This window comes from Eulemur rufifrons, chromosome 5, assembly GCF_041146395.1.
Source record: "Eulemur rufifrons isolate Redbay chromosome 5, OSU_ERuf_1, whole genome shotgun sequence".
NCBI lineage: Eukaryota > Metazoa > Chordata > Mammalia > Primates > Lemuridae > Eulemur > Eulemur rufifrons.
The window spans coordinates 35,292,771-35,436,949 of NC_090987.1; positions in this window are offsets into that span (position 1 = coordinate 35,292,771).

A 144,179-nucleotide genomic window follows, 5' to 3' on the forward strand; every position below is an offset into this window, starting at 1 on the left:
CAATAATTCACATCGCTGATTCTGTTCTTTATAATATTTAACTATTTGTTCTCACAGAGATAAAATTTTGGCTCACACCTGTCCCTGCAATAGCCAATACGCTTTAGAATGATATGGCAGATCCACACTGAATACCTACCTCATTATTCAAGTTTAAAGTGTTATTAATACGAAACAGAGGGTGTCATATTACATTTGCACAAATATAGTTAACAATACTTATAACATGTTGCAAAGTGTTGCTTAAAATAGAAGCTTTAGCACAGAGATTTTGTTGATGCAAGATACAATGAAAAGAAATGATAGTATCTGGATCTGTTAGTACTTATTTTTATCTGTGCAATAAACCCTTCTTGTTTTCCTGTCATGGAAGGTGCACCGCCTGTACATACACTCACTAAATTTACCAAATTCAGTCCAACTTCCAACTTCATGACATTTATCTTGAAAGTTTTGAAGATATCTATTCCCTGTGTTCTGTTTGCAAGATGCCCAAAGCGAGTAACTCTTTGCAGCAAAGAAAGTCATCTGTTATGACCCAAATGAATTATAAAACCTGTGCAAGTCAGTAGTAACAGTGGATTCATCATAAGCCATTGAATAATATATTTTTTCCTTTTGAAGTATTGCATGAAGTTGTTCTGCTAAGTTGAAGGGTAATTCATACTGCAGATCAGTTATCGTTCTCCTTGAAATAAGCAATTGCTTGTACTTTGAAATGTTATGAGGATCCAAGCATCCTACAACTTTGACAATGCATTCTTTCACAATTTCTACATCATTGAATGGCTTCCTCTTTTTCCTAAGTATGTAAACTTACTTTATAAGTTGCTTCAGTGGCATTATTTCCAGATCTTATCGCTGCTTGACAGAATTGCCTTTGCTTTTGCTTTTCTTCTTTTAATTTCTGCAATACAACCTTTTGTGCCTCTCCTTCTAATTTAAAATGTGTGGTCCTTATGAGTGTTATAATGCTAATGAGAGCTGAATTTCTTTAATGTTGATATTCCAATATCACAAAGCAAGCAAATCATCTTATCTTTAGCAGAAACAAGATAATATTGCAATTCCCAGTCCTCATTAAAAAATCTGTTTTCTTCCTTAAGCATTCTCTTGGTCTTCTTTGACATGAATTAAAAGCGGACAGAATTAAAGCAGACAGAATTAAAAAGCACTGTCAAGCTGTGCCACTATTCACAAATTACACTTCAAAGAGAAACATAGTGCACACTTGTCAAAAGCTGACAGCAGACTGGGGGACTCGACCCTCATAAACACTTGCTATCCAGCCTCATGCGGTAGTGGCGCCAGTCAGGCAGGGGAAGTTAGAACTAAATCATGAGTATAGCAGCCATCAACTTAGCCCTTATGGCCTACTAATGTGTTAATTGTGCTGGTCAGTCTGGGAGGATTATTTTGTTGATACTTATTTTATTCTTAGGTATTTTAAATACACTCATTTTAAAAATAAAATAAAAATACCAAAGACGAACAATAATGTATTTATAAAAATAAAAGGATTTGTTTTGTAAAATTTGAATTCAGTCAAAAGGCCACACTTAAGGACCTAGAAGGCCACATGTGGCCTTAAGGCTCCAGGTTCCCACCCCTGTCTTAGTTATTACTTAGATGTTTTTTTAAAAAAACATGCTATTCTAGATTGCTGAATTATTACTCTCATGTTTTTTTTTTTTTCTTTAATATTCTATACTAGAGCTGGAAGGAATTTCCAGAGTCATTTAGTAGAAATGACTTTTCACAGCTGGCTGACAGAGGCACAGAGAGGCCTAGCAGTTCGTTCAAGGTCGCTCAGCATGTCTCTGTGAATCTGTTCTTATTCACTGACTAGTTTAGTGATCCATGGGCTTTTCCTGAGATCATTGCTTCAGATAATGATGCACAGTTACAAAATGGTGTCAAATATATGATAGATTGATCTTGCCTTAAAGGTATTTTCACATTCTTCTTCATTTGCAGTCCTAGACTTCAAGAATCTCACCTGAAATGTGTCAAAATATTCATTGCAGGAGAAGGATCAGTAAGTTTTCTGACATAAAGCAGAGAGAATTTCTTTGGTACTTCTTAGCTTTCAATTTGCCTTTGTATTCCACATTTAATAAAGTCTCCCCAGTGACTAGATATGTGGAGGAAGCAAAAAATTTTATATATATATATGTGTATATATATATATATATATATTCTATGATCAAATCACATCACTTCTTTTTGACATTTCATAGCAAGTTAAGGGCTAGCTGTATATTCAGTCTTTATAATTTGCTTTTACCATATGGTACAAATTGCTTATATTCAGCAGGATTTCTATGAAATGAGTATACCTAAATCAGGAAAGTAAATCCATATTTCTATATGTCTATTTTTATAACAGTTTCTCTTTTCAGAAACCTTGTTGCTGTATTCATGTACTGCATTCATTTTCTGTATTCTAAAATTATTTTTATGATACAACCTCCTTATTAGACTAAAATATATTAGGGAAAGAAATGTGCCTTCTTCAACTTTATTTCCACATAACTGAACAAAATGCCTTCAATTTAATCGATAAATAAAACAGATTTTTTGAGCTAAATGCTGATAGTTTAAATAGTCCCATCGGAGCAGAGGACCCTGACATCTCCATATGCAGGCCCATAACTGAACCTTGATTATTTTATTCCAATTACCTAGTAAATTGGTGTATATTGAATATCATATTCTATCATCCATTTCAACATGTCTGTAACTTCTCATGATATTTACTTCTTATTACTGGATATATTCTTTTGAGAAGTCAGTTATATTATCCCAAACAGTATGGTTTAACATATGAGATTACATTCTCTGTATTGCATTCTACTATAATCAGGCACTAAATTTTTCATTCATTTTTCAGTCATTCATTCATTAGTTTGTTCATTCTTCAACCACCAAGTATTTGAGTGCCTGTTACATGCCAGACTGAACAGCATATGCAAAGGCCATGTTACAGGAAGATGTATAGTATTTAAAGAAGCTGAAATAAAGTGAGGATGACCAGATTCAGACTAGAGGAAGGGAGCATGGTTGTGAAATTAAGTTTGCATGGTTGGTCAGGGCCTAACACTTCAAGGAATTGTAGGATACATTAAGGATTCTCTAGGATGTATTAATGACTTTGTTCTTTATTCTACAGCAACGCAAAGCCCTTACTAGTATTTTAAGCAAGGATGTGCGTATGCTGGATTTAATTTTGTGAGGCTCTCTCTAGCCTCCTGTTGAGAATGTATTGGTCAAAGAGTTTGTTGCACAACACATAGAAAGAAAAAACTTAGGAGATTATGGTCTGTCATCAAATGATGGCAATGGAGTGGGGTGATGGTGGTAGTGAATTCCTGAAATAATGATTAATTACAGAGTTAGAATGAAACAGTATTCCAAAAAGCATTTATTATTTCTTTGCTCTTAGATGTTTGGATTATTTTCAGATTTCCCCTATTATTATCTTAAAAATGAATCAATTCTCTATATAAATAAATCTTTGACAATCCCTCTGATATTTTCTTAGGATTAAACTATCAGTTATTTTATTGGTAAGAGTATTGATATTTTTAATATGCTGGCATATTCTGACTACTTTTTTGCCAGAAAGAATGTTACAATGTGCATTTCCTTCAACTGAGTGAGAAAATATATCACAGTGTTAAATGTCCATTTTGTCAAGCTTTAAATTTTTGCCAAATTTGTAGGTTAAAAGAATCATCATTTTAGTATACATTTATGAAAACATTTTGAGAACTTCCATCTTCTTGAATTATGTTATTTTATATTAACCAAATATCTGCCTCATTTGTGACTTTTTTTCTGGAGGCTCATTTGACTTTTAATATTATGCATTTTAAATATACATTTTGTCCATTTCAAACTCAAAGCTCATTTTTATTCAGTGAAGTTTAACTACCATTATTACTCTCTGTTGTGATATAATTTACCCTCTTACCATTTTCTTCTTTTTTCTCTACAGCACTTATCATTATCTAAAATACTAAATAATTTACATAATTATATGTACATTAAATATTATCTCTCTTCACCCATACCAAAATATAAGTTCCTTAAGGGCAATGATCATTGTCTAGTTTATTTGTTGGTGAATCTCAAGCATTCAGAACAACATGTAAATGTTGATAAATAAGTATTTGTTGGATGGTTATTAAATTTTGTTTGTTTCAATTCTTCTGTACTGTGAATACTTTTGCTGCTTGTATTAATAAAACATTTCATCCCACCTATCTATGAATCTGACAAATATTCAACCATATTTTAATTATTAATTATTGTGGGCACATATTCTTTCATTTCCATTAGACTGATATAATTTTTAACTTATTCTTGAAAGCTTTGTTTGTTTGTTCATCTAAACTTTAAAGATGATTTTTCCATATTATTACAAAAATTCCTAGAAGTTTTGATTGGAATTGATAGAATGATTTTAATTTATTTAATATGTAAAGTTTTCAATACCAAAATTTTGCAGAGGATATTAGAACAAAGCATTTGAGTTAGACTATAATTTCATATCTAAAATTTTCATGATTTCACAATTTTATAAAAAGGAAAATAGAAAAATAAATACTTAAGAATTATAAATAAATTGATTAAAACTTAACCAAACTTTGAAAATATACAGGCACGTCGGTAATTTTTCACCAGCAGAATCTTTGCAAGAATATGACCAGTAAAATAATGTGGGCATGGTAGCACCAGGATTGGGCATAGAATAATGGAAGTTAAAAACTGTTTTGTACCCATTAACCCTCCCCTTTTAATCTCCCTTCTTACTACTCCTCCCAGCCTCTGGTAACCGTCATTCTACTTTCTATCTCCATGAGTTCAATTTTTCTTTTTTAGCTCCCACATACAAGTGAGAGTGTGTGTTATTTGTCTTTCTGTGCCTTGCTTGCATCACTTAAAATATAGTTAGAAAGAATAAGAGTTAGTGTTTAGTAACACAATACTGCTACTATATTTAATAATAATTTATTATATATTTCAAAATAAGTAAAAGCATGGAATTGAAATGTTCCTAACACAAAGAAATGATAAATACTTGAGGTAATAGATACCCCAATTACTCTGATTCGATTATTACACATTGTAAACTTGTATCAAAATATCATGTGTGTACCATAAATATGTATAACTAATGTGTGCTTACAAGAATTAAAAATAAACAAAACAAAAAGCTGTTTTGAATACAGTAACAATCCTTCCCAGAACCTGAACAGAGATATTTCTCAGCCTCTTCCAGCTAATAATTGTACTAATACACCAATAAATTAGAGAATAATACCACACTGTTATTTTACACATGGATTATTTATAAATGTTGCCAATTTAGGTATAGAAAGGAAGCTACATAAATATGAAATATGCTTTAAGCATGTAAATAGAAGCTAGACAGGCTTTCACTACATTTTCCTCTGTAAAATCCTTCAGTGGCTTCCTATTGTTCTTAAAATAAAATAAGAACCTATCAGCACAGTCTTCTGGACTCAGAATTATTCAGCCTCTAACTACCTCTTCAAACTCCTTTGATATTGATATTACTGTCCCCATTGATCACCACTCTCTAGACAAATTGTTTTCGTGTATTCTTCCTTATGTGTGCCAAGCCCTTTCGAAGCCCAAGGCCTTTATGCTTATTCCTGAGAGAGGCTTTCCTGGCCATTGTATCAAAAGTAGCCCACTCCCCAGCCTTCTAGTTACTCACTCTGGACCCTTGATAATTCTTTCATCACACTGAACATTATCTGATATGATCATATGTATTTATGGGAAGAGACCTCATGAAGTCCAGTGCATCTTTTGGATTTATTAAATGATCAGGTAGCTTAACAGTAATTGATAATTTAACCAATATTCTAGTTGTAGAATCGTCCAAATTTTTTAATCTTCCTGTTAATGTGGCTCAGCTGTCAATTCCATTTTTTTTTTCTCTTTCTGAGTGACTTTCTGTTTTTATTCCTAATGTCATGTAGTTTATCTTTCATTCAGACTCGTTGAGATAATGAATCAGAATTGTCTGGAAAAGCTCTCACATCAATTTTCTTTGATGCACAATGGAGTTTATGATTGGGTGCCCTGAATCAAATGTCTTTTTTTTTTTTTTTTTTTGGATGCAAGTAACCGGGGCCACGTTAGAGAACAATGTATAAAACTTCCCAGGACTGCACCTCAGCTAAGAGCTATGAAGGACAGAGCCACCTTTAGCAGAGAAGGGTATTTAGGCAAATAACTAGAACAAAAGAAAACTGGCCCTACTATAGTAAACAAGTTACAATATATGCTGAAAGATAACTATTGAAGAGCATAATCAAGTGAAGATCATAACTAAGCTAGCCCTTACTACATTCTTGAGCAAGACTTTGAGTCTTTACTAAAGTGAGAAATAAGTGAGTTGGAGAATTTCCTATCATGATAGTCATTATATTTGTCAGGTAACTGAACCATAAGACTTGTGGTAAACTACATGATATCTATCTGGATGTATATTTCTTAGATTTTATGAAAAGTGATTTAAAAAATGACACTGAAGGGATCATTCCTGTTGACATCTTCTTTCACAAGGAGGCAGCTCATTGAGAAATAAGTTGCAATTTTCTCCATTACAAGCATTAAATTTTGCACAGCATCTACATAAACCACAAGGGAGGCTGTGAGCTTTTTGAGCAAATACTCTTTTCTTTTGTCTTTGTGAGGACTAAGAATAATTTACCCAAGTGACAATTTAATCATTAAAGTAGAGATACTAGAATGGATATAGAGCCTGACAAATCTCTGTTGATTTTGAGTATATAAGTGAAGTATGGTAAAGATACTACTACAAAAAAATAACATCAAACTGTTCTGATATACCTGAGCAAGTAAATTTGTTCCATTGGATAATCAAGAGGGAGAGAAATGTAAATACTTTCTTATTCAAATTATTTGTGGATGGAGAAGAACTTGAGCACACATTTGGAATCTTGTAGATTGATGTGGATTTGTATTTTCTATAATATTACAAAATAGTATTCAATTAAAAGGGTAAAGGTGCCTCAAATATAGCTATATCTATATCTAATCTATAATTATATGTATGTCTTTATTTATCTAGATGTATGAAGAATTACTACTGAAAATGATAATAAAAGTGGTATAGATAGTGGAAAGCCTTTGGAAGTAGACAGACTTAGAGTCAAAGCTCTGTCCTGCCAGTTTACATATCTGAATCTCAGGTTTGGTAATTTTCCCCCATGAGCCTTTATTTACTTAGTTCTAAAGGAAGATTATATATTCTCTTGTGATTTTTTATTTATTTATTTTTTTAAGACAGGGGCCTGCTCTGTTGCCTGGGCTAGAGTGCAGTAGTGTCATCATAGCTCATTGCAACCTCAAACTCCTGAGCTCAAGCACTCCTCCCACCTTAGCCTCCTGAGAAGCTGGGACTACACACGTGAGTCACTGCCCCTGGCCTTCTCTTGTGAAATTTTAAGTTTAAGGAAGAGTGACTATAAAATGCCAATAATAGTATCTGACATACAATATTTGGAAGCTCTAAAGACATTAAAATATGTGGGAATTGCAGGGTTTATTCATTCACTTAATCTGGTTTTCTTTCCATACTGATCTAAAAGGTATGCACTCAGCTAATGTTCAGGCATTTCCAGCAATATCAATCATATTTATCCTTTAATGTAAATAGGTTTTTTATTCATTTGTTTAAAATTGTCCTCCTATAACTCTAAACTATTAAGAAGCAGACTTTGGCTCTCTAGAGTTTGTTGGGGTTTTGACAGATGATTTATTCACATGTGCGTACACACACACACACACACATGCACATACCGTACTACAGTTAATACATCTACATAATTATAGTTTTGGTTCAAATTCATTTATTAAAGCAATCTCCAAATGGCCAATTGCTTTATAGTAATTAGTTTAGTCAATAGTTTAGAAAATAGCGTTAAACCATGAATGTGTTCTCAATACTGGCACATATATGCACATGTGTCTTAATTTTCATCAAATGCCTTATGTTTGTTGACTTTAGGACTGAAAGTGGTATTTTAAGTGTGGCTATATCTGAAGAGGTTAATGATTTGAAGTCAATGTATATATACTTGTTATTGTTTTTCCAAATGTAGAGTCTGTTTAGGGATATTTACTTTGTAAGACCACTTGTATTTATTCAATAAGAACCATTAACTTTGTTTTAAATATCTCTTATTATGAAATATGATAAATATAGGTAAAAACATTTTTAAATGTATAGCTCAGTGATTTCTTTACAAAAAAATTACCCATATAACCACAAGACAAAACAATAATAGAACATTATCAGCCACTCAGGTGCCATCCTTGGTCACTCGTTCCCTCCCACGCAGATAACCACTATTCTCCCATGTATTTCCTTGTAGATTTGTCCCCTTGTCTAAGTGCATTTAGGCTGCTATAACAAAAATTCCATGGACTATATGGTTTAGAAACAACAGAAATTTATTTTCTGTAAGCTCTGGAGCCTAGGAAGGTAATCAAGGTACCCTGAGATTCAGTATCGCCTGAGGGTCTGCTCCCTTATCCACTGCTGTCTTCTCACTGTACTCTGAAAGCCCTGACTTCAGCATGATATATATTAATTTGTCCATATTAAAAAAAAAAGCACTATGCTTTCTAATTGTTATGAAATAATAATAAGAAAAAGTTGACAAACAAAAAATAGGATAACTACAAAAGAATGAAATAAGGTGATAGCCAAATATTCCTCGGTTTATCAGTGTTGAAAATCCTTGTTTTTACATGTTTATAAAATCCATTATTTTTCTCTTGATGTGTAATGAAAGGAAATGAACATGTATGCTCATTTCTGTTCTTTTTGAAATAACAGAAGAGATGATATTCTGTGTCCACTGTCTCTTTCTAGCATTTAAGTGCCAAAATTATTTATATAACACTACCAAGAAATGGGAAAATAGAATAAAAACAAAAGAAAGAAAAAAATTAAAATTAAAATACTATTATAAAATATTTCCTATTATCTCTCCAAAACTCTTTGTATAGAAATCTACTTTTCCTGATATTAATGTAGCCAATCTAGCTATTTTTAGTATTTGCAGTTATATCTTTTTCTACACATTTATTTTTATTTTTGTCATTCTATTTAAAGTTTGTTTTTTATTAAGAGCATGAAATTGGGGCTTGTTTTCTATACAAATGGAATGATCTAGCTTTGAAATGAAGTTTATTTCAATTTAGTTTGAATAAATTTATTGACATGTTTGGGTTAAAAAATTGCTATTTGGTACTTTTTTATTCCTCTATACTGCCTTTGCTAACATCAATTTTGTATATTTTATAGTGTTAACAATCCACGTTATCCCCTGCATTTCTTTTTTCAGCTATACCTATTTTGTCATTTTTAGTGATTGCTCTAAGGATTACAATGTGCATCTTTAGATTATCTCATTCTGCCTTCAAATAGATGCTATATCCCGAAGAATGTAAATATCTCACCACAGTGTACTACATTTCTTCCTTCTCATATCTTGCTCTTTTGTTTGCATATATTTTACTTTTTTATATAGTATAATCCCCTGCTATGCGTTCTTTATTTTTGCTTTGAATAATCAATATTAATCCTTTCTTTTTAAAACCATCAACACTCTTATATTTACTTTTATGTATATATAATTTTTATAATATTGTCATAAATCTTCCTTCAAACCATCAATATTCCTTTAAAAAATTATTTTCAAACTCAGTAATTTCTTCTAGCAATTTTTGCAGTGCAGGTCTGCTGAAAATAAATTCTCTCATCATTTTACTGGGAATGTCTTTATTTTACTTTGATTTTTGAAGAATATCTTCAGCTAAATAATATCAACATGTTGTAAATAGATTAGTATGAATAGTGGATTTATAGATATCTGATTTTTCTTTTAGTTCATAATATTGACAATTCACTACATGTAGTCCTCTCTTGTTTCTAGTGAAAAGTTAGCAAACATTTGTAGATTTGTTTCTTGTATGTAATGTTTTTTTTTTCCTCTGACTGATTTTAAGATTTTCTCAATATTTTTCTCGTTCTGCAGTTTGACTTTGATGTGCCTAGGTAGCATTTTCTTTGTATTTAAACTGCTTGAGCTTCTTGTACCTGTCAGTAAATGTTTTTAATTTTTCACTATAATTTCAAAATTTTGCATTTATTTCTTCAAAAATTTGTATGTTTTAATTCCCTCCCTTTATTCATCTGAAACACACCTCATTCAGCATGAAGAATACCTTTTAATATTTCTCTTAATATCGATCTGTTCAGAAAGTTTGCCAGTAGGTTTTTTTTTTTATTATTATCATTTTTATTCATTCTTTTGTTCTGGTTGTTGGCATAGTTTATTTTAAATGTTTCTTTATATTTCTTGTTTATATTTTATTGTGTAAATATTCAAACATATACAAATTCTCTAATTTGCATTCAAATTCACTGATTCTTATTTGTTAATTCTCTCTTCTGTGTTTAATCTGCTCTAAAACTTATCAATCTCCATTTTAGTTATAAAAATTTTTACTTCTAAGTAAAAGTCTTTTTTTTCTTAAATGTTGTTTAGGAGTTCACTAAAGAGACTTCTTCCTTAGGCTTATTAAAAAGGAATTAAATTAATAAAAGAAAAACATATAGTCAAGTATTTGTAACTAGTATGCAATGAATACTGAGCAACTATTGTATTTTTCTTAACAAATTAATAATTTTAGGGGAGTAAAGAGAATTGTCTCAAACATAAAGAATGATATTTGCAAAGCTCATTGTAACAGGGAGGGAAATCTAAACATCAATAAAAGTGGAACAAAACACAGTGATTTTACAGCATCTACCATTAAACAAATTGTAAAATATTAAGAGGAGGTTATGCAAAGCAATGAGATTAATTGCTGCTAATTGACTAAAGTCACAAAACCAAGTGTTGGTTCCATTTGTGATACTAATGCCATTTACAAGGTTAATTACTGTGTCACCTCACAGCCCCCAGTTGTTCTTCATATTGTGGCGGAGAACGTGTGAACAGATGGACCAGAATAACATCTGGTCTAGGTGAGCAATAAGAGTACAGCTGACATCCTCGAATGATTTCCTTCAGTAGCACTGTCTCAGGGATAGAAAGTAATAAGAGAGAAATGTGGGAGCCAAAAATAGACAACTTGATATATATTAATTATTAGCATATTGACCCTTGCCAAATCCCATAGTAAATGTCATAATCAGCATCTAACAGGACAGCGGTACTGTTCTTATCAATAAAATATTTTTAAAAATACTTATATTTGAGTTAGGCAGTGTATCATTAATATCTTATTTCATCAACGTTGCTCTCAAGAATGCTTATGCGTGAACACCAAAATAGTACTTTCTACTTTATGGAAAAAAATCACGATGTTTAAAACTTATATCCCTCTTGAACCTCAGGATAACACTGCAAATTAGATATCATTACATGATATCCAAATTAATAACCCAGGCGCAGAAATACTGTATTTGAGGTTTAAAAGGTAATAAATGGTAGAACAAGAATACACAGCCAAAATTATTGACTTTTACCTATTGTTCTCACATTTAGAACTATATTGTGTCAGTAACAAGAAAAACAGAGTCCATGTTAATAATAATGACAATTAGAAAGGCTACAATTTATAAATTTCATTTCCTGCTATGTTTTAAGTAATAGTAGAATCATTTTTCTATTCAAAAGAGTACAGATCTACGGAATTTGATTCCAAGTATTCTGCTATAAAATGATTTCAGTTTTCTTTTATCTACTAAACATGATACTGCAATGAGCTGGATATATGCAATAATGCCATTTCTACCAAAAAAAAATCTTCTCAAACAACTTAAGATGAAAATACGCAGCCAAATAACAAAACATAATCTCACTAGAAAAATAATGAACTGTCAGAAATTCTGAGATTGAAGTCATCTTTTCAAATATATTGGCATGTTTTCTGCATTTTGTTTATGTACTATATTTTGTTCATGCTAAAGACCTGCCCTCTTCTGGTTGTGCTTATGACAGAGAGCAGAGGCTACACATGACACATTAAAGAGGTAGATCAAGGGTGAGCTCTCTTGGCTTTAATTTTTCTTTGCAAGGTATAATAGTGTTGCTTTCTTGTTGTGAAGGAAAACACTGAACATCACACATGTAATTAATTATCACTATTGTTGTTGTCACTGGGATCCAGGTAGGCATACTGCTGCTCCCGGCTTTGCTTTTCTATGTAGTTCGGTGTGTTTCATAATGTATTCGCTTTCTGATGGAGCTCCAGAGCCAGTTTCTATCCTTAGAGCTAATGTTTTTGATAATTTTGACTATAAGAAATCTGGGGAGAAAGGTGATTATTCAAGCTCTGTTTTCTCTCCCTCTTTTTTATGTTGATTTCCAGTCATAACCTTCTTTCGTTTTCAGCTTATCAGTATACATGTGTCCCAGGGGAAAATATTTTATTAGAATAATTTCAGTATAAAGAGTACTTGAGCAGACATGTCACCAGAAGTAACACTTTTTGAAGCAAATTGGAGAATTATTCATATCATTGAAACCTATTTTGTGCAGATTTAATATCCATGTCAAACAGAATACAGTAGTATACAGGTTACTATAGACTATTTCTACCAACTTTATTGAGATATAATTCACATATCATACAATTTCAATGATTGTAATGTACAATTCAATGGCTATTTTAGTGTATTCAGAGTTGTATAACTACTACTATGATCAATTTTAGCACCATTGCAAGACTCTGAAAAGAAACTCTGTGACCACTAGTAGTCACTCTCCACTTTCTTCGATACCCCCAACCCATTCCTAGAAAATTGTGAATCTACTTTCTGTCCCTGTATTCTGAACATTGCGTATAAATGAAATCATAAACTATGTGTTCTTTTATAACCAGCTTCTTTAATTTTGTGTGATAATTTCAAGGTTCATCTGTACTGTAGCAAATAGAAGCAGCTCATTCCTTTTTATTGCCTAATAGTAGTCCATTGCCTGAATAGATGGTATTTTATGTATCAATTTATCAGTTGATGGTAGTCATTTAGGTTATTTCCACATTTTGGCTTTTATGATTAATGTTGCTACAACTATTTGGGCACAAGGTTTTGTGTGGAAATATGCTTTTTATTACTCTAAGATATACACAAAAGTGTGTATTACACATCGTAAGGCACCTCTGTGTTTAAACATTTGAGGAACTACCAGAATGTTTTCCAAGATAGCTGCTCCTTTTTATAGTCTCATTAGAAATTTGTGAGAGTTCCAATTGTCTGACACCCTGTTAACACTTATTATGGTCTGTCATTTTGATTCTAGCTATCCTAGTGTATGTCAAGTGGTATCTCATTTGTTGTGTTAAATTGCATTTCCCAAATGGCTAATGATGTTGAGCATCTTTTCATGTGTTTTTTTTTTCTCATTTAATTAATTAATTAATTTCAAAATATTATGAGGCTGCAAATGCTTTGGTTACATATATTGACTTTGCACCACCCAAGTCAGATCATGCCAGACACCGTTCACCATATCCATTAGGTGTGAATTTACCCATCCCTTCCTTCCCCTCCCACCTACCCAATGCCCTATGAATATTACTTCCGTATGTGCACATAAGTGTTGATCAATTAGTACCTATTTAGTGGTGAGTATATGTTTTTCTATTCTTGTGATACTGCACTTTGAAGAATGGGCTCCAGCTCCATATAGGATACTATAAGAGGCGTTAGTTCACCATTGTTTGTTGTGGCTGAGTAGTACTCCATGGTATACATATACCACATTTTGTTAATCCACTCATGTATTGATGGACACTTGGGTTGTTTCCACATCTTTGCTTTTCATGTGTTTATAGCCATTCGTGTATCATATATTCATATACTTTGCCCAATTGTATTGTTGTCATTGAGTTGTAAAGATTCTTAAATACTAAAAGTTCTTGTTTCATATATGATTTCCAAAATGTTTTCCCTAGCTTATGGGTTGTGCTTTAACTTCCTGATGGTGTCCTTTTAAGTACAATAGTTTTAATGTTGTTAAAGACAAATTTATCTATTTTGTCTTTTGTTGCTTGTAATTTTAGTATAACATCTTAGAAGTTTTATCTAATCCAAGTTCATGAGATTTAGTCTTAAAATTTCTTAAAATAGTTTCATAGATTTAGCTTTTGTGTTGGCTTTATGATATATTTTATTTAATTTTGGTATAGAGTGTGGTTCTTTTTCACATGAATATTCAGTTGTTCCAGCATCATTACTTGAAAAGACTGTTTTCCCCAGTGACTTATTTTTTCACCCTTGTTGAAACTAATTTGACCTTAAATATGAGCATTTATTTCTGATTCTCAGTTAAATTCCATTGATCTGTATATTTATTCTTATATCAGTTCCTTTTTTTACCCAATCATTTTAGTAAATTCGTTTCATACAATTATAGTTAGGATTATTTTGTTAGAGTTTGCATTACATCCTGATATCTCAACCACCTCAATGATTTTTTTTTAAATTAGCATATGTAAAGGTTTAATCCTCATGATGTCAAATTATATGAATATTAAAAAATGGATAGTGTCATGTGTCTACCAGTATATTCAACCTCTTCCCATCCTGATACACAGGCAACCTCTGATTTGCTTATTGATGGTATAATTTTGCCTTTTGCTGCATGTCATAAATGATCTCATACAATACGAAACCTTTACAGATTGTTTTCTCTCCCTTCCTAATATGTGGCTCAGATTCATTCATATTTGTGTAAAGTTCTTAACTTTTTATCATTGAATAGTATTTTATTGTACAGGTGTACCACAATTTATCCCTTCACCTATTGAAAGTCATCTGTTTGCTCCTGCTTTTTGGTTATTATCAATAATCCTTCTATAAAAATTCATTTGCTGAGTTTTCCATGGAATCAATTTTTCAAATCACTTGGAAAATTATTTGGGAATATGGTTTCTGGATTATATTGTAAGACAATGTTTACTTTGTAAGAAACTACTAAACTATTTTCCAAAGAGGCTGTTCCATTTTGCACTCCTACTGGCAATGAATTAGAGTTCCTCTGGCTACACATTCTCTCCAGCAATGTTATTGTTAATCTTTTGGATTTTAGCCATTCTAATAGGTGTCTCATTTATTTCCTTGATGTTTTAATTTGCAATTGTATGATGTCCAAAAATGTTGAGCATTTTTCATGTGCCTATTTTTCATCTATGTATCTACTTTGATGAAATATCTGCTAAGAATTTTTTCCTATGCTTGAGTTGTTATGTTTGAATTAATTGGGTTATGTTATGATTAAATTTTAAGAGACCAGTGTATATATTGGATACAAATCTTATGTCAGATTTATGTTTTCAAAGATTTTCTTCCAGTCTGTGACTTCTCATTTCATTTTTTAACAATGCTTATGAAGAACAAAAGTTTTTGATTTTAATAAAGTCTAACATCTATTTTTTCATGGGTTTAGCTTTTGATGTATCTAAAACCACTTCAACCAACTCAATTTCGCATAGACTGTCTCCTACGTTTTATTCTAGTTGTTTTTTAATTTTGCATTTTATATTCACGTCTATAATTCATTTTGTGTAAGGTGAAACATTTATGTCTAGTGTCATTTTATCGTGCAGTCAGGGTTAAGGGCTTGCATGCTTTGAACTTTCCACTGCAGAAGCTACAGAACAGAGTGCACAGGCTTTCTTATCCAATAACCCAGTTGTGGGGAACAGGAAAGGATGAGGTTTGAAAGCTGTGAGAAGTTGAACATCAAAACTGGAGTCAGCCTATTGAGTATCACTTAATTCTGAAAAAATGTGAGAAAAGAGATTGGCATAAAGCTAAATGAATTGCATGCGTTAGGAGAAAGTTGTTATGTTCACACAAAAACCTGCACATGGATCTTTATAGCAGCTTTATTCATAATTGCCAAATATTAAAAGAAATGGTGTGTTCTTCAGCAAATGAGTGAATAAATAAAATGTGGTACACTCAGACAATGGAACGTTATTTAGAACTAAAAGGAAATAAACAATTCCTCCATGAAAAGACATAGAGGAAACTTAAATGCATATATCACTAAGTGAAAGAGGCTAACGTGAAAAAGTCACATACTATCTGATTCCAACTCTATAACACTCTGTAAAAGCCGAAACTATGGAGATAGTAAAAGGATCAGTGATTTCTAGGGTTGCAGGAGGAGGGAGAGATAAATTGGAAGAGCTCATGGGCTATTTAGGGTAGTGAAAGTACTCTGTATGATACTATAGTTGTGGATACATGAATGTATGTATGCCATTATGCATTTGTTCAAACTCATAGAATGTACAGCACCAGGAATGATCCCTAATGAAAATTGTGGATTCTGGGTGAAAATGATGTGGTAGTGTAGGCTCATCAATTGTACTAAATATACAACTCTGGTGGGGGATGTTGACAATGAAGGATGCTAATAATGGGTGGAGGCAGAATTTCCTAGAAACTTAAAACTGCTCTAAAAAAGCTTATAAAAAATTTCAAAAGTCTTAAGTGTTAAGAATGTATAAAAAGACCTGGTCAAATTATAATGTTGGTGGGAAGAAAAGGACGTTGGTTCAATGTGAATATTATTGAAAGAAAATAAATAAGAAAATTAATTTTTAAAATAGTTTAGTTAATGAAATTAATTCAAGGCCAGGCATGATGGCTCATGCCTATAATCCCAGCACTTTAGGAGGCTGAGATGGGAGGATGACTTGAGGCCAGGAGTTCAAGATGAGCCTAGGCAACATAGGGAGACCCAGTATCTACGAAAATAATAATAAAAAAAAATATATAGCTGGATGTAGTGGCATATGCCTGTAGTCCCAGCTACTTGGGAGACCGAGGTGGGAGGATCACTTGAACCCAGGAGTTTGAGGCTACAATGAGCTATGATTGTGCCACTGTATTCCAGGCTGGGTGACAGAGTGAGACCCTATTTTTATATTTTTATTCACACACACACGCATACATACATATATAAACACTGAACAAAATACAACTATAAAACTTGGGGCTATTATTGTCCTTCTGGATATCCTCTAACTAGAGCCTCCTCAGCTATTGTTATAATACTCCAAAACCTCAACCATGCCTCCATATTTTAGAATATTTAGACTCTTTCTCATATACCATTGCCTAACTCAGAAGCAGACACATAATATGTCCTCAATAATTTTTTTAAAAGGCATATGACTATATTAGTTGAATCAACCTTGCTGCTACCACATATAGGACTTCAAGCTTGGGATGTTATAAATGGTGGATGGTCTTAATACAGTGCTTGAATTTCCACACTAGACCCTATGTCTTGTAATTGTGTCCCTGTCTTATACCACTGTGCCTGACTCCCTTCTTGGGTTTTTTGCACACACTCAAGTAACTCTAGCTGGAGCTCCACATTTGCTATCCCTCATCCTAATATAGGCAGAGGTTTTGCCTTAAATCCTAATCTACCGTCTGCAGCTGCCTCCCCACCTCACCCTAACCTGGTGCCTACAGCCCTATTTCTTATCAAATGGCCTTGTGGTGAATTCAACTTCTTATTACCAATACACATAACCCATTATTGTAATTCCTTTCAAACTTAATTTTTCAGTCAGATTGCTAACACAGTCCCTTCCCTACTGCACACTGGTCTGGCCTATCTTCTTCTCACTTCTGCCGGAGTAACCACTCTAACATTCTATCTTATCTGGCCATTCATCATTTTAAAGTATTTATTGACTCCCGATTAACTTAGTTGACATCTACACCCTTTAGAATAGCATTGATTGCCTTTCTAACCTTCAGATATCTACTAGTAGCAGTGGCTGTACATTCCTTCAGATGTAACTCCTCTAAGTAACATCCACCCTTTGTCTTCTCCATCCTCCATTCTACATTCTGACTAGATTTTGTGATAAATGATGATGATAACAATAATAAAAATTAGTGTCAAACACTTACTGAATATTTGTTTATACTTCAGACAATGCATTTAGCTACATTAATTTAATTTTCACAATGGTCATATTGGTATCATTTTCCTCTTTATACTAGATGTAGAAACTCAAATTCAGGAAAGTTACTTTTACAAGAACATACAACGATTAATGGACATTTTTTTAATTTTTTTTTTTTGACAGAGTGTCGCTTTGTTACCCTGGCTAGAGTGAGTGCCGTGGCATCAGCCTAGCTCACAGCAACCTCAAACTCCTGGGCTTAAGCAATCCTACTGCCTCAGCCTCCCGAGTAGCTGGGACTACAGGCATGCGCCACCATGCCCGGCTAATTTTTTCTATATATATTTTAGTTGTCCATATAATTTCTTTCTATTTTTAGTAGAGACGGGGTCTCGCTCTTGCTCAGGCTGGTCTCGAACTCCTGACTTTGAGCCATCCACCCGCCTCGGCCTCCCAGAGTGCTAGGATTACAGGCGTGAGCCACCGTGCCTGGCCATGGACATGTTTTTTAATTAAAATCTGGTTGCACCTGGCTCCATAAGCTTTCATTTTAATGTCCTACCACTATTCTACATTGACTTTCTATATATGATCTCTTTACACAGGACAACAGTATCAATGTCCTTAAATGGCTGAGAAAGGGTAATAGATCAATTAAAGCTACAAATAATGGGGTAGGTGGAAGAGAGTGGATAGCATAAGAGGGAATATTCCTTAATGTAAAGGAATTTGTAATGCCTGAATCTATGCATCTCTTATTGGAATTGGGCTCAGCATTAAAAAAATAAGGTTTGGAAAATTTACTTCTATACCATGTACAATATAATGTTGGAGAAATGAGGCATAATAATGATAATGATGACTTTTAACAAAACATATTCCAATGCATTATCTCATTAAATTTCAATTCAATTAGGTGATATACTCAAAAGTTTTGCTTTGATTTTATATAATGCTGATGAACAATGCATCATATGTTAATTTCCTGGATAATATTCAAGGCATTTTAGCAGACATAATGTCACCACATCTAAAGTGAATATTCCAAAAGCCATTTTGAGCTGAAATTTTTCACTTCAAAATCAATCGTGTATATCAGCGATGAATAATAAGTGGATTGAGCATGTCTCCAACTCCTTAATAAAAGTTTAATGTTCTAAATAGTCAGAGAAGGAAGCATGTTCAGAAAGGCTAATATACCTTGTACCTGCTTCATACTTGTTGCACCTGGCTGGCTTCATAAATACTAACACTACATAGACTTATTCACAAAGACAAACTTGTAAGAGAAGGAAAACACTATTTTGGGGGGAAAATAGGCATTTGCCACTTTATTTAAATTATTTTAGGTAGGTCATTTTGTGTGATACTTTAATACCTAAAGATATAATTTTCATGTAATAAAGTCATTTCATTCCACACCAGGGTGTATGTGTGTGTGTGTATGAACAAGTGTGTGTGGAGAGACAGAGAGAGAGAGATGGGAGAAGAGTGAGAAAGAGGGGCAGACAGAGATGGAGGGAGGCATAGAGACTTTGTATGTGCATGTGGCTAAGAATGAATGTCAGGCAGTTAAGATTCATTTGGTATGTATGGAGGTTTTACTCCTAGACTGCATAATATGGAATAGAAGTAACAAGTAGAAAATTGTTCAATAGAAATGAAAGTAAAATTAAAGTCCATTGGTTCAAATACTTAGAATACATAATCTTTTTTTTCAAATAAACTCATAACAAATTTATTCATGTTTGCTAGCAGCTGCTACAATATGGCTATTCATATTTGAAACATTCATATTTTCCTATTAAGAGCCATCAGTTTTCATGTCCTAGCAAAATTCTCTGTTCAATTTATCCTACAGACCTTCCATCATAAATTCTCAAATGTGTTGATAAATCATTACTTGGTATTTTGTCATGGTTTTTGTATTTCAATAAGTTATGCGGCATCTGGCCTAGGTTAAAAGCATAAAGTTATTGTACCTAAACAAGTTTTTCAGTAAAATTTCTTAGTATCTGTGTGCATTAGAAGTAAGAAACATCCTGCTTCTCCTCAACTGTTTTGTTTTATAACTTCACTTTCCTCTGACCTAAGGCAGGGAGGGGAATGTTCTATTTGTACACAAAGGGAATGATAAAAATAAGTCACCAAAGTAGGATAATTTACATTTTTATTGTTTTCTGTGCTAATTTTTCACGTTTAGTAATCCTAAGAGATATTATGAATGCTATTAATATGCAGTTAATATATAATGGGCAAACTGCTATGTGACATTGTTTAACTTTTTAATAAATTTTATTTTCTCCTTGTGCTGACCTCTCTCCTTTACTGAGAAAACTATAAATGCTTGACATGAAATCTAAGGCTCAGATGAACTATATGGAGATTATAGATAAAAAAATATCTTCTTGGGTATCTTAAATGTTCACCTAAAAAGTACAAATTTTAAGTTTGCACAGATCAATGCCTGTTAACTCATTAGTCATTGTGCGTTGTTTTGAAGCATAGAACCAGGGTTGGCAAACCACAGCCTGCAGTCCAAATCTGACTACTGATAAGTGTGCTGATCACCTCAGGAGTGTTCCTTGTACCCATTAGGTAGGTTTTTGCCCTTCCGTTGTCCCCCCCTGTTTGATTTGCAATGATTTATACATCCCTCTGTGCACATATGTACTCATTGGTTATTTCCAATTTATTAGAAAATACATGTGGTGTTTCTTTTTCCATTCTTGTAATACTTCACTTAGAATAATATAGTGGTCTCCAGTTCCTTCCAACTTGCTGCAAAAGGTATTAATTCATCCTTTTTGTGGGTGAGTATTAATCCATGGTATACATATACTACATTTTGTTAATCCATTCATGAATTAATGGGGTCCTGGGTTGACTCCACATCTTTACAATTATGAACTATGCTGCAATAAACAGTCAAGTGCAGGTGTCAATAACGTATAGGTGCTATACCAGTAGTTAATTATTTTTAAAAATTCCCTTTCATTCCTTACCTGGATTAATAATGTCTACTAATGTGTATGACTGCAGAGTTTTTTCATTCTTAAGGAGCATAATCCATCATCTTTGGCCAGTGGCTATCTTTCCAAAAGTTTCTGTGCACCAATTTCCTGTCTCCCTGATTAGTGTAAATAATAAACCAGAATCTAAAATGAATTCTTAGAAGACCAACATGCTAGCTTATTTTTGTCATTTCTTTTGATTTTGTTTTCTGAGAAAAGTATGCCTCTTCCATTTGTAGATTTAAAGGAGTATTCATTGTCACCAATAACTTCATGACAAATTTATTATTGAGACAATTGTGACAAAATAAGATAGTAAAAATAAGATACTATATATAAAAGGTAAAAAAGGAGGTACAGGGAATGACAATTGTAGGAATGGTATGTTAACATTACTGAATAGAGATGCAGCAAAATGAGGATGGAATTTAAAGCAAGGAGTAAAATTTGGAAACTTTAAGAGAGAGAGTTTCCTAAGATTAGAAGCACTGCATTTTATTCATACTCGGTATTGAGTAAAATATTCCACTTTTTATCTGGGTGAAGGGGGTGATATCACCTAACATCTCTGAATCACAACTTTCTCATTTAAAAAGAGAGTTAAACTATATCTGTTCTATGAAAATCTCAAAGCTATAAGGACCAATTATAAAATGAGAAAATATAGGAGAGAATGATTTGAAAAATGTAGAGAATTTAGTTTTTGTAGTTATGTAGAAGATGAAAACTGAAAAAGAGACTTTTGTACAAATAAATTTTATAATGAAATCAGAAGAAACAGTGACTTAAGTGAGGGTTTTAAATGGACTGGAATAAAATACAGAAGCATAATGAGGAGAGAACTGAAGCCATCCTGATAACTGACTTAACAAAAGTTCAACTTTTATCTATGATAAAGCAGACATAAATCTACTCACAATTGGACAGAGATGGGGTAACTTTCTTTAGATTGGGCTAAGATCCTTACATTTTGGTGAATGAGGGCTCATATTTAAGAGTAGATTAAAAGCACCAGCTTTCAATGTGTTCTCATGTTAAATCTGTTAAAGAGTAGAAAGTAATGACCACTTTTTACCAAACAATCTTGTGAACTATCTCCTACATATAAATGGGATGATTCCTCAAAATTTTGACTATGTAGAAAGTAGAAAATGGAGATTCAAATAGCCATTTGTCAGATACAGGCAAACAGCTATAGAGGTGTACTGATCCATCTGTATGTAAGCACTTTCTTTCCCTCTCTCTCCCTCTCTCTCTCTTTATCACACCCATCCCCCACCCCCCACCCCCACCCCCACACAAAAGCACACACACATACCCACCATAGTAGACAACATAGCAGTTGTTTTATTCAGTACAGATTGGACCCAAAAAAATCCATTATTGATAAAGTTTGCAGTGTAATTAAAACTTTTGTTCTTCAAGTTTTCCAGGCCTTTGGCTTCTTGTGAAAGGATTCTTCCTAGCCTAATATTTTCTCATTTTTAATTTCTTCACTGACTTTAATTACCTTCTCTCGGGCCTATAAAACTATTGTTTCTTTTTAAAAGAAAAACCACAGATATGAACTTGTTTGCTTAAGGCTTCTATTAAGACTTCACAGTTGGAGCTATTTCAAATAACAATATTGCTAGTAATTAAACTAAACATGGAACTGCCACTTGCGCATTACAGAAATTTTAGCCCCACCCTGTTCCACGACTCTAAAATTAGCCCTTGTTTAATATTTTGATGCATGTCTCATTTCTTTTCACATCTCAGTTTTCTCTAGGCTTCTTGAAACTGTATTCAAGAATGTTATGTGCCTAGTTACATCTGCATGAAGATGTATATCTTTTTCTACAGAATAGAAAACTTCCTCATTGTCTTATTTGTGAATCATTAATCATGTTCATTACATAATTAAGATGCTATTTATTTTAAAATAAATGACCATTTATTTTTGTACTTTTAGATTTTATGAATCTATCTTGACATTATTAAATGACAATAATAAAAATAATATTTTGGATTTGCCATTATAGTAGTTTCATTATTCAAATTGAGCTACATTTCTAAAGTACATTACCTGGATAATTACTAATGATTTTTTGTAATAAAACTCAACTTATGGACATGGTCATTATTTACAGCTTTAGTTATGTATGTTTGGCAAAACATTGCATATATTGAAGGTATATAATGTGACATTTTGATGTAATATACGATGTGAAATGATTAGCACAATCAAGCTAACTAAAATATCTATCACCTCACATAGATAAGTTTTTGAGATGAAAACACTTAAGATTTACTTTCTTAGCAAATTTCAACTATAAATGCATTATTGTTAGGTATAGTCACCAAGATGTAGCTTAGATCTGCAGAACTTAATGTATGCAATTCATCTATCCCCTTGCCAATCTCTTTTCTCATCTTTTTTCAGAATTAAGTTGTACTCAATAACCTGACTCCATTTTTGATGTTTGACTTCTCACAGCTTTCAAGCCTCATCCCTTCCCCTTCCCCACATCTGGTCACTGGAAAAGAAAGGCTATGCGCTCTGTTCTGTGGCTTCTGTAGTGGGAAGTTCAAAGCATGCAAAGCCCTTACTCCTGACTGAACAACAAAATGACACTAAACACAAATGCTTCACCTTACACAAAATGAATTATAGATGTGAATATAAAATGCAAAATTATAAAACAATTAGAATAAAACATAGGAGGTAATCTATGTGAAATTGACTTGAAGAGGTTTTAGATACAGCAAATCTTAATCCATGAAAAAAATTAAGTTAGACTTCATTAAAATAAAAAACTTTTGCTCTTCAAAAGGCATTGTTAAAAAACGAAATGAAAAGCCCCAGAATGGAAGAAAATCTTTGACAACACATAATCTGATATAAGACTTGTATACAATTTATGCAAATATCTTTTAAAGTTTAATCAAAATATAACCCAATTAATTCAAACATAACAATTAAGAATAGGAAAAATTCTTAGCAGACATTTCATCAAAGAAGGTATATAGATTGAAAATAGGCATTTGCAAAGATCGTCAACATTTTTGTTAATAGAATTGCAAATTAAAACAATAGCAATGAAATAAACTGGACACCTAGTCCAACTACTCAATAGGAAAAAAAATCAAATATTGCAATTAACAAATGAGCAAAGGATCTCAATGGACATTTCTCAAAAGAAGATATACAAATGGACAACAGGTATATGCAAAAATGCTCAACTAGTCATCAGGGAAAGGCAAATCAAAACTACAATGAGTTGTTATCTCACCCCAGGCAGTTAAAATGGTGTTTATCAAAAAGACAGACAATAACAAATCCTGGCAAGGATGTGAAGCAAGGAGAACCCTTGTCCACTGTTGGTGGGAATGTAAATTAGTACAACCACTATGGAGAATAGTATGGAGGTTTCTTAAACTGAGAATAGAACTACCATATAACCCAGCAATCCTGCTGCTAGGCATATATCCAAAAGAAGGAAAACTAGATATCTATAAGATATCTGCACTCCCATGTTTATTGCAGCACAATAGTGAAGATTTAAAATCAGCCTAATTGTCCATCATCAATGGATGAATGAAGACAATGTGGTACATATACACAATGCAATATTGTTCAGCCAATAAAGAGAATGAAATCCTGTCATGTGCAACAAAATGGATGGAACTGAAGAACATTATGTGTGAAATAAGCCAAGAACAGAAAGACAAATCTCACATGCTCTCACTCATATGAGAGCACTAAATATTAAAACAATTGCTCTTATGGAGACAGTAGAATGCTGGTTTCCAGAGACTGGTAAGGGTATCAGAAAGGGGAGCATACAGTTGCGATGATTACTGAGTGCAAAAATATAGTTAGATAGTTAGATAGAATGAATAATATTTGATAGCACAACAAGGCTACTATAATCAATGGTAAGTTAGGGTATACTTTAACTAAAAGGGTGGAATTGGAGTGTTTCTAACACAAAGAAATGATAAATGCCTGAGGTTATGGATACACCAATTATCCTGATTTAATTAATATACACTGTATGCCTGTATCAAAACATCATATGTACCTTATAAAGATAAACATCTATTATGTACCCATAATAATTAAAAATAAATATTTTTTTTTTTTTATAAAAGAAGAGACACAAGGTATAATTTCCATCTTTTAAATTGTTAAGATGGGTATTGTGGCCTAACATATAATCTATCCTAGAGAATATTTTGTGTACCCTTAGGAAAATTTGCATTCTGCTACTATAGGATGAATGTTCTATGTATGTCTGTCAGGTCCAATTGTTCTATAGAATAATTGATGTGCAATATTCTTTACTGATTTTCTCTCTGGATGATTTATCCATTGTTTAAAGTTGGTCATTGAATTTCTGTAGGATTATTGTATTATATCAATTTTTCCCTTTAGATTTGTTAATATTTGATTTATATATTTTGGTGTTCTGATGTTAGATGCACATATATTTACAAAGTTTATATCTTCATGGCTACTATATCATTATATAATGAATTTTTTTGTCTCTTAATACTTTTTTTTTTTAACTTCAAGTCTATTTTGTCTAAGTATAGGTACCGCTGCTCTCTTTTGATTTCTATTTTTATGGAATACTTTTCCCATACCTTTACTTGCAACCGATGTATGCCCTTATATCTGCACTGAGTCCCTTGTAGGCAGCATATGTTTGCTCTTGTTTTTAAATGCATTTAATCACTCTGTCCCTTAACTGGAGAATTTAATCCATTTCCATTTAAAGTGATTTTTGATGTGTAAGAACTTACTATTGCCACTTTGTTAACTGTTTTCTTTCTGTTCTGCAGTTCTTATGTTCCTTTCCTTCTCTCTGCCTTACTTTTTGATTTGAAAATTTTCTGCAACGGTCTATACTTTGATTCCTTTCTGTATGTTTTTTATATATCTACTAGAGGTTTTTTTCTATGGGGTTACCATGAGGCTTACATAAAATATTTTATAGTTATATAATCTACCTTAAGCTGATAACTTCACTTTGACTGCATATGAAAAATTTAACATTTTTCTTCCCCTCCTCATATTTTATGCTTTTTGATGTCACAGTTTATATCTGTTTTCATTATGTATCCATTAAAATATTAGATAGCTATAGTTATTTTTATACTCTTGGCTTTTACCCTTTATATGCAAGTGATCTACACACCATTCTTCTAATATTAGCTTATTATAAATTTGATTCTGTGCTTGGCTACAACAGAGTTTTATACCTTTTTTATATTTCCATATTACTAATTAGCATATATTATTTTTCAACTTACAGAACTCCTTTTAGCATTTCTTGTAAAGATAGGTTTAGTGGTGATAAACTCTCTCAGCTTTTGTGTGTGTTGGAAAATATTTATCTCACTTTCATTTCTGGAGGACAGGTTTCCCAGCTATGTTTGGCTGGAAGTTTGTTCCAGTGCTTTAAATATGTCATCCCACTCTTTCCTGAGCTGCATCATTTCTGCTGAGAAATTGGCTGATAGCCTCATGGAGTGAAGGTTTTTTTTATATTAGTACGATGAGTCTCTTTTCTCTTGCAGCTTTCAAAATTTTGTTTTTGTCTTTGATTTTTGACAGTTTGATTATTTAATATAATGTGTGCCAGTGAATATTTCCTTTGATTGAACTTCTTTGGGGTCTGAGAGCTTCATGTACCTGATGTCTACATCTCTCCCCAGATTTGAGAAGTTCTTAGCCATTATTTCTTTAGACAAGCTTTATCCTTTTCTCTCTCTATTCTCCTTTGGATATTCTCTCAGTGCATATATTTAGCTGCTTGATGGTGTTCCATAAATTCTTAAGGCTTTCTTTGCTATTTTTGTATTCTTTTTGTTCTTCTAAGTGGATAATTTCAAATGACCTATGCTCTTTTCACAGATTTTTCTTATGCTTGATTAAATCTGCTATCAGTGTTCTTTATTGCATTTTTTATTTCATTCATTGCATTCTTCTTCTCTAGAATTTCTATCTGCTCCTTTTTATGATTTCTATCTCTTTCTCCTTATATTGTTCATTCATTGTTTTCTAATTTTGTTGACTTTTCTATATGTATGCTCTTGTGATTTGTTAAGTTTGCCTAAAACAATTTTTGTAATTTTTTTTTTTACTATTTATAATTAATGTGACAGTTCCAGCTCCAGTGAGGGTACAGTGGTGTATTCTCTGTGTAGGTTTGTCAGCAGAAGTCAGCATCAGCCAATATTGCAGGGGTCCTCAGCCATCAAGGCTGTGGGTATCATAGTGGCAATGGGGGCTGGTTTTAGTGCTGAAGACAACTGAGGTCTTCCTGATATTTTTTTTTTTTTTCTCCCATGGGAGATGCCATGGCTAAGGGAATCTCTCTTGGTTCTAGGCGCAGCTCATAGGCACATTTGCAGTGGTGATAGCACCTACGTCTGTTACACAGCACACTTGAAGTAGCCATGGAGGCAGTGTTTGGAGTGGAGCACACATGGAGGGACTGGTGGCTTGGGGGTCTTGGACCATGGTGACATCAATGCCTGGGGCACAAGCACTGCTATTGCAATGTTGGTAATAGTGTACAAGGCACAGGTGCCTGTGAACAGGCAGGGAGCCAGGATCCAGAGAGTGGGCATGCACAGAGCTACATTGACTTTGTACTGTGGGATATGGGCTAGCCCACAGCAACAGTTGCTCTGGTGTCTGAGGAGTGCTGCATGTGGAGCAGCAGAGGATCCAAAGTCCAGATCATGACAGTATGGGGAGTGGCCACTGCTCTAGCCTTCAGTGCCTGTTGCCCTGATCCTGGGTAGGACAGGATCCCAATCAAAGATTTTATTTCTCTTATTTTTCCTACAATGTAGTTCAATTTTATATTTTATTGCATTGTTATGCAATTTATTTACACACTTACACTTCCATACTAGAAGAGGAGTTAGACAAGCATACATGGACCATGTATCATTAATCTTTGAATACTCAACACTGAAAAAAATGTCTGGCCCATTTTAATACTCTTCATAATAAATTTTTATCAGATTTGTTGCTCACTGAACAGATCAGAAAGCTTTTTTTTCTTTCTTTTTCTATTTCCTTCCTTCCTTCCTTTCTCCATCCTTCCTCCATTATTTCCTTTTGCATGCCATCAGACGTTATAATTTAAGTTCATTTTTTCTTATTCCCTTTGATTCTGTTATTAAAGTGTATTGAGCTTTTGTATATAATTGCCTAAAAATGAAACAACAAGAAAGGGATTAGTTCATAATTTTTATGCTAATGGAGGAATACCATTTCCTTGTCTCCTATTATTTTATTGTAACTAAAACATAATAGTAACTGAAGGATTAATAGTCTAAGTAAGTCTGGTTGTTGACAGAGCCAAAATAAAACACAGCAGGCGTCTCACTTATTTTTTTGCCCTTTTTATGTACATCTCCATCTTTGTGTTTAAATGGGCTCAAATGCATCTATAGTGGTTCCTCTTACAGAAGGCCAGGGCTCATTCCTATCAAAGAATGGGGAAAATGGCTTATTTATTTCATCTTATTTTCTTGGAAATTTGTTACAAATGCATATCAAACAATTGTTTAAAACTAATAACTATTTAAAAGTAAATGAATTATATTTTAATGTATACTGTTTATAAACTACTCAATATACCTACAATTCCTCCTAATAATTTAAATTGTATTTTGAAGCCCTGTTTATGAAAGGATAACTTAAAAAAGTAAATAACATGTTCTCATTCATATTTTCCAATTTCATGGTAGGTTTAAATTAGAGATATTTCATTATACACATTTTCATCTGTATGTGAAAATAGTGACATTCACAACACAAGTGGGACCTGAACTTTTGTGCTTTTTCCTCCCATGTTGTTGATGTAATTATTGCAATGCCATGCATTTTTTTCTAAAAATGTTCTGAGATAAGAGGAAGATTCCACACATTATTGTCTATGATAAATTATTTTTCTAAATTACCAGTTCTAAAAATGTAGTTTTATTTGCTTAGTATATGTGGGGCTATAAGGTGACTGTGTCCATGTTTTGGGTTTAATTATCTACATATTCTAGGACCTAGATCAACTAGACAGATAATAAATATACAGAGAGAAAGTGAGAATAGAAAAAGGGAAATTAGAAATGTGTACTTTGGAAGATATTCAGAACTTCAATTTTAATATAGAAAGGAATATATAGATAACTGAGATGAAGCTACTAAAAAAACTTATCTTTTTTTTTAACTTTTGCATATCACTTGGAAAATAATCCTCTTACAATCTTTTAGCTAGCCAATTTTATTGCATGACTCAGAGACTGTATTTGTTATTTATTGCTGCATAGCAAATTATTTCCATAACTAGCAACTTAAACAATGTTTATTATCTCAGATTCTGTGGTTCAGGAATTTGTAAGTGGCTCATCTGGGTAGATTCTGTGTCAAAGTCATGAGTAGAGTGGGGCTAGAGGATCTGCTTCCAAGATATCTCTTTCGCATGGCTGCTGAAGGAGGCCAAAGTTCCCACCATGGGAACCTCTCAATATGTCTAGTTGAGTGTCTTCACAACATGGCAGCTGGCTTCCTCCAGAGCATGTCATGACAGAGAGAAAGAGAAGAAGAAGGAGAAAGAGGAGGAAGAGGAGAAGAAGGCGGAAAAGGTGGAGGGGGAAGAGAGTGATAAAATAAGCACAAAAGGATGAATCTGAATGTCTTTTATGGCTTCTCCTGAGAGGTCATGTTTTCATTTCTGCTAAATTTTATTCATTACAAGTGAATCATTAAGTTCAGTCTGTTCTCAGGGAAGGAAGGATTGAGCTCCACTTTCAGAGGGGAGGATGTTAAGAATTTTTGGACATATTTGAAAACTACCACATGGCTCAAACTCACAGAGGCATTATATAGTGGAAAAACTAGTTACCTTTTATACCACACAAAGTGTCTTTATTTTCTGATTTGTGCTGTTCTTTTCCTACTGGGTAGAGCATTTTTTTAGCATACCCTCAAACCTTCTTATAATTCTAAAGATACCATCTTTTTCATAGGTGACTGGAAATTACAGAAAATTAAATGAAAAATTTTGGGAAGGAAAGGAAGTGTATGTGGAATTGGAGTTAAAGACTCATGCAGTGACCTACTGATTGGAGAAATATTTAAACTTAAAATAGTAATAATTATTTATTAGTTAGCATTTATAATGAACTATAATAAACATTTTACAAGTTATATTTTATCCTCTCAACAACTCTATTAACTATATTTAGTCAAATTCAGCACAAATATTAGATGAATTTTCCAAGGTCACACAGATTCAAATGGTCAAAGCAGCTATATCCCTGCATGATATTGTAATAGTGCTTGCTGGACATGCAAATATATCAGTAATATTCTATGAACTTAATGAAAATATCTTTTTGCAACACACTCATACTCAATTGCCTATCTCTGTGTTTGACTTAATTATGTGACTACCGTGTTCACTAATTATTACATTTATAACGAGAGGGATACCTTTTGCCTCATTTCCCAGTGTTGTTCCACTTTTATTAGAACATATTTTTCACTTTCTAATGTTTGTTATTTTTATCCAGCATGTTTTCAGCATAGTTAAGATGGCTGCTCTCTTGTTTCTTTAGGAATCATATTAACCAACGGAATAAGAATGAGAATTCAGTAAAAAAGATTCTGCTACTATAAGATAACCCTCTCCGTTTCAGAGGGGAATTGGTATGAAAATAATTTTTAGTACAACTATGAAACATACATTGCCAGAACTTGTGGCCAATAGAAACATTTTTTTAAAACATGATGTTGTGATATTCAATGCATTCCCTTGCCATTTGGCTCACATAGTTTATTAGTGTTAACTCACTTTGATCATTTTTTAAAGTATCATCCCAAAGAAAATAAAATCAATTTTTTTCAAAATTTCATGTTTGAAGGAAAATCTACAAAGAACACATTTCAATGAGCAAACAAAATGTCTTAGGTCGGGTTTCTCAGAAACCACATTCTGAGTTGCAGATTTGTTTGTAGGAAGTTTATCAGGGACTGGTCACAAGCTTAAACCTGTAAAGGAATAGAGGAAGTAGAATTGAGCAGAGCTGAAGAATGATCCATTCAGAGTGAAAGCCTTGGCTGATCCTATGTGGAGCACAGGAGCTAAGATGCTCTGCAGATATGTTCCAAAATGAAGCAATGGCTGGGCATTGATATCCCCAATTGAACCATCACTGCATGTGGACTCCCCCCAGAGAGGGAAGATAACCTTAGGTGAGGCAGCTCCCTTCCTGTAAGAGCAATTTTCTTGAAATAATACTATCTGTTAATACATTGCAGAGGAGTGAGTGTCTCTGGTTGGTGTTCCACAGAAATACCAAATTCCACTATGTTGCACCACTTAGATCTATTTGCTACACATTATAAATTTGTCTCTTCTGGGATTCTGCTGGATTTCTTTTTGTGGATAAATATAGAAGAGGAAACCTAGTCGGATAATCTGTAGACTCTATAAACTAATAGCCACTAAAGAAACAGGAACTTAATTCCTACAACCATGAGAAACTAAATTCTGCTAATTCCCTAAATGAGCAATGAAATATTAATAGCATCTCCCCTAGAGCCTCTAAAAAAAGAACACAGTCTGTCCACACCTTGATTTTGGCTTGATGAGACCCATACTGGGCTTCTGGTCCACAGAAATGTAAGATAAAATATTTGTGTTGTTTTAAGCTGCTAAGTTTGTAGTAATTTGTCATAACAATAGATAACTAATGCACAGGGCTGCTTCAATTTCTACCTCTAAGTTTTCACACTAATGTATTTGATATTCTGGGGAAGCAAACCATGTAATGACTGATTGAGTGGTACCCATGATGGTGGCAGGTGCTGGTAATGCATATACTTCACTACTGCTCCGGAAGCTACTCTGTTCATGTTCCCATTGTATCATTACTGGGGGACAAAAGGCTGAGATCAAATGGCCAAACTATTATGAGTTCTTGATTTTTAGTACCACCACCATTGTGGATACTCTCAGGAGTATCCACAAGTAGATGCTTACATGCACTATCCAAAAATTCTACTCATTGAGAGTATTTCCCCTCACCCAATGCCTTTCAGGCCACCTATAAGGGAAGCTATAGAGCAGCTACCAAGCTGAGCTACTAGTATGCTGGTACCACCTCCTGAAGTCCATGCCAGGTTGAAACAGCATGACCATATTGATAAACCTTCCTATTCAACTTTATATTCTGTTCTCCTCCTTCTTCCAGCACCTTCCAAATCCAGTTTCATACATACTCTCCCATCTCCTGTCTATTCATGTTAGTAGATTTTGTAGCTTTCTGGGGTATAGTCCCTCTCCTTCCTTAGCAGGCCAGCACTTCTCTATCTGAGCTATGTTGTGACTTGACATTAGTTACTGGTGGGTGACTAGGAAAAGAGGTGGGGGTGTATCCTCAAGGGAGAGACATAGTATTTCACAAAAATGTCTTTGCTTCACCTTCAAATAGTGAAGGAACACTGGTCATTGAGCAGAAGGAGTGTGTCACTTCTACAGGCTAATAGAGTTCAAGGTGCTCTAAGATTTCCAACATTTAGAGTTTCAGCCCAGATTTCACCAATCCTAATTCTCAGGATCCCCATACTGCCCAATTAAGGCCCTCACCCTTGTCATTGACTTTCCTTTGCCTCTGAAATTCTTTAAATTAAGTCCTGGGACTGATCTTGAGCTTTTCTGCTTTATGGCTAAAGAAGAAGTGAGTCTCTTTATATGTCTCCAAGGAAATCCTGTATATTTCACACTTTGCATTATTTTTTTGGTAATAATCTTCTGCCTTTATCATTTTCCAGTGTCATTCATTGTCCTTACATTTATTATTGCACTTAACAACACCATCCAACCATATCATTTTCATAATTCATACTTTCTGAGAACCTCTCAAATGCCTGGGATACTGTAGCAGTCAATGGCAGTGCATGCCCTTTTTGCGATATCTCATCCCATTCCATTAACAGTGAAAGTTTTAATTTAAAAATTATATTTTTTGGCACACCAGGGGCTATCATTATCCATGGGGTCCTCATTGCCACTGTCCAGGGAATGATCTTCCTCCAAAATTCAATTTTTAAGCTTATTTCCCTGGACTGCTCTTAGTTCTAGCTCTCTTAGGATGGATTCCTTGGGGAAACAGACTTTGAGAGGGATATTGGTCAGTAGGAAGTTTATTGGGAAGTACTCTAGGGCACAACACTCTGAGAGTGTCAAAGAAACAGGATCAGGCAGAGGGAGTTGAACTGCTGTGCAGTGAACAAAGATCTCAGCCAATCCCACAGGAAGCTCTGAAGCTGGGATGGCCTTTGGTTGTCCTGAATTGTAGCAAAAGCCCTGATCCTTTTTATTCCCAAGTCATGCAGTCTTTGGATGTGACCTTCTCTTAGGAGGGCACATAACCTTGAGCAAGGCATTTAGTTCTCTTTAGGTTGAGGCCAAGTCCCAAGCAAAGGCTCAGCTATGACCCGTGAGCAGGCAACACTCCAGGCAGCTGAGGACTGTGAGCTGCTAGAGAAGGGGAAAATCTAAGCAAGATGATCTGTACAGTTTTTTTTAATATCTCCCAAATTTTAATATAAAACAAATTTCATAAGTTTCATCATTTTCAACTTGAGTGATTTATAGGTTTATAAAATTATCATTTTGATTTTGTAAATATCTTCGATGGAAAATTGGCTGACTTCTGTATCTTTTTTGGATATGATAGCATAAAATTAAAATTCACACCTTTCTTGAAGGCATTAAGAATGTAAAATGTTTAGATTGTTTTAAATACTATTCACAGTAATTAAAACAATAGGATTCAGCTGAACCAAACTTGAAATAATTGATGTTTGTAGACCAAAAGTATATTTCACACAGCTGGAATAAATTACTATTATTGCATGGAGTTTCTTTCTTTTTTTTTATTTTTAAGAGTCACTTCTTCAATGAGAACACTTAAAATCATGGTGGTTTTCTTGTTTTTGTTGTGGTGGTTAAGTACAGCCATTAACAGGCCAAGAATATCAGTGTAATTATACAGTTCTCCTGACCTCCAAGTCTACTCATTTTCCTTTAAATGAAGGGTTTTACCCTAAATAGACTATAACTTATTTGGTGGTGTAAACTTTCCATCACTTATACTCTTGCATTCAAGGTTAGCATCATTGGAGAAAATTGTTTGAGAGGCAGCACTTTTAGCACCATAGCTCCTGGCATTTTACAATCTCAAATGTAATAAGCTTGGGAACTGAAATTTATGAGTGTGTACTTGTGGTGTGAGGAAAATGTGGACAAAAGGTGAGGGTCAACAAATACAAGGTTAGAGGCAGCCAATTAGCTTGAGGAACAAGCATCTAGTGTCCCTTTCTCTTTTCTTTTTTCCCCCTAACAACTGCAACATCCTTTTCAATCATATATCAGCCACAGTAACATTCTCTACTGATAAAAATGTGGCAATATACAGGATTGTTAACAATTTTTTTTAGTAACAGAATTAGATCAGATGGAGTTGAGGTAAGCAGAGAGGTTGCTTTGTTTTTGTTTTTTACTTTTAAACCTACATGCCTATCAAGATGTTTTTATCATGGTTATTTTTAAGGACACAAGTTTTTGCTTCTAAGAAAGAAATGTATCTTCTTCATAAACACATTAGGAAATGCTTAATCTGTAAATTCAAATATAATTAAACATAGCATCTGAAATGACTTAGAACGAGAGAATTTTTATCTCATCTCAGCCAAGAATATGCATGCTAATAAAGCATCAGATCTACTGAACCACAAGTAATAGAAGATCGATAAGTAGGTGCTGACTACTGGAATGTTTTCATAGCACAGAACTGGTTTAATGCTTCATTCCTCAAGGAATGAGATGTTCCACAGAAGGAAATTTCCTGTAAACTGATGTTTACTTTTCTGTGTGTTTATTTTAATCTTGCTTGATGATATTTTCCAAATATACCCATTTAAGTAAGAGATTAAATAGAATTTAATGTTTTTTACTGAAGTTCTTTATTGTTCTTTAAAGCAACCAGTGTATTACCTCATATTGAATTTTTTTTTTTTTTGGACAAAATTTGTCTCCTTTGTGCAATAAAGATTTTTTGCAATCTTTGCCTCCTTTTACCCTGACTTCTCCCCACCCCATGAGAATAGCTTGCCCAAGCTTATATAACTAGTAAATAGTAGAGTTTAGGAGTTGGCATTAGATTCCAAAACTCACACTTTAAAAAATGCTCCATCCCAGAGGCCAAGGAAAATTAAACTTTCTATATGTTACCCTAGAGTGTTATATACAGCATTGTTACTAAAGTTTTTAACAGATAAAACAAACATATTTTCCTTTACTATAAATGCACTATAAACAAACAAAAAATGTCTAAATCATTATGATTATAATCAACAACTTTTTTTGGATTCTACAAGTCTACCCTTTCATTCCATCCTCCATAGTGCTGCTAGAGTGAATAAATGACTTACAACTACAGGCCATTTAGTAGCTTCCCATTGCTCCTAAAGAACATTCCAAGGTCTTTAATGCATCTATAGGGTTTCCCATGATTGAGTCCAGCCTTCCTCTGCAGTTCAGACAAAACCAAGACATTCCTTCTTGTCTCAGGGACTTCCTACTTGCTATTCTTTCTGCCTGAAGAGTTTCCAACCTCCTCTCCCTCACTTTCAGCCTCCTGCTTCCCATCTCACCAAACTAACACCACTCTTTATAATGCCCTAGCCCAGGGGTCCCCCCAACCTATGGCGAGTTGTATAATTATTGCATTATATATTACAATGCAATAATAATAGAAATAAAGTACACAATAAATGTAATGCGCTTGAATCATCCCAAAACCATCACTCCCCTTCCCTGGTCCGTGGAAAAATTATCTTCTGTGAAAACAGTCCCTGGTGCCAAAAAGGCTAACAACCGCTACCTTAGTCAATTCTTTAGGGTTTTTTCTCTGATTGCTCATTTTCAACTATCTTAAGTTACCTTTCATATGCTTGCTTAACTCCCTCTATGTCCTTTTGGCAGTAGATACCAAATTATTTAATATTTGTGAAATTAATTTTAACATCTCTTTCTCCACTAAACTTTAAGTTACATAAAATGAACAAGTCTGTTTTATTTTCATTCTTGTTCCAGTGTCTAGTAAAATACTTGGCAGATTGTACTTAATCCACAATATTAACCTAATTATGAAGCAAAACAATTCAATAAGGACTATAGCAGTATTTCTTTAAATGTAGTCCAAAGACCTGCATTGTGGTTAAATCTTCTGAGGTCTGTAGTCATATCACTAGAGTTTTAAACCCATATCAGTCACTCACTATCTGCATTTGGATATAATATTGAGCAAGCTGCTCTGCTTCAGTCTCTTCATATTAAAATTGAAATAATAGTAGTTCTTATCATGTAGGGTTGTTGTGAGCATCAAATTAGTTAATAGATATAAAGGTATTAGGACACTGTAAGTGTCCTAATTAGCACAGGTAAGTGTACAGAAATATCAGTTATTGATATTAAAATCCTACTGTGTATTTGGATAATGTGCTATATAATATATTTTTGGTGATATTTTATGATATTTATTTCTTAATTTTAATTATATTACACTGAATGTACCCATTGATGGTAATTATAAAAAGGTGAATCTCTACTAATTAAGAATTAAATTTTTATATAATTTCTGTTAATATATCCCTCCAAAGTAAAAGTTGGCAAGGAAGTATTTTAATAATACAAAGTTTTATTCATTGTTTCCTCAAAGCCCAGCATAGTGACAAACTTATCCTTCTGGTATGAAGCCATGAGTCTGTGGCTGATACCAGTTTTTATAATCACAAAATGACAATTTATTTAGACATAGTGGATTGTACAAAGGTATTTGAGGGAGAAATAAAAGTCCAAATAGTTGCTCAAACTAAGAAAGGCTTGTGTTGGGCATGACAGCCCAAAATTCAAAGAATTAAGAAACCACCACGTATGAGAATGAACAAAATTTCAGACCACAATGGGATAAAGTGTGAATGCTGGAGAAAAGCTGCTGTTGTTACCTGTTGTTTTCTGCTGTATATGGGCTGGATTCATAGAGTCATTTAAACTCCAGATAGAGGGGGAAAGTAGAACCTTTATTATAAATATAATTTAACATTTAATAAGCAAATAAGCATTTAATTATCAATACCCATTGATAGTGTATCTATATGATTCCAAAATAATTAGATGATGGATATTACAATAAAAAATAAAATTTGAAACTATCCTTCCTCAAAATGTATGTCCAAGCAGTTGAAGTAAAGATTTATAGAATAACTTGGTGCAACCAGAGTTCTATCTGACCTACAATTTTTTAAAAGCTTGCTCATCTGGTTGATGCAAAGCAATTTTAGGAAAACTAAGGCAAATGGATAGTTAACAATCTCTCTTCCTACCAGTACTTCAAGAGGTTATTTCAATATGCCATTTTGTTAGGACAGAAATGTCTGATTGGAGAAAGACTAAGCACATATTATGAAAAAATCTGTACGTTTCTTGTTTCAGGTTGTCAGGGCTGCAATCAGAGCCTTGGTAAAAATCAATATATACAATATTGGGCGCACATTGTATTCACCCTAGGATACAACACGTCAGAGAGATAAGTGCTATGAGGAGAAAGGTTAAAATACTAAAGATGAAGTGCAGAACAAGAAACAAACTAAAGAATTTAGCCAAGAATTCACAGAAATGAAGTACATAGTTATATCATTCAAATAATTCACTTCAATAGCTTCTTTTTTAAATCAGATTCTGTCTTTTTAAGTGAATTTGTTTTTACTTTAATGATACCTGCACCAGCTCTTGATATAAGTTTAATAACAATTGCTTATGGTATATAAAATGTTATTAGTAAATTATAAATAATACATATATTCACTACATTTAAGTCATGTATGATTTCATTGTGTATGTATAAATGTGTCTATTATTAACTACCACTCTCCACTACCTAGAGTGCTAGCAAAGATCTTAAAAGAAGAATATTACTTCTCTTTGGCTCCACAGAGAAGCTCCTTTTCTTCTAGGGTATGTGGATGTGTGTTTGTGTGTTTAGAGACAAGAGTCTCACCTTGTCGCCCAGGCTAGAGTGCATAGCTCACTGCAGCCTCTAACTCCTGGGCTCATCTGATCCTCCCACCTCAGCTTCCTGAGTAGCTGGAACTACAGGTGCCATTATACCTGGCTAATATTTTGGTAGAGACGGTCTTGCTGTGTTCTCCAGGTGGGTCTCAAACTCCTGGCCTCAAGGGATCCTCCCTCTTTGGCCTCCCAAAGTGCTGGAATTAGGCATGAGCCACCACACCTGACCTAGAGTGTGTTTTTGGAAAGCAGCTATGCTCACCACTATACCACCAATGCAAGAGTGTGTTTTTGATTCATACTATTTCTGTTTATAACCCTTTATTCGTTCATCAAAATAATGCTCAATCTCTGTTTGTGGGAGTCCCCCAGTATGGTTATAATGGCTTCATGGTGCTTTGGGTGGTGCTTTTAGCAAACTGTGAAGGTGTAGCTAATTGTTACTATCTAAACCTCTTCAATTCAGAAACTTCAAAATGTAGAGTGTTTGGAGACAAGCTTATTCTAGAGTAGATCTCACTGGTTCAGACAGGGGAAGCAAAAGAAAATGTATCTCCAAGAGTATCTAAAGCTTCTGTGATTCAGTTCAACAAGTGTTTATGAAATGCCTGCAACACATTCCTGCCTTTCACCCTTGCTATTGAGGTTTCTGAGCTGTACCCTGGTAAAAATTGGTCTTTTAACTTTTTTAAACCTTTAATATGTGGGTTATAAAGACACGATTTTAGCTTACACACCATAAAATGTGTGGATGAGAAGCCAGATATTTATGCACAATTCATATCAATGACAGCTCTACCTAGAAACTGTTATGAGTCAAATTTATGGCAAATATTAATGGCAAAGTTATAGGGTAGTGAGAAATTTTAGCAACATAAATTGTAAGTTGTAGGGGTAGCCTTGCATGCAGTTTCTCTGACATTAGGAGAGCCCCAGATGCTTCAAATTGCTAGAAATAAATTATGCACTTTGTATATAAATGGTCAGGCAAAAAAGCAGGACAGGATATCCATTCTTATTCCAGCAGAAAAACACTAAAAAACTCTTTAATTCTGATATTTCAAAGGTTTCTTTAGACTAAAAAATGAGAATCTTTCATCACTGAAAACTATACTAAAAGGAGTCCTACACCATATGTTCTAACAGATACCTGGTTTGTGTACATACTTGTCATTTAAGAATGAGAATAAAAGAGCATTAAATATCTCAGACTAAAAAAACAATTTTAAATGTAAGAATAGAAGGAAAATCTTAGACAATGATAGTAAATGAAATTTAATTTAGACAACTAAAGCATATTACTGAAATAGATTGCTAATCAAACAGGTCTACTCTTCCATAAAAAAGCACATGGAATAAAGCCTCTCATATTTTGGAGGATAAATATTTAAGTTGGTCGTGACCTCTCTTCGCTTCAAATTCCCTTCCTCTGAAATTGTGAGATTGGACTAGCTGGCCTCTAAGATTTAGATTTAAAATTCTAGATATGTTATGATTCTCAGTAAAAGGGACTTTACTAAGGGGGACATTGAATAAATTATTCTAAGGGAAATACAGAGGCAGATCAAAGAGAATACATCAAAAGTTCAGGTAAAAGGATCTTAAACAGAACATCAAAACCATGATCTTAATCACTAGCTTTAGGGAAAGCCACTGTAAACAATTTAGGTCCCAGATGAACTCTTTACCTAATCTTTAACTCATTGTGAAAATGCCATTTTCCCATTTACAATTGCCTTTATCTGTTTAGTTATTCTCCACTGAAAGTTTACTTGAGGATTTTCTTTCTATTTGTCATCTGAATAATGCTTATTGTTGTGGCCTGCAAGTGATTTCCAAAATAAATAGACACATATTAAAATGCAACAACTTTTCAAGATAGGTGACATCAGTCAGTTTGTATAGGAGTGATGAGTTGATGGGAGCTCATGGTAATAAATCCTGAAAATCTACTTCCACTACATTTCTTTGATATAGGAACATATATTTTACTAAACCATACTTCAAGCAATAAATCTCATATAACACTTGTAAGACAGTTGTAAAACTATTATTGATGAAAATAAATGTTTCTTATTTATTTAATATTGAATAAAAGGAATAGAACATAGGTTAATGAATAGGAGTATTTGATTTACAATGAATTGATTTGAGTTTCTGTCTTGGTGATGCCATTTATGAACTATGAGACTTCAACTGAAATGTTTAACTTCACTAAGAAGTCCAATCTATGAAATAGAGAGAACATATTTCAAAATATTTTGAGAATTAATAGAGAAAAATTGAGCAAAGTGCTAAGCATACTGCCTAGAACTTGAAAGGTAATCAATGTTGGCTAATATAAATTAATACTAAATATTAATTTGAGGGACCATTTTTATATGCAGATGGTTAATCATTACTGCTGGAAATTTCTATACTCTAATTGTTTCTTTACTTGCAGTAAATGCCATCATTCAATATTCATTTATTTCAATTCCTTAAAATTAAGCATTCATTCTCAAAAAGAACTTGATAAAAAACTATTATGGGAATGCTACTGATTTGTGTACATTGATGTTGCAGCCTGAGACTTTGCTGAATGTATTTATCAATTCCAGGAGTATCTTGGCAGAATTTTGGGGTTTTCTAGATATAAGATCATATCATCAGCAAAGAGTGATGATTTGACCTCCTCTTTCCCATTTGGATACCCTTAATTTCCTTCTCTTGACTGACTGTTCTGGCTAGGACTTCCAGCACTATGTTGAATAGAAGTGGTGACAGTGGGCATCCTTGTCTTATTCCAGTTCTGAGTGGGAATGCTTTCAACTTCTCCCCATTTAGTATGATGTTGCCTGTAGGTTTGTCATGTATGGCTTTTATAATTTTGAGGTATATTCATTCCACTAAAAAGTTGGAAAAAGACATGAACAGGAGCTTTTCAAAAGAAGATAGATTAATGGCCAAATAAACATATGAAAAAATGGTCAACATCTCTAATCATCAGGGAAATGCAAATCAAAACCACAATGTGATATCACCTAACTCCAGTGAGAATGTCTTTTATCAAAAACTCCCAATACAACAGATGCTGGCATGGATGTGGAGAGAAAGAAACTCTAATACACTGTTGGTGAGACTGCAAACTAGTACAACCTCTATAGAAAATAATATGAAGATCCATCAAAGAACTAAAAGGAGACCTACCATTTGATCCAACAATGCTATTGTTGGGTATTTACCCAAAGAAATAAAAGTCATTTTATCAAAAAGAAAATTGCACTAGAATGTTTATTGCACACAATTCACAATGTCAAAGATGTAGAATCAACTCAAATGCCCATCAATTCATGAGTGGATTAATAAAATATGGTATATGTACACCACGGAGTACTACTCAGCCATAAAAAATGGATTAATACCTTTTGGGAGCAATCTGGATGGATCTGGAGACCATCCTCCTAAGTGAAGTATCACAAGAATGAATAACCAAACACCACAAGTACTCACTATTAAATTAGAACTAACTGATCAGCACTCATGAGCACAGATGGAAGTAAAACTCAATGTAAATCATGCAGGTGGGAGGAGGGGGGGGAAAGAGTGAAATAACACCTAACAAGTACAATGTATGCTATCCAAGTGATGGGCACACTTTTAACTTTGACTCAAGCAGTAGAAAAGCAATCCATGTAACCAAAACATTTGTATCACTGTAATATTCTGAAATTTTTTTTAAGTAAAAAAAACCAAAAAACAAAAAAATTAAATTAAAAATTATACATAAAACAGAAAAAAATTAAATCTTTATTGATTCTTTTGAAAATAATAACAAATCTATTATATGTTAACTTAAATGACATAGTTTATGAAAAATGACTATATCTTCCAAACCAAAAAATAGGTTAATAAAGTGGCATTAGTTTAAAAACAAGAACTATTATGATTCCATTTTGAACAACTTTATTGTAATATAATACACAAACTATAATATTCACCCTTTGAAATTGAACAATTAACTTTGTGTTACTACATTCATGGTGGAACCATCACGACTATCTCATTTTAGAAGATTTTCATCAACCCCAAAAGAAACTGCATGTCTGTTACCTATTCCCCTCTCTCCCTAGCCCTAGGCAACCACTAATCTGTTTCTGTGGATTTGCTTCTTCTGGACATGTCATTTAAATGGAAACATAAAGTGTATGTCTGTGCCTGTCTTCTTTCCCATAGTGTAATGTTTCCAAAGTTCATCCATATTGGAGCATGTATCAGCATTTTATTCTTTTTATGGTCACATAATATTTCATTGTATAGATACATGACACTGTTTAATTCATTCCTCAGTTGATGGGCATTTGATTTTTTTCTATTTTCATAGCTAGTATGAATAATGCTGCTATAAATTACAAATTTTGGACAGATGTTTTCAATTCTCTTGTGTATACATCTAAGAGTAGAATTGCTGAATCATGTTGTGGTAACTCTATATTTAAGCATTTTAGGAGCTTACAGACTGTTTTCCAAAGTAGTTGCACCATTTACAATCTCACAAGCAATGTACAATTTGGTTCTTCCACATTATTGCCAAACATTTTAATCACCTATATTTCTTTACTTTGGCCATCCCAGTGGATGTGAAGTGATATCTTGTGTTTTTGTCTAAATTTTCCTAAGGACTGTATTTTCATATGCTTTTTGATAATTAGTATAATTTCTTTAGAAAATGTGTACTAACATCTTTAGCATATTTTTGATTTTGTTATTGTTGAGTTGTATATATTTGTACATTCTGCATACAAGTATTTATGTAGCTGTATATTCTCCATACAAGTCTCTCAATAGAAATATTATTTGAAAATATTTTCTACAATTTTTCATTTGAATTTTATCTTTCTTGATAGTGTCTTTCAAAGCTAAAGAGGTTATAATTTTGATGAAGTCAAATTTCTCTTTTTCTTTTGCTGGTTGTACTTTAGGTGTCATATCTAAGAATTCATGCCAAATCCAGACAAGACATTTTACTCCCATAATTTTTTATAAGAATTTTATAGTATCAGCTATGCAATTAGGGAAAAAAATCATTTTAAGTTAGTTTTTGTGTATGTTGTGAGGAAGGGCTCAAAATATATTCTTTGGCATCTAGATATACGGTTTTTCTACCACCATTTGCTGATGAAATGATTATTTTTCCATTGAATTTCCTTGCCTCCCTGTTCAAAATCAATTTACTATAAATGTCAAGATTGATTTCTGAACTTTCAATTTTATTTCTTTGCCTTCTATGTTTATTCCTATGCCGATACCATAACATCTTCATTAGTTTGGCTTTGTAATAGAATTTGAAATCAAAAAGTGTGAGTCCTCTAAACTTGTTCTTCTTTTTTAATATTATTTTGGTTATTCTGAGTCCATTTCATTTCCATTTGAATTTTAGGTTCAGCTTAGCCATTTCCCACAAATAAGGAGTTAGGATTTTGACATGGTTTGCATAAAATCTGTAGATAAATGTGGGAAGTATGGCCAAGTTAATAATGTTTTCCTACCTATGAACATAGAATGTCTTTCTATTATTTGCATCTTTAATATTTCTGATGATTCTTCTCAGTTGTCAGTATACAAGTCTGACAATTCTTTTATTAAATTTATCCCTATTTTGTACTTTATGACGCCATTAAAAATGGAATCATTTTCCTAAATTCATTTTCAAGATGTTCATTAATAGTATACAAATGGATTTTTGTATCTTGCAATCATGATAACATATTTATTAATTTTTAAGTTTAAAAACTATAGAAATAGGTTTATTCTTCACTCTCCAAATGGATGCCCTTTATTTATTTTTCTTGCCTGATTGCCTTCCTAGAATCTCCAGTACTGTGTTGAATAGAAGCAGTGAGAGCAGACACCTTCATCTTTCTGATTTTAAGGAGAAAACAATCATTGCTTTATCATTACATAGCATGTTAGATATAAATTTTTGCAAATTGCCACTAAAACAATTGATGAAGTTAACAGTTCTTCATATTTTGTTGAATGTCTTTATCATGAAAAGTTATTGACATTTGTAATTTTTTGTCTTCACTAGTAAGATAATCTATGGTATTCTGTCCTTTATTCTATCAGTAGAGCATATTTTATTGATTTTCTTTATTTGTTAACTTTGCATTCTTAGAATAAGTATTACTAAGTTGTAATGATTAATATTTTTTGAAAGGCTAGATTCTTGTATCTATATTCATAAGGGGTATGGATTTGTTTTTATAATGTTTGCTTTTGTTATCAGAGTAATAGTGAACTCTGAATGCAGTGGACAGTATTCTCCCCTCTTCTGTTTTTTAGAAAAGTTTGAGTACATTTATGTTAATTCTTCTTTAAATATTTGGTAGAATTCACCAGTGAAGCATTCTATACCTGGAATTTTCTTTGCAGAATAATTTTTGATTGCCAATTCAGTAAATTTACTTATTATAGACCTGTTCATATATTTTTTAATTTTTTTTGAAACTCATTTAATAGTGTTTCTTTTTTTTTTTTTTAATTTGCCAACTTCCTCTTAGTTAACTCTTGTTGGAATACAGATATTCATGGCATTACCTTATAATCCTTTTTATTTCTGTGAAGTAAGTAATGATGTCTCCTCCTTTATTTCTGATTTTAGTAATTTCAGTCTTCTCTTTCCTTTTCTTTGTCAGTGTAGCATAATCTTTAGGCTTGCTAATTTTATTAATCTTTACAAAGAAACAAGTTTTCTTTTAATTTGTTTTCCTCTAGTATTTCACTATTCTCTATTTTATTTCCATCTGATTTTTATTATTTTCTTTCTTCTGCTTTCTTTGGGTTTTATTGGTCAAAGCTCCCTAAAATGTATTGCTCTTATTGAGATTTGGCTATTTTTCTTGAAAAAATGCTTCCTTAATTTTTACAAGTCTTTAGTTAAATTTCAGAGTTTTGAAAAAGTTGATTTGGATAAATTTTGTCAGTGTTCTCATTGCTTATATGGGGAGATAATTTTTGCGGTACTTAGTCCACCTTTTCAGAAGTGCTTTTCCATTATTTCTTTTTTAAAACAATTTTGTATAGAATTACAAAATGTAAAATAAACAAAAAAGTATTAATCTCACCACTTTATAAATAAATGATCTGAGAATAAAATAATATTCTTGACACATGTTTCTCAAACAGGCAGTGCCAAAGATAGGACTAAAATCTACATAACTCAATTCCCTTCAGTTTTACCCAGAATTGTGTAAAATTATAACACAAGTTTGTCATCATTTAATGTTAAAACTCGTAATACTTTACTGACTTCCTTGAATATGCTACTTCATAAATAGATGATCAAGTAAGTATTCACATATATACCAATTATTTGGACATGAAAATTTGAATCACTGTTTTTGTGATTGAACATTATTTTACACTCAGGTAACTCATCACAGTCTTCTTCGTGAGTACTTACAGCCATGTTACACTTTTCTGACACATCAATTTTGTTGTTATCATATGTTTATACTGGATTTGGGGTTTGACTCAAACTAAGATAAATGTAAGCTCTGTCAGTTTTTCCAAGATACTAAATTATAAGAATTCATTTGTTGAAGAGACTACCCAAGAGCAATTAAAATACCACTTATGTGTCTAAATAATTCAAGCATTTTTCTCTTTTATCATTGAAACTTCTATGCAGAGGGTAAATGGTGCACTACCACTCAAAACTACTGTATAATTCAAGGACAAAGCTAATTCAGGCAAACACTGCATATAGTTTGACTAACTGATGAAGTGTTAATTGTTATGGTGACAGAAAGGCAGATATTACATATTTATCAGTATGGGTTTAAAAGTTTCTTTTTCTTATTGAATTGTACTGGGAAAAAAAGCACAGCAATTACATAAAATATGATGATTATATTTAAATTTGTTTATTAAAGTACTTTCTAGAAGAAAGCAAAAAGAACTGACTCTGTTAAAGTTTAGCAAAAGGAATTTATTAGCCCATATAATCAAAGGAAAATCAGAATTACCGGGATTAGAAAAGAATAAGAATTTGTTATCTGGGACATGATCTCATGGTCTTTTCTGGGACAACCTCGTCCAATTCCTCTCCTCCAATGTCTTTCTCTTTCTATGGTTCAACTCAATATTTAAATGTCCATTTCCGAGAGTCATGTTGGCCTAGTTTGATACCTGTTACCACCCCAGGGGCCTGTGAACTTGGCCATACTGAGTTTCTTTCAATGCCAATAAAATAAGCAAGTGAAAATTTCTCTTCAGTATTTCTGATGTAAAGAGAACAGTTATTCTTTGCCAAGGATCACAGAATGTCCTCATCCTTGAAAACAACACAGGGAGCAATTAGATGTGCTGTACACATCTTTACTCAGTGTTTCAGTCCAGACATCACTAATTCTGCCCATTCTTTTATCTATATTATGCTAAGAATCATCACCCTTTTATGTGCTATGTAGTGTAACTTAACATTAAATTAGTTGATGAAATACCAGAATGGCCAACCCCTTCAGTGAGAAACTTGAATGCATGTTCCATGGATATACCATTCCTGATTAATTCAGCTTGAAACAATGCACATTCCAAATATTCTCAAAATGGCATTCTTCTGATTCTACATTCTCTCCACACTCTGCCTGTTTCTGAACTCCCAGCGAGGGTGATTTTGAATAATGGTTACCAGAGAGTCACAGCTTCTCCAGGATAGAGAGATGCAGTAGGCATAATAATGAGTGTATGTTGCCTTAATGTCCTTAAGGTTTCCAAGTCTCAGAGATTATTGTTCCAGTTTTTTGGTTTATTTCTAAATTAATGCCACTTTTTTGGTATTTTTGTTATATACATCATGTTTGTTAATATTAAAAACTCACCAATACATCATTATAATCATTACTTTTTCATCTGCCATTATTTCCTTAGCCCATTAAAGCTTGGCTTAAATTCACTTCTTTGTGCTGTTATTGACGCATATATATTACATTTATATATGTTATAGTTCCAATAATACTGTATATGATGGTAGTTTATACAATTACTCTTCATATAGGTTAAGACAAAAAAGAAAAATATGCAGTAGTAGTGTCTAATATAATCACACAATTTCCTCTATATAGTTAATTTTTCTCTTGATTAATTAATATTTTATTGTCTTTAAGAAAAGTCTTCTGTAGTTTCCTCATTATTTACGTGCTATCAAAGAAGGATAGAGCAAATTTTCCCCAACCACCTGAGTTTCACCATCTGTAGGTGTTAATGGCCTCCGATTGGAGGTATTTTCAGGTTCTTGATGATTGTTGGAAGAAAAGAATTTCAGGACACATCATGTAAGCCAAGCAAGCATTTTTTTATTGAAAGGTTGAAAGTGAAAGTACATTCTCAGGAAAGAGAGAATGGGCAGACTCAGAAAGAGCAGCTGCCCTGAAAGAAAGGGATTTTCAATCTTATGAAGTTTTACTAATTGAGAGGTGAAATACTCAAAGCTAGGGGTTGGCTCTTATTAAGAATTCGGGTAGTAATTCCAAGAATTTTGTTCCGTCTCATTTTTGTATTTTATATAGTTGTTTCAGAACTATCATTGTGATTTCATGGATGGAGAAATTTTAAAACTACAGTGAAAATGATATTGTAATTAGCCAAATTTCATGTATGGTGACCTAGATAGCTGACAAGGCAGTTAGAGCCTATTCTTGCCTGTGGTTATCAACGCCCCCTAGTTAGCTTCTGTCCAAGAGTTTTTTGCTTCAACACCTGCACCCACTCTGCAAGCCCCTGCATCTGACTCCTAGCCTAGTAGTAGCCTAGTTAGCTTTTCACACCTGCATCCACTTTGAAAGCCCCTGTATCCAGTCTCAGCCTTGTCTCCTAGTCTCCAACTCTAACATGGGCACATTGCCAGCTGATGTGGCATCTGAATGAGTTCCTTCTTCACTGTGTATGGCTTCCACTTAATTAAGTGGGATGTAAATTACACTGACTTTCACCAAATCTTAGTTTAATAATCATTTTCTAATCCCCGTATCTCTGGCAGAAGATATTCCCAACAAAGTAATATCTAGAGCTGATGTCTTAGTCATTTAGACTTCTATCACATTTAAGGGGCTCTAAGTGGGAAAAACTTATAGATGTCTGTGTGGTGACTGCTGTTAAATGTTTGTGTTGTCTTCCATTTGCATCTGTCCCCGCAGAACTCCCGAGAGAGTCTGACAGGCGTACTTCAGGCCACATGACACCTGTCTTAGTCTGCTCAGCTACTGTAGCAAAATATCATAGACTGGATGGCTTAAAAACAAAAATTTGTTTCTCATAGTTCTGAAAGCTGGGAATTCCATGATCAGGGTGCTAGCTTAGTAGAATTCTGGTTTTCAGATGACTATCTTCTTGTTAAGTCCTCCCGTGGTGATGGGGCATGCAAGTGAGCACACACTCTTCCTTTCTTTTCTTATAAGGGCACAAATCCCACCATGAAGCCTTCACCCTCATGACCTAATTACCTTCCAAAGGCCCCATTTCCAAATACCATCACATCATCACATTGGGGATTAGGATTTTAAAGTATGAATTTTGGAAGGACACATTCAGTTCATAGCACCACCAAACTGATTCAAAACCTAACTCCAAAATTATATTAATTATGTGGAGATGGAATGAGAGGGTAGAAGATATTGCAAGAGCAACTCTAGGGAGAGGAAATATAAGACAACTCCTTTTCCTTCCCTTAATGACATATTGGACAAAGCCAATAGATTTTCAGTCACTTTTGATCATTAGAGAAGATCAAAATCAACTCTAAACAATTCTCTTCCCTAACCTTGCTTCAGATATAACCCTTGATTGGGATCTGCACTGGGGAAGAAGATATGGTCTGCAGATTGTTATTTTCTTTTCCTACTCCCCTCACTCATCTGTTTCTAATTTTTCTAAGACTAAGGGAAGTAGGACATATGCTCTCTTCTTGGAAGCAACTGCATTTCTCTTTCAATTGCTGCTACCTTCTATTAATACTGACACACCCTTGATGTGTCTATATGGTAGGCATCTTGGGGCTCAGGGGTGGGGGTTGTTTTTCTTTGTTTTACTCTTTGGAGGTGGACAGGTACTGCTAGTTATTCCTACTGCATTGTCCGCTGATGTGTGTTATATACGTTATCAAGCTTCAACCTGACTTCTTTTAGCTCCTGCCAACTTAGGTGCATCTTTTAAACTGTTCTTGCTGAGATACACTTGCTTGGCAGGGAGCCATTTTTCTTGAGACACCAGAAAATACTGTACTTCAAGCCTAGCTACATTCTGTACTATCAATTTCATCCACACGGATGCATGCACAGCATAAACGTCATGCCAAAGAGTGGGAAGGAGGATACTTCCCTGCTGCCTCCTTTCTCTCCTGACATTTTTCTTCAATCCACTGCTCATCTGCTGAGTTTGTCACAATGGCAGATCCGCAAAACTGTTCCTTAAGCAGTGAGGAGAATGAACAACTTCCTACATGTTTCTTTGACATTTGAATTAATTATACACAGACCTGTCTTCAGTATCATTTGTTCATCTACTTTTCATATTGTGTCAAAAGAGATATATGCACAGTATTATAGGAAAATCAGTCCTTTTAGGTCCTATTGTGACAAATATTTCCCTGTTCTATAAATTACCCCTTGAAACTTTTTACCATATTTTGCTGAACATAAAGTTTCAATTTTTATATAGTAAAATGTATATTTTTTATGATTCTGAATTTTGTTATGCCTTGAAGGTCCTTTCTCTCTGGAAGATTACAATTTCATCCACTTATTGGCACTCATAAAAATGTATTTGTATATATAGATAGTTGATCCATTTGAAATTTATTTTATTATAAGGAAAATGGTGAAGGTACTATTTTATTTGTTAAATAGCTACCTAATTTTTGCCAATATAATTTATTTAATAATTTGCATTTTCTCCACTGATTATAATGAATACTTTAGTATATATTAAATATCATGTCACTTTTTTGGAATTCTACTTCTAAACTACTGATCACTTGGTCATTTTCTAAGGACTATGTTTTTTCCTACAGTTTTGTATTTGTTGAAAATAATATTTTTAATTAGTCCAATAACATAGAATACCTTTGTAATTATTTGTCTTCTTATATGTCCCTTCATAGACATTTAATATTTTCCTTAGATAAGTTCCATGAATTTATTTCTAGATATTTGTGACATTATAGGATTTATACATTTGGTCTCTGCACCTCAGTTCCTGAAACAGAGTTGCTAAAACCTTTATAATTTCCTGAGTGTTAGGGATGCTAGGAACATCTTTTGTTAGAATATGTGGTCTTTGACCCTGATTTCCGACACAGAGCTCCTAAATCGCTTGGAATTTCCTGGGTGATAGGAGCCTTTTTGTTTTTTTTTCCGTAATGAGGCAACTCTTAATGGACTCCTTGACAGCTTTAGGATGGTGACTGATACCAGAAAGACCAAGCCATGATTAGAAGCTTGGAACTTTCCACCCCACCCAAACTCCATCTTGCAGGAAAGGGAGAAGGGCTGGAGACCGAGTTAGTAATCAATCATGCCTATGTGATAAAGTCTCCATTCAAAAATCCCTTAATAGATGATGCTCAGACAACTTCTAGGCAGGTGAACACATCCACCTGCTAGGAGGGTAGTGTACCTCAACTTCATGTAAACAGAAGGTGCTGTGCTTCTGGACCTTACCTATATACATCTTTATCTAGCTGGTCATCTGTATCCTTGACCATACCCTTTATAATAAACTAGTAAATGCAAGTAAGGATTTCCCTGAGTTCTGTGAACTGTCATTGCAAATATTTCAACCTGAGAAGGAGGTCTTGGGAATCCCCAGTTTATAGCCAAGTTAGCAGAGTAACCTGGAAACCTACTACTTGCAATTGACATTGAAGTAAGGTGTAGTCTTGGGGGACTGAGCCCTTAACCTATGAGTACTGCACTAACTTCAGGTAGTTAGTGTCATAATTGAATTGTAGTAAACCTAGCTGGTATCAGAGAATCAGTTGGTATGAGAAAGACAACCAAATATTTGGTATCAGAAATATTGTGTATGGTTTAAAAAAAAAAGAATGTTGTTTTCTATGCAATATTTTATTTTATTTTTTTTTTAAATGAAGCATTTTATTTATTTATTTATTTTATCTTGTTATGGGGGACACAGAATTGCAGGTTACATATGTTGCTCCTGTACCGCCTTTCCCCCCAAGTCAGAGCTCCAGGCGTGTCTGTTCCCCAGGTCGTGCACATTGCACCCATCATGAGGTATATATCCCTCCCTTCCCCACCCCCCCCTTCCCGAGTCAGCACCTTCAAGTGTTACCACTCCCCAAACGGTGCGCAATGCACTCATTGTGTAGGCATACCCCCATCCCCTCCCCCAGCCCCCACCTCAGTCTGATATCCAATTGGTGTCGTTCCCAGATTTGTATTTAGGTGATGATCAGGGAAACCAATTTTCTGGTGAGTACATGTGATGCTTGTTTTTCCATTCTTGGGATACTTCACTTAATATAATGGGTTCCAACTCTCTCCAGGAGAACCATAGAGATGTCGTATCTTCATCATTCCTTATAGCTGAGTAATATTCCATGGTATACATATACCAATGCGATATCACTTAACTCCAATGAGAATGGCCTTTATCAAAAAAACCCAAAACAACACATGTTGGCATGGGTGTGGAGAGACAGGAACACTAATACACTGCTGGTGGGACTGCAAACTGTGCAACCCCTGTGGAAAGCATTATGGAGGTATCTTAAACAGATTCAAGTAGACCTGCCATTTGACCCAGCAATCCCATTACTGGGCATATACCCAAAGGAAAAAAGGTCATTCTTTAACAAAGACACATGTACCCGAATATTTATAGCAGCACAATTCACAATAGCAAAGATGTGGAAACAACCCAAATGCCCATCAATACATGATTGGATTAGTAAGCTGTGGTATATGTATACCATGGAATATTACTCAGCAATATTTTATTTATTTATTTATTTTTTTGCTATTGCTCTCATTCTGTGCTTATTTCCTTCCATTATATTTTCTAAGTTGTTATTGTATATATATAAAATTGCCTCTGCCTTACTATTGCTACCTGCAAAGTTGTCAAAATACCTTATATTTAACACTTTTCAGTTGAGTATCTTGGGTCTTCCAAATGAGAAAATTAAATATTTAGGAAATAGTGATAACTTTGCCTTTTGCTTTTTAGTATTTATAATGGAGAGGTTGTTTCAAATTAACTGGTGATGTCTTCCAGAGCAATGTAAACAATATCATTTCCATAACATATCATTTTTCTTTTCCTCCTCCTCTTATGACTCCTTCTTTACCTTGTTGATTATGATAGAGATATTTTAAGTACTTCACTATTATACAAGATAAAGGCCTTTGCTTCCATGTGTATATGTATTTATGTGTATGTATGTATTATATTCATGGTGTATTTCAGCTTTGATCTGAGATCCAGGATGAATTATTTAATTTTTCTCCATATAAATATTTGATGGTTTTAAATAAATTATTTAATGTTAAGTTATATTTTATTTGTTTAATATTTTAATGTTCAGGGATTCTATTTATTGGTATTATTTTTGATATTTATATCACTATTCATATTTGATCTTGGTCTTAGTGGTGTTTTTAAAACTTACATTTGCCAGGTTGTTATATTAGCCCAGAATCTCTAGAAAAGAGTGTGAAGCAAGGATTAAAGTGCTGATACATTACTCGGGATATACAAGTCCAGTAAGTGTAAGGAAACAAGGATAAACAAGGGAAGGGAAGAGGAAAGTGACATGATGATGGGTTATTCTTGGCCATTACTTGATGCCAAGCCAGGAAGAAACAAGACAAGTAGCTCAGAAAGTGTGTTATCTTTCCATGTGAATCCCTTTGTTGGGGTTATCATAACAAAATACCAGGAAGTGGTTGGCTTGAAAAACAGAAATATATTTTCTCACAGTTCTAGAAAATATAAGTCCAAGATCAAGATACTGGCAGGTTTGCTTTCTTCTGAAGCTTTTCTCCTTGGTTTGTAGATGTTCACATTCTTGCTGTGTCTTCACATGGTCTTTCTTCTGTGTGTATCACTAGTGTCCCTTTCTGTATTCAAATTTCCTCTTTTATAAGGAAAACAATCAGATTGCATTACCTTAACAAGCCCATTTTAACCTGATCACCTCTTTAAAGACCCTAACTCCAAAAAGTCACATTCTGAGATATTGAGGTATGTTAGGACTTCCCCATATTTTAACAGACACAATTCAATCTGTGGCACTATGCAAAAGAAACTTCCTTTCTCAGCAGTTCACAGAGGGAAAATGGTGAGAGGATCCATTTGTGTTAAACCTCCCTCATTTTTCATTGGCCAGAATTCATCCCATAGGAACCTACTTCTCTCAAATTGTAGTATTTCATAGAACAGCTCAAGAAGGACAGTCACGTAAATAGGCTCAGAGAGTGGCACCTGCCAGTCTGCAGACTGTGGGCTCCAGCTCGTATTCCGGCCCAACCAAGAATGTTGAAAACACTATTAAAGCAGTGCAGTTCGGAATCTGAGGAGGTGTACATATGGTTTGTTTCTGATAGAGTTTTCTTATAATAATTATGTTGACTTTGTAAGGGGAATTTGGGATCTTTCATTTTCTTTCTGCAGTAAATTACACCGGAATTATTTTTTCAATTAATTTGAAATAGTTCACTTGAGAAATCATGTGGGTATGACATTTTGAAGAAGAACATTCTTCATCACATTCTTTATTTGTCTTTAATGATAATTCATCTATTTAGGGTTTTATAACTCTTTGTTAATCAATTTAATAACTTGCATATTCCTAAAAAATTTCCATTTCATTTGTTTTCAAACACATTTGTCTTCCTTTGTGTGAAATTATGTCTCAAAAGGCAAATTAATCTCCTCCTTTATCATTGAATATTTCTATTTTCTTGCTTAAATGTTTAATCTATCACTTTATAATTATTTCTTAATTCTAGTGTTTTTTTCTTACCAGTTCATTAACTTCTGCTTTTAAACAATGCGTTATTCCCTTTATAACCTCCACTATAGTTGTTTTCAGTATAAAAAACACATGATAAAACAAGATACAATAAAAAAATATTTTTCATCTTCATCTTTATCTCTTGTTTGCATTAACTATGTGTTTGTATTTTTTACTTGAAAGATTTGAGTCAATTTATTTTAAAGCCATATCAATTATGTTAATATTTTGTTTCTAAACCTATCTGAATGTCCTTTGTTTTTAAGAGACTTGAGTTCAACCCTTTTAAATATGTTAACATTTATTACTACAGGAATGTTTGATCTAAAATTTGCCTTTTTTGAATTTTTAGTAATAAAATGTTATTGAATATAATTTATATTCAATGAAATAACAATAACCTAATTTCTCACTTCAATGAGTTTTGAAAATTTTATGCATCCATGTACTGCAACTCAAAAGAACATATAGATATTTCTCTCATACCCTTTTCCAGCCAAGTTACCAAACCTGCAGAAGCAACCACATTTTAACTTCAAATGTCAAAGATTAGTATCATTCATTCAAAAATGGAAGCATGCAACATGCATTTCTGTTTAGTTTACATATTTTTTGAGATTTATCTATGTTGTTATTTTATATATATTATATATATATATATCTCCATAGCTTGTTTCTTTTAATTGTTGAGTAACATTGCGCTATATAAATATACCTAAATATGTCCATTCTCCTGTTGAAGAACATTTATTTTGTTCCAGTTTTGAACTATCATAAATTGCTATGGCTAAATTTTGTGCCCCCCTCCCCCAAATTTAACCCTAACTCCTAGTAGATCAGAATGTGACTTTATTTGAAGATAGGGCCTTTGAAGATGTGATTAAGTAAAAAGAAAGCCATTTTAAAAATTAAAATGAAGACTGTGGTGGGCTCTGACCCAATCTGACTTGTGTGCTCATAAAAAAAAGTTGATGAAAGAGACACCATGGGTGGATGTGATGAAACAGCAAGAAGGCAACGATCTGCAAACCAGGGAGGGAAGTCTCAGAAGAAATCAAACATGCCAACACCCTGATCTTGGCCTTCCAGCCTCCAGAATTGTGAAGAAAATAAATTTCTGTTGTTTAAGTCATCCAGGTTGTGTTATTTTTTTATGGCAGGCCTAGCAGACTAATACATAAATAAAGCTACTGTAAGCATCTTAATATGCTGTATACGTTTTGTGATAGACATTTTTTTTTAATTTAGAAGAACTATACTTAGAGTATAGTTAGATGTATATATAACTTTAAAAGTAACTGCCTTCCTTTTCTCCAATGTAGTTGTGTAATTTTACACTCACATCAGCAATGTGAAAGCTCCGGTCATTCTGTATTCATGCCAATAGTTGGTGTTGTCAGTCTTTTTATTTGAGCCATTCTGGTGAGTGTGAGATGGTGTTTCATTTTGGTCTTTATTTTCTTTTTCCTGATAGACTGATGAACTGTGTCTTAGTCCATTTTGTGTTGCTATAACAGAATACCTAAGGCTGGGGAATTTATAATGAACAAAAATTTATTTGCTAACAATTCAAGAACCTGGAAAGTTCACACGTTTTTCTTTATTTTTTGTGTATATGGAAATGAGGGAGAGCAAAGGGTTCACAATAAAATATTCTATCTATGCACAATAACTTTGAAAGTTTATATTGTAGATTGTGCCTCTCACCTGGAATGTTAGGGAAGTGTTAGGGTATGTTTTGCTCCTTCTATTTATTTTTGTATCTTTCTTTTTTACTTGAGAAGAGGAAATTTTACTTTTTTAAAAAATTCCTGGAAAATCCCAATTTTTTTTTTCTAATTGATAAATGAGCTGCCATGTGTTACTTCTCTGATAGTTAAAATCCAAATTGGAAAACACAAAAATCTATATATTTAATTTCACTTAACAAACAAATGTAAAGTTTACTATTTTGGCTAGGATGGTTAGTATTATTTTCAAACATGTAAGTACATTTATATTTTAATTCTGAAGACTGAATGACAAATGTATTACAGGTTTTATTTTGACAATATCAATCTACATTGCACTTTGTTGTTAAATGTCCCAATTTTTTCTCCACATCTATCAAGACCACATTTTATTTCCAAAATCCAAATAAGTTAACATGGTATACAAAGTCCTTCAACATTTGTATGAAGACTATTCAGCAATATCAATCTCTCTAAATCACCCATCCAAAAATCAGGTTCAATTACTCAACAAACACTTAAGATTCTATATTCTACATCAGTGCCTCTGTAAATGTCACTCCTGATGCCTAGGTTGGTCATATTTTTCTCTCTTCACCATAAACTGAAGCTTGTCTTCAATGTCCAAATTACATGCCATAGTCTCCAACTGAAGCATGGGGGAAAATATCATACCCTTACATCCTTCATATATTAGTAGCAATCTTTACATAATATTTTAATTAATTTGTATTACATGCTAGCCTCTGTGTTCTTGGAAATTAAGAGTTATATCTTATTGATCTCTGTGTTCTTAGTGCTTAGATTATATATTGCCTTAACCGTCTAAATACTCACTGAACAAATGGACTGCAATAGTTCTATGGCTATACAACTAATTGCCACTAATTCTTGAGCCACTTTTCCATAATGTTTTTTTACTAATGGGAAATATCATACACAAATCAGTGTCACTATAGTTCAGAGCTCTAAAATGAAGTCAGAAAGCCATTCTAAGAAGGTCGTCCTGCATAACTCACAACCCTGACAAAAAATAAAATAGTAAAAATAAAAACACAAACACAAACACAAAAAACAGTAACTTCCTTTAAACCTTTGAACTGGTCCAAACTGCAAGTACCACAACATTCCTGGAAAACAGTTGAATTTCACCAGTGCTGCAATCCAGAACAGCAACAACCAATAAACTATAGACTCATGTACCAAGCTAGCCACCTCCACTAACAATAATTCTCTCAAAACAACTTGTGTCATCACCCTTAACTTCCTTTTAAAAACTCCTACCCCTCTCCCTCTCTTCAGAATACAATTTGACTTGTAGCAAAATCTGTGTCTCCCAAGTTCCAGTTCTTAATACCCCAATAAATGCCTTGTCTTACTGCTTTGCAGTCTGGATTTTTGCCTCTTTTTGGTTGACAATATGTAAATCAAATTTAAAATTCATGAAAATCTATTTAAGTCACAAAGGATAGTAAAGTAAGGCAAAGGTTTGCAATTTTTGAGCCCTTATTTAACTTAGCAATAAACTCTCAATACATTATATTTATCACAAAATCCTTCCCACTCTTTCTTGTTAAAAGAACTTTGATACTTTTAGAATCAGAGTATGTAAAAAAATACCACCTAAATATCAGATATATTTAGGGAGATTTCAGTGGGTGGGGACAACTGAGTGAAAGTATTAATTGTATGAATATCAATTCTCACATAATTGTGATAAGGCTTAAACCTGGACAGTTCTCTCACATAAGACACAGATAGTAGCAAAATGGACTGAGTAACTATGTGTAAAAGGCATTATTTTTTGATAGAATATATGGGAGATAAAAAGTTATTATCGGTTAAAAAGAGGGCAAAAAAAAGCTACAAATTACAATTTGAATGATGAATTGTCAATTTGAAAAGAACAAATACAAAATAATATTTCTTGGCAGCAATGGGTATTTTAGCATATTTCTCACCCAAAGTTGTGTATCTTATTGCTCAGTAAAAGTTTCAACTTAAAAGAAACTCTAGTTGATCCAAAGACAAGAAATAATGTTGATCTTGTAATATCGACATTATTTTTTTAAAGTAGAGAAAACAATATAAAGTTTTCTTGACACTGCATCAAAAAGCCTTATGCTGAATTCTTTAAATTCTTAGCAGATATTTATTTCACGTTTTTGTCAAACATCACACATCTACCAGCTGATAAAAAGTTATTTCAAATGATTATTTTGCCAGAATTGTAATTATGTGTTTATATAGATGCAAAAAAAGACACACATTATTCTTCACAAAGAGAAAGATTAATAAAAATATTGATATAAAAATATTAAAACTCACTGTATTTTCAAATAAGTGGTGATTTCAAATTAGAAAAAAAAATCAACCTTTTTATGGCCCATACAACTTTTATTTTATTTTTTCATAGTTTCCCTTGGCTTTTACCAGTAATGATCAAAGTATTTGTGTTAACAGGCAGCCATCTCCCATAACAACATATTTTATGACACAAGTTGTTCTTGGAGTTAAGTAACCAGTCAAGATAAGATAATTTTTCAATATCTTACACAGGACTTCTCTGGTATATGCTGATTTTAACCCCCATCTCAATAAACAATTTTTTCTTTATAATATCTAATTGTTCTGTGCCTTATTTTAATTTTCCACAAATATATTTTTCCCTTATGACTTCAGAAATAAACTAATGTACCTTATTCTGGTATTAAGAAGTTCTTAGAGACTGCTTGTAAGTCTCTTGCTAGAAAGTAAATTTTATAGGATTAGTTATCTTCTCTGTGTTGTTCACCACTATATCCCCAGTTCCTAGAATACTGCCTAGAATATGTGATATAAATAAATGAATGAATGTATGAATTTATATGGAGCAGAATGAATTACTTTCATTTTTATTGCAGAAGGACTTTAAGCTAGAATGTTTTATAAAAGAATCTTCATTTATTAAAATATTTTGCTAATCAGGAACCTCAAAGTGAATTGCTTTCAAAATCAATGACTTTACCTTGCCCCTCAAACACACCAAGAGTAATATTCAGGTCTTCTGTAACAGCATTCAAGGTGGCTTTCTCACTGTAATATCTTGCTCCATTTAGTGGTTTTGTATTCATATAAAACTCCTTGGCAGTAGCTTAGAGCAATGTAAGGACTTGAGCAATCTTAGAGGACTTGAATATAAACCTAAGAGTCAAACAAGCTCTCGAAGCAATTTTGTGATATTCTGCTCACATCCTGGGCATTTTGATAATGCTGCTGCCTCTTTCAGAGTTATGTCTTATGTTTCAAATGAGGAGATTGACTCCACTGCTATTACTGAACTACAAAAATGCTTTCGGCGATGCTATAAAACCTATTGTAATGCTGAACAATAGAAACCCATAGAGCTTTGTTCAAATTTAAGGGTTTGAACTAGGCAAGGGAATGTTTACTCCAAAATAATTTTCATCCGGCATACCCTGTATGTATCTTACATGACTAAAGAACAATCTTTATAACATAAAGATCACTTTGTACAAAAAGATGTAATTAACATTATTAGAATGTCATTCAATTTACACATGAATTTGGTATAGAAAATTTAACTTTAATGGAAATTAAATTACTGCTCTCCTTTTGTTTAGCTGCTACTAGTCAGGGAGTATCCTAAAAATGCTTATTTCTTTCAAACTCTGCATATTGCATTGACTAGAAGTCAGAAGGTACAGATTATCATAAATTCCCCGGAAATTTTCTTAGCTATGAATGAGCGAATTAGACTTTTTGCTGCCACTGCTTTTCCAAGTGATTTCAATTATCTCCAAACAGACCCAACAAAGCACAAAGAGCCCTGTGGAAAAACAAACACCCAAAAATAGAAAGTACGTGAATGTGCAACAAGACCTGTACAAAGACCACAGGGGACCATGCACCTGCCAAAGGGCTAGAAACAGCTGCCAAGTGGAGTCCGGGTAATAGCAAAGCAATTGGTAATACCAGTGAATTCTTCTTAGGACAAATGAGTGTGAAGTTAATGGTAGATGGAAAAAAAAATACTTATTCTCAAGGGAATTGAGAGAGCAATAAAAGGGCAACAGGCTTCAGCACCATGTTTGATTAAAGAATGGGATTTTAAAATTACACTTGACCCCTGAACACGGGTATTAGGGGCACCAACTCCTTGTGCATATAACTTTCAATTCTCCAAAAGTTTAACTAATAGCCTACTTATTGACAAGAAGCTTTATGGATAGCATAAACAGTTGATGAGCACATAGTTTTTATGTTATTAATACATGTATTATATATCATATTCTTAGAATAAAGCATGTAGAGAAAAGAAAATGTCATTAAGAAAATTAAACTGAAGGGAATATATATTTACAATTCACTAAGAGAAAGTGTATCATCGTAAAGGTCTTATTTGTTGTCTTCATGTTGGATAGACTGAGGAAAAGAAGAACAAGGAGAGGTTGGTTTTGTTTCTCCAGGGGTGGCAGAAGTGGAAGAGGTGGAGGAGGTAGAAGAGGAGGTGGGAAAGGTGGGGATACTCAGTGTAACTTTACAGAAATACATTGTAATTTTTGACTTTTTGCTTTTTCATTTCTCTAAAAATGTTTCTATATGGTACCAATCCTCCTTCTACCATTTGTTTTAGTTTCAGTGCTTACATCATAGAAGGATTCATGTCATAAAGGAAGTCAAAAGCAGTCTTGCATAATCAGAACCTTCTGCAAGATTGTCTAATGTCAATTTGTTTTCTAACACTGCTTCTTCTAAGTCTTCTTCTTATCACCTGGTACTAGTTCATAAGCACTCATCCTCCTCAAGTCATCTTCTGTTAATTCCTCCGGTGTGGTGTCTATTAGCTCTTGAATTTCTCTAAGATCCACACCTTGAAATCCTTCATCCTCCTCTCGTTTCCACAATTTCTATCATGCTGCCCTTGATTGACTCTTTTGTAGATCCTATGAACTCATATATTAACACAACATTGGAAACAGTTTTCTCTAGCAGGAATTTATTATTTCAGGCTTGATGGTTTCATGGCTTTTTTTTTTTTTTTTTTTAACAACAATGGCATCTTCAATGGTATAATTCTTCCTGACTTTCATGATGTTCTCTCTATTGAGATTGTGTTCTTTAGATTTGATAATCCTTTCCATAGAATGCAATGCCTAATGAGCTTTGAAGGCCCTTATGACTCCCTGATTTATAGCCTGAATTAGAGACATTGTATTTGGGGGCAAATAGACTGTTCCAAAGCCTTTGTTATAGAACTCATGGGGCTCTGGGTGACCAGAGGCACTGTACAATATCAAATGAACTTTAAAAGGTAGTCCCTTACTGGTAAGGTTCTTCCTAACTTCAGGGACAAAGCATTCATAAAACTAGTCCAAGAAAAGGGTTCTTGAGGAGACAATTAGTATCATGCAATGCTTTAAGTGAATACTCACAACACTTGAGCTCACCACAATAGCAACAGAAAGTGGCTATAAAATTATTACAGTAGTACAGTATGTACTACACTTAATTTTATGTATCTATGATTTAATATTGTGTCTTTACATTTGTTTACATTTCTCTCAACTGTGAATGTTGGCATTTTCAATCTGTATGTGTTTATGTGCATAGGTTTTGATAAATTTGAACTTTTTATAACAGATTTATATATGTATTATTGTAGTAAATAGTAAAGTTGCCTATTATCTCCACATATTTTGTGCATTTGTGCCATACTTAACTGTATCTTAATTATTTTCATATTTCTAGGCTACGCAGCTCATCTGAATTTTTTTGTTTAATTGTCACAGATCTCCTCAATTTTTCCAATATATTTACTGGAAAAATCTGCATATAAGTGGACCTGTGTTGCTCAAACCATGTTGTTTAAGGGTCAAGTATACATCATTACAAGCATAAAAGAAATAGTTACATCAAGGCAAATTCCTGTATTTCCTTTGCTATTTGCTAGTTGTGGAAGCTTAAACAAGGACCAATCCTTTCTAAGATTGTTTATATCTAAATGGGTAAAGCGATATTACTAAATTAACACTTATATTGATTGGATGATTTAACACATCAACTGCCACATCTTCGCAATTGTGAATTGTGCTGCTAAAAACATTCTAGTGCAAATGTCTTTTCTTTATAGAATGTCTTTTTTTCCTTTGGGTAGATGCCCAGTAATGGAATTCCTGGACCAAATGGTAGTTCTACTTTTACCTCTGAGGTATCTCCATATTACTTTCCACAGAGATCGTACTAGTTTGCAGTCCCACCAGCAATGTATGAGTATTCCATGCCAACATTTTTTTGTTTTGGGACTTCATAATAAAAGCCATTCTCACTGGAGTTAAGTGATGTCTATCTCACTGTGGTTTTGATTTGCATTTCTCTGATGATTAGAGATGCTGAGCATTTTTTCATATGTTTGTTGGCCATTTGTCTTCTTTTGAAAAGTTTCTGTTCATATACTTTGCCCACTTTTGAATGGGGTAGTTTGATTTTTTTTCTTCCTAATTTTCCTGAGTTCTATGTAATTTCTAGTTATCAGCCCTTTGTCAGATACTTAGCATGTGAATATTTTCTCCCATTATGTAGGTTGTCTGTTTCCTCTTGTGATGGTTTCCCTGACTGTGCAGAAGCTTTTTAATTTGATCAGGTCCCATTTATTTATTTTTGTTGATGTTTTGGTTGCCTTTGGGGTTTTCTTCATAAATTCTTTCCCTAGGCCAATGTCCATAAGAGCTTTTCCAACATTTTCTTCTAGAATTCTTACAGTTTCATACCTTAGGTTCAAGTCTATTATCCACCCTGAGATGATGTTTGTGAGAGGTGAGAGGCTCAGGTCGTGTTTCAGACTTCTACCTGTGCCTATCCAATTTTCCCAGCACTATTTATCAAATAAGGATTCTTTTCCCCAGTTTTTGTTTTTGTCTGCTTTGTCAAAGATTAGATGGCTATATGAGGATGGTTTTATATCCGAGTTCTCAGTTCTGTTCCATTGGTCTATGGTTCTGTTCTTGTGCCAGTTCCATGCTGTTTTAGTTACTATAGCTACTATAGCCTTTTAGTATATCTTGAAGTCTGGTAAACTGATGCCTCCTACTTTGTTCTTTTTGCTTAAAGTTGCTTTGGCTATACAGGATCTTCTATGGTTCCATTTAAAGTGTGGGGTTGTTTTTTCTAGATCTGTGAAAAATGATGTTGGTAATTTAATCAGGATTGAATCAACTCTGTAGATCACTTTGGGTAGTATAGACATTATTACAATGTTGATTCTGCCGACCTATGAGCATGGTATATTTTTCTAGTTGTTTACAACCTCTGCTATTCCTTTTTTTACTCAAAAGAGAACAGGTAGGTATTCAAAATTCACTTTCAGTCTTTTTTGCTTTCTTTCATATTTTTGTTATGATACATAGTTCTGCCATTTTTATATGCCTTCCTAGTGGTATAGCCTGTTAAATACCTTATTTAAGATGATAGAAAGTTAGTGGAATTGATGAGCATACCAAATACATTCTTTCATAAGCTTTTTTATTTAAAGTGTTCAGTAGACACAACATAAAGCATAAAAATGATTTATTTTTCCTTTCAATTTCTATGAATAAGAAATCATTAAGACTTGGCATACACATAAAAATTAAAATTTCTGAGAGATTTATTCAAAAATTCTGTTATAAATGCAGCTGGATTTTTAGATTTTGGGGAGAATGAGGTAAAGGAATGATTATCATTCTTTTCTATCATTTATCCCTTGAGTAAAACTTTATTTCTAAGAACAAGATCCATGGGTCAGCTATCAGGTGATAATTATATAGAATTATGTCCAAATCATATGCAGAATACTTTGTCAATCTTTGACAGCTCCCTCCCAGCAGATTGTAGTTAGTCTGTTTGTATATGTGATATTTTCTCTTTTTTTTTAGAGGTACCACAAGATGATGGTCTCCATTCCTCCTTTGTTTATGCCAGGCAATGACCAATAACCATCCTGTGCAAAGTACAGTGGGAAATAAATTATGATTTTTCCATACAGGGAGATGAAAGGCCTAAAGAAGTAAAACACAAGCATAAATACTTGGTCATAGGTAAAATGACATAAAAGAGCCACAAAGTGTTATGGCTATGTGTAGGAGGAAAAGATTACTTAGACCCAGGAGGAAAAGAAAGGGCTACTCAAAAAAAGTATTTTGAGTATATTTAAAAGGTATATTTAGTGCTCTGTCTTGATGAATGAGAGGAACTATTATGGGCAGATCTGAGAGAGAGTAGATGTTCCAAGTGGGAGGCATGAATATGAAAAAAAATGTAGGAGGCAAATCAGAAATCTCTCATAAAGTGAGTCATTTAGCTTGAATCTGTCACAAGATGTATGTGGATAAATGGTATATTATAGTGGAAAAATGATGACAGATAACAAAAGAGAAGCAAATGAGAAATTGGTCAGGAGGATAGTTCACTAATATACATCAAGTAAAGCCAAGGGCTAGTGCTCAGCAAGAATTAAAAGGAGAATAAAATTGCAAGAGATGTAAATCTGGCAGGATTTAACTGTAAGCAAACATGTAAGTGAAATCAAATGAAAGTCTTTGATGATGTCAAGGATTTTATTTAAAATAACTCAAATCTTATGTAGTTCTTTATTGATTAGCTTTCTAATGATACCTGTAACAAAAACCTCTGAGTATATGCACTAGATGTCTACCTGCCCGGATGGATGATACCTGAATCCTCTTTACTTCAATATATTAGTGCTTTCATATAGACCTTAAATCAGAAACTGTTTCCTTTTCTATGGATAAATATTAAAAACTGTGGCTTAGCTTTCCTACAGCAAAATAAGTAAAGAAAAAAAATCCCTTAGAAAAACTTCAAAGTTATCCTGAGATAATAAGTGCTATTTCAATTGAAATTTATACAATTTTAATCTAATTTTATTTAACTTATTCACAGAACTTATATATATCATTATGGCATGACATATATTTTATGTTTTCTATTATTTATAATATTAAAATTCACATCTAACTAGCATAGGCCCTTTAAACCCATTATTTAAACAATTTAAATAACATAGTTATAGAGAGAGTATATGTATAGATATGGCCCATGACTATATAATACTATTAACAGTCTTGACTTTCATTTGATGACCCTTTTCCACGTGAAGAAAGGTAAAATTTTTTGAGTCATGATAGAAAATAATCCATTCCATATATATCAACCCACTTTTTATCTCTCCTATCCCTCATGGAGAATATTACCTTCAGCAAATATAAACAAGGGTAAGAATAATCAAACTTCTAAACATACCTCCCAGAATTTTATTGTCCTAGAATATCTAAATAAGAGCTTCAGTTAGAAATTTAGAGCAGATCATCTCATATTGCCTGTAGATATTTGTAATTCCTCAATGTGCTACGTATCTGTATTCCCACATGCCCTATCAGGGCTGCAGTAGAATGACATGTCTCTCATGGTTAGCCGGGGATTTCCTTGCATGTCTAGAGAGGTTGCAGAGATTTTATAAACTTGAAGATACCTCTGCATCCTGAAGATACGGGAAATGTTTGTGCCTTCAGCATCTGTCTCAGAATAACAAATACCATTCTGAAAATATAGAATCCCTCAGAAACCCAGTAACCTATACCCAATCCCAGCCTAGCTGATGTGTGTTTGAGAATATTATGCCTTACAATTAGAACAATCTAACAACTTGTTTTTTTGTGTTTGTTTATGAGTATACTCCTTTAGTTCATGTTACATAAATATTATAAATATTACTTTACATGTAGAAAGTGTTATAAAAATAATTACATATTTATTTATAAATGTACTTCATTTGAAACCTACTTATAAATTTTGGATCCCATAAAGTCTGTTAACTATTTCCATTCAAATAATAGTTTCTTTCTCACTGCTTTTATTACAATTTATTCTCTTTTAATATATTAACATTTTATTTTTAATGATTTATCTATGAAATATTAGTTACTTCACATGGATATTAGAAAATGGCAATGAACAGGAGGTTACATGAATACAATTTGTATCCCAAATGGAGAAAATCAGCAGTTTTTGTTAGTGTCAGACCCTTCTTGAAACCTCAAAGCAGATACTATACATTAGTGTTAATGTATTCCTTAATTCAAAATACATGTTAACTGAGGTATAAATGACTGATGTTTGTAATTCAAAAGATCTATAGGCCATATTACCTCTCAATGAAAATAATAAATCTTTTCATATATATAAGCCAGAGTATATTTTAAGATTACCTTACTCTGAGGCTTCCAGGATTATTTAATTTTTTAAGAATATTGGTTAATTATAAACTACGTTAAAATATATATTCTAATTAAGAAAGCAATTCCTGAGTAGTCCATGACATGCATAGAGAATTAGGGAGTTTTATCTAAAGGAAACCTTCCAAGACAATTCCCAAGGTCATATTCTAAACACAGGATCTTTTAAACTTCCCATTTCAATTTTTAAGGGAGGCTTAAAAATAAACTACAGCCATAAAATTTAAAGTTTTATGCTAACCTTTTTTCTAGGATAAATTATCATACAATTTGTCTATATTGATAAGACAGAAATTCAAAAATTGTCCTTATATAAGGATTCTGTCAGATATAATCCATTATGATATCTCCTCTTTTATCAGAATAAGTAAGTAGAAAGTATCTCACATTGGAATTATTGTTAGCCATCACTGCTACCCTTTCTCACTCCCATTTCTTTCCTTTTCTCTTTCTCTTTCCCTGTGTTTCTCTGTCTTTTCTGTTTCTGGCACTGTCTTTGGGTAAACTGGAGGTGGGGGTGGAGAGAGACAGAGAGAATGTGGTAGGCTAAGTAAGATCATATCAGTTTAAGAATGATACTGCAACCTCTGAACATTTCTCTGTCAATCAAAATATTATTCACCAGTAAGGTCATATGAGACTATTAAAGAAAAGTTTATTGATTGAAAATTATTTTAACCCTATTAAATTATTTTGTAGGATCTCTGTCTTTTTCTTCAGTCTCCGAATTGAAACAAAAACAACAAATAAATAGCAGTATTACTGTCACTAAAATATTTACTATAGTATATTTAATTTGGTGTTGTATTCTTTTATAAGGTATCCCACAACCAGTTATTTTTTGTAAATGTGAAAACTGTTTCAAGAACTTTGTCTTTAACAAGAAAACTGAGCAATAAGTTGTGTCATGCATCCATAGCTAATTCCCTGTTGTGGGTTTTATGTTTATCTAACTCCTGGTGACAATGTTTGTAACTCATATAATCACTCAATAATAAGGGTGATTTTTCAATAAAGTAGATCAAATGAATACCATTATTATGATAAATCCATTGACATAAGTGTCATTCTGAAAACTTTATATTTAGCCCTTATAATATGTAAGAAATATTTTCATTTTTAAAAACTATTAAATAGTGTCTATCTGACTGCTCTTGGGAAGATGTTTGCCAGATATGTGAGCTATTGAATTTCCAATAAGATAAGTTTAAATATGGAGATCCATAACTTGGGATCTATAAATAAAATTAATATAAAATTATATCAATGGCACTCTTAACTGAGAAATTGAAAAATATATGCAGATATATAAGGCAAAGAGGTTGCTATTGTTGGAAGGAGTTATTTTGTATTTATAAATTATTCATATTTACTATCTAAATTGATCAAATTTGCCAAGTAATGGCCATTCTAGTTTATGTATGTTTGACAAAGCCAGAGAGAATCTATGAGAAATCTGGTCAGGAAATAAAACCTTGATTGTCACTGGATCATGAAATTGCTGGGATAATGAAAAAGACAAACTGGCCAGATGCCACAATAAAAGTGAGGACAAATATTTAACAATTTCCTAAATTTCAGCACATAAATATACATTTGCCTAACTGTAAAGCTGAAAGTACATACTACAGTTACTTAGAGACTTTAAGTCTCATTTTATAGGCCTCCCAACATGTCATCAATGCCATTTATGTGTCCTAAATAGGAATTAGGGAACCCTGAATACTACTATAAGTGTAATAAGCATGTGCTGTAATAAAGATATTCTAAATGGAAACTATCACTATAAGACAAAACTCTATTCCTCATAGTCCTTTGTACTGATGAGCCATGATGGATTCAGAGCAAAGTGGGGTCATTGCCCCATCTCCTACCCCAAGAGAGTCAGCCTACTTGCAGGGCCTTGAGTGCACTCTCATATTTATACCCCCCTTCCCCATGTGTTGTTCTCTCTGCCTGGACCACTCTTACTATAACACTCTTTATCTGGTTAAGTCATATTTTGCCTTCAGTACTCAGCAGAATCTGTGACATTTATAAGAATTTGTTGATTCTCTAGTATAATATTTTATCATTCTGTTTAAACTCCTACAATGTAATTAATTATAATGCATTATAAATATTCTTTATCTGTTACTCCCATTAAGTTTTCTAAAAGGGAGAGAAGGGTTTGTGGTTGTATCTTCAATACATTAATTTATTGAATAAATAAATGAATGGGCAAATTATACTCAATATAATCTTTTGGTGCCTTACATTTGTTCATTTCTTTGTTTGATATGAATCTATAAATGCAATGATTGGTCCTAATATTGTAATGCATATATATTTTAATAATGTTCTATAAGAATTAAAAATTCTAGTGTGGGAGGCATTAACACTTTCTATCACCATGTTAATTACTTTTCCTGAAGCTCTGAACATGGCAGGCAGTGAGACAGAAGGTTAAATTCTGCTTTATTTTTCTCTTTAAAATCAGCCATGTGTTCTTTTCTGTGTGGATTACTAGAACTTAAAAATCAGCCACTGCTACTCAGGTAATTTTACTGGTTTGTGACCAAAATTCTCAGGATTAAGAAAAATCATTGTGGGTCACTTAAGTTACATTAAGCTTCCTGGTGCCAGGTTTCAGACCATTCTTTTGTTCCCCCAAAGATGTTATCCTAATGAGAGAACTAAACTACTTATATATCATAATTGACTTCAAAAGGTAATCCTTTGGGAGCAAATTATTTTGCTAAAGTCAATAATTACTAAGTGTCCCATTGAGAGGGAAAGGGTATACATAGTTTTATAGTCAGATTTAAACCTAAAATTATTTGTCTCCAAAAGTTTTTCAGTCTCAAAGCATTTAAATTTGACTGTGGAAAAATGACTATTTAACTTTTTTCCTAATATTTACTTTCTTATTATAAATGAAACACAAACCTATATCTCCATTCACTTATTTTTGTATATAGTAGTTCAACCCTGATTTGATCATTACACATTGTATGAATGTATCAAAAAATCACATGTACCTTAAAAATATGTATAACTAGTATCAATAAAATATATATGCATATATATTTTAAACCCCACTTTACATGCTTTATCTAATTCTTGCAACAATCCCTTAAAGTGGCTATTGTTATCTCCATTTTAGAGATCATAAAAGTGAAAGTTAGGTTAAAAGAGTTTTTTTTTTTTAAAGTTTCAGAACTCAGAGTTAGTGCAAGAGCTCAAAACCAGGTCTCTCTGAAAACAATGTCCATCTCTTAGCAACTATAAATTTAAATTCTCCATGAAATCTCACCCAGCTCTTCCAGGAAGTCTTTATGGATGCCTCCTACTTATTCCATCATTTAAGATAACCTTTTGTTGTCATCCCTAATGGAACCAATGTTTGTGTCAAGATATTTGTCTTCTAACATTTCAAAGCTACAAACCTTCAAGTGACTAAGGTACCACCACATTATATAAAGAATTCAAAGTGCAAAGGCCATGGTTCTTCCATGGAAAAGTAGTAAAATGCAACTCTTCCTGACACTGTGTCACATTTTGTTATCTAGGCCTAAATCAACACTGCGTAAGTTCCGGTGTGAAAACAGTTCCTCTCTCTGGAAGACCCAGGCCAGTTTCTAGGAAGCTGGATCAAGTGACTAATGTCTAAAGCAGATAATATGCAACCTTCTCTTATCCCATCATTCCAAACATATCTCCACTCAATTTGTCTCCAAAACCTTTATTGGAAATAAACTGTCTCATATAAATTGACTTGGGCAAATCTATTTACTCTGTGCAATTTCACAAATACACTAGTTATATTTAGCATATCTACAGTTTACCATTGATTTACCAGCTCCTAAACTACTGTGAGTAACATATTAGGTGCTCATTAAATATTTATTAAATGAATGCATAAATAGATGAGTGCATTTTTCAAACGATATATTAACAATGACAGCTTTTGTTCCAGTTTGACTACCTTCCCCTCTCCTCTTCCATCTCTACACCTTTCTCTCCCTCATCACCAGCACATGCATACACACACACACAGACACACACACACTCAGAAAGAGATATATGGAAAAAGAAGCTAATTATATTCCATATTCATTTAAATAAAGTCATTTAAACAAATGTCTAACTACATTTCCCAATGTCTGTGCTTTAGTTCCCATTGTTCATTCTGTTTAGCATATATCCCTAACTCCCTCTACAATATTAACTACTATTTCTAAATGTAAGACCCACTTTATATGCCAGCTTTCCTCTGATAAATTCTCTGACTTCCCTAGGGAGAAAAAAGATTTTGAAAAAATAGTGCATTATGAGACTTATCTGAAATTTAGATTCATCACTAAAGAGCAGTGATGGTAATAATCAACTTTGATTAGACAGATTAGACAGATAACTCAATCATTTGAACAAAAAGAGCATAGTAAATGGTTATTTACAGGAGTTAAATTGAACTAGAGCTACCAAGTGTTGTCGAAACAAAAAGCGGCATGTGTTTGATGATGGTGGTGAATAAGGTGTGACCAAGAGTAAACTTGGCACTATTTTATTTTTGTCTGCAGTTAATGTTGATGTTTAACTAGAATCTGTGATTACTATAATTAACTGTAGCATGTGTCCTCTCTGTTTCCTAGTTATAAAATGAAGAATATGCTAATTTGGTCTAAAATACATATCCTTCCTTGTTACCACCTTGTGCCAAAAACTCACAAACTTTCTGCCCACACCAATCTCATTCTAATATGGGTTAGGTACCCAACTTGAATGAAGTTATTAAAACAACTATATTTGGGAAGTTATTCAGTATGACTCAAAAAGTTGATTTTTAAAAAAAAATTTTAGCATCTTTTATCCTAAACATTCAACCTTGTTTAGCCTTCAGTGATCCATACTACTATATAAGAATATTAATGTGTGTGTATGTGTATAGGTATGTGTGTGCGCATGTGTGTGTACATAATTTTGCTTATTTGCATATATATACAACACAAATATTTATTTATTTGTCCATATGTACAAAAATATTTTTGCTATATTTATTTACTATGGTGATTAGTAAACATCAACATAAGAATGCACTGGATGAAAGCTAGATGTCTTCCTCCTTCTCCCTTTGGAGGCCATTTTGGTACTCAGATTTTCTCTCTGCAAAATTCTGGCCCACCTGATGTGGTCTTTTCCTCTTGGAAAGATTGACAAACACCCACACTTAAAAAATAATTGTGTTTAGAATTCAACAGAAATTCTGTTTAAAATTCTGCCTTAAGTGAATAATAAACTTCTCTCCAAAGATACCTCAAGAGCTATTGATGGCTCACTCCTTCACGTCCATGAATTTATCATCTCTAATAGAAAAATTGATGAGAATAAGCAACAATGATGTTAAGTTTAAGCATTTACTTAACATAATCACCTCCCATATTTTTCCAAATTGATATTTAAATGATAATGAGGAATAGAATATCACAGCCAGGAAGTCCCTTACAGTGTGATCCAGTTAAATTCTAGATATAAAAAAGATTTGAGTGCAAAACAGCACCTTCACTCTTTGCTCTGATTTAGATCAATATTATTTATTTCATTTTGCAATCTCACATAGAACTAAATGTATATAGCTTATGTATATCAAAAACCAAGATAGGCACATTTTAAAAAAGATTGAGACTCTCTGTTAGATCATTATTGAAGATTTCAGAATCTCTGTTATATTTTCCATAGGAAGTAAGAAATCATTCATATTCACTAATCAAGTCACAAAAGGATCTGAATGTGTTGTATATTAGTTTCCTATTGCTGCTATAATATTACAACAAATTTAATGGCTTAAAAAAATACAAACTTATTATTTTAAAGTTCTTTAGAAGTCCAACATTAATCTCATTAGAATGAAAATAAGTTGTAGATAGGGCTGCAAAGAAAATTTGTTTCTTTGTCTTCTCTAGTTACTAGAGGCCATCTATATTCCTTGGCTTAGGGCCCCTTCCTCCATCTTTAAAACCAGCAATATTGCATCTGTGTAACATTCTTCTGTAGCCACATCTCCCTGTAACTCTCTTCTGCCTCCCTCTTCTACTTTTAAGGATGCCTGTGATTATGTTGGGCCCACCCAGATGTTCCAGTATAGTCTCCCTATTTTAATGTCAGCAATCTTAATTCACACTGAAATCTTAACTAACTTTGTCATATCCCTAGGTTCCTGAGATTAGAAAATCAAGATCTTTGGGGGTAGGTATTCTGCCTCTAACATTTCACATATATTATTTTTCTCATTTTACCTGCAAAACAAGCAAAAAAGTCATTGTCTAGATCGTTCCATATAGAAATACCATTATGGTTTCAACTGGGAAGATACACACTTCTCTCTAAATGAGATGGAATAGAACTTAACTTTTGGAGGGCTTTTCCTCCTGTTCTTCCTTCCCAAAAGCAGCCTAGATTTCAACTTCACATAAGAAATAGCTGAAAGAGAAGTTTAAAGGCATATCCTGAAAAGAGGCAGGAAAGTACATATGGACCTACTTAAATTTCTTGTGATAAAAGGCAGGAAATCTAGAAGGAAATTTTCTGATATTGCTTATGTCTTGTTGCAAGAATCGTATGGTTGATTTTTAATACACTACTTGTATATTCAGGAAAATTTCAAAAAGATGTAGCATCATCCTTTTGAATGTACTTTGTGAAAAGTTTTTAAAGAGTGACATCATTTTTTGTGTTATATGAGTGTAAACATAATGTCTGTTCAAAGTAAAAATACAGTTAAAAGGTCTTAAGTGGTCAGAAACACATGTGCCTGATGTGTAAGAGGTACTAATTACTTCTTTCTGTTTGAATAGATTATGTTGACCAAAGGGATGGTGGCGATTAGTTTTGGAATTGAAAAAAATATAATGAAATACATAGAATTTCTGCCTGCAACTTTCCATCCTTGAGATCGGTGAGTGCAGGCTGCTTCTAGTTCGCCATCTTGGCCACTTCCCCCAAATCCATTATCTTTTATGTCAGATGATAAACAGTTCTTTTGAGCATAAAAAAAGAATAGGGATATTTTAGGATAGTACAGGGTAGCATAGGGTAAGATGGGATAGGTTATTTTAATGCTTGTGGAGGATAAAACATAGAGGAGAAAGTTCTGGAGGTAGAAATCAGCTAGAGATCTATTTTAATAATCTAGGCCAAAGATGTTTTATCTTGGACCAGAATGTAATGGTAGGAGTCATAAGACCTGGGTTAATTCTGGTTCTAGATCTTGAAGTCATAGCCTACAGAATTTGCTGATATTAAGTCTCAGTGTCAGGAGAAAGAGATATATGAGGTTGACTCCAAGGCATGTAATCTGAGCAATCAGAAAGATAAAATTGTAACTATTAATATTAAGATGGAGATTATAAGGAAAGTAGGGGTGTATGTGTATGAGTCTGCGTGTGTGTATATCCAAAGTTCAGTTTAGTTCATGTCAAACTGTAGATTTTTTTTTATACATCAAAGAAGAAATATCAAATCAGTATTGGATATAGCAGTTCGAATTCGAAGGGAAACAACAAGGCAAGAAACAGACATTTGGGAATTATCAGCATATAGGACAGCTATTGGTTTCCTGCTTATTTTTTTTATCATCTATTTGATGGATGAGATCAACTAAATTAAAGGGAGAAATAAGGTCAGAACATTGAGCCACTGGGGCATTCCAACATTGAGACCAGGGGGAGGAGGAGAAGCCATCAAAGGAGACTGAAAAAGATTTACCACTGAGGAAAGAGGAGAACAGAAGCCGTAGTTTCCCCCAAGGCAAAGGAGGGAAAAGTGCTTCAAGAAATTATTGAACAAGAAGTTGCTGATACTCACATAAAATGAAGAACGAGAATTGAACATTGGCTTTAACAGCATGGAAGTTACTGACAACCCTGTCAAGAGCTGTCCCAGTAGCATGGTGGGTTCTAGGAAGTATGAGAGGAGAAAAATAATGTCATCAAATGTGACTTGGGCATTTTGCACTAATGAGTAGCAGAGAAATAGGCAGAAATGAAAGACTATGTGGAATGAAGAAAAACCACTTGTTAAAGATGAGAACTATAATGTCACAGAACTGATCTAGTGTCCAGTTGAAATCTACTGATATAGGATAGAGAAAGAAAGCTTCCATAAGTAAGATCCGTGAGTAAAAAAGCGATAATGGTATCCAGTGAACATAGGAAGAGATTGGCTTTGAAAAGGACTGCTAAATGTCACTCACAGGCATGAAGGCAGAGGATAGAGTGCAGGTGAGTTGAGAGGCATTGTGGGAAGCATATAGATTTTATTTTTTAATTACTTTTATTTTTCAGTAAAATAGCAACCTTGATCATTGCTTGAGGATAGTAGGGAGGGAAAGGTGTTAGAGATTTGAGGAAAAGTGAAGATGTGAAGTAGTAAACTCGACAGTAAATAGATGAAGAAAATGGGATAATGATAAACATAAAAGAAATCTCAAAATAGACATGAATTCAGAGTCCAAATTAGGGAACATATCCTCATTCAATTGTTCCTTTTCATTTCTAGTTTAACATGTGCCTTTTTATTGAAACTATTTTGGTTGCTTACTCAAGAGTAAACTAGAACACAAATATGCACTCAAGTGAATCCAGGATAGTTTTCTGTCATAAAAGCATAAACAGAAAAATATAAACATGGGACTTCAGGAAAATTTAGAAAAGAATGACAACAAAAAGTGGATTTCAGGCTGTGGCAAGGAAACAAGAAGGAATACAGAGAAAGAAACTAGAGATGAAGAAAAATGCAGAAGTAAACAATAGAGAATGAATGTGTCTCATACTACCTTCAAAGTTTCATATGAAGCATAAAAAAAACTAAATAAGTCACACAAAAACAGAGGAAACAAATCAAAAGTAAGTGGTTGTGCCAAAATAATCCTACGAAGAGAAATTTAGAAATGTAAGCTACAAGAAAACTAGAAATAATTTTAGAGTATAAAATACTAGTGCATATGAAGACAGTGGTCTATGGTGGAGAAGCTATAGAATGTTTTTAAACACTTATATATTTGGGAAAAATATATATCTGTATGTTTCTACGTAATAGGTAACTGAAGGATTAAGATTATAATTATTAATTTAAGTTCCCTTATCCATGTGCAATAACAAAGGATGAACACATATACACACACATATATATAAAAATATATGAGACACAAACACACGTGTGTGTATATATACATAACACACGTACATAAATATACATGTAGGCATTTAAGTATTTAACCTGTGGTGATGTTTCAATGGTAGTGTTGGAAGAAAACTTCAGTTGTAACAATTTTCCATTTTCCCTGTGTCCATATATTTGTCTCTGTTCAACTACAGTTACTTGATTTCTGCCTATTTTAATAGTCAAAAGTGGTTTATTTTCATCTACACCTCTGATTTTGAAAGCATATAGATTTTTTCTCAATCAAAATGAAGTACATTGAAGATACTTAATATCAAACTCAATCTTTAATTGTTTGATATACTGCTTCTACAGAAGAACAGCCGTGGAAATTGATATTAGATAAGGATATTCTGAGGGAAATATGAGCCTAAGAACATATCCATCAAGACTCTTCCAGGTTTATACTTGTAGGAGTATTATATTTTTTATTATCCTAGTATTTATATTTTTATATTACTATAAAACTATACACCTGTTCCATAACACTCAGGCACCAACAGGGTTGCCTTTATAAACTACAAATTAATACTTGCCCCTTAACTTTTCATGGGTTTTTTTCTCTAAACACTCATGGTTGGGCCATCTATAGTTTTAAATGTAGTCTAATGTTGTAGTCAAGAATATCTCATTACACTGTTAAACATTTCAGGAGTGTCTCTCTCCAGCAGTAGTGGAAGGGATATTTCTAGGCCTAGGCCAGAAGGTCAGTTAGTAGGAAGACAGTCTAAAAATATCATACCCAGGGGAATGCAAGTTATAAAGCAAAGAATGAGCAGAGTTCAAGAGCTAGAAATTTAGGTCAACAGAAATGCCAAACCTGGAAGATCTGTAGCAGAACTTAGTCTGCCTGATAAATGGAGAGGGCAACTCAGAGCAAAGATGATGGATTGATGTGCTCGTGAGAAACAGGGATGATTCTGGATGAAAGTCATGCACACTGTTCCATCTTCTGTCCCTTGACTTTGAAACCAGCCTGGTTTACCCAAACTCATGAGAAAGGTGAGATACAGATTCTCTATGGATTTTTCAAGGAAGTGTTTTACACATGGCCTTGTCATATTCTGATCTCCATGCTAGGTTGATATGAAAATTTAGGACATAATAATATTTTATATCTTTAAATGCTTATCAGTATTCATGTATGGAACTAACCTGATATTCTCATGGTTTTCAGCCTTCAATATTCATTCCTGTTTGTCTGTAGCTTCTGATGTTACAGACCCAGTGAGACCTTAGGCATCCTTGCCTAACGCAACAGTAATGGGGAGGTCGATACACACACACACACACACACATACACACTCACAGCTAGAAATAGAGCTAGAGATGATGATAGAGGTGAGATAGAGATTAGAGATAGAGATAGAGATAGAGATCTGACCCTGCTGTTCCAGATGTCCCTCTTTTGTTATCTTGGCAAGAAGTATGAAGTCCTCATTAATCTGCAGACCACTGATCTTGGGAATATAAAGCAGCAGAAGATAAGCAGGATTGAGAGTAGTTAACTACTGCTCTGTCCAAAGCATCAGAAACAAGTTTGTAGTTGCTAACCTTGAAATTTCTGCTGTATCACCTAAATTTGCTTCAGCATAAGTAGCTTTGTCCTCACTTTCCCTTACAGAGAAAATCAGGGAGCATTCATCAAACCCTGCAAAATCTATCCTCTTTCTTTACGTATGTACACATCATTAGTGGTTTCCTACCTAAGGAAAAATCAAAAGAGTCACGCTTCAAGTACTCCAGCAGTTAGAGAATGTTGAACAGTACAACCACGTGGCTTCCTCCAAGGTTAATATTCATTATTGTTGAAAGTCCCTTTTAATTATTTAATATGGTCATCTAATATATCCCAGAATTCTGTAAGCTACCTCAGGGGTTGGACTTGGATGATCCTTCATTCTGGACTCAGAAAGACGGTTTCATGAGGTTAGATTTATGATGAACTGTTCCAGGCTGCAAGCATCCTGGGATCATCTGACATATACAAAGTTTGGGGCAAATATGTTGGTCTAGCCATATCTCCTCATGGCAGCAGCATTAAGACCCTTCCAGAAACTAAGGTAAAGGAGCCATGAAGGCAATTGGCCAAAGGCAATAATACCTACTGATCTAGTGAAATTAATATTTCCAGCCAGGGAAATGAGATTTGCATATACATTTGTATAGTACTTTTAATCAGATATTATCCATCTAAGCAGCCAGGAAAATTCCCCAGTCTGCCAATAACAAAGTTGAAACTCCCAGTTTATCTCATTGGCAGTTTTCCCCCACATAATCCTAATATATATAAGTAATCTGGCCCTGAAACCAAGCCAAACTAGATTTAGGAGCATCAAACCATTTTGCGGTAACACCATGTCTCAGTCCTGAGAGTACAACTGAGTTGGTCTAAGATGTCTTATGAATAAATAGATGCTATGGAAAGAAAATTTCTGCTCAGAGGCAATCAGCAAAGCTTCCTCAGAGTTATACTTCGGGGAATTTTCCAGATAGGATTTTCGTTTTCACCAAATGTCTATCGTTTTTCTCAGTTTCAGTTGCTATTAACTGGCTATTGATTAGGGTGCCCACACATTACACTTGTTTATACTGTTAGCATCATCATAACTGTCATTCTTACAACTTTAAAGTTTCTGTTCCAACTGAATTTTTTTTCCTCAGGCTGCAAGAAAGTGTTTTTGATCAGAAAAGATTAAAATAGCTCAGACATTGGGAAAGCAATGTAAAGTAAATTTGGCGCCTGGAATCTTTGACCCTACAAATAGCTATGTTTACCTGTCAGAGACAAAAGCCAAGATTTTTTAAAACACTTAGAAACCAACTTGAAATGTGAGTTCATTGCATTATTCTTCTTCTCTGCGGGCGGCCCCTCTTCCTTCTATTAAGAAACAGTGTCTGAATGTTTTTAGCATCTGGTAGACTAAGTTCCTCTTTAATAATCATCCTTCTCTAAAATACTTATTCTCTTCCATGGATTCTTGAGAGTGAAGAACCTTTGTATACTGACACAAACTCCAAAAAAGAAAATCTTTCTTGAGACAGGGATTTTCATTGAATTTAAATTTGTAAACAAATTCACAAAAGAAAGGTATCTTTAAAATCTCTTATCCGAAACTTTCTGGACTAAATGTGTTTTGAAATTCAGATTTTTTTTTTTACATTTTGGGAAGTTAATATGGGACCTATACAAAATAAAGCTTCTCCAAGGACTGTAGTATAACCTTGTAATCAAGCACACTATTTTTGTTCTAAGAGAGGAGGAAAAAGCTATTCATTAGTCCTGCCAATCTACATAAAATTTATCACAAAAAATTTCCCAAAAAGATTAATATATTAAAAAGATTGGTAAGTTAAAAATAAATCGGTAATTTTGTACAGCAGATGTGCTATTGTGGACCAAAATTTGATTCTCCCATCCAGAATCATATAACATCTCTCCATTTATTAAAAGGGGAAAATGTCAACTTAAAAACAAAAGGCATTAATAAAGATTTTAGTGTTAACATAGGTCATGCGTGTCTTATTAGTGTTTCTATATTTGTTTACTAATTTAGCAATAATTTTGAATGTGAAACTTAAAATTTATAAACAAATTGGTAAGAATTACTACATAATATTTTTGCATAATCATTCTGCATTCAGTCATATTACTTGAATTCTTATTTGTTCTGATGGTATTTCAGTTTAGTACATATTTATGTAAACAAATATTTTCTTTTCCTGTTGAATATTTATGTTTCATATTTATACTTCAATTTAATTGCAATGATATGAGCATCTCAAACACTGTTAAGGAATAGTAAAGACAATGGCCTATATTGTCTGTATCTTCAGCCAAAATACATATAAATATACATGCATACACATGTGTGAATATGTATATATACACATATATAATATACATTTATGGATTCATAAGACATCTATTATGTAAACCTAGAAGAGTGTGTGTCTGGGTATATGTGTCTGTAGCTTCAAGCTAATATAGCTAACCACTGTAAAGGAGATATTTTTAAAATTTTATTTTTTATTAAAAATTCTTATTTAGACAGGGTTAACATTTGGACATTTTTTAAAATGTTCAAATAGTTAAATTTCTTTGACCTCATCAAGTGATGAAATACATCATTTATTTTTCAATATAAAATCATCTTTGTATCCTTTAAAAAATATATTTTCTCATGGTCTATCTTCTTTTACATATTTCCTATATTTCATTCATTAATTTTTTAATATTCATAGCAGATTGTTTTTTTGGCTATTTGTCTTACTTTTGCTTTAGGTTCACAGTAGTTTCATATGATAAAATATGAGGATTTGTATATTTCTTTTTGTGTTTTTGGGTATTTTATGAAGTAAAGGGAATCTATGGGTAAAATAGCTCAACAACACTATCAAGTGACTCAGGAGGGGTAATTCTTTATGATTTAATTGACTTCTTCTCTGATTCATGTGTATCCAGGTTTTCTCTTTTCTTGAATATACTTGTGGCATCTCTATCCGCCCTAGATATAGAACATAACTATAATTTTTAATTTCTTTCTGTGCTTATATTAAAATGGAATACTAATAAATCTGAATAATATAAATGCACTGAAATATAAATCATTTTATATGATGCTTATGCATATGAAATTTTATATATTATAGAAATAGGTAAATATATGACTTTATATTTAGTAATATAATTCCATGCTTAAATATAACCATATTATAAATACCATAAGTAAATAAAATTATGATGACAAATAACTTTGAAATAGCATTATGTGTGATATGCACTCAGATCTCACTTAAGAGTTTGGCTTTGTCTATAGTACAATAATCATTTATTCAGTACTAATGTAGACATTTCTTAAAGCATATCAATCCCATAGATATCTTTAGGCAAAATAAAAGTTTTCTGACTTTATCTAAGAATGTTTTAAAAGAGATGATTATACTATTAATATCTCTCAGAAAGACCTGAACTGTCTGTTGGATAATGGATATTCAAAAGCTTAATCCATTCACTATAAATATTCTCTTAAATGATGATTACTTTAACCAGTAGAGCGATATTTTGTTAAACTCATTTGTAGTCACAATTTTATGTTAAATGACAGCACCTGTAAGAAGTTTAGAAAGATTCACAAATAATGTCTATGCATGGAGCCAACGTAATGACTTTATAACAAGCCCTGGTTAATAACTACCAAGCATTACTTAAGAATGATGTCCATAATACAAAGAATCTATACAGTAACAACAGAATCCTTTTTAAAAGTTAGTTACAGCATACTATATTCTGCCAGAATGCTTATATCACCAACAATCATACAATCCATTATACCTGAATTTCAAGTCCTCAATGGAGATTTTTTAAAGTGAACTTTTAATTTTAGCATCTTTATATTGATTTTATTATATTGCTCATATTTCCAAATAATTACCAACCTGAATTTTTATGTAACACCATCTGGACCTAACTGAATACTTTTAACAAATTCATTGAAACCTATTAGCATACATCAGAGACAGACATTGTTTTTTTCTTATTCTGTATAACTTTATTTTCATCAGTTGCATATCTATAAAAGTCATCAGAAATATTGTTAAACATGATTTAGCACCAAATTCACAGAGGCAACAAGGGTATAAGTAGAAAGCGCTATGCTGGGAACCAAATAATATATAACTGTATAATTAGTTATAGATCCTTGTTAAAAATAGTTAAAGTATGTTGTCCTCAATGTCCTCATTAGTAAATGAGCTTATATAATAAAGAATCATTAGGAATTTTTCCTTCCGAGTTCTAAATGTTGATCAGTCTTTAGGCTCTACCCTAGTTGATAATCTACATAAATGACTTCCATGAATTTTCATAGTTCTTGCTGCTTACAGTGGGGGTGTGTGGATGCTAATAAGTAAAACAGTATCCATGATCATAAACCAAAGGAGAATGAGTGGATTATTCGCTAAAATGAACTGAAACAGTTTATTACATTTCTGGGAATCATAAAAACAGTTTACAGTTTCATCACTCAAATAAAAATAAATTTCAAATAGATAAGAATCTTAACTGAACAAATATAACCACAAAATTGTTATAAAACACAAACAATAATTATAAGAAGAATGAGATATTTAGAGCACACTCTGTTAGGTGAGAGCTGAGTGAAAAGAATTCAGAATTTTGTGAGCTGCTGAAAATCATGCTGTTAGTTTGACACGGGCTTCACACGGACAATGGGTCACTTTACACTATAAAAATTGGCAAATGCACAAGTCAGGGCTTTCTTATTTCTCTGAGGAACTATTTGTTAAACATTTACTAGCATACCACTGTGTGTAGATAACTGCTTACTGTAAGCCTAATAATTAATCAGTTACGTGCTACAGATGAGGAAACAAATGCAATAACTGGAAGTGAATTGATATCTGGAAAACTATTTTGAAAATTAAGTGCACAAATGAAAGCACAAATGGGGCCCTGATATATCAGACTACATAAATAAAACAACAAATACAAGTTTATTATTTTTATATGGTAAATAACTCATATAAATCATTAGGTTAGCACTCTAATAAAAATCATAGTACAGGAAATAAACAAGAGTGCCAAAGAGAAGAAATGTGCAGCATCAGTATAAAAGCAACAAAACATTCACTAAATATATAGGACCCTACTCTTTTTCTTAAATCCACCACAAAATACAAAATCCTAATATTCTGGATAGCAATAAGTTTATAGAGAAGAAAACACATACACACACACTCACCTCATTGGTGAAGTTCTGACTACTATATGCAGTAAGCAAATATTTGTGTTTAAAAAAAGTCTGCAAATAATATGTATTTATATACTTCTGCTCACGTGAAATTTTTGGAAAGATATATAAGAAACTAGCAGCAGTAGCAACCTACTCTCTGTAGGTATTATAGGTGTCAATGAAGACAGGAAGCAATCATAACAGGGAGAATATTCACTTTATTAAATTTTATAACTTATAAACCATATGAATATATTTTCTATTAAAATGTTAATACATTTTAGAATGTGAAAGAGAAAAAAGTTACAATGTATGGTGTAAATTGTATTGTAAATGCTATGTAGATATATAGAATGGATAAGTAGAATGAAGAGTCAAGAAAAAAACATATTTTACACATTTATTTCGGTCATTTTTAGTTTCATATATACTGTGCTATGTTATCTAAATATTCTAAGGGATTGAATTTAATAAATAGAACAAAATATATATTGTAGAAGTAACATAGTTATAGACTGGAGGGTCCTAAACTCCTTTGACAGAGATAATTACAAGAATATAGTATTTTTAATATTTCACAAAACCCAATCAGGGCCAAAAATACAAAGACATAACCGGTGGAAAATTTTTCTTCACTTAAGAAAATTAATGCAAGAAATTTCTTCAGTTTGTAAATGTTGGGAACAATGGTTTTGATATTGAAAGTACCTGTTGTTCACAGTTGGTTTTTGATACTGAAAGTACCTAAGGCACTTACTAAGATGCAGACCCCTGCTCTCCATTCCCTACAGATCTTTTGTCAGTTACATGGGGTTCATGGCTGGCCATGGTGCAGGTACCCAGATCACATTTCACACTGGCTTTCACGCTCTTAATATATTTTTCCTGGAAGCTAACATGTTAAGAATGTATTACACACTATCAAGGTTGAAATGAGTACCATGAGGATGTTTGTGTTCATCTTCATATAGCAAGTGGTTCAAATTTCTCATATTACAAATTATATTTTAACATTTAAGTAGGTTACCAAGTACTTTGTGACTGGTGAAAACACTTGTCAAATGAGAAAAATATTGTTATAAAGATGTTCTTAAAAGTGAAGCATTTTCTATAGCCTGGTAAGTTCTGAGTATCAGAATGAAACAAAAGATATGTCTACATTATTTATCAGTGCTTGTGAAAATAAACCATGACCATTCTATGATTTCTCTTGAATTGTATATATCATAAAACAAAGCAATATATTTCAAAGCAAAATATACATATCAATACTCTGATCAGAGGCCTGGCATGGTGGCTCACACCTGTAATCCTAGCACTGTGGGAGCTCGAGGGTGGAGGATCACTGGAGGTCGGGGGTTTGAGACCAGCCTGAGCAAGAGTAAGATCAGTCTCTAAAACCAGAAAAATTAGCTGGGCATGGTGGCACATGCCTGTAGTCCCAGCTACTCTGAGGCTGAGGCAGAAGGATTGCTTGAGCTCAGGAGTTTGAGGTTGCTGTGAGCTAGGCTGACGCCACTGTGCTCTAGCCTGGGCAACAGAGTGAAACTCTGTCTCAAAAACAAAACAAAATACAGACAAACAAAAGAGCTCTGATCAATAAATGTGTGTATTATAGAAGTATAGTTTAAGTCAAATTTTTCATGAAGCAAATGAAAAACCATCATGAATTCAGATTGGCCAGGAGACACTTTTTCTGCTTAAAAAAAAAATAAAATAACAGCCTAGATAAGTGTTCTACTCAGGATAAAACAAAATGATGTCTGCATGGATATCTTTCTTTCATAACTTTATTTCATAAAGACAGCAAATAAAAAGGGTAAAAAAGTAAGAGTGTCTGGTAAAAAGCTCAAGAAAAAAATGCTAAGAAATTCATAACACTTAGAAAAATATTCCAGAGAAAAACTATTTGGCCAGGGAGCCAATTATAAACTGAAAGAAAAGACTTGTTACACACAAGAGATACTAACAAAACTGTCACCCAGAAATGGAGATGCAGGAAATAGATTATCAGTGAGTAATAAGATAAAGCTTCATACTTACATAGAGTATTTCTGAGAGATACAGTAAAACCAAAAATCAAGGGAAGACAGCAAGAAAGACTGACCATAAATGCTGATCCATTAAAAAATAAATTTAAAATTCTCTTAATTTGACGTAACATGGCAAAGAAGACTATATAGAACATAAGAAGGTCATATGAGTGCCATCATTTTTGAAAGGATTGAAAAGGAACAACTGCGATTGTGTTTTCATTGCAGAGATACCATTTACGTGATTGTGCAACTGCATGCATATGGCAATCATTAACTCAGGCCAATCTGGTTTCTCATTGACTCTCTCATTACTCCCTCCCTATAACTCCCATATTATTTTGAAAGTTTGAAACAAACCCTATACATTGTTTCATTTCACCTGTTTTCCTGTTTTCTCCCTCTCTCCCCCCTCCCCCCCCACCGTGTGTGTGTGTGTGTGTGTGTGTGTGTGTGTGCACAGTGTTAACATTTAGGCTATTTTGTTTCATTTGATGTACATTTTTAGACCTTGCTTTTCAAAATTTTTATACAATTTTGTTTTACATTATTTAAAATATATTTTAGTTTCCAAGTCAAATCTACAAAATAAACTTCTTTTAGGCAGGCTCAACTTCTCTCTCTACCCAGGAATATTCTTACAATTCAATTCTGGATTTCTGGGTTTCTGGTTTAAGGAGTGACAGATACATGACCCTTTAATTGCCGTGCCATCTGATGCAGAAAGTAGAAATTGGCCAACTTTGATGATGTAAATCCTGTATTGCAAGTATACTTGTCTTTAAATCATGCATTTATTATTAATACAAATGATAGCAAATTTATTTCAAGTGCTTGTTTTATGCTATTGGATGTCGTTAGTGAGTGATTTTCATTATCATATCAGTCTGATAGTATAAGAATTACTTTTTTGTGTGAAAAAGAAATCTGAGAGTAAGGATATTAATTATCTAATACACTAACAACTAGCAGAATTGGAATTTGAATTTAGTGCTATCTGAAAAGGAAACCAAAGAAGTAAGAATCACCTAATCTGTGACTGGTCACATTGAGAAATAGGTGTAGCACAAAGAAAAAGATATACCAATAAGCAAAATCTCTAATTAGGGGAGAAAGAGAATAAGGAAGTTTCTATCATGAAATTACTACAATGGAATTGAATTATATTTTAAAGTCAATAAGATGATGTGTTAATTGTCTATGCACAGCAAAAAAATGTGCTAAATTTGGAAAGGAAACCAAACCATAGTGAAGCAATGTACAAGTAATGGTATAAGAGAAGAGCAAAGACATAAAGTTCCAGAAGATGTGCCGTTGTTATTTTTTGTCACATTATTAAGAGGTAAAAGGAAACTCCTATTATGAGATACTGTATTTGGCACAGGCTGAAATAGTCTCCTTTTACTTTAAATATAAAATAATAACAAAATATTTTGTCTTATTTTGTCTTATTTAGTTACTTCTATCATTTAGGTTTATGGCCACCTTAGTCCTATTAGTTTTCATTTTGTTATTAAAACTCTGTCCTTTTCCCTTGTCTTATGGTTCCTTTTCTTATGTACGCATTCTCTATACATGATTGTCTAATTTTTATCTTCGGAATTTTCTAAGTTTGATTGAGGTATAATCGATATACAAAGAATTGCACATATTTAATGTGCCGTATTTGATGAGTTTGGGCGTATGTTTACACCCATGATGCCATTACCACAATGAAAACAATAGAAATACTGACAGCTCCCAAAGTTTTCTTGTGTTCCTTTGTTTTTGTTTGTCCTAAGAACATTTAATATGAATCTACCCTCTTAAAATTTGAAGTGCACAATTCCGTATTGTTAACTGTAGGCACTATGTTATATGGCAGGTCTCTAGAATTTACTTATCTAGCATTATTGAAACTATAAAATTCCATTAAACCCCACTGCACAATAATGCCCCATTACCCTCACCACCCCCAGCCAATGACAATCACTGTTGTATTTCCAGCTTCTATGACTTTGGCTATTTTGAATACCTCGTGTAAATGGAATCATGCAGTATTTGTCCTTTTGTGACTGATTTATTTTACTTAACATAATGTCCTCCAGTTTCACCTAAGTTGTCACAAATGACTGGATTTCATTCTCTTTTAAAGCTGAGTAATATCCCATTGTATCTATTGACAATGTTTTCTTTATACATTCATTGGCCCATGGGCATGTAAGGTGTTTCCGCATCTTGGCTATTGTGAATTATGTTTGGAATGCACATGGGAGTGGAGACATCTCTTCAAGATTCTAATTTCAATTCTTTTGGGTAAATACTCAGAAGAGGGATAGATGGATTACATGGTAGTTTTATTTTTGACTTTTTGAGGCATTCCATACTGTTTTCCTTAGCTGCTTCACCATTTTACATTCCCAATAGGCAAAAAAGTTCCAATTTTTCCACGTCGTTGCCAACACTTATCTTTGGAATTTTTTATAACAGCCATTCTAATAGGTTCAAAAGAATAATCTAATTGTACTTTTGATTGGCATTTCCCTGACAATGATGCTGAGTGTCTTTTCATATATTGTTGGCTATTTGTATGTATTCTTTATACAGTGTTTATCATTCTTATTTCTGCTAAAGTACAGTATGTTATCTTTTATTTCATTTTTGAGGCTTTATCAGACCCTTCTTAGTCTCCTCTTATCTTCCATTTTTTTCTTTGAATTTCCCTTAACCAAAGTATCAGTTTCTTTGATTTCACAGTGTATGTGTGTATATATGTGTATGTGTTTATATAATTGTCCTTTTCTATTAAAAATAGAAGTTAAGTATCTATACATTGGCCCCACACTGGTTCTTTCATAATAATCATTGTCACTTTTTAAATATAATTATATATGCTGACTATTTAATAAAAATTATAAGATGGGAGTGGTTAGAGAATGGGGAAAAGAAGTAACAGCTTAGATGTAGATGTTCTATTCTGAGATACTTTCTCTCCATATAAATAGTGTGTTCTTGATAGTCTGGATTTTTTACTCCTGTGTGATAAAGAAATTTTGATAACTTTGCATGGAGCCATGTGAACTATAAAATGTTCATTTATGACAATGTCCATATCCCTTCCCCTGCCTGGATCAGCACCCACGTAATGTAATTGCCAGCCCCAGGTTCCCTTTCTCTCCACTAATGCCTCATGCAACAAATGGCTCTTTTAATAGAGTGTGATATGTCTGTGGGATCTCATTCATCCCCATTTTCTCCAATTTTCCACCATTTTTATAGAAATACAGAGTTAAAATTTCTTTCTTGTTTTATTTGTTTTTATTTCTTTGCTTAACTAATATGGTTATATATTTGTTCATGCTTTTATTGGATGTTTATATTTCTCTTTCCTGTTATGATCATTAGTTTTCTTGACCCTTTATTTTATTAATATCTATTTGTTTAAAATTTCCATGCATACTTTGTGTATCAGTCTGTTGTAAACATTATGAATATTTCCCAATTTATCATTTACCTTTAATTGCTATGCTTTTCTTTTCCCTATATGTTAGTATTAGAAGTTTGTGAAACTAAATGACAGTATATTTGTTTTCTGTTGTCATTATCCAGAGGAAAAGACTTTTCCCATGAGATGAAAACATTATCTACTATATTTATTTTTACTTCTTTAAAATTTACTGTTTTATGTGTAGATTTGGTTTGAATATTGTTTAACATCTTTGACTAAATGTGTCCACTACCCACACATTCCCCAGATTTGTTTCAAACGTCATTGCATTTGAGATACATTTTGCAAAAACTATTGCTTGAAATTTGGTTTGTTTCCAAGTATATTGCGCACAGAATTTTCTTTTTATTTTCTTTAATTTTTGATATGGTGGCAGAGAAGAGAAGGACATAGAGTTTTCACTATATTGTATTTATCCAAATTTCTACAAGAGTAAATGTTTTCAAATACAAGTTGGTCCTATACAAAATGAACTTGGAAGAACTTCCTTTTGAATTAAGCTATGAGAAGTTTTGCTCCTTGGTTTATCTTGTAAAGACAGAAAGCTCTACCTCCTTTATATTCTGCCTACACCCTCAGAAAAGGTGGTTGGTGGGCGGGACGGCTGAGTGCAGGGAAACAGTATTCACTACATACAGCAAGTTTGTTTTATTTTGTTATATTCGTTATTACTGTGAAAGAAACCACCATAAAATTTACTTATTAAAACTCTGTGTTCAGCAATCTAGGTAGTTACTCTGCTAATCTTTTTTGATCCATGCATATGACTGCAGTCCTCTATGAGGACTGCAGGGTTCAAAGTTGGCTCCTGCACATTACTGTAAGCTGTCAGGTGAACACCTTGATTCTCCTTCTGGTGGCTTCTTATCCTTCAGTAGACTAGACCAGGCTTTCCTAACATGACACTCTCAGACAGCAAGAGTGAAAATTATATGGCTTCCTGACTGTAGACTTTGCTTGCCATTTCTGCCACATATTATTGGTCAGCGCAAGTTACAAGTAAAGCTCAGAGTCAAGGAATGTGGATAAATAAACTTCACCTTTTAATGAGAACAATGGCAATGTCACAATGTGAAGGGGCATGGACTCTCAGAGAGGCATGAAACATTGGAAGTCATTAATATAACATAAGGCAAAGCCAGAATTTTTCCTAACAGTCTTCATCATCATCAAACATAATTATGATTTTTATATTATTAATATATCACATTAGTTTTTCTGGATTTAATAGTCCTCTTGTTCTGACAAAGGAAGAGTTTATGATTTTAATTTTCAGAAATTCTTCAGAGATGAAATCATCCCATAATATCAACAAGAAAGTGTCTAAAGGTGATCAGTAAATCACTCCATGTCATTCCTAAATCAGTCCTCTGACAAAATTAGATTAATGTTGCAACATTTACTCAATGATTATTTGGTGCCAGGTTCTCAGGTAAGCACTTAAAATAATTACCTATTTAAAATTTACAACATCCCTAGGAGGTCTGTATTATCATCCTCCCTTTGCAGTTGTAAAATATCAGACCTGATAATTGGTATACATTCTACTTCTGATTATTCCATAGTTAGTAAACAAAGAAATGATACTTCAAACCTAAGTCTCTTTGATTCAAGGTTGTGCTGCTAAACATTATGCCGTAGTCATAAAATATCTTAATGGGTTTATTGAAATTTAAAATTCTTAGTGGGATTTTATTTATTCACATATATTTTCTTTTGAATGGTAAGTTAATCTGTATTTCACCTGAGAATGACCCATGAAACAATCTCAGAAATGTTTTAAATAAAAGCAGTTATTCAGTAAAACTTGCCCTACAAATAATAATAAAATGTACCAAAATGCTGCAGTAATGAAATGAATTTAGTACCTTTACAAAGGCAGGCAGATTGATCAAAGGAATAAAAAGAAAGCCTAGAAGTAAATTCTCCTAAATATAAGAAACTCATACATAATTAAGGTAGGTGTTGGAAGAGTGTGGAAAGAAATAATTATTGTATAATGTTGAATAATTTGCCTAAGCACAATTTTAACTATTTTTTTTTCAAGTTCTCTCTCTTTATTCATGGTTGGTGAAGAAGAAACAAAGGGGTGGGGTGGGGATGGTCAACGAACTACCTTTATCTGCAAAAAATTAGGCATGTTGAGCATTGTAGCCATGTACTGCTGCAATTAACCAGAAAGGATGCTCAGTTATCCAGAACACTCACTTTTGTACATAAGCTATATTTATATATAATAAATGTATGCAAACTAATGAAGGAAATATAGGGAAATACCTTTTAGGCTTCAAAATGGGAAAAAAAAAACTTTCTTAAGCATAAAGCCAATTGAGATTGGTTCTACCTAAAATCAAAATATTAGTGATTTTACTCAAGTGGTTATGTTAGGAAATGTTTACCCTTACTAGAAATCAAAGGAATACAAAATAAAATTAAATCCCAAATTTAGGTTAGAATTTTGGAAAAGTACAGAAGATCTCTGAATGTCCAGGACTAGCATGAGAGGGAAAAACATCTATATAAGAAAAAAGCTGTTGGGAGATTAAAATGGTATACATTTCTTGAAAGCAATTTAACACTACAAACCCACATCTTCACTTTGCTCTTCTTGTTGTTGCCTGCGGAAAAACAAAAAGAAAGTTTTCCCAAGGAAATTATAGAGGTTTTAGATATCTAAAAATTAAGTTTAGATAAATAAATGATTGTATTTTCAGAAATATTACTTACTGTTCACCCATTAAAAATCACATTGAAGAATGTGATGGGTATACATCTTTGTAAATACAATTCACACTTGAACAACACAAGTTTGAACTGCAGGGATCCACTTATAAATGGATTTTTTTTTCAATAAATGTTATACTATGTATGCCTGCCTCTCCTTCTATCCCCTCACCTCTTATGCCTCTGCCACCCCAAGACAGCACGATCAATGACCTCTCCTCGGTCTACTCAACATGAAGGTGATGAGGATGAACACCTTTACAATGATCCACTTCCACTTAATGAATTGTAAATATATTTCTGTTCCTTATAATTTTCTTTTTTTTTTTTTTTGTTGAGACAGAGTCTCACTTTGTTGCCCAGGCTAGAGTGAGTGCCGTGGCGTCAGCTTAGCTCACAGCAACCTCAGACTCCTGGGCTTAAGCGATCCTACTGCCTCAGCCTCCCGAGTAGCTGGGACTACAGGCATGCGCCACTATGCCCGGCTAATTTTTTCTATATAGATTTTTAGTTGTCCGTATAATGTCTTTCTATTTTTAGTAGAGACGGGGTCTCGCTCAGGCTGGTCTCGAACTCCTGACCTTGAGCAATCCACCCGCCTCGGCCTCCCAGAGTGCTAGGATTACAGGCGTGAGCCACCGCGCCCGGCCTATAATTTTCTTAATAACATTTTTTTCTCTAGCTTACTATATTGTAGGAATACACTATATAATATATACCACATATAAAATATGTATTAATGGACTTTTTGTATTATCAGTTAGTCCTCTGGTCAATAATAGGCTGTTAGCAGTTAAGTTTTGGGAGAGTCAAAGTTATATACAGATTTTTCAACTGTATGAGGAGTTGATGCCTTTAATCTCCACATTGCTCAAGAGTCAACTATAATTTGATCTTTATTTTGTAAACAAATACATAGTAATGCTAAAAGAATATGTACATGATACTGATAATTGATCTATTATTTTAAGGATGGGTTTTATTTTCTGGTTTTAGTTTTGTATTATTCCATATTCTTCAAGTACTATAATATGTGTATGAGTAGAGAATATTGAAAACATTTAGCAAATATAGCACTGGGACAGAAAAATCATATCAGTAATAACATCAAGCAGAATGAGTTTTGCTATAAACCCATACTAGTACTGCAATACTATGACTACTGAATGTAAATCAGCAATGTACAATGTACATAATGTATACAATGTATACATATAATGTGTACAATGTATATAATGTATACATATAATGTGTACAATGTATATATAATGTATACAGTGTATACATATAATGCGTACAATGTATACAGTATATATAATGTATACATATAATGCATACAATGTATATAATACATACAATGTATACATATAATGTAAACAAAGTCTACATTATATACAATGTATACATATAATGTGAACAATGTCTACATTGTATACATATAATGTAGGCATTGTATACAATGTGTACATATAATGTAAACATTATACCTTTCACTATCAGAAGAAAAAAGCAAACAATTTTATCAAGTGAAAAAGTACAAGGGACAATACAGGAGTGTATCGATAGTACCCCTGAAGGAGAGAGATATGTTTAATCTGCTTAGAATAATGACAAAAAGTAAAATTTTGATAGAGATAAAATAGAAGGTGAGATAAAAAATGCATTAAAAAATCAAAAGGTCTGTTTTAGGAAACCCAACTAAAATGAGCTTTGGAGAGAGAGAGAATAAAAATAAGAAAATACTAGAAATTAATTATAAAATAAATAAGGATGAAAATTTACTAAAAAACCAAGAATGATGATAGGAGGCAACATATATCAGAGAGAAAATACAAAACCAAATAAACAAAGGATAATAACAAGCTAATAGGAGTCTTTTCATTGGCAACGAAAGATAAAAAATGCAGTAAGACAATGTCTTCAAATTCCAAGGAAAACATATTTTGAAATAGAATTTGACACCTAACTAAACTATTAAATATAAGAAAATAAAGCTATTTCAGTGTTGCTATAATTAGGAAATATTAAATCCTCAGATTCTTTCTGGGAAAATAAACTGAGAATCCATTTAATAAAGAAATATTAAAAAAACAATGAAGAGGAAGATATGGAATATAAGAAATGGTGGAAGTGACCATGAGTCCAATGAAGATAAATATTAATGAGGCATCAAGTCGTCCTAATCTGAACAGATGATCAGCTGCACAAAATGCTGTATGCAAGAAAAATGGATGGGTTTCATGGAATTATTCAAAAAAGAGCTAAAATTTTGGGATATATTAGTATTATAGTAAAGAAGACATATATTTATTCTTTCAAAGACAAAAAAATAAGGAAGGAAGGGAAGGAGGGCAGGAGGAGAGAAAAAGGAAGGAAGAGAGAAATATAATAACTTGAAATTTGAAATTTTGGGAGAAAGAAACTATATAATAAAGCCATGACTAACAATCGAGCTTATAACCAGAATGAGAAGGAAACACTATTGTAAACACCTGGGAATATATTTAACAAAGGAAATGAAAGATCTCTACAAGGAAAGCTACAAAACACTGATGAAAGAAATTGTAGATAACTCAAACAAATGAAAAAACATCCTATGCTCATGGATCATAAAAATTGATATTTTTCAAATGACCACACTGCCCAAAGCAATCTATAGTTCAATACAATCCATATCAAAATACCAATACGATTTTTCACAAAATTATAAAAAAGAATCCTAAAACTCATATGAAACCAAAAAAGAACCCAAATAGCCAAAATAATCCTAAGCAAAGAGAACAAAGTTGGAGGCATCACATTACCTGACTTTATACTGCAAAGCTATACAAACTAACACATCATGGTACTAATATAAAAATAGAGATATAGAGCAATAGCACAGCATAGAGAACCCAGAAATAAAGTCCAATATAAAAATAGATATATAGATCAATGGAACAGAATAGAGAACCCAGTAATAAAGCCTAATATAGAAATAGACATATAGATCAATGACCCAGATTAGAGAACACAGAAATAAAACCATGTATCTACAGACAATTGATTTTTTGACAAAGTCAACAAAATACACTGTGAAAGGAACACCCTTTTTAATAAATGGTGCTCAGAAATTTGGATTTGCCATATGTGGAAGAATAGACCCCTACCTCTCATATACACAAATTAAAGTCACAATGAGATATCATCTTGCACCAGTCAGAATGGCTATGATTAAAAAGTAAAATAATAATAATAATAAACAGAAGTTAGCAAGAAAGGGAATGGATATTAGTACAACCTGTATAGGAAAGAGAATGGAGATTTCTCAAAAAAACTAAAAGCAGAACTATCATTTGATCCAGCAATCACACTACTGCATATTTACTGACAGGGAAAAAAAATCATCATATGAAATCATATCAAAAAGATACGTGTACTTATATGTTTATTCACAATAGCAAAGATACAGAATCAACCAAGTATCCATCAACAGATGATCAGACAAAGAAAATGTGGTGTGTGTGTGTGTGTGTGTGTGTGTGTATATATATATATATATATATATCAGAATACAATTCAGTCATAAAAAAGAATGAAATCATGTTTGCAGCAGCAGGATGGTACTGGAGGCCATTATCTTAAATGAAACAACTCAAACACAGAAAGACAAATACTGCTTGTTCTCACTTATAAATGTAAGCTAAATAGTGTATACACATGAACATAGACTATGAAGTGATAGACACTAGAAGACTCAGAATGGTGGGTGATAAGAAATTATATAAAGAGCACAATGTACATTATTCAGGTGATGGATATTAGTACAATGAAAGCCCAGACTTTACCATTGTGCATTTTATCCATGAAAAAAAATTGCACTTGTACACCTTAAATTTATATAAATAAAAAATAAAATATGAACTCAACTAAAATGTGGTATAAATATAAGCAACTTTTGAAATATAAGCCTGGAGGTTCAAATGAAACTCAAAAATGGAATAGAAACCTTAATCTTTGACCTGTAAAGAAAAAATGTCCTACAAAACTGTATGACTTTGTTCTGAAGAGTACTGTTCATATTCATAAAGACATAATGATGTTCTTTGCTTTCAACTTTTAGACTCAAACTTCAGATAAATCATGGGCAATTTAAGATAATCAGCAGAACGCAAATGCAATCAACATTGACAATAAAAAGTTGAAGGGACAGATGAAAGAACCAGGAGGTGGCAGAGCAGATACCAAGGAAAGGCTTTTAACATTAAATTTTTCACTTTACGTGTGGGAGTCATAGCTGATGGAAAATATGATTTAACCATATTATCTAAAGTTACATGTAAAAGAAGCACAAAAATTAAAATCAATTTTAGAAGAAAAAAATTTCAGGTGGGATTGAGTGGAAGTGGAGGTTGAGGAATATGAATTAAATCTTTACTCTTCCAAACTGAACGTCCACATCTGAATTTAAAGAAAATAATAATATAATAAGATTTTTTTTACAATTAAAGGAGAAACTGTTAAGGTACTAAAATGAGAACAAATTAAAAGACGCATCTCCAGGAAGAAGTGAGAGAATGAGGGGAGAATGAAGAGCTGCTGCTTTTCAGAAAACTGTATTTTTTTTTTTTTTTTTTTTTGAGACAGAGTCTTGCTGTCTCCCCAGCTAAAGTGCAGTGCAGTGGCATCATCATAGCTCACTGCAACCTCAAACACCTGGGATCAAGCAATCCTCCTGCCTCAGCCTCCAAAGTAGCTGGGACTACAGGTGCATATGCTTAGCTAATTTTTTCTAATTTTAGTAGAGACGGGGTCTCGCTCTTGCTCAGGCTGGTGTCAAACTGCTAAGCTCAAGCCAGTCTCCTGCCTCAGCTTCCCAGAGTGCTAGGATTACAGGTATGAGCCACCATGCCTGGCCAACACTGTAAATGTTAATGTTTTGTCACATATATACATTAAACTGATAAAAATTTTAAAATAAATGTTAGCATAGAAGCATATGAAAACACTTGGTAGCTTGATTCTTATGCTTAGTTTGAGGACTTCAAGTACCTATATAGATCCTAGCCTAGCCATTCCTTACATTAAAGCAAATTCTTTTATTTTAAAATTAATATCATTTATCCTTGCCCTCCACTATTTTGCTATTTTTTACTATAGTTAATAATTCTGAAAGTCTTCATTCTGACCTGTTTTAACAAATGGGACAAGATACAGTACCTATGGAGGAGCTCTTAGAGTAAAACAGGATTCTAAAAAAAAAATACAGTTGTATTAACATACCTCTTTGTGCATTGTAAAGGCAAATTAAAATTTACTCAGCTAATTTTGGACAAAATATTCAGTCTGTGAAGAAGCAGAGAAGTTACAAAGTAATGTAAAACAATAGTGTATAAAAAGTTATGCACAATGTGTATTTCTTGCTGAAAGCAAAAGCCTGTACAAAATAAAAATAGATCATAATTAGATATGTCTCTCTAAAAATGTAATTGTGCAATGGTTTGAAAGTACTTGCCAATAATAGTTCTCATTCTGAAAATTTATGCCTAGGTCCAACTGTATCTCTTCACCCTTTTCAACAGATTTAATAGACACCTTTTTTTTCCACACACAGTTTCTGCAATTAAATTATGACTATAAATTGTCAGTGTAAGGCAAAATTTCCCAAGGGCATCAATAAGTGCACAATTCAATTTCAGTGTAATGGCAAGAATGGCCAAATATAAAAATAATCAGCCAAATAAAGCAGCAATTAAATTCCATGCCTGTAAAAATGCAGGTGTAAAATATAATGCCACAGCTAAATCTCATGAAAAATTTGGCCCTTCATATCAAATTAAGTTGACAGTCAATGTTTTTGGTATAGAGATGAAAGTATTACAGGAGAGAGACAATTTGAGATATGAATTGTGCCCCAGTAGGGGCCAACCTAGAGTGTGTTAATCACGACTACATTTGAAGAATTCTGCACTGAGTCAAAATAATTATGTCAACTGAAATACCTTCTTATAACAAAATACTTTGAACACATTGCCTCCTAAGAATGAATGGAGGAAGCAATTATGTACCTGAAATTGGAAACCTGATACAAATCATCTTTCATTATAATATCATAAAATCTGAAGTCCACAATGTATAAACACAGATTATTATCCCATTAGCCAGACTTTCCTTTATTGGTGAACATGAGACAGGAAATGTTAATGCTGATGATAACACAGACTTGCATATATTTTATAGAAAACAAAATTATTTTTTAATTCAATAAAATAGCTGCCTTCAAATATCATTTTCAAAATAGGTGGCAAAGGACTTATTTATGCATTTGGACACTTAGGAAATATTTCCTGGGATTCCCTGGACACACTGAGTATGTAAATGCTCTTCCAAATAATTAACAAATTTTAAAATACATATTAATCTTAGGCCGTATTTTCTTTTTGTTGTTCTAATGACAAACCTAAATAAAACAACCATTTTTACTTGTAATTGAGATAATTAAAAAATGCAAGTTGCCTATAGAAAGATCTTATAATTCAATCCAGCATGACTTAGGTTCTTAACAATAATTTGGGATCTAGCTGTTCACTTGTTACATAGTTCTTCACCCTATTAAGCACAGTAAAATGCCTTAATAAGTAATGGATAATCTTACTGAAATATTTTTCTTGGTCCATATTGTTTCATATATCAACAAATAGAAGAGAATTGCTAAAAGCTCAATAATGGCTATCTGCTGAAAATTCCTCTTATCGAAGCCAATGCAAACTAAAATATACTTATGTGATAATTTATCTTGCATCTTGACCATGAAGAATATGTGGGTTATATTTTGGTCCATGGAAGAGGTAAGAACAGTGTAAGATGCCAGTTAACAGTTTCTTTTTCCAGCAAGTACAATGGTATAGAATAAAGTAATTGTCTGTTGTATTCACTAAATATTGCTGATAGATCCTATGCTATAAATCTAATCCATGAAACTTTTCATGAAAAAATCAGTGATACTCTATATGTCAACTTATTAAGAATAAATATAATGATTACCATTTATAAAGGAAGGTCTTATAATTACATCTATATTTTCAAATAAAGAAACTGAGTCATAGAAAAGTAATGTAACTTGGCAAAGACACAGAGTCAGTAAACAACAAAAATCACCAGGAGGACCATCTCCCAATCCTGTGAAAAGCATACACTAGTTTTAAAGCATTTTTATGAAAAATAATAGAATCCATTTAAAACATATAATTTTCCCTATCAGAAATGCCATAAATATTCTTAAAATAATTTTTAAAAATTCTGCCTGTCATACTCCTATTTTGACTGAAGAGATTATAGTGCAATTTGATGTTTTAATGAAGCTCCAATTTAACAGTTAAGGGAAACTAGCAAGCACACAATAACAAACACAACAGGGAGCAGGCCTTTTTTCTTAATTATTATTCCTTTGAAAGTCAGTAGAAGAAAACTGAATTTAAGAAAGAGATTTTTTTACCAAATTAAATGTAAAATCACAGTCATATGCTGATAAAATACTTTTTTCTATACTGAGATTCAGCAGAGCATTTCATGTTTTGAACAATAAATGGGATTTATCTTCCAATCTATGGCATTATAGTTTGTTGTTGAGTTTCCTCCCTTGATATCTGAAACTTCTATTTATGCCGTAGTTTGCTTGTGTGTTTTTTATTCTTTGATTTGTATTTTCTTACCATTCAAAATGTAATACATTCTTAGATTCTTCTGTTTCAGCAATCTGGATGATAAGAGTTTCTAGGGACTTGAAGTACTAAATTCTGACTATTTCTTTTACTATTGCATAAGATCACCAGTTCTGAATTCTCAACTTGTATGTAAAACCCTTTTTCAAGATTAGTTCAATACATATCCCACATCTATAGCTTTATTAATTGTTCGTTATGACTGATTGCCTGAGGAAATAAATGTCCAAACAAAAGAAAAAGAGTATATCTGGTATATTGATGGTTCTTCATGCTAAGTTGGCATCATCTGGAAGTATGACTGCTATAGCATCCTAGTTCTACTCAGGAATGTCCCTAAAAGACAATAGAGAGGAGAAATATTCCCAAGGGGCAAACTTTCACAGGGTACATTTGTTTTCTACTCTCAATGAACGGGGTTATGGGCAAAAATCTTGCTCTAATTTATAGGTGGTGGCTGACACTTTGATCCAGTGATCAGGAACTTGAACAAAATTAGAAGGCTGATGATAAGGAGATCTGGACAAAAGTAATGTCAGTTGACTTCCCGAAATGCATGCAGAGTGTGTAAATATTTACACACATAACAGGAATGCTACAAGGTGCTACAAAGTAGGCGATGAATAATCAGGAAGATATAGAGACTTGGTGTTTGGCTGTCATTCAGATTCTATCCCTAACATCATAGGGCTTAGTCACTATACTTATGTACAAAAAAGGCAATATTAACAGGGGTGGAAGTTGCACATATCTTCAACAATTTAGAAGTTCTTTCTCTCTTATGGTTTGAATGTGTTCCCTGCAAAACTCTGGTATTGTTAATGTGATAGTACTAAGAGGTGGGCCACTTGAGAGATGATTAAGCCATGAGGGCTATTCTCTCCTTAATGGAATTAAGGCCCTTTTAAAAGAAACTTCCCTTCCTTCTTTAGAAGGCTTTCCAAATATTCAAAAGGAATTGAGTGTTGTGATCTAGGTCTTTGGTCACTGCACTCTAGGGAGCATTTCACTTGATACTGAAAAAGCATTCCATAAAATTCAACATCCCTTCATGATAAAAAATTCTCAAAAAACTGGGTATAGAAGTAACATACCTCAACACAAAAGAAGCCATATACGACAGGCTCACAGCTAGTATTATACTGACCAGGGAAAGCTAAAAGCCTTCCCTCTAAGATCTGGAACAAGACAAGGATGCCCACTTTCGCCGTTATTCAACATAGTACTAGAAGTTCTAGATATGGTAATCAGAAAAGAGAAAGAAATAAAGGGCACCCAAATTGGAAAGGAAGAAGTTGACTTAAAATCTGAAACAAAAAGCAGAAATTCATTATAGAAGAAAAGACACTGTTGTTCTAAACTCACTGATGAATAAAATATAATATTGCATACAAGCTTCCTTTTGAAAATCAAAGGCATCACTCAGCAGTGGTGAATCCAAAGTTTCTAAAACCAGAATATTATATGATCAGGTGGGCAGAATTTTATGCAAAAGAACAGAAGTATGCAGAAGTATGAATACAAAAGTAGGACTAAAGCTTGGGAAAGAGACTGTTAACTACAGAGTTCTAAAGCTTGAACTTCATTAGCTTCACGGAAATAACCACTTGCTGACTAAGAAACCTAGACCAACCATCACACATCAAGTAAAGCTTTAGAAGCGACCTGTCAAAGTCAAAATAGAAATAAAACGTCCCTTAACCACAATCATAGTCAACGTGGTACCAATTGTTTCGTCCGATAAAAAAGAAAACACAAATTGGAAACAAAAGTTACATGTGTGTGAAAAATGAGAAAAAAGCCATCATTAGTTGCAGATGATCTGCGTGTATGCACACATGTATGTGATCAAATATACAGAAAAGCCTTTTAGAATCAAAGGAAATACTATTGGATATAATGAGCAAAATCAGCAAGTTTGCCAGGTACAAGACAAATAATTAAAATCAGTAATTTTCCTGCTCACTGGAAATAACTATGTAGAAAATAAAATAGAAAAAATAACATTCACAATAGCAAAACTAACATAAAGTTGTCTGCAGTGAATCTAAAAATAAGATGTGTATTCACAAAACTTTTCTGAGATACAAAAAATTAACTAATCATTATGTCATCCTATGTTGCTATATAAAAAAATTCCATGTTGCAATTAATCTATACATTTCAAACTACAAATATAATGTGATAGTCAAAATCTCAGTAGGATTTTGAATGTAAATCAACACAGAAATGTGAAATAATCTGGGAAAGATTATATAGAGATTTTGGCATCATAATTTTTTAAAAATCTAGCTGAAATTCATATAACATAAAATCAACCACATAAGTGAACAATTCGGCAGCACTTACTGCTTTTATAATGTGTGCAGTGACCACTTCTGCCTAGTTCCAGAACATTTCCATCACTCTAAAATATAAACCCATGTTCAGTAAATAGTCACTCCCCATTCCTCCCTTTCCAAGCCTCTGGCAACCACCAATCTGCTTTCTGTTCCTATCGATTTACCTATTCTAAATTTTCATGTAAATGGAACCATACTATATATGAATTTTTGTGTCTAGTTTCTTTCACCTAGCATGTTTTTGAGGTCCATCCACATTATAGTATATGTCATTATTTCATTTCTTTTCACGGCTGAATAGTATTCCATTATATATCACAATTTGTTTATTTATTTCATGTATTGATGGACTTTTGGGTTGTTTTTACCTTGTAGTGATTTTGAATATGAACATGAAATAGAATATATATGTATCTGTTTGAATCTACTTTAATTCTTTCGGGTCTATACATGGCATTAAAATTTATTAAAATAATGTAGGGGACATACTCTACCAGATGGTAAAATATGTTGTAAAAGTATGGTATTAAGACAGTGATAATACATTGATAAAAATAGAGACCACAAGATCAGAATCAAATCTATGTTTGATTATAATATATGGCAAATGTGGCATTTAATTCTGTGGGAAATTTAATAAACTTTTAATGTGATAAGAAAATTGGAAAAACAGTTAGAAAAAGTAAAAGCTAATTTCAGTGCTTACCTACATCATTACCAAAATAAAATACAAATATCAAATAAATAACTGTAATAACCAAACTATAAAGTATCAGAAGAGAATATAGGATTACTGCTTTAAAAATGTGGGGTACAATAATATATTCACAGCTTTCAGAAAGTATAAGTATTTTTAAAATATGAAACAATATATAAAAACAAAAATTAAAACATTAATAAATTTATCCAAATTATTTTAAAAATCACATATGTGATAAAATATACCAGACACAAAGTATGTGATAAAACATTTGCAACGTATCTGAATCCAGAAAATATGGAGAACTCTGATGAACCACTAAAATCAATGACTACAAAAATTGAGAAAATTTTATGTACAGTATCTTTACTTTTGGTGAAACTATATGTTGACACAAAATATCAGAGGTGAATTTTAGAGTGCTTATTTAAATTTATTATAAAATTTGCCAGACACAGTGGCTCATGCCTATAATCCTAGCATTCTGGGAGGCCGAGATGGGAGGATTGCTTGAGCTCAGGCGTTTGAGATCAGCCTGAGCAAGAGCAAGACCCCATCTCTACTAAAAAAAATAAAAAAAATAAAAAAATAACTGAGTTTCATGGTGTGCACCTGTAGTTCCAACTACCCAGAAGGCTGATGCAGGAGAATTGCTTGACCTCAGGAGTTTGTGGTTGCTGTGAGCTAGGCTGATACCATGACACTCTCCAGCCTGGGCAACACAGTAAGACTCTGTCTCAAAAAAAAAAAAAAAAAAAGTTATTATAAAATAAGCTTGTGTTTCTGTTCCACAAATACTTTTTAGTAAATTAACCATAAAGACTCCTTCATGTCCTCATTTTCAGAAAATCAACATTTTTGACAAATAATTTAGAATGTTAAAATGTAAGTCATTTTTCTCTAAATTATATTTGTGTAAAAACAATAGTAAAAATTTGATTGAAATATTTTCATTTAAATATTACATATGTATATGTATATACATGCGTATATAAAATATATATATATATATATTTGTACAGATGCTCCTGGACTTATGATGGGGCTACGTCCTGAAAGACCAATGGTAAATTGAAAATATCATAAGTCTAGGGGTGCATTATTGATTTACAGTATTTTCAATTTGCAATGGGATTATCCAGATATAACCTCATCATGAATAGAAGAGCTTACTGAATGTAATATATTGTTTCACACCATCCTAAAGTCCAAAAATCCTAAACTGAACCATTTTAAGTCCATCATCTTTGTGTAGGAAACTGATGTATTCCAAATGATCAAACAATGCCCCCTTTTGGTAGCAAAAAGAACACTGAATGTGATTGCCTATATATTATTTAAGATTATAGAAAAAATTCATTCATTTCTGTAATTATTTGTGTAATGAGCTTAATTAATTTATGTTTACCCTAATAATATTTTAAAACATCATACCTTTAGCAGGTATAGATTTTGAAACTAAAAAGATGTTTTTAAATTATCATATATCCAGATCACTGCTGGCTTCAAAATTCTAAAAGGAAAATAAAATATGAAACAAACATGTTAACTTTTTTATTTTGCTTATTTTTTGTACATCTCTATACCAGTGAATTTGAATTCAATAAGTTTCCACGAAAACTCCCTTTTCAGTCTAGAAGAAGGTGTTGAGAAAAAGGAGAAGACAGGGTTTGACTTCTATGCCTGTTTCCGCTATCTGAGTTCCTTTTTGATATTTTTCATGTAGCTTTTAAAATAAAACTTACATTTTAATAAAGGGTCTCATATTGAAAGAAAATGAGAGATGGGGAAGGAGGATGGAGAAAGAGAAAGAGACAGCGAAAGAGAAAGAGAAAGAGAGAGAGAGAAAGGGAAATCATTTCTGTTAAATGAATTTATAAGTGAAGAGATTTACCTATTATTTGGATAATTGAAGAGTTAATATTAATGCGATGTGAATCAGCAAGACTGGAGTTAATGAATATGACTGGATGTAAGAAATATTTGAACAATGTGGTCTGAGAAGATGCATGGTAAAATTTCTATTTTTTAAAATTTGTTGAGACATGTTTTGTGGAATAGGATATGGTCAATCTTAGAGAATGTCCCATGAGCTGATGAGAAGAATGTATATTTAGAGGTTTTTGGGTAGAAAGTTCTGTAAATGTCTGTTAGACCCATATGATCTAGAGTTCTGTTTAAGTCCATTGTTTCTTTGCTTATTTTTTGTTTGGAAGATCTGTCCTGTTCTGTCAGTGGGGTGTTGAAGTCCCGGGCTATTACTGTGCTGTTGTTGTTTATCATTTTGTTTAGATCGAGTAGGATTTGCTTTATGAATCTGGGGACACCGGTGTTGAGTGCATAAATATTTCGAATTGTTATGTCTTCTTGTTGAATTGTTGCCATTACTTTTGTTAATTTGAAGACTAAGTTATCTGCTATAAGAACTGCTACACCACCGTTTTTTTGGTTTCCGTTTGCATGGAGATATCACTTAACTCCAATGAGAATGGCTTTTATTAAAAAGTCCCAAAACAACAAATGTTGATGTGGAAGTAGAGAGATAGGGATACTCATACACTGCTGGTGGGACTAAAAATTAGTACAACCTCTATGAAAAGTAATATGGTGGGAGAAGGGAGGAGGAGATGGGTATATTCACACCTAATGGCTAAGGTGTCTACTCTCTAGGGGATGGGCACATGTATAGCTCTGACTCAGGCGATGCAAAGGCAATATATGTAACCTAAACCTTTGTACCCCCATAATATTCTGAAATTTAAAAAAAAAGAAAAAGAATTATTTGAACAAAATTTCTAATTTAAGAGAAATTACAGTTAAAGTAATTTATTTTATATTTTAAAATATCTAAAAGAGAAGAATTTTAACATTCTCAGCAAACACATACAAAAGATAACTATTTGAAGTGATAGATATCCTAATTACCCTGACCTGATAATTACACATTGTATACATTTATCAAAATATCACATATACCTCAAATATATGTGAAATGATGATAAATTAATTTTAAAAAATACAAAAGAGTGATTGTAACTGGATTAATATATCAGGACATTGATGATGTAATTTAGTGGATGATCTGAGCATTTGAAGAAAGCAGAATACAGGTAAGAATGTGAATACAAATGAGTAGTTTAGAATTTGTACTGAAGAAATTCACAAGAGAGAAAAAATACTGACAAAGATACAGCTTACATTATCCCTAAATAAAATGGTGGTACAATATTTCTTCATCTGTAGGCCTATTGTTCAGCTCATGTCTTTTATTTTTCATGTAGATCTCAATAATTTGCTTCATTTTATAAAAAAAATTAATATGAACTGCTAGTATCACTTTTATATTAGAGTCAATTCTGTGTATCTATGGATGTATAAAATTATAATTTTAATTTATTTTCCTCTAACAAATATATTTGTTGCTATATTACATCACATTTTTATTGTAGATTGAAATAATATAAGTACAATTAGAAAAGAAAAAAGTTATCACAGGACTTAGAAGTCTTCTGTGTCTGAATCATATGAGGCCAGTTCATAATGTCCATGCATTGCACGTAGTAAGATACTTACAAATTACAGAAACATGACACAAGAATATACCAGTCTGATAAACACACAAAAGACATCTTTGTTTTAGATATTTTTGGTTGCAAATGAGATTTACTGAATAAAAGACACTCATAAAAATTGCAGTCACTATGAGAAATTTCTCTTTTATTTTATATCTGTCTGGATTTCATTTAAGGGCTCCCTCATACCCTTAAAATCCTAAGGCAATTTTCTCATAAAACAACTGCAAAATAAAACAATATCACCTATTTTATTTAAAATTACAGTTATGAATATACAAGAAAATTATGGAATCTATAGATGGCTTTTTTTTTTTTTTACCTAACATACTTAGAGGACTATAAAACTACCCACACATACCTCTTCTTTCATTCACCAATGAAATAACTATCTTTTTTATAAGTAACGTAACCCACCAATTACCCTAAACAAATTGTTTATACAGAAAACCTGAACACCTGTGCTAAGACATTCACTAACAAATCATTAGTCAAAGGTTATGATTTTTTTAAATCTAAATAAAAACACCTTTCTGTTAAAAGAGTACTCTTGAATTGCAGAGGTTTTTTTTGCCCATAAAGTTTTGAAATACTTTTGTGACAAATCACTCTCAGGTTTTTTTTCAACTCTGAATAATTGCTATGTTCACTGCCAACATTATAACCACTTTTTTGTGTGACTTAAGTACCCACATTTAAATGACACTGAAGAACAAATAGTCTTACTAAACTTATTTTGACAATCAAGGCTGATGGAAAAATATTGCATTTTCCATATTCTTCCTATGAAATCTTCCTGGCATAAAATTAATGTGCTTCTTGCATTCTCAAGCTTGAAAACAACTGTTCATAAATAGATTATTTTAAAGAAGACAATGATCATGAAAGTATAAATCATGGAAAACAATTTGGGAGTATAATCAAAGCTAACTTACTAGATAGAAATCTTGTGGAAAAAAAAAACTACTTCCTCACTTTAGTGACTTGTAATTTTTCAACTGACTTAAAAATAATAGTAAGTATCAGTAGTATTTTGCAAAACATGCAAACAGGAGAAAGAAAGCTTGTTTCCAACCAAATATTTTATGGAAACAGTTCACTTTTCTCACCCTTTTTAAAAGAGGGGTCTTGCTATGTTGCCCAGTTGTTCTCAAACTCCTGGCCTCATGCAATCCTCTTCCCTCAACCTTCAGAGTAGTTGGGAGGACAGGCACAAGATGCCACATCAGGCTCTCTCACCATTCTTTTACTCTGCCTATCATTTACAAAACAATGGTGAAGCACTGTGTCCTTAATGTAGTCAGCCACATCAAAATTACTTTAATTAATTATTTTTAAAAATTCAGATCCTGCAAATATAAATAAACAGAATGTCCAGGGTTAAGACGCTTCATTTTTATTTTTAACAAGCAGTCCAAGTGCTTTGTATACATAGTGAAACTTTCAAATCTTTAGTTTTGGGATTTCCAAAGAAATGTACAATGTGGAAAAGCAATTCTTCTAAATTCCTGAAGACTGTGAATGGACAGTAGCAATGACAAATTGAATTATGTTAAAAATATTAACATATTTTGTGTAATTTCTATTCTGTTTCTAAATACACCTTCCATTACTTGCCTTCAACACCTTTTCTCTCAGCCACTGAAAATTTAAGGTCTGCTCAAATAAAAGAGTAATTTAGCAATTAGACTGTGATTAGATATTTGGTAATAGTACCAGATGGTCTCAAGATTGTAGTAGAAGACATATAATGTAATGGGAGTTTTCAGGGGACATGGAATGGAAGGGTTGAGAGTTATCAAACTGCCAAAAGTAATAGTCATTACATTACAGGAGAAACTGAAATCACCAAATTGCAATAGTAGGTATAGAGAGAGACATTGGGACTCAATTGATACAATCAAAAACATCACCAATGCTACTTAACTTTGAATTGATTACTTATTTCTGTGTTTGTATTCTACAAATATCAGTCAGTTACATGACTTTTCTTCTTTCTGAAAAATTTACAAGATTATTTGTGTTTATTATTTTAACCTTATATAATTAAAAATGAGTAAAATAGCTATTATTCATGCTAAAACCCAGATATGCCAGTTTTAAGCACATTGCAAAACATGACATTATTTAATGTGTACATTAATTAAAATTTATATTTGTACATATATATTTTATGTATATATAAAATTACAAAGGATGTACAATGTATTTTAAAACCTGCTATTTTATCCTATATATTGTGAATATAGTCTATAGAAACACAATTCTAAAATATCATGTATATAAACATACTTTCACATAGTATTTCAAATGACAGCAAAATATGCCTATTGTCTCTTTTGTAGATATACCAGAATTAATTTTGTCTGTCATCCACCATTGGTAATTCAAGTGTTTCTTATTTTTGCTATGCTAAGGAATCCTCCTGAGATCAACAATGGAGTTAAATGTTATCATATGAGGAAAAATGTAGGTAAAAGTATTTTGCTTTGTTCTATAAAATTTGTCTCTTTACAATTATTCTAAGAATTTTGCATTTATTATTACCAGTAAATTTAAAAAAAAAAATTAGAAACAAACAAGATTAAGCTACATAAAAGAAAATATTTGGAAACCCCAAATACTAAATATTGTTAATTAAAATTGATTTCAATGTATTTAGGTCTCTCAAAAATAACCAACCATCATTAAAATTGATTTGCACATAAGCACTATACATGCACTTTATGTGTATGTAATTCAAGGTTCAGTCAAATGGATTCTTCAAATTTTAAAAACCATTCTATCACTTAGAAAATGTGGTATATATACACACAGTTATAAAAAAGAATGAAATCTTGTCTTTTGCAGCATCATGGATGGAACTGCAGGCCATTATCTTAAGTGAAACAATTCAGACACAGAAAAATACCACATTCGTCTCACTTACAAGTGAAAACTATAAGTTTACAGCTAACAAAATATAATAACAGTTAAATAATGTGTACACATGGACATAGAATGTGGAGTAACAGCCATTGGATTCCCACAAGGGTTGAGGGAGGAGAGATAAGAAATTACTAATGGATACAATGTATACTATTCAGATATTCAGGTAATAGTTACCTTAAAAGCCAAGAATTCACTACTACATAATATACCCATGTACCAAAACTGCATTATACCCCTTAAATTTATACAAATAAATAAATAAAAAGGGAAAAAAAGAAAAAAATAGCAAAGGGTAAAGTTGGAACAATTTTGTACTGCACCTTTTTGGTACATTCTTTCTTGGTTTTCATTGAATTTCAAATTCATTTTTTCTTCGTATTGTGTTGTGTACCATAGTCCCAAGTTGTTCAAGGATGTCACTTTATTTATTTGTATATTTTTTTAATTTATTCAGATTCTCCTTTTGTTTTTCCCTCCTGGGGTCTAGGCTTTTTTTGTTTTACTCTGCACTAACTGTTCTCTACTCTTGCTGGAAAACTGTGATATACATGAACCCCATGCCTAGAAATTATTCAAGCAATATATTAGCAAATGATATACTACCTATTTTCTTCTTATGTCAACTTCTAGGCCAAGAAAAGTAAAAAAGACACAATTAGTATAAAATACTAAGTCCTTTTCCTTTTAGAAAGGAAGTTAAAACATGTGCCACATCATTGGATTTGAAATTTAAGTAAAGGAAAACAAATAATTTAAGAGTAAAATGCAAATCATTAAAATACACACAAAATAGTTAAAAGCAACATGAAATTGGAAAAAAATTATCCAGTGATCTACTCGAACTATTCATTTACATGTCAGTAACTCTTTCTCTCTTGCTTCAATTGATGTGGGCTGAAACTCCCCAAAATTAAAATAGTCTTCTTAAATTGACTTGAACTTTCTTGGTTGAGGAAAATTATTAAGTCAGTTGCAATTTCTTATAAATCTTTTTGGTTTTGGAAATTATTCATTATCTTTTTAATTATTGCATGGCCACTCCTTCACCCACTTTCATTATCTTCTTTAAGATGCTAAAATATCATCCATGGAAAACTTTGAGGAATTTGAAGAAGAATCAAGAGGGAATATAAAAGTCACCAAATATCTCCCATTGTAACAATTTTCACCAATATGTTTGTAAACACACACATACACACGCACACACAGATAAGCTTAGACTTTAGTCCCTCAATAGGTTATGGAAAGACCTCCATTTTGATAAGTATAAATAAACATTATCCATTCATATTACTGTAATTTATTTCATTATTAGATTATAATATAGTTCTTTAATTGTAATGACAATAATGACAGTAGCCTGCATCCGTTGACTGTTTCTAGCTTCCAGATCATTTTCTAAAGGCTTTTCCAGTGTTTTCACTCATTTAAATGATAGATATTTAGGCTGTTCCCCCCTTTTTAATATAAAAATCAAGTAGAGATTAATATTCTTCTATATATTGTTTGAACACTTTTCTGATTATGACCATGAATACAGTTAAAGGAAGTGAAATGTTATTTCTGACTTCTGCAGTAGCTCTATCAATTTATATGCCTTCCCAAATGAGAAGCGCTTCAGAAAATTCAAAATCCATTACTCATCTATCTTTATTGCTAGTGAAATTCAGTGAATTCTTTTTGTATAGTTCTCATCTATTTCTTATTTTTCTCTAGATTATATTCTTTTCTCATTACTCTTTTGGATACTTCATTGCTCTTTCTCATTATGCTTTCTAAGAGTTTTCTATTATTGCAAGAATTTTAAGGCCTGGTTATTTTTTCAATGTTATCTTGTTTAGCACAGTAATACTTGTATAATGTTTTAAATACCATATGATACTACTAGCTCTCTGCTCAACCCTTTTGAAAGGCTGTTTGCCATTCTCTCAAGGCAACCATTTTCAGAAAATTGGTAGGTTCTTGTTCTTTTTTATTACCATATGAAAATCTAAACTGGTGTGTGTGTCACTTCTTGGTTTTCCTGTCTTATATCTCATCTCTTGGTTTCCTCTTAGAAATAATAAAACTGTTACTATCTTATTGCCTATGCCTGTTCCTCCACACAAAACATACCATCATCCTGGAATTTCTATTTGTCTCTTTTTTGTTGTGAGTCTGTTTACCATAACTCATATATTCCTATCTTTTATTTAATATTATTTAAATACCTTCTTATTTTTGATGAGATACTTCCTCCAGGAGCCTCTGAAAATAATTCATGGGAAGTAAAAGTTTTTTGAACATACACATACAAAAATTCTTTATTCAGCCCTCAGACTTAATTGTTACTTTGTATTTAGAATTTTATTTTAGAACTCTTTTTTTCCCTTCATACCTTTGCTCCAATCACTTCTAACTTTCAGTGTTTCTTTTATGAAGTCTGATGACATTCTAATTTTCAATCTTTTTTAGGTGACATGTTTTAATGTTTATTTACCCTTTTTTCTGGAAATATTTAGGTTTCTCTCATTATTCCAGGAGTAATAAAATATTATAAAGGTGTGGATTTTGGAGGTATTATTTTTATTCATTTTCTGGAGTGACTGCCCATCATTTAAATATACTCTTCCATTTCATTTCTGTTGTAATTGTTACTAAACATTAAAGGATATTTTTAAAAACTTAACTTCATTGGTACATATACACAATGAAATATCAGCCATAAAAAAAAAGAATAAAACCTTTCCAATTACAACAATATGGATGGAACTGGAAGACATTATGTTAAGTGAAATAAGTCAGGCATAGAAAGACAAACATCACATATTCTCACTATTACGTAGGAGCTAGAAAAAGAATTGGACTCATGAAGAGAGACGGTAGAATTGTGGTTAAAAGAGCCTGGAAGAGTAGTGGGAAGGATGGGATAAAGAGGGCATAGTTAATGGGTACAAAAATACAGTTAGAAGGAATAAGATCTAGTGTTGGGTAGCATAATAGGGTGACTATAGTTAGTAATACTTTATTGCGTATTTCAAAATAACTAATAGAGTAGAAATGGAATGTTCCTAACACAAAGAATGATAAGTGCTTGAAGTGACCGATACCCCAATTATCCTGATTGGATCATCGCACATGCATGAATGTATCAAAAATTTCACTTTATACATATGTACATATATTATGTATCTCTAATAATTAAAAATAAAAATAGTTTTTAAATAAAAAAGTAAGTTTAAAAAATTTTACTTCAGTTAAGTTCAGTTAATAAGTTAAACTTAACTTCAGTTACTTTATCTATTTTAAATTGTTCTTTCTCGGCTCTGCATGCTCCTTTGTTTTAGAATCCTATTTTTTTCCTAGATGTAATAACAAATATCTCTCTAAGGATATTGATTATAATTGAAATTGTCTTGACAAATGCCTCGATTAACCTGATTATTTACATAGTTGCAATAAGACTGTTTTTAATTAGTCCTCCATAAGTTTGCTTTCCAAATACAGAACCACACAGTTTTGAACAAACACTAAGGCCATAAAATTAGCTTTTCTCTGGAAGCTTTCCTAAAGAATCTTGGTTGGACTTTTAAAATCCTCTATTATTTGTTATTCCAAGGTTAAGCAACCAAGATCAAGGAAATGTTTCCATAAAATTTTACCAGCAGCACCTATGAATATGGGTGAATTCACCCTCTTTTTTAACGTCCTCAAAATTTGCTAAGGTTTCTTGTCCTCAGAAAGTGATTTTTCTTCCCACTTAGAAAGCTAGCACCCTATAAACCATGTACTAGGCTAGTTTTCCTGAGAGGGGTTTCTAGGTATTAGCTCCTTATGTAAAGTCAATCCTTTTTACTTAATAGTGATTTTTCATACCTGATTAAATACTAATGCTTATCAAATATGATACCCTAGATATGGCCTTGTTGCAAAGTCAATTTTTCTAATTAGATTCTGGTAAAAGAGAAAACAGTTCCTTATTGAACCTATCTAAATAATAATGTTGTCACAAAAAATCATGAGATTCAGTAAAAGTTTCAAAATATTTCACTTATAAATCTTGAGTTTAATACATTTAAGCTTTTATGTATCCGCAAATATATATATTACTAAAATAATGTCAACAGTGTTTTTAAAAAGCACAATAAAATATCTTATTTTAATGTTGTCCTAGTGTAAATATTTATTGTGCAAATGGATCTTGTGTTCACAGTCTGCTTTCATTAAGTTGACTATTTTCCACCTTAAAGCAGTTCCGAAAATACTCATTCTATCCACTACCACGGGCTAAAATTTGTCTACATGGTGTCAGTCACAAGAGTATATCATTTGAAAGATTAACTGTTTAAAATTCTTCTTATACACCTTTCCATGATATTCTGATATTGTCCTACTTGTTGAAGATACCAACTCTGGACTGTAGCTTACAGCAGATTGTGCAGGCAAGCATCAGAATAAGACAAAAACAACCGTGAGATGACAAAAGTGATTGATTACATACAGTTTATTATAGTAAGCAATAATATCAAATTGTAGGAGGATAAAATAGCTACTTCAGAAGGAGGTGATCAATTTTTCCCCTGAAGGTAAAAACATGTTATGGACATGAAGGAAATTGATAAATATCCTAGAACATTCTCATAAAGTTTATGCTATCTGAAATATTTATATTAATAACATTTTACTTATAGAAACTTAACTTAGAAAAAATTGATTTTCTGTACTGATTTACAGAATCTGTCCATGTGTCTCTTACAATCATGATGAACTAATTCAAAACAATAGGAAGTATGTCAAACAAATTTAATTATTTCTCATGTATCCTTTTTTAGATGTTGAGAGAATAAATGTTTGTAATTTTTCAGGATTCTTATTTTAGCTATAAAAGATATCATGAAAATGCTATTTTAGTTTTTCTAAATGTAGGATAGAATTTTGAGATGGTAAAATTTTTAAAAATGTTGTCAAAAAAGTGTACTTAAGATAGTATTATAGGTGCCTGGGAAACAATACTTATTTAATCAAAGTAATAAAATCTTTTAACACAGAAAAATAGAGCATCTGTGTAAAGAATTTTAGATCTTTTACATGTGAGGAAACTTTAATCCTTGTATTTTTTAATAAGCAAGACTGTGATAAAATTAATATAAATACAGAAAATTATTCCGGTAAGACACAGAATTATTGCTTTGTTGGCAGGCTACAAACAAGGCAGAGACTTAATCAGGAAGCTCATCCAATCTGAAAAACTTTGATAACTTTAACACATTCTAACTGCTTTTTTTGGACTCAGGTATTATAAACTATGACAATTACAATTCACTGTCCTTATGTTTTGTCCTTTTTACTATGCTCTGTTATATTCTGAAAAAAAATTGGCAGTTTTCTTTTGGATAAAACTCCTTCTTTCCTAGAATGAACAAAAAAAAAAAAGCCCACAGAGTTTAATTCACTCTCACTGTGGCTTCTAGTATAGTCTCAATCAACATATTATTACTTTTAACCAAAATAACTGATTTCTATTTCATAGACAACAGCAAGGGAGCAATAATTGAGAACTCTGCTATACGGGGGATTTTTGCAGACTTAAAAAGGTCATAAACAGACATGTTACAGCTTCTTTTTTGAACAGCTTTATAGATATACAATTGATACACAAACTGCACATATTTATTATATTATATATAATTTGGTGAGTTTAGACATATGCCTACACTTGTGATGGCATCACCACAATCAAAGTAATAGACATGGCCATACCTCCCAAAATTTTCTTGTGTACTTTTTTATTTTTGGTAAGAACAAGATGTGAAGTTTACCCTCTTAAAGTTTTAAGTGCACATTATACTTCTGTTAACTATAGGTACTATATTGTATAGCAAATCTCTAGAATTTTATCTTGCATAACTAGAACTCCATACCAATTGAAATATCACATCTGCTTAATTCATGAACATTCCTTTTACATGCCTTAAAATAGCTAAAAAATAAACACATCTAATGCAGCATATGAGGACTACAGTTAATAAAATTGAATTGTATTTGGGATTTTTGTGCTCCTGTAACAAAAAAATAACTATGTGAGATGACAGATATGTTAATTTGCTTCACTATAGTAGCCATTTTACTATCTAAAGTTATCCCATGCCATTATGTTGTAAACCTCAATTATAAACAATATGATTTATTTTTAAAGAAATTAGGTGTTGGGTGCTGGTATTGAAGGGCAACATGAAGGATTTTTTGGTGATGGAAATGTTTTGTATTTTCACTATATCAATGTCTGTGTCCTGGACATCCCCAAATTGTTGATTATAATTTAAAAACAGGTAAAATCATGACCCTCATGCAAATATAGTTTATACATGTGAAAGATTTTATGTAACTCATTATTTAATAAAGAAAGGAGTAAGATGTTGCAACAAATTCAAATGAAAATTGAAATATATATTCACACACATAATCAGGAATGCTGAAATGAATTTTGTAAAAGATGCACAACTGGTTAATATCCAATAACATGTTAAGCTATCTTTACAAAATAAAATAATTTGCATTGTACAGGCAAGAATCATTTGTATTAATAACAGGAAAAAGTTTTCTATAACTTAAGTTCTATTTCTACAGATTTGTATGAAATACCCTAGAGACTCAACAATAATCAAAAGTGCATGTTGCAATGGTAGCATGTAGTTTTCAGAGATTTTGCCAGACAATACTTAGGACTGCATTGATAGAACACCTTTAATCTATTGTACATTTCTACAATTGTAATATTTTTTTCTTGAAACAAATTATATACTATTCTGAAGCAAAATCTTTAGGATTTCACTTGATTGGAATTTAACTATATGTGAAGCTTAAAAGCATTCAACCACCAAGTATGCCTTTCTGTTATCTCATGTCATTTATTTCCCTTGGTAAAGATAGAGGTTTTCTTCTAATATATATTGAAAAATTACAGTTTTTAGTTACTCACAGTTATATTTTTATGTTTGTAAAAATATGGCATTTTCCCATTATAAGTTCTACTTATTTGTTACTAGTTAAGGGGACCTGGTACACTTATTAATATAGGGAAGTAATAATAATCTGCCCTACTTTCAAGACTCCATGTTGGCATTCAGGATAATACTAATAATCACAGATATTAAAAACTAAACATAATATTAAAATAGATACTAGTGGTTTCGGGTAAAATTTTCAGTGATAGTAAGATTTATAGATTCTAAAAATACAAGAGCTCAAAAACTAGATAAAAGTAAAGATGATGTAGTCTAGACAACTGTGTTATAGTCAAAACACAGCTCTAAAAATAAAGACAAAAATGTAAATAAAATTATTCCTTGAGTTTGACAGAATAAGCAAGATTTTCATATACATACTATACATGCATATAATAAAATGCGTGCCAGTATATGTGATTTTAAATAAGATTTATATCTCAATTATTATATTAATTACTATAAATATATTATTGACTAATCATTTTTTAAGATAGTACATTTTCATTGGCTAAATATTATTTTTATAGTTCTCTTGGGGACAATGAGGGACTCCATATATGCATTTGCTTTATATTAAAATTTATCATCTTAAAAATAATAATTTACATAATACTGTCCAATATTTTCACAGTATTATTTACATACTGCATTAGTAGTAACTTCATGAATTTTCTCAAGTTTTTAATTTTTAATTCCCTAAAGTAGTCCCTGTGACTTTTCCTCTGGTATAGCCTTAATAAGTAGAAATGACTTTGAAGTGAGAGGTGTAAATTGGGGTACCATAATTGTAGTAATTACTAAGAACCTTCTGTCAAAGCAGGTTCCGACAGTGTAGAGCACTGAATAGGCTGACCTCACTTTACAGCAAAATTCAATAAAAGGAATTAAAGTTTCAAACAAACCATCTCAAGATACTACAGCTCCTAAAATAATTTCTACCTGTAAGCTCTGTTAGGCTTCCCCTTGCTATCTGGTGATCTGCCAAATGATGCAGAAAATGTCCAAAAAGTTTCCATAGTTACACAGGACTCTATGTCACTGGTACATGTAGTCAAAGCCATTGTAAGTCTCTTATACATCCTAGAAACTTCATTTTATTATTATCTGATATTAAGCCTATTAAATGTGCCCTGAGCTTGCATTGAAAACAATTTGTACGTAAACATTGACTTATAGTGAAGAAAAATTGACACATGTTCCTATTTTGTAGATAAACATTCATTGCTTTCAATTTTGTGGGCTTTTTTTTATTTTGGGCACAACATATTTTTCTGTTTCAAATATTTTTATTGGTCCTTAAAGAAGCTGCAGAAGCAGGCTGGGTGCAGTGGCTCACGCCTGTAATCCTAGCACTCTGGGAGGCTGAGGTGGGAGGATCCCTTGAGCTCAGGAGTTCGAGACCAGCCTGAGCAAGAGAGAGACCCCCATCTCTATTAAAAATAGAAAAATTAGCCAGGCAAGGTGGTGGGCCTGTAATCCCAGCTACTCAGGAGGCTGAGGCAGGAGAATTGCTTGAGCCCAGGAGTTTGAGGTTGCTGTGAGCTAGGTTGACACCATAGCCCAGGTGACAGAGCAAGATTTCATCTCAAAAAAAATAAAAAAAGAGAGAAAAGGAAAAAAAAAAAAGAGAGAGAGAAAAGAAAAAAAAAAAAAAAAGCTGCCCACTCAAGACACTTGGGCCGTGGTGTGCAATGATTGAACGTGGGGCCTGTTGGCAGATACTCCCCACAACTACTATTGTCTCTACTCCTTTTTCTCCAATCTTAGGGAGACAAGGGGAGAATTTAGTAGGTGGCACTAACTGCACTGTGAGAATACAGCAGATTCCTACTTCTTTTTCTCTCTTGTACACTAGCTTTAAGGTAAAATGTTTTATCTCTAAGATATAAAATACACTAAAGAATGGAACAAACTATCTTCACTTTTACATTTCCCTTCTTAATTATTATATTACTTGTATTATACATTTGTAAATATTGTTTTCTTTTAAGATATTTTGTTTCTTATTTTTCTAAATGTACTTAAAACTTACATTAATTTCAAATTGTGATTATTTTCAGAAACGTATGCAATAAATTATATATAATATAATGTATGCCAATAAATTATATATATTCCAGTAAGTTATCTATGTCTATAGGCTGATAAAAATACTAAATAACTTTTCATTTCAGAAACTTTGAATCTTTAGTACAGTCACCTTGAAAGAATCTTTTTGAAAAAAAAGGATTGAATAGCTAATTCTAGTTTATTTATCATTAAAAATCTACCTTGAGGATATCTTTTTGGGGGTTTGGATTTTCTTTTTTATTTATTTATTTTTTAATTAAAAAATTATATATGTTTGTGGTATACATGTTTTGATGTATGTATACATTGCTGAATGACTAAAGCTAATTAATATATGTTTTATGTCACATACTTATTTTTTTGAGGTAAGAACACTTTCAAATCTATTCTCTTAGCAATTTTCAAGTATACAGTATATTGTTATTAACTCTAGCCAACAGGATGTGCATAGATCTCTCTTGAATGTATTCGTCTTATTTAATTCAAATTTGTACTCTTTGACCAACATCTCCCTATCCCTCCTTGGTTTGGTTTTTCTAACGTGCTCTGTAAGGGGGCTGTTTTGCTGCCAGGTTCTAGAGAATGGTTAGCTAGACACCACTGATTTTGTTGTTCTGTTTTGAAATTATTTATCCTCTTCTAACATTTTTATAATCTATCTAATTTTCATAAACTCCTATGTGTAGCGCTCTATTTATCTCAGCAATATACGGCATCTTATCATTTCTATGCAAAATAATGTATTGGAAACTCAGAAATGATAAATATGAAATGAACTTGGAATTCCAACAGAGAGTCAATATTATTTATATCTGAAACAAAATTTAAGGTTAGTTTAGAATAATTGGTCAATATAATGCAGAAAATAAATAAGGAAGACAGACATTGGTATTTAACTTGGAATGACAAATACCGAATGCTTTTATATTTAATTGAATGATTATTTTGGTAGTATGTGATTATAATCTTTCTTTTCACTCTGTGTATTTTAATTTGATTGCTTGATTTGTCTCTATGAGGGAAGCCTTGTGCCATTTGGGTATAATCAAGTCAGGATCACAGAACTATAAATATTTATAGTTTAAATATACTTCACTTTATATTTATATGCCCTCTAGGCCTGTTATGAGGATAAAAAAAGTTAATACTCTTAAAGTACTTTAAACATTGTCTGGTATACAAAAAGTGCACATTATATCCTAAACTTGATGATGATGAGGAGGATGATGATAATAACAATGATTATCTAAGCCAGATATACAAAATTAGTTGCCTAAAGGATTCAACTATGTGGGTATTAGAGCAAGTACAAAAACAAGATTATCTGACTCTCAGTTCAGGGATTTTCCATTATATCACTCATTTAACCCTAAGAACAATAGATATCATGTGAAACTTCATTTTACAGATGAGGAGATTAAGACACAGAAAATATAAGTGACTTGTTATTTAGAGCATGTGGAAGTGATTATCGAAAAAATTGGCAAGACTGAGTCTTGTCAATGCATTTTCCCCACTGTATAAAATCCCTAAAGCTGTAGTTACTACTGTACCCCTTTTCCTCGACAAGATTTATATGATCCTAAACACAAATTAATGGCTATAATTCAAGATCCTTTTAATTTTTTACACCCTATACAGATTTTTTGACCATTAACCTTACCAGTTATCAGCAGAAACTCACTAATTAAAAATATTGATATATACATATTTATATATACTTACATGGACATTATACTTCTATATGCATATTACACCAACATCTAATTTCATTACTTTTAGAACTTACATATTTAATTCCGCCTTGCTGATCAAGTGTCTCTGAAAAATAAGACATCCAGGATTGGCAAAATATTTCTTGTCTTTCCTCTGGCCCAAACTTACTACAAAGATTACAGTTCAATTGGAGCACTCATTTCTGGACTAAGATTATATGAAACTTTTAAGTATGTCTCAACATAGAACCTCTTGGAGTTCTGTCAATGAATAAGAATTGGTACACGGACTGAAATTCTCTTTCCAGGGCTACTCATTCTGTTCCAATCAATGGCAAGACTTTCGTGCCAGCCTCCATTGGGAAGGTGCTTATAAAGCTTATTAACAACTCCAATAATATTAATATCTTCAGAATCTTCAATTAGTAATTCAGCTCCTTACAATGCTAAGAGTCATTGTCAGCAGCTCCAGGTTTTAGATCTTAATTACTACTAATTATGACTCTCTTAAGTCCTTCTCTCTTTGAATGCATCCTAGGTCTTCAAACATCTCCCAGCTCTCAGTGTTTATTTATAAGCACCACTTTAAGGAGGAAAATGAGAACAGAATACCTCACAACACCTCTAGAGAGTGTCTTTTTTCTACAGTTTCATGGTATTTGGTGTACTAAATTTAGGTTTATGGTGTTTGCAAATAACTAATTATAAATTTTAAACTTAAATGTGTGTATGATTTACTTTCTAAAAATAGAGTGGATTCTATTTCATCATCATGTATGTTTGAATTTGAGTAAGTAAACTATGGTTAAAATTAAAGCAGGGAGTTCAAAAAATTGCATACAACTCTATCTATGCTGAGGTCTGTCTATATATCCACCACATCTGGTAAAACTAAATTTGAGAGATACTCCTTTTAGGTAAACTATGGTTTATGAAATTCTCTTAGTGGATCGAGACCTTTTTTTTTTGCTTGGTTTTGTACTTAGGAAAACTTTTGTTAGTTTTATATTAAGATTTTTGTTTATTTATTTTAATAATTGGTACAGGAGAACTTTGATCATTTTAAAGCTGAAGGACTTTAACATGGAATATTTTTCTATTAGGAAAAGTGAAAATAAGAAATTATAATTGTTAACTACTGTTATTAAGTAACACACTGTTTTTAAGTATAAGTCCTTTTGAAATTTATATGCACTTTTTCTCAAAAACAAACTTTCACAATAAGGCAATGCATGAACTATGAAGTGCTTGCAAAGATGTAATAAAAAATTGTGCCTTTTTGCTGTTTAGTGTTGTTTAAATGAGGTCATGAAATTATGACTGACATCATTACTGCCAGTCATATTGGCTCCAGAACTTACAACGAGGCACAGAACACCTTTCTCTTTGAAGCAACATACCTGGTTAAAAGAAAAACCATTTGGGTCCTCATCATAAATATGATGTGTCTAGTTGTGTTAGGGCATATGAAAAAGGAATTGTTCTACAAATGTAAGGTTAAAAGCAGTGTAATAAAATTCAAATATTGCTCAATGTTAGCCTGTGTAAAAAGTGAAGAAGTAAGAGAATAATTATTTGTTTTATTGGTGTCAGTCAATAAGACATATGTCTTATTTAATATTTTAAGAGAATTAAATATTAAGCCACTCTGTAAGAATTGCCTAATACATGAATATTTTCAAAGCGCTCTTGCACTTCTGTAGGGAACATGCTTTATGCTACCAAGCAGTGGACTTCTCCTGTGCTTGAAGTCCGGGTAAAACTTGTTTTCTTCCAAAATCCTTCACTCCTCACTAGCCATCCTTCTTGGGAACAGTGGTAAAGATATCATAACTTCTTCTGAGTGGCAGTCAAAATAAAATAACTACAGGGAATCTAGTGAAATAAAAACACACCACTATTCAGATACCTATCCTTTTCATATAATATACAGTTATGCAAATCAATTCTCAGTAAATATCCTGGTAGTTGGTTATTGATGATTAACTAAATTGTATAAATTTAATTTGTAAACATTATTATCACTAAATATTTTTTCCTTGTGTTTAAGTGAACACTTCACTGGTCTTAAGGAATTTGGACAATGAAACATTTTATAGGCATAGAATAAAAGAAGAGATATATGATCTAGTTTGGAGAAAAGACACCAATTTTTTTTTAATATTTCTCAATTTATACTTTCCAAAAAGCAATGAGTATATACATTTAGTTGGCAGAGATTACAGAATAAAGTTTTTTATTCATACTGTGGTCACACAACTGGTCCAAGAAGAAATATAACTTACATGAAAGACAATTTACTGAACATTGAAAACAGGTTTTATTTATTTAATTGAAATCTGGTTTTCTGGGGGAAAAAGAATCTACTTTCAAATATGATTTGCCTTCTTTCTTGTAGTGCCTTCACATAATTATCTGCCAATTTAAAAACTGCATAGCATGGAATTAATTATGGAAATTTTAACAGCTGATTATAGGGAGATTAAAAAAACAAGATTGTTTTCTAGTAAGATTATTTTATAAGTAAGATGGAGACTCCTAATTGCTGGACAGCTGTCACCATTAGGATTTATTCAAACAGCTCAGCAGCCCAAATGGAAAAGTAAACACAACAGCTGCAAACTGGCACACACATGCACATATACACACGTACTCACTCACTCAAACGTATCTATAATGGATCATTCCAAATTGTTCAAGAGCCTTATTTCTCAAACCAGTTACACATTAGAATCAGCAAAAGGAGCTTTTATAATAAATCAATGTGTGAAGTCCATCCTGTATCAACTGAATCAGAATATTTGAATGTGGTTCCAGGAATCAGTGTTTATTCGAAGCTCTTGAGATGATTCTAACACCATGTAAAGAGTTGAGAAACATAACTTTAAATCTTACTCAAAGCAGATTCCACTGACCATCAGTATCAGTGCTACCTGGGATATTTACTTATTTATATCACATTTTTGTTTATATATGTATATAAATAAAGTTATACATCATCAAAACATTACATTTTACTGTTTTAATCTTATCCTTTAAAAAAAACTGGGCTTGTCATCATATTTTTATTTCTTCACACACATTTCCTAAACTCTTTCTCCACTTTTTATTTCAGTATTCTATAAACAATTTCTGTTTTGCATGAGCAATACACCATAGTTTCTTTGGTGAATCTATGTGAAGAAATTTATTTATTTCTAAAAGAGTTTTTTTTTACTTTTGTTTTTTTATTTTTAAATTTTTTTTTAAATTTTAAAATGTTATTTTAATGTAAGATGCATAAATATGCACATTTATTTGCCAATATTTTATTTGTGACGGGGGACGAGGCAAGGCATCACTGATTTCTTTGATATGGACTATTAGGATTCTGCATTATCTTCCTTTCATAAATCATACTCTGAAATGCATCGTTTACAATCTCTAGTTATAATACCTTCAAAGGGAAATGGATCCTTAAAGACCTCTGCTAAGCAATTTATGTGAGGATCTGTCCTGATTTTTATATTCCTTCTCTCCCCAATCTTTTAAAGCTGCCATACCTACATCTAATTCAAAAGAAAAAACAATTTTAAGCCAGGAACGTTTATGGAATAAATATCTCTGAAACAGTCATTTTAGTTTTCATAAAAACAACCCACTTTTCCAATTATATTACTTTATTTTATTATTAAGAAAATTAGTATTATTATCATTTATTTCAGAATATTATGAGGGTACAAATGTTTAGGTTACATATATTAACTTTGCCCTGCCCATGTCAGAGCTACAAGCATGCCCATCCCCCAGTCTGTGCGCACCGCTACCAGTGTGAATATACCCATCTCCTTCTCCCACCTGCTACCTGCCCGACGCCTGATGAATGTTAGTACCATATGTGCACACAAGTTTTGATCAGTTAATAACAATTTGATGGTGAGTACATGTGGTGCTTGTTTTTCCATTCTTCTGATACTTCACTTAATAGAATGGGTTCCATTTCTATCCAGGATAATACAAGATGTACTAGTTAACCATTGTTTTTTGTGGCTGAGTAGTACTCCATGCTATACATATAACACATTTTATTAATCTACTCATGGATTGATGGGCACTTGGGTTGTTTCCATGTCTTTGCAATTGTGAATTGTGCTGCTATAAACATTCCAGTGCAGATGTCTTTTTTATAGAATGTCTTTTGTTCCTTTGGGTAGATGTCCAGTAGTGGGATTGCTGGATCAAACGGCAGTTCTACTTTTAGTTCTTTGAGGTATCGCCATACTACTTTCCATAGAGGTTGTACTAGTTTTCAGTCCCACCAGCAGTGTATGAGTGTTCCTATCTCTTGACATCCATTTGTTGTTTGGGACTTTTTGATAAAATCTGACTGTACTTAAGTGATACCTCATTGTGGTTTTGATTTGCATTTCCCTGATGATTAGAGATATTGAGCATTTTTTCATATGTTTGTTGGCCATTAGTCTGTCTTCTTTTGAAAAGTTTCAAATTAAAAACTTATGCACAGCCAAGGAAACTATCACTAGACCAAATAGACAACCTACAGAATGGGAGAAAATATTCATATGCTACACATCCGATAAAGGGCTTGTAACTAGAATATGTATAGAACTCAGAAAAATCAACAAGAAAAAAAATCAAACCACCCCATTAAAAAGTGGGCAAAAGACATAAACAGAAACTTTTTTTTAATAAAATAAAATAATGTCAAGATTTCTATATATTAAATTTCCTTATTGATTTGATCATTGGATATTACTGACAGGAAAGATAATAACTCATCTGACAGGAAAGATAATAAACCTCTGTTAAAATTTAAATTTCACAATTGAGCAAAGTTTTTCTTTAGCATTCTGTTTTTTGTCAGCAAAATCAAATAACATCAGAAAATAATGCATTCCTATCATAGGGCACTAGTCCATTATTTAAAGGCACAAAAAGGCAAATGTGTTTTGCTAAATATCTCACTTAAGAAAGGAACTGGCAGATAACACCAAGGAGTATAAAAAATAATAATAAATTCAATATCTACTTACATCAAGTTTCTATTGCACAGAAGATAATTTTTTTTTAGAATTTTACTCATTCAAGATTGTTCTATTTAAAATTTTTTCAAGGCATATTTTGATCAGTATTATAGTATCATGAAAATAATTGATTGTCTACCACCTGAAACATTGTATCTCAAAAGCCTGCTGCTGCTTGTTCTTTGTTTTTCCTGAATTAGTACATCTTTTTAAGTCTATAAAATGTATCTCATGAGAAATCTCTTAAGATACTCTTTGATATCTTTAGGTACCTGCCATCAAACGATGTAACTTGTTCATAACTTGTTAAAGTTATGAACAAAATAGGATAAGATTAGAGAAAGGAAGCATTCCCCAAGCTGGAGAATGATGTTGTCATCAGGGTAGCAAAGCCTGTGGTGCCACATGTGCCCTTCCAAATCCCCACTAGATGACAGACACTCAAAGGATTGGGCAAAAGAATTATTTTCTAGTCTGATTCTGTTTGTTTGTTTGTTTGTTTCTCTAAAAGAAGACTATGACAGTTACCTTATATCTGCAATTGCAGCTAACTTCCATTAGAGTTAAAAGCTTTTTCTCTTTTTTTCACAATAACCAAAGACAAATCCTCACATTGCTATTTTGTAAATTGCTAGGTGGCAAGAATTTCACATTTTCAATTAAGCAGGCAGCCATTGATTATGAAAGTTATCCTGTTAGTCTATACAGCCACACCCAAATCAACATTAGTGTTGTGCATTTTTTTTTTTTTTTTTTTCTTTTTGAGACACAGTCTCACTCTGTCACCCAGGCTAGAGTGCCCTGGCGTCAGCCTAGCTCACAGCAACCTCAAACTCCTGGGCTCAAGCGATCCTCTTCTGCCTCAGCCTCCCAAGTAAGTAGCTTGGACTACAGGCATGTGCCACCAGCTAATTTCCTTCCTTCCCTCCCTCTCTCTCTTCCTTCCTGCCTTCCTGCCTCCCTCCCTCCCTTCCTTCCTTCCTTTTCATCACAGGAAAGAGACAAGGAGCCCAGCTGCCCGGCTAATTTTTTTTTTGTTGTTTTGTTTTCAGTAGAGACCAGCTCTTGCTCAGGCTGGTCTCAAACTCCTGAGCGCAAGGAGCCCTCCCACCTGGTCCTCCCAGAGTGCTAGGATTACAGGCATGAGCCACCGCGTGGGCTGCATTGTGTATTAAATTAGTGCATCAACTACTGCTGCAACAAAAAGACCTGCAACTTAACAGCTCAGACAAAAATAGAATTTTATCTTTCTCTCCCACAAAACTAACCAGAGGAAAAACGGAGGTCTGGGTAGCTAAACTGCTCTGAACCAAGAGGTAACCAAGATTTCCGTTCCTTTCATACAAACTGGTTGTGTACCTTGGTAAAATGTGAGGCAATTTATTATAAAATGAAGAGTGAGAGTGTGAGTACTGACAGTTACCATCTTTACATGTGTATATCACTTAGTAAGATACTACTATGTGGCATAAATTTTTGGTTCATTTTGGATATGTTTCTTTTTAGATTTTCACTCCTAAACTAGTCAGAATATTTTCCTTGTTCCTAGCCAATGGGAACACCAGAGCCTTTCATTGTAGCATGTGTAGTCCTGAAAACACTTTTTACTTGAAATAAAAATAAATCTGCCCAGCAATCTCATGATACTTACTCTTTATTTCCCTTCTATATTGAATAACTAATTTCTTTTGGTAATTATTATCTCACTTATATGTTTGAGTATTCTCCTTACTTAAGTGGGTTTTATGCTCATCCTAGTTGTCTTTTAGTTATCATTTCTAACTTGTCATTTTCTGTTTTCTATTCCTTTGTCTTTTTTCCCCCCAAATTCACTAATTTTAGAATTTAAAATATTAATAGAAAACAGTTCAATTGGATTATTGATTTATCAACTCTAGACTCAAGCAGTATTTTTAGAATAAATATATTGTTTATTTTAACACCAAGACTACATATTAGATAATTAGTTTGAAGCATACAACAAAATGTAAACATAAGTTTTTATGACAAGGCAACTCAGATTATAATAGTGCCCTCAACATTCATTAAAACAATAAAAGTCTTTGAATCCATGATCAATCACCACTAGATGATTTGGCTGCTAAAATTATCTATATCATATCCTTTTTTGATAATTAGTTTATTATTCTTTTCTTAATACTTCCTTTGTGTTGTGTAATCAAATTCAAATTATGTATACTTTTCTGGAAAACACATCCACTTCTGATAATTTGTCTTTAATAATTTATTTATTATTTAACTTCCAATTTCTCATAATATCAGGAACACCTTTTAAAACTTTCTAAAATAATTTTCATTAAGGAAAGTGAATATTAGTTGAGTAGTTACTCTATGTTAAGAGAACCTATCCACATGAATTCATAACAAAATGAGGCAATAATGATATCAGTAAAAAGTTAAAATTGTGCTATGAACTGTTTGTAAATGCAGTGCTGAAGATGAGAGTACAGCTTTTGATATGATGTGATGAGAATGGCCTTACCACTGTGGTCTTCCTCATCCCCCCTAATAAAAACATAACCCCTATGTAATCATGATTACAGTATCAGATAAATCCCAAAAGAAAGCTTTTCTACAAAATACCTGACCAGCACTTCTCAAAGCTTTCAAGATCATCAAAAACAAGGAAAGAGAAACTGCCTGAGAAACTGCCACAGTCAATTTGACATAAAATGAACATAGGAGCGGCAGGAAAAAAATTGTGGGATAACCCTTGAGTTTTTAAAGAAAAACAAAATCTATGCAGGCAGATAAATGGAAAGGGGAAAAAAGGTATTTCAGGCCAGTGCAAAAGAATTAGCAATGTGCTAGACATATGGAAAAACACAGCATGTTCGTGGAACTTAAAATAGTTCCCCATGGCTAAAGAAAAGATGCCTTAGTAGCAATGGTAAAACATAATACAGGAGCATTATGCAGGGACCAGATGATAGAAAGCCTTGTGTGTTGGGCTATGAGATATCAATTACTTCTCTGAAAACCGTGGAGAAATTTCACTTGGATATACCAGGGGAACCGCATACACATATTTCACTTATCTCTATGACGAATGCATCAGGTATGTGGGGGATATTAAAGACAGAGAGACCAATAGGGAGACTATTGATATAATTCAGGAAAAAGAAAATATAAACTCAAATTTGTCAGTGGCTTGGGGTAAGGTGGAGAAAACAGAATAGGCAGATATTTGAGAGAAATAGTAACTATGATTTTTGAGCAGTCAGTTTTAAAATATCAAAGAATGACCTTGTCTATTTTTCAGGCTTAACTGACTGGGTTAAGGAAGCTGTTATTAACAGAAATATGGAATGCAGGAAAAAGTAAAAGTTTGGTGATAATAAACTGATATCATCTATTGTAGAATATAGGTATGGCACCATCAAACTAGTGAGAGTTTTGAAGGTAGGCATGTGGGACTTCTAGTTAGAACACTTACTAGCTCTGGGATCTTGGGCAAGGTAATTCATCTCTCCATGTCTCATTTTTTTCATCTGTAAAATGGAAATGTTATCACTACTGAGTACTCATGAAGCTTAAAGGTAATAGAAGCTTAATGCCAATTTGGTGTTTTCTATAAAGAAGCAATGCATAGCAGTAACTATAGTTTTCATTTTGTCATTATTCAGACATGTTAAGTTAGCCATATCAGTAAGACATACAGGTGAGTCAAAGCTCAAAAGAGTAGATGAATTATAAACATTATCAATGTGAGTCATTAAAATATAGATAATGATTGAGGCCATAGTTGTAAAGGCAACCCTAAGAGATTATCCTGTCTCTTTAGACCTTTTTACACAAAGAAAGCTTAACAAACTTTAGGTAAATCTTTCCTCTAATCCTGTCTTATCTCAATTCAGTTTTACTGCTGGATTTTAAGTGCAATTGCTTGTGTATAGCATGTGAAAAAGTGGAGGGAGTTTGGGACCTTCAAGAGAAGGTTAAGGTCAACCATTCTCACCATTAGCCTATCTGGTTGATAATTCCACCATTCCACCATCATTCTACCAAAAAGGCTCTTTGATTTTCCCAGTCAGCAACTTGTACCTTAATCCAATGAGAAATTTTTTCAGTCTGTCATTTACTTGAATTCTTACTAGCAGTTGCTACTGTTAAGTAGTTCCTCTTTATGACACTCTTTTATCTTTCCTTCTGAGACAGTAAACTCTCTGGGTTTTCCTCTTACCTGTTCTTCTCAGTTTTCTTGGCGGGATCTATTTAGGCATCACATTGTAGAATTTACTTAGTCTTACCCTGAATTCTCTACATATCTCATTGTATAGGAGTTTTAAATTCATATATCTAGCAGAAATTCTCTATTCAATATTTCCATTTGAATAGCCCAGTCACATGTGAAATGTAGCAATACAATTCATATTTTAGCCCAAGCTAGAAAACCTAAGTTATACTTTTTCTAATCTCCATCATATATATGCCAACAATTCCTGATGACCTTTGCCTTCTGTCTCTGAAATCCAAATACTGCTTTCTATATCCACTGCATTCTTCTTAATTAAAAAAAGAAGTCAGAAGTATTCAAATAACTTAAAAATAGAAAGTTCCCATATATCGCACACTCACGTTGTGTTTTGGTTGAGAACTTCTTACTCTCTGTCATTAAAAGATGCTCCAGGCTCATCTTGTCTATATGTTGCCCCAGTCCAGAACTAGCTATCTGTTCAAGTCTCTCTATTTTTTTTTTTTTTACTGGAGAATGGTTTTAGAAATCATGACTCGGGCACTAGGGGTATTTTTTGATACTGGAGTGGCATTATTTCTAGACATTGCTTCAGTGGGCAAAGCAAGGGAATATGTGTGTTTATACTAACCCATGTATATGCACCTATCTGTAAAATAAGAGTTGAGGAGGAGGGAAAGATAACTCTGTGCTCTGTGACATCCAATGTGGTGTCATATTACATCCTAAAACGGAGTGAAAAATAGAATGAGAGGATAGATTTTTTTTTTATGTCACATCCCCTTGTGCATCTTCAGAAGATGAAAAAATAGCTTTGACTGAACTATTCTTACATTACATTTTCCTCCCAAAATAAGATATGTATACTTTTTTAGGCTGCTTTTTATATTCTATTACTTACAATTCCACCGGTTTGACTAATGAAATTTTAATTTAATTTATGCAATGCTTTGGTCTTTGTGATAAAAGGCAATTCAAGTAGCAAATATTTTATTTTGCTTCTTTTAAAAATCTAAACTTAGAGTAACTACAAAAAACAATTGGGAAATTATTTTATTGTAATGTTTATAACTAAATACTTATAAGTAAATAAATGCCTTCAATGTAATATTTTGCATTATTTTTCAGGTATTGAGAATAAATATATTTCCCCATGGAAAATTCATTGCACATTTCACATCAAATCACAATTTTCTATAAAGCTTACATCATGTAAGACACTTAAAGCTTTCCTGGAAAATAGATTTATTTTCTAAATCTCTGTGAGTAGTATAAATAAATTGCTAAAATCAAATGATAAACACCTGAGGATTTGAAAAATAATCAAGGATAAAACTGTGATAATTTTATCACTGGATAAAATCTAGTCTGGGTCATCACTATAAATTACCATTTTCTTAAAATGCTATTAAAGTACCCTTTTGAGTGTTCTGCCAAATAGAAATTCATGAATGATTCCAGATATGCACTAGTCACTAACAAATCAATTACCTGTCTTAGTAGAATTAAATAATAATAATATTATTTGATATAAAACCTAGTATAACACTGTAGAGTGAAGAAAACATTGCCATGTGGAAATTCTAAGCAGACATCATTTTAATATTTTAAGGAAATTGTACCATGGAAAAATCACTTCAGGACAGAGAAAAGAGGTGTTTATATAAATAAGCATTTCACTAAAGAGAATTATTACTAGTATTAAGATTTGGTTTTAGTTAAGTGAAAAAAAAAGTTAAATTCACGACTAGGAATTTTTAGGTATAAAACATGGATCTGGAAATAATTTCAAGAAAACCTGAAAAGATAATTTTAGAAGGTCAAATATAATAGGTGATAATTGGAGAAAATGTACATATAGCCTTAGGACTTCAATACAGTGACACTCTTAGCCTTACTTTGCATTCTTTATCTTTCATGTGGTGATTTATTGTATCATCCTTGTTAGACAGTATATGTTATATCAAAGAGGTTAGAAAAGTCAGAAAATACTCTTATTTGGTAAATGAATCTGAAACAGCAAGCAGAAGATAAGATGTTTATTCTAATGGTAAGGCAAACCTTTTTTTTTCCTAAATGATATTTAAGTCAGACAGACAGTGTCATCTAGAAGTCAGATGTTAAATCAAAGACCAATAATTCCGTGAACACAGACTGAACTGGACCACTATATAATCTTAAAGTTAGAAAATTGTAATTGTTTGAGTGTTGGCTACTTTTATATTTTTCTACGGAAAACTAGAGTAGAATCACATACCTAAGAATAACTGAGAACAGTTGGTTAAGTGAGGCGGAGTGAAGATGGATCGTCTTAACAGAAATGTTTCCTTACTATTGTATTTGGGCTGTTACATGCATCCTTATATAGAGATACGCACCTAAAAATTAAGGGGCTTATTGTTTATGGAGGTAAAACTTATAGCAAAAAACCAAAAGGAAATTTTGATTTTTTAAATTAATGAAGATATTTAAAATCTTTGTAAGGTTTCTATATTTCACTGTCTTTACACATTTCTGTGAATGATGAAGCATATCCTTATGGATTAGGACCTATATGAGAATTAAAATCAGATATATATGATATGTTGTGTGTGAGACTGATTGTTATTTTCATCTACCAAGTATATGTCTGCCACGTCCCATGATTGTCAAAGAATGAATTTTTATGTGGAAGAGTATTCTGAGAATAAAGCAAAAAGAACACAAGTAAGAAATACTGAGCATCAAACTATAGCCCTTTGCACATATTCCAATGTAAGCAATATTGTTTTAGTTACTCTCATCCCTAGGGCCATAATTAGTTAGAAAGAAAAACATTTTAATGATAGTATAGTTAATTGTCACTGGAATATGATCAAGAACAACTCATTGTTTTTTTCATTTTGTGATGGATAAAACCCACCAATAACTTTTCACATACTTTCTTAAAGAATCTCTAAGCATTATTTAATAAGACAGTTAAAATGTATTTGATCACACCATATCATAAAATATGGATTGTAATTATAGTTAATCCTCATTTTCTTTCATCTTAATGTTAGACATTTTCTACCTACTGTTAACTAAAAATAGAATCACATGCTAACTGCTGAACCAGTTAGTTTTAGCAGTATGCATTTTATCTTTCATTGAAGGCATAGAGAAAATTTGATCATAAAATGAAGGGAATTTAAGTGGAGTTGTCAGTTGTCTTTAATTTTTTAGGAGCAATGATTATTACTTAATATTTCCCCAAATCAAAATAGCATATTTGTACATATTTAACTAATAATACCATGCATTTTATACTACGTAGATAGCACAATTTTAACAAAACATTGCATCATTATTAATTAAATGAGAAAGACTATTGATAAAGCCACTGTGCCCAGCTTATCTTCTTTTTATAACTTAATATAAGTGAATGTATTGTTATACATTATTAAATATATTTTCATCATTTTATGCTAATATTTCATAATTTTATGTTTATAAAATTGATTCATCTCAGATGTGTATATATGTACATTGATTTATAAAAAAACTTAAGAGGCATCCATTTCCAGGGAGTTCTTTTAAAGATTTTCATTTATATCAACTATAGGAATGCAAAGATAATAGGTAGAAAAAAATTGTATGCTAAGATTGCAAAATGATTTGGCAAATTCAAAAAGATATTTAATGGAAATAGCTAAGCTAGTTAAGGTAATATGTGTGACATTTATTATTATAACTGTGTTACTTGTTATTCTTGTGATTATGGTTTGTTTTTCAAGATTGAATATCATGACACTGATCAAGTGAACAAGACTGTGAATATGGATTAATGTCGGTATTATGTGCACATTTTCACTGATCCATTCATACTTTTGCCCAATTTTCTATTTCTCTGATAATTACAATAAATTTGTGAGACTAGATAGACATTAACTGTGTAGTTTAATTAGGAGGTGGAATTAATTGTGTAGTTTATGGAGACCATTAAGTAAAGTGACCTTTAAGTAAATAAACCTAAGATTATAGATTTCTGCCAACGGTTGTCCAGAGTCTACAATCTTGGCTTTAGGTACACCTAAATTTAAACAACAGACAAATAATAAAAAAATATGAATTATAAATTATTTCATAATTCTAAGATAGTCATATTCATGTCAATAGAATGACTTTTATATGTTGTTTAAGTTATCTTATGAGGAAGAAAAATACTCAAGGCTATTTGGGATTATAAGAAAGATTATGTAATATGCTGTTAAGGAAAAAAATTATATGAATTACCATATGTATTCTCTATGCATAATTTTATTTTATGAGTGACATTTGTGTAGTCTTACAATAACACATATAGAGAGTACACTAGAGAAATTAGTTTCAGATTTATAGACAAAACTTATTTCACTGGTGAGTCATTGTGTTTTCAGGAAAGATGACTCAATGAGAACACATATGTTTATGCTAAATAACCTGTAACGCCAACTGAGGTGGCTCAGTCACCTCACCATTAGGAAGATTGATTTTGCCTTAGTGCATCGCTTTGCAACAGAAGTACCCTTCAGGTAAGTTGAAAAAGGTATCAAGCATGTAGTTTAAATGAGCAGGAACAATTCCAAGGGAGGCAGGAGAATTGTAACCGGCCACTGAAAAAGCATTTCTGCTCCCAAAGAAGATAAGAAGTCATCCTTCAAAGTAAAGTTGTCCACATATTGTGGCTATTTGTTTTCCTTTTTCTTAATGGTTTTACCTGTTTAATAACATTTGCTAAAGAAAACACGATACTTTTTCTTTTAAGCATAAAATGTTTTACCAAACAGGACTGCACTATATTAGGTGCTTATGGGAAGGAGTACTTAATTATCATTTTCACAATAATGAGAATATATTCAAGAAATTCTGAGTGTTCTATAAGTGCACCTGGTTTCAAAGCTAGCATTGTAATTTATAATAATTAGAGCTACTTGGCCTATAATCTCTTTTCTGAAAGATTATTGATTAACAAATTTCATTCACCAAGGCCTTTTCATCTTAAACTTCATATTTTTTTAAACTAACCAATCCCTGTTTGTGATCACTCCCTCTTCTGTTTCAAGTATTTGTTTAGACATTATACTCAAGTTCTTTGTAAGTAAGTCAGAAGTAATACGTGTCTTTCTCTTTTAAAAAAATTCAGTCTTTTTTCCTGAATGAATTCTGGCAATAAATCTATAGTTAGGCTTTTTAACATAGCCCAATAAAACTTTTCAGAAAGAAGAAATCACACATAAGTAAAATTTGACAAGCACAACACCCTAAAAGTATTGATGTAAATTGCTCAAGAATAAATTCTTCTTGCCCTAGATATTGGATCTAAAAAAATATTTTTTTCTTTAAATTTTTCTAGTACATTTTCTTCCTAAATGTGATTCCAGAAACCCAAAGGCAAATGGAGAGCAAAAGCAAGAGAAAGCGAGAGAAAAAGGGACAAAGGAGAGAGATCAGAGAGATGAGAGGAGGAAACTGTATTGCTGCTCCTTATCTACTCTCAGAAGTCACAGAGCCACTTCCCCTCATTCTACTCCATAGAAGCAAGTCACAAAGGCTGACACAGAATCAAATGGAGGAAAATTAAACTCCAAAATCCCATCGTAGGGAACTATCTAATGATTAGTAAATCTTCTATATAGGCTGGAATTCTACACACCTATTAAAAATGATAATTGACTCCAATAAATACTGTTACATGAAAAATAAAGGAGCAGTAGCATTTATATAATACACGACTAAGGGGAAAAGAATAGTATTTGCCAGAAAAAAATTTTGGAAGGAAACTAGTAATAGCGGGTGGCCTGGCAATGTGGGGTTGCAGATGGAGAATGGGGGATGAAATGGGTTTTCTTTTAATGATTTTGTTTATATGTTTTACATTGTAATTTTTAGTTCATTACATATCTAATAATATTTTGTATAAAATAAATATATAATGCCAACCCAAGAAATAATCATTATATTAATCAGTTCCTTGACCATAAGAATAGTCTTGCATAAGTGCTTAAATATCTGTAAAGCAGGAATAGCATAGTAACATATACACCATCCTTTAGAAAGCATTTGGACATATTACTGTATAGAAATGCCCATAAGAACAAAAGATTGTATGTGCTAACACTTGACAACGTTGCCTCTGACATATTTCTTTTCCATAGTTTTGAAGCACAACCTAGTCTATTCCTTTAAAATGCAGAGCATACATTAATTTTTGAGGCAAAAGACTCAAAGAATGAATAATCACCTGTGACTATTTCTTTCAGGTAAATGGAAAAATAGATAAATTGAGACAAACATTATAAAATTTGAGTTTGGAAGACATTTTGTTATGACAGCAAATTTACTTGAGGGCTATCATTTTTCCATTTGTATACTACTTAGACTATAATTATCTCACAGAGTTCATGCAAAGGTTATAGTGAAACACAATGTTTATAGAGAATTCAAGATCTATTCCATATATTTTTGGAATGGAACATTTTGTATCAACAAATATTTTTTGCTTAAAAACTTTTGTTTGCATATTGTTACATTTGTCTATCTCTGAAAATTTTATTTAGAATGATATACAGTTTTCACACATTTGTTATTTTACTGAGTAAGTGTAGCAATTTAAAATGTTTCTGATATCGCTAAAATGACATTTTAAATTGTTAACTAAAATACAACTCAGTTATTTTACTATAATTATGTTTGCCTGAGCCTGTAATCCTAGATACTTGGGAGGCTGAGGCAGGAGGATTCTTTAAGGCCAGGAGTTTGATATCACTCTGGGCAACATAGCTTGCTTTAAAAATGTTTAAAAATTAGCTGGGTGTGCTGGCTCACACCTGTAGTCCCAGCTACCGGGGGTGCTGAGGAAGGAGGATAGCTACAGACTAGAAGTCCAAGGCTGCAATGAGCTATGATTGTGCCCCTGTACTCCAGCCTGGGAGAAAGAGTGAGACTCCGTCTCCCTCCTCAAAAAAAAAAGCAATTATGTTTTAATTTTACTCTTTTTACTTTTAAAATCAAGTACTAATTTCTCAAAATGACTTTAGGATATGCAAAAAATTGATATTAATATTTAACTTGTTCTATTGTAATTCTGCCTCTAACATGAGTAAGATATGAAACACTGTGCAATTCTACAAGTTTTTTGTACAAAATTTTGATAATTCTTTAGTATGAGTAATATTTACATTTGACATTAGCTGTGATGTGTGCTGGACAAATATTGGTACAATGTCACAGACATACAATAGATTGTACAATGAAAATGTACTATGCAAAATACAGCATATATATTGATTAGAGGGGAAAGAGGGATGAACCCATAGACTCTCCATTTGTGTGCTAGAAGGCAAGTTAGAGGGTCTGCGTGGTATAGGGAACACAATATTGGACAACAGTAAGAACATATATTTCTAGATATTTCTGCTACTAAAAGTAATTTTCACCTAAGGGAGTAAATGTCACTTTTATCAATTTCTTTATTTCAACTATAAATGAAAGCATTATACTAAAATGTCTCTAAGCAGCTTTCAATTTTCTCTTTCTATGGCTAGTTAAGGATTCAAACGGGAGAAAATAAATAAATTAAAGACAATGAAATAACAAGGCATCAGTGTTAATATAAATATTGTTAACAATACAGTATCTAATAAATGGTAGCAATTTTCATGTAGAGTTTACTGTTAACTGTGACTCATTCATGATGTACTGATTTTCATTTGATTAACAGAGATAATACGTATTTGTACATGTGCCTATAAATATTTCTAAAATTAACTGATATCTGTATATGCCAATCAAAAGATTTGAGTAATTGCACAAGATTACATTGAATTAATATATATTTCCATTGTCTTTTTAACAGCTCTTTTTTCATGTAAATTTTTCATCAAGCCCTATTGATAGAAAATGCTATTTACTTGTCCCATTAGATTCAACATAAAATACATTATAGAAGACAAAATATTAAAATGAAGATTGTTTTAAACAAGAGTGAATGCTTTATATTCTATATTCCTGAAAAGTTAACCAGAGGAAAGAAATCTACCCAACTCATTTTCAATCCCTTGAAATGATACAGTGAGATGTATTCATTTGTCTGCAGATTTTTATAAGGTCATTTAAAATTTAATTTTAATTTGGGGAGAGACTTAGCAATGTAGAAATAAAGGAAGCTATCTGAAAACATGATTATTGATTGCATTTAAGAAATGGATTTAGGAGTAGGAGATAGGAAGGTTAGGGAGGAATTTTCAGTGGTCAATAATAGATTAAGGGCAATTAGCAAAAGAACAAGGCAAGAGAAAGAGGCAACATAGTATCACATCAAGGAGCTTTCATTAGTGGGCCTAAATAAAAACTGCCATTTAGCTAAGAATTCTTATTAGTAATGACACTAATTTATCCTTTTTGACCCATTTTCCAGAAAACCTTGTGATCCAACCTGAATACTAAGTTAGAATATTACTATGAAATAGGATATCTAGGTTTCTCAAAGATATGCATATTTTCATCAAATGAGAAAAGAAATTCTCCAATAATGTTTTCCTGAGAATTTGGCCTTAGACGTAAAAACTGAATGGTTTTAAATAGCCCAGTCCCCAACCTTGTGTTTTACTACCTCACTATGACTGAAACAGGCTAACTGTAATATTCAACTGAGCAATATTTCCAGTGTTCTATCTCATGGAATACTCTCTTTACATATTCTAATCCCTTCATCCCTCCAAAATCAACACCCTTGGATTCAGTCAACATACATATTCATTACGTACTTGCTGCATTTTTATTATGTGATGGAGACCATTTTAGATACTGATGATAAAGCAGTGATAAACAAATAATAATCCCTATTTGCTGCAAAAAAATTATATTCTTATGAGAATAAGATAAATTAACAAACAAAATCGGTAAAATGTATGCTATTTTGCCCTGTGATAATTGCCATAGAAAAAAATAAAGCGGAAAAACATAATGTGGACAGTGTTGTAATTTTGTGTAGGGCAGTCAGGGAAAGCCTCTTAGAGAAAGTGATGTTTAATGAAAGAAGAGCTGAGAAAACTGTGAAGATATCCTGGGGAGACTATTCTAGAGGAGAGAGAAGTAAGTGACAAGAAGTGAGAGAATGCCACATGTGTTTGAGCAATAAATTGTTAGAAAGTAATTTGAAATTAATTTTGATTTGGAGAAAGACCTACCAAAGGGGACATCAAGTAAGCTAGGTGAAAATTGAAATTATTAATTTTACTTAAGAAATTAATTGGGGAGATTGGAAATTTGTGGGGGAATTGTGTTTTTGAGTAATAGGGAAGAGGTTAATGTGGCTGGAACTCACTAGCCAACAAGGGCAGTAGCAGAAGATGAATCAGACAGGCCATGAAGGGCTTGGTTCTATGGGACTTACTTATAGTCCTTTTCACTGACTTTCACTTTGATTCTGAGGTTTAGAGAAAAGTAGAAACATGATCTGACTAAGAGGCTTCATTGAGTGTCAACTGAAAGGGAATGAAAGTGGAAACCATTGCAATAACCCAGACAGTGACTTGGGATGGGGTGGTAAAACTGGAGGTAGAGAAAAGTGATTGGAGCCTGGATATATTTTGAAGGCAAAGCCAAGAGAATTTGCTGCCATATTAGGTATGAGGAATGGGAGAAAGAAGTGAGTCAAGGACAACACCATTTTTTTTTTTTTTTATCTGAGCACTTTAAATGACAGCTGACCTCCACCAGAATAGGAAAAACTGCTGGTAAAGTAAGTTTTGGAGGGACAAGAAGTTTGGTTTTGGACATATTAACTTCAAATGTCTATTACATATCCAAATGGAGATTTCAAGTAGGCAGTTGGGGTATTTGTGTATGGAGTTTATAAGAAAATGACCCAATGAGAGATAAAAATTTGAGACTATCCTTTAGATTCAACTTTTATTTTTTTTTTTATTTTATTATTACTATTTCAGTAGATTTAGGGGGTACAAGTGTTTTTTGTTATATGGATGAATTGTATAGTGGTGAAGTCAGAGCTTTTAATGTACCTTTTCCCAGAATAGTGAAGATTATACCCAATAGGTAATTTTTGATCCCTCACAACCTCCTCTCATCGTCTTCTTTTGTTCGTTTTGGAGTTTGGCTGAGATTACGTAGGGAGTGAAAGGAGATGAACACACATCTACTTTCATTTTAATGACTGAGCCATGAACCACTCCGTTGAGCAGAAACCAAGAAAATGAGGAGACACCAGCAAAGAAATTACTAAGACAGGGCTAAAGAGGTAGAGGACATGATTCCAAATCCAATCCTAGAATCTGTTTCTTTAGAGAGAAACTTGTTTCTGAATTTGAAGCTGAGTTTTTTATTTTTTTTTACATAAATGTCATGTTGATATAAATGCATTCTCCATTACTAATCCATTCTAGATTTTATATAGAGCCTACAGAAAGAGGCAGTTTGAGTTTTTTTCAACTGCAAATGGGTGATTTTACGTGAAAAACTGGAAGAATCGTTATTTCTGCAAGATGTAAGAGAAAGAGCTTGCAAAAAGAGCTTGTTAATTCTGAGTAATCTAGGGAACTCTGATTTTAAATATGCTGCTGTCCCTATAAACTATCAACATTTCATGGGAATTTTTAATAGATGGATATCAAAAATGCAGTTCTCAAATTTCCTTTCATACTCAGAAGTGGCACAAAAGTCGGTTTCTCTAAATGTGTTCATTGTGTTAATAAAATATACATTAAATGTGTGTTTCCATATAAAAGAATCATATATGATCAGACAGTATCAGGTATACATGGAATAAATGTTCTGATAAGTTTAACTGTTTCAGTAAGATTGAATCTTCTGTTTTTGGTTTACTCTCTCTGTCTCCCTCTCTCACATCTACACACTATCCAGATTCAGTCCAGAAAGAAATTAACTTTATTGGGGAAACAAAATAGTCAAAAATTTGTTAGCTTTACCTTTAAAAAAAATCCCCAAGCCGTCACATCGCCTTTGAGTTGCTTGCTTATTTGACAGTTCTCTAGAAAATAATTAAAATATTCACAATATATTTTTCTGAGAAACAACATAGGGATATAAACTCAGGCACACATTTTAATTTCCTAATACACATAAGCCACCACTGTCCCATAATTATATTAGTGCATTGTCCCATGACTGAAAATTATTTATGTGCTATAAGACAACAATGTAAATGTTTTTATTTCCTACATAATTGGAAATAAGTGCATTATGCACATATTAAACTGTATGTATGCAATTAATTTTAATAATTATTTAGTGCTTATTATAAAAAGACCAAACACTTGTAATCACTATTGTGTTTCATAAAATGAATAAACTAGGAAGGGCCTTAGAAAACCACTAATCCTTATATTTTCACATTTTTACAAATAAAAAAATAGAGGCCACTACAGATAAAGTTTAAAGCCCAATTTTACATAATAGCAGAAACAGGCTCAGTATGCCTAGCCATTATTCAATTTATTTTACTAGTGATTCTTAAAATTCAATCACTTGTGAATCCTAATATCATATTATATATGCATGCAAAACAAGTTGCCTTGCAAAATAAGAATCTTGCTTGCATAAAAGATATGCTTGTATTTAATAAGCTTTTTTATTTTACAATAATTTTAGATTTTTTCAAATATTGCAGCCATAGCAGAGAGTTTCTGTATATTTCACCCAATTCTCCCCAATGTCAATAGTTTATATTACCATGACATATTTGTCAAAATTGGTCAAACAACAGTGTACCTTATCATCAACTAAACTCCAGAATTTATTTGGATGTCACTAGTTTTCTAACTATTCCAGGATACAATCCAGAATCATTGTGTCTCCCTATTTTTTTATGGCCTTGATAGTTTTGAGGATTACTGGTCAAATATTTTGTTTGATATCCTCAATTTTGTTTGTTTCTGATTTTTTTATAACTAGAATGGAGCTATGGGTCTTGGAGAATAACACAGAGGTGAAGTACCCTTTTTATCACATCATTTCAAAGGGGATATATGCAATAAACACAATTCGTCACTGATGGTGTTTAAATGGATCACTTGGTTAAAATAGCTCCACTCTATATAGAGTTACTTTTCTCTCCCTCCCTACATTTTTTCATATTGAAACTTGCCACTAAGTGCTGCTACCCCTCCTGGAAAGGGAAGCAGTTAAATAATTATTTGAACCCCCTGCCCTATTAATTTAATAATTTATTATATCGGTGTGGACTCATGTTTATTGATGTCACACTTTAGATCATAACCCCAAAACACTTTACTTACTTTGTGGCTCAAAGTGTCCTAGTATTGGCCATTGGAACTCTTTTCAGATTGGCTCCCATGTCTCTTTGAGATGCCGCAATCCTTTTGTTTTTTGAGTACTTTCTTGCTTTCTGGGAACGGTGTCATTTAATATCGTTCCTGTCCCAGCCACAGAATCAGACCTTTCTCCAAAGAACTCTGTTTTCTTTATTGGAAAATGGTATTCAGAAACTCATACCAGGGCTCTGGGCATGCTCATTGCTGTTGAGGAGTAACTCCTAGCCCACCCCCACCCCCCACCAGGGAAGATAGAGCTAGTAAATGTATGTATATATACAAATGTGTGTATACACACACTCACACACACATATACATACACCAATAGAGATATAGAGATATTTCCTGTATCTATGCATCTGGAGCTATATTAAGCTGAATTCGAGTTCAAACTGATGTTTTCAACTCTACCAGTGTGGCACAGTTCTTTCTAGTCCACCCAAATATTTGTAACTTCATGGTGGCCAGCTGTTCTTGTTTGCCAGGGGCTGGAGGTTTTTCTAGCATGTGGAACTTTCAGTGCTAATACGTTACAATACCAAGCAAAGTGGGAAGGTTGTTCACTCTAACTTCCACTTCAACTTTGAGAAACCTGGCTCCATCATCCCAAATCATGCCTGGATAAAGTATCCATTCAAAGTGCAAGATGGGCCAATGAATTTTGATATCATAGAGCAAAAAAACTTCACTGAAATGGTTTCAGATTCCATAAGGCCAACATTAAGAAACTACTACTTGTCAAGTTTTGGCATAGTATCAGTGAATATCCACAATTATTTGAAAAGACTCATAAAATACTCTTCTCCAGCCAAATATCTATTTAAGGCTACATTTTCTTCATGTACTTAAAAAAAAAAAAAAAAACACATATCTCAACAGACTGATTGCAGAAATAAAGATTAAAATTATATCTGCCAACTATTGAGCAGATGAAAATCCAGTTGCCATCTGTTAAAAGGATCAATAAACATGAAAACAATGACACATTTCTCACTTCCTTTTTATTTGTTTCTTTGTTTCAGGAAAAAAAATATTACATTCCACAACATTTTTTATGTATATGACCATATCATAGGATTATCATTATTAATTTAATGAAATTAAAAATAAAATGTTTTAACAATTGAATTTCTAATATAATTATTGATAGATGTTATCCATATTACCTAAACCCCTTCAGGTCCTTAATAATTTTTAAGAGCATAAAGGGGGACCCAAGACAAAAATGTTTGAAAATAGCTGCTTTAGATAAATCAAAGTATAAAGGAGAATTTTATTCACTCTGAATGCTGAAAACCAATAGAGAATTTTTCAAAATAGTAATAAAAATAGGTTTGAAACTTGTTCCCCAAGTAAATAATAATAACAATAGCAATAATAATAATCATAATAAAAGTTCTCGTTTTAATCTTAACTTCTTAAAGTATATAGCTTCTCAGTGTGGGTTACTTATTATAAAATTTAATCAGCATCCTGTTATATCACGCATGACTGAATTATCTCCAAGTCAAATCCACTCGAAATCCAGGGTGCATCAACCTTTTTATTTAGACATAGATAGTGGAGATCTTGGTATATACAATAGATGAATACTCACACACACGTGTGTACGTGTATGTTTATTTAAGTCCTCTCTTATGTAGCCTTCCGTAGGCTATTAGCAAAAATCACTCTGAGCCTCAGAATCTTAGTCAAAAAGAAATAGTAAACTATCTAATTTGAAGACAGAAAACTATCTCTGCAGTCTTCCCTAGACCTAAAAGACCAGTACCAGTTGGAGAATATGCTTTGAGTACCATATTCCAGGGACAGTATGCTTCTTAAGAATAGTTCAGTTTGAAAGGTTCTGTAATGTTAAACATATAAATATACCCTGGAAATTTTATTTATGTACCCAAATAATGTTCATTCTTTTATCCATTCACAAATTGTTGGATGATGACAAGATTCTAGCCACAGACCTGGGGCCTGGGATACAATATCTAGAGCCTCTGTCTGTCTATAAAGACTAAATCAATGTAGAAGGCTGAGAGTTAATGCATGCCAAAACAGTTCCAGCAAAGTTATGTTTGTGTGGAGAAGGCTATTAATTACAGAACCACCCATAGAACAGTTTTGTTAAATCAGTTATTAAATATGTAATAGTGAGAGAAAATAGAGAAATCAGAAAATGCAATGTTATGAGGGTCTTATTTGTATTAAGCCTAAGGATTTTAAAATTTTCCTTGAAGCATATACAATGATTTTTAAGGAGATATACACTAATATATATACATACTTTTTATTCATAAAGACTATTAAAAAGCATAGTAGCCTAAAAAAGAACATAAATATTTATAAATAGGAAAGAGTTTAACATATTTGGGGGCCGGGTGCGGTGGCTCATGCCTGTAATCCTAGCACTCTGGGAGGCTGAGGCAGGTGGATCATTTGAGCTCAGGAGTTTGAGATCAGCCTGAGCAAGAGTGAGACCCTGTCTTTACTAAAAAAATAGAAAGAAATTATATGGACAACTAAAAATATATATAGAAAAAAATTAGCTGGGCATGGTGGCACATGCCTGTAGTCCCAGCTACTCGGGAGGCTGAGGCAGGAGGATTGCTTGAGCCCAGGAGTTTGAGGTTGCAGTGAGCTAGGCTTATGCCACAGCACTCTAGCCAGGGCAGCAGAGTGAGACTCTGTCTCAAAAAAAAAAAAAAAAAAAAAATTGGGAACTTGAATGCAATGGAATTGTATGCCTTTAATACAGAAAATGGGGTATGTTTACATCAATTGATTTTGAGTTTCAAACGTTGATAGACTCTATATAAAGAATGAATGGGGATATGAAATAATGACACATGCCTTATATATGTGTCTACATATTGCAATTGATTTTATGAGCATACATGAAAGTATGCTCATAAAAATAGGAGGATTTTAATATGCTTCCATTTTGTGCATGTTTAGAGGGCTTGACTGGCCACAGGGAGCAAACAATAATAAAAAGATGAAAAAGTATTCATATTTTTAAAAGTATGTGTATTTTGAAGCCATTTCTGTTGTGAGGTTTGGGGCTATTTTTGCTTTTATCCTTGCATTTCTTAATATTTTTATGACGGATATGTAATTTTAAAAAAACAACAAAATATTTTTCTTGTGTGAAGAAATTTTTTTTTTCTTATAAGTAGTATGAGAGATGGTTTCATGATAACCACAGTAGAGAGAAGAATGGTAGTTTACTCTTACTATATTCCAAATTAAAAAATAAGAAAGAATGGATGTAAGGCAATGACAGTGAAAAGACAGTATAGCAGCTAGCTAACCAAGTTATTAAGTGGTTAAAATACATGGGGCTTATTTATTATTCACATGTGGATGCATAAGGCCAGAATGATTACTAGATTTCTCATTTAGGCAAATGTCTAGACTGTGAGTTCATTCACTGAAATGATAACAGGAAAAAAGAACACTTCAGAGTGATATGCGGTGAATTCAGTTTTAAAACAAAAATAGTGCTGGTAACAAGGTGGTCTCCCAATAGTATATGTCGCCACATTTTCTAGGGCAAAGAGAAATAACTAACTGGACAATACCAAATTCAATTTAGTGTTTTACCTTCTCAAGCTTGGCAAACTAGTATGTGCTGTAAAATAAACCTTGCTGTATGTTTATAGTAGTATCTATGAGCAAAAGGTGACTTTCATCATTTTTTAAAAATACCCATCTGTTTAGAAATCAGCCCATTATTAGATGTCAATATGAAGAAATGACACTATTCTCCAGTGAAATGGTACCTTTTTTTATTTCAATAAGCCATTCCACATTGCGTTTTATAGTGTAGTGCCAAAAATTAATAATTTGTAGTATGGCTTTAACATTAGAACTGAAATTTTTAAAGAAATATTTGCAATAGAACTGTAATGCCCTTTTAGCATAATGATTTAGAAATAGCTAATCGGAAGACAAGCACAAGATAGAAATACTTTCTCATCGTCTGTCAGCATCCATAGCTCCCAGTTCTTTGCTATCCTAAGCTCTTGTTTCTCGCCCCTAAACACCCTCTAACTGAAATACAATTACCTCTGTCTTTACTCACATTTTCTCAGTTTTTGAGGTCTGTGAGCCACTTCTGTCCCTAAACCATCTCTAGTGGAAGAGAGCAGCAATTCTTGTTTGTTCACCATATTTTTGTGGCTTTACTCCGTTCT